This window comes from Dromiciops gliroides, chromosome 1 (assembly GCF_019393635.1).
Source record: "Dromiciops gliroides isolate mDroGli1 chromosome 1, mDroGli1.pri, whole genome shotgun sequence".
In the NCBI taxonomy this organism is placed as follows: Eukaryota; Metazoa; Chordata; class Mammalia; order Microbiotheria; family Microbiotheriidae; genus Dromiciops; species Dromiciops gliroides.
Genome location: NC_057861.1, coordinates 59667480 through 59811658, shown reverse-complemented (window position 1 = coordinate 59811658; position 144179 = coordinate 59667480). Strand labels below are relative to the sequence as shown.

The window sequence follows — 144179 nt, the reverse complement described above, 5'->3', positions numbered from 1 at the left end:
TACATTAAAGGACCAGAGGGCATGGAATATGATATTCCAGAGGGCAAAGGAAATGGGATTACTACCAAGAACCACCTAGCCAGCAAAACTCAGCATAATCTTTCAGAGGAAAAAATGGGACTTTAATGAAAAAGAAAACTTTCAGATATTTGTGATGAAAAGACCTGAACTGAATGGCATATGTGACTTTCAAATACAAGACCTTAGAGAACCATAAAAAATTGGAGTTTGGGACATGCCTGGGGTCATGCAGTGGGTGACTGCCTTGTTTCTGAGGCCCGGTTTTGGCTGGGATCCCTCTGGGTCCAGGGTGGATGCTTTGTCCACTGTATCACCTAGCTGCCCCATGATGACATCTTTAGGCTTAAATTAAGGGGTGAGGTGAATGCACTGGGGGAGGGGGAAGGGCAAATATGAAATTCTACATGAAAGAAACATGGAGTGGGGGAAGAGATGGGAGAGGAGCAGGGCAGTAAATGAATTTTAGACTCATCAGAAAAGGCTCAAAGACCTTAAACTCATCAGAGTTGGCTCAAGGAGGAACTAACATATACACCCAACTGGGTGGAGTAATCTATTTAATCTGGGCAGTAAATGAGCCTAACACTCATCAGAATTGGCTCAAAGACCTCAATCTCATTAGAATTGACTCAAGGAGGGAATAATATACACACTCAATTGGGTGGAGTAATCTCTCTAACCCTGCAGGAAAATAGGAGGGGAAGGAGATAAAGAGAGAGGGGCAAAAGAAGGAAGGGCAGAGTGGGGGAGGGGACAGACAGAAGCAAATCCCTTTTGAAATGAGCAGAGCTGGGAGGACATTGTGCATAGTGACAGCACTATTGTTCAATGAGCAAATGTGAATCACTTAACTACTCTCAGCAATGCAATGATCCAAGACAATCCCAAAGAACTAATGAGGAAGCTTACTTTGCACCCCTATAGAAAGAACTAATAAAAAGAGCACTTGTGGATTGTATGTATATAACCTGGTTCCAATCTTGTGGAGGGGGGAGGAAAGGGAGGGAGCAAAGGAGAAAAATTTGGAACTCTAAATCTTATGAAAATGAATGTTAAGGGGGCAGAGCCAAGATGGCAGAGGAAAGACATTAAACCCACAGGGCTCCTGATACAATGACTGCAAATATAGCAATAAAATAATCCTCCGGGCAGAAAAACACACAAAAATACTGGCTGAGAGTTTTCTCCAGCTATAGATAGATTTCAAGGGGCCGTGCTGGGCCATGAATAAAGCCTAACCCTGCAGTCGGGCCGACACACCAGACACCGGCCCGAGGAATTTGCCCCAGTGCCTCTGAATCAGCTGCAGTACAAGCGTCTTCTGGAACCAAGCGTGCAGTCAGGCTGAACGGCTGGCCTGGGGGGTAAGTGCAAGGGTACCAGTGGACTGGGGGGAAAGATTCAACTGTCCCACCCCAGTGGGCAACCAGAAAGAAATTCTGAGTGGTGGGAGAGCCAGGTGGGTGAGGGGAGCAGGGGAGCAGTCTCATCCGAAGCTGAAAACCAGGCCACAGAAAGCTTTGCTGGTTGGTTTCTTAGTAAATAGGCCTGAGGTTATCTCCAGACCTGAGAACAGGCCAGGGGAGATTAAAACCTGCCCCACCCTGCCTCAGCCCCAAACACCTGGGACCCTCTGAAGCTGAGAACAGGAACTCAGCCAAGAAGCAGCCCCACCTCCCCACCCCCCAGTGGAGAGTTTAAAATCAAATGAAAGTGAGGCCAGGCAGGCCGAGAAGAAGCCCTACCATCGCCTGGGCCACACTGTAGATTGAAGAGTGTGTCCTGGAAGCAGCGCCACACTTGAAGAAGGAGCTAAAAGCCAAGAAATAGTAAGCCAGGATGAGTAGGCAGAGAAAGCAGAAGACCATTGAAAACTTCTTTGGGGGTAAGGTAGACCACAATACAACCTCAGAAGGAGAAGATAATAACAGGGTCAAAGCTCCAACATCCAAAGCTTCCAAGAAAAATATGAACTGGTCTCAGGCCGTGGAAGCTCTCAAAAGGGACTTTGAAGAGAAAGTAGGAGAAATAGAAAGAAGATGTAGAGAAAAGGAGGAAAGAATAGAAAGGGAAATGAGAGCAATGCAGGAGAGTCGTGAGAAAAAAGTCAATAATTTGAAAAGCCAAATGGAAAAGGAGGTTAAAAAACTGTCTGATGAAAATAACTGCCTAAGAATTAGGATTGAACAAATGAAAGCTAGTGACCTTATGAGAAACCAAGACACAGTAAAGCAAATCCAATTGAATGAAAAAATAGAGGGCAATGTGAAATATCTCCTTGGAAAAACAGCTGACCTAGAAAATAAATCTAGGAGAGATAATTTGAAAATCATTGGACTACCTGAAAACCATGACCAAAACAAAAGCTTAGACACCATCCTCCAAGAGATTGTGAGGGAAAATTGCCCTGATATTCCAGAAGCAGAAGCTAAAATAGAAATTGAAAGAATCCACCGATTGATCACCTCCTGAAAGAGATCCCAAAAGGAAAACCTCCAGGAATATTATAGCCAAATTCTAGAACTCCCAGGTGAAGGAGAAAATACTGCAAGCAGCTAGAAAAAAGTAATTCAAATACTGTGGAGCTTCAATAAGGATAAAACAAGATCTAGCAGCCTCTACATTAAAGGACCGAAGGGCATGGAATATGATATTTCAGAGGGCGAAGGAACTGGGACTTCAGCCAAAAATCATGTACCCAGCAAAACTGAGTATAATCTTTCAGAGGCAAAAATGGGATTTCAATGAGAAAGAGGTCTTTCAAGCATTTGTGATGAAAAGACCTGAACTGAATAGTAAATTTGACTTCCAAATACAAGATCCTGGAGAAGCATAAAAAGGTAAACAGGAAAAAGACTTCATGAGGGATATTAAAAGATCAAACTGTTTACATTCCTACATGGGAAGATAGTACTTTGAAATCATAAGAACTATCTCAGTAAGAAATTCACAGAAGACAGGGCTGAACTGAATATGAAGGGATGATATCTGTTAAGCATTTATGTTTTGTTCTTTGTAGGGCAGACAGGGTGGGTTATCTTATGTCTGGGGCTGGATTTGGGCTTGGGGCTTCCTGGGTCCAGGGCTGGTGCTTTGTCCACTGTGCCACCTAACTAATCCATGATGACATCATTAAAATAGGGTTGAGGTATAGGAGGAATAAACTGGGGTAGGGAGGAGGGGAGAGATGGTCTGGGGAGAGGTAGTTCACATGAAGGAAATAAGAAAAAAGCTTATGGAGGAGAGTAGAAGAGGGTGAAGGATTTGTGGAGTGAGTGAACCTTAATATCATCAGAATTGGCTCAAAGAAGGACTAACATACTTAATCAAGTAGGTATAGTAATATATTTTTTCCCTGAGGGGAGGGGGGAGGGAGAAAAGGGGAGGGGGGAAGAAGGGAAGGAGGAAAGGGCAGATTGGGAGAGAAAGCAGTCAAAAGCAAAACACTTTCAAGGAAGATGAAGATGTTCTGCATTACTGCACCAGTATGACATATTGAATTGCTTGATCTCATAGGAAGGGTTGAGGAGGGAGGGAGGAAGAACAATTTAGAACAAAGAATTAGCTCAGGGACCCTGATCTCATTGGAGTGGGCTCATGGAGGGGATAGCTTTCATACCCAATTGGGAGGAGCAATCTATTTAACCCTGCAGGAAAATAGGAGGGGAAGAAGATAAGGAAGGAAAGGTGAAAAAAAGGGAGTGCAGAGTGAGGGAGAGGATAGTCAGAAGTAAAACACCTCTGAGGAGGAATAGGTAAAAAGAAGAGAGTGTAAATGTCATGGGAAGGGAGTGGGGTGGAGGGAAATAGTTATGATGATTGAGTATAATGGAAAAACATATGGTACCTACTTTGCTGGGCTTTTATGAAGAAAATTCTCTGTCAAGCTTAAGGTACTATATACAGGTTAAGATGAACAGGATTCTATCAGAAAAACCTGTAAAGACCTACATGAACTGAAGCACAGTGAAATGTACTATATACAAAATAACAGCAATAGTGGGGGATGATCTGCTGGGAAGCATGTGGTTATTTTCAGCAAGGCAATGATCCAATATAACCCTGAAGGACTTATGAAGATTGCAGCCCATCTGCAGAGAAAGAACTGATAGTATCTGAAAACAGATGGAAATACATTTAAATTTTTTTTTCTTTTCATCTTTGACAATTCCTTAATCTGAAGTTTTGGGGTTTTTTTTTTTACTGTTTTCTCTCACAGCTAACTAATATGGGAATTTTTCCATGAGTACTCATGTATAACTTATTTTGAATTGCTTGAGTTCTTGTGGGTGGGGGGTGCGAATGGAGGGGGAGAAGAGAAGTTAGAACACAAAGTTTTTTAAAAATTGATGTTAAAATTTTTTTTACATATGTTTTGGAAAATAATTTTCTATTCAAAAAAGAAAAAAGAAAAAGAAACGGAGAATCTAAAAAAAAAAAAAAAGGAAAATGAATGTTGAAAACTACCCTTACATATAACTGGAAAAAATAAAATAAATGTTTGTTGCTAAAAAAAAAAAAAAAGATTCGGACATAAACTAATCTTTTCCAACCCAGTAGCCCCTGTTGAGTTATCTAAATTTGCTGGCATATTTGCTGGCATATTAAATACAGCACTTTAACAGCTTCATCTTTTAAGACTTTAAATGGCTCATCTGGAATTCCATCACTTATCTCATTGTTAGCAATGCTTCCTAAGGCCCACTTGACTTCATTCTTGACAATGTCTGGCTCTAGATCAGCAACAACACCATTGTAATTATTGGTGATGTTAAGATCTTTCTTGCATAGTTCTTTTGTGTATTCTTGCCCCTTCTTAATTTCCTCTGCTTATGTTAAGTCCCTACCACTCTCATCTTTTATCATGCCCATTTTTGCATGAAATGCTCCCGTAAGGTCTCTAATTTTCTTGAAGAGATCTCTTGTCATTCTAAGCTATTTTAAAGTTTAACATAAAAAATTAAGATCTTGGCAATTGGTCCCATAACTTCCTGGAAAATAGAGGGAGAAATAGAAACAGAAGCAGATTTTATATTCTTGGGCTCAAAGATCAATGCAAACAGTGACTACAACCACCAAATTAAAAGACGTGTGCTCCTTAGAAGGAAAGCTGTGATAAATCTGGACAGGATACTAAAAAGAGGAGACATCACTTTGTCTAAAAAGGTTCATATAGTCAAAGCTATGTTTTTTTCAGTATCAAATGGCTTTGAGAACTGGACTATAAGGAAAGTTGAGTAGTACAGAATTGATGCTTTCAAATCGTGGTGCCAAAGAAGACTTTTGAGAATCCCATGGAAAACAAGATCAAATTAGTCAAAACTTAAAGAAAGTACAATTCACTGCAAGATCAAATACTGAAGCTAAAGCTCAAATTCTTTGGCTACATCATGAAAAGATAGGATTCATTGGAAAAGACCCTGGATGTTGGGAAAGATTGAAAGCAAAAGGGACAAGGGATGGCAGGTACTTGGGAGCTCTAAATCTATGGTAAGTATAGTGTCTAGGAAAGGATGTCATACATCATTGGATCTGGAGGTTGACCTGGGTTCAAATCCTGCCTCTGGTTCTTATTAGCTGTCCTGCCTCTGACATTTACTGTTTCACTCACCATGGATGAGTCACTCAATCTCTCTGAGACTTGCTCAGAGAACAAGTATCATGTATACCCTGGAAATCATGTACCAAGTACCATAGTAACAATAATTAACCTGTCAAATCTACTTCAGAAAGTTGTTGTGAGACTCATTTGAGATAACTTGTGTAAAACACTTTACAAACCTTAAAGAGCTATGTAATATCAGTAATTATTAATACTGGAGCTTCTATTACTTTTGTTCTGTTTCTTCAGAACTTTGGCCTTTATCATTCTTAGGTGACATCTTTTTTCTGTGCTCAAGGATACAGCAATATTTTAATTGGTCAGAGTATACCTCAAAATGGAGAAGGGGGCAAAGGGTGCAGGTGTGTTGTTGGTGACAGATATATGTGATAGAGGTAGGATTGTGGATGTGGTCTGCAATAACTTTGTCTTCTTTGTTTAACTTCTAAGTTCACTCATCTTTATTCCAAATTCAGGATAAAAGGATCTTGGTTGTAATTTAGGCTTCTTAGACCCAAGCTCCTATGAGTTGTTGTGTCTTTTTTAGGGAGGAGGGCAAACTTTGAAACAGATTTGGGGGTGTTCAACAAGAATTATATGGAATTTTCTAACTCTAAATTAGGCAATTGCCTGGTACTATAATTTTCTCTTTTTAAAAAATATTTTATTTTTCCCAATTGTGTGTAAAAACAACTTTTAACATTCTTTTTAAAAATTGTGATTCCAAATTCTCTTCCTCCCTCCCTTCACCCCTCTGTGAGATGGTAAGTAATTTGATATGTTATACTTGTGCAAATATGCAAAACATATTTCCATATTTGTGATGATGTGAAAGGAAATACAGACCCCCCCAAACACAAGAAATGTGAAGATGTCCAGCAGAGACAGAGCTATTCTGGTTTGTCTCCCCTGTAATTGGAAGTTGGCTGACAGTTGGTGTGGATGGATGTCCTCCTCTTTAAAGGATTTGCTTCCCCAGATGATGGCTTCAAGGGCTGGACTAGAAGCAGGCCTGGAGTCAGGAGATTGTTAACTTTCCCTAGGCCCTGTGCTCATCTTCCTATTCTTGGACGTTGGTCAGCAACTCTTGCTGGTGCTGAGGAGAAAGGTGGATCTCATCTCCACAATGGTTTCTCCCCTTACTGATGGCTGTGGGGGCTAAACTGAAAGTCAGTCTGGAAGTTTGGGGAGGCACTGCTTTTCCCAAGGATCTTGGATTCAGAGTTCTGGTCTATCTTCACCAGTATTTGAGGGAAATGGTGGTCAAGGCAATGCTAATGGTAGTGGTTTAACTTGCCTCACATATGTTGTCTCCTATCTTTCCTTCAGGGTCATGGACCAGCTTCAGGAATGAAAGATGGAATCAAGAATGGGGTATGCTCTGTTTCTTCCTAAGCCCCAACTAGCATCCTTTTTTCTGAGTCTTTAACAGTAAAGACTGAAGACAAAGATAATGATTGAAGCCATTATATCATGGCTTCATCCAAATCTCTTATCTCTCTGTGACATTCTACTTTACTGATACCACCACCATCATCATAGTCATTACTACAACAGCTAACATTTATTCTGTGCTTGACACATTGAAAAATATTTTACTAATATTATATCACTTAAGTCATACTGAATACTTAAGCCATACAAATACTCAAAGGCTGGATCTTCATGTCACATCTAACCCAATCACCAACATCAAGCCATCTAATTGACACTTTCTAACTAACTGGGGGTGGGAGAGGAGGAATTAATAGTGGCAGAAAGCTAGGAGAACCCTGTATTTTCCTCTGAGATTCTCAGCCTTAACTCAACCTATCCTACTCCATGCTCTGTATGGGAGAAGGATTTAATGGCAAAGAGGGAGCAAAAATCAGAAAGGAGATTTGGAGGCTGGGTGGAATATTAAGAAGACTAGAAATTGTTTTGGGGGGCAAAGGAATGATGTGGAAGGGTTTAAGGAAAAGTAGAAGGAAAAAAGTCTCTAGCTAAAAGAGAAAGGATTTGGGTTGAAGGAGAAGGCTTCAAGGAGGAGGAAAAGCACAAAGAAAAGGTCCAGAGAAGAGAAAGAAGTAAATAAGGCACAATAACCTGGACAGAAAGAGGTCAGCAAAGTAAGGGAAAGGAAGTCAGGTGAGGCTGTCAGGAAACTAAAGCTTGAAAAAATGCTAAGGAGTTAGGAAGAACAACCATTTAGCTGAAGACTAGTTTAAAAAAGACTAACAAATATATGGGATAGGTAGAGGTCATTTAAAACAAAAGATGTTTAAAATATTTTAAAAGGATGACAATAAAAACTGATGACCGTATGACCCTAGGCAAGTCACTTAACCCTCGTTGCCCTGCCACAAAAACCAAAAACACACACACAAAAAAACCCAAAAAATACCCTGATGACCATTAATAACAGCTAGCTGGGGCTTATATATCACCATAAGGTTTTCAAAGTGCTTTGCACATACCATTACATTATGATCCTGACAACATCCCAATGATGTAGACTTTGTCGTTTTTCCCATTTTTCAGATGAGAAAACTGAGGTAGAAGAGGTCAAGTGACTTGGCCAGAATTTCACAGTAAATAAGTATCTGGTAGGGGAGTAGGGATTCAAATCTAGGCCTTTCTCACTCTAAGACCAGAATTATATCATTTTATACTACCAGACAAAAGACTAGGGAACTACTTTAAGGAAGAATGAAAGTATGGAGAAAGCATGAATTTTGAAGTGACCTGAACAGGATGTGATGAGGCAATTAAAGCAGCAAGAGGTAGTGGGAATTGAATGAATCACATTGACTCCATCTTGTGACTCAATTCTGGAGCTAGCTCAGTTCCCTTTTCCATTTAATCATAGTTCTAGTAATGGGAAACTGGATGGGAAAGTGGATAGACACTGGGCTTGAGTCCAAACTCACATTCATGAGTTCAAATTTAAGCTTAGCTATTTACTAGCTGTGTGACCCTAAGCAAGTCACTTAGCCCTCTTTGCCTTGATTTCCTCATCTATAAAATGAGCTGGAGAATGAAATGGCAAACCATTCCACTACCTTTGCCAAGAAAACCAAAGATGGAGTCCCAAAGACTCTGAAATGACTGAACAACAAATGGATCTAGTTCAGTTCCTGTTTTGTGAGAAAATTTTATTCAATTGTGGGAATTGTCAGAGAACTTTATTGCCTTCTTTAAACCTAGCCCTGCATGGCTGGGAACCTCTACCTGCTGCTTAGAGACCCTCAACCGAGAACCTAGATTATGGTAACTAGAAATCCAGACAGATCAGAAGATTGATGCAAGGAGTTCCTTATAATTGTGAATGTTTGAATGTGTTTTTATTAAATAATAAACATTTTAATTTATAGTTTTGAATTCTAAATTTTATCCCTCCTTCCTTCCCTCCCCTCCACTCTCCCTGAGGCAGTAAGTAATCAAATATAGATTATACATGTACAATTACGTAAAACATTTCCATATTAGTCATTTTGTATAAGAAAACTTGAATAAAAGAAAAAAATGAAAGAAAGTGAAAAATAGCGTGCATCAGTCTGTGTTCAGTCAACATCAGTTCTTCCTTTAGAGATGAATAGTATGCTTCATCCTTAGTCCTTTAGGATTGTCTTGGATCATTGTATTGCTGAGAATAGTTGTCATTCACAGTTCTTCATCAGTATTGCTGTCACCATGCACAACGTTCTCCTCATTCTGCTCACTTCACTATACATCAGTTCATAGACATTTTTCCAGGTCTTTCTGAAATCATCCTGCTTGTCATTTCTTATAGCACAATATTCTGTCACAATCATATACCACAGCTTGTTTAGTCATTCCCCAATTGATGGGCATTTCCTTGATTTCCAGTTTTTAGCCACAAAAGAGCTGTTAGAAATGTTTTTGTACAAATAGGTCTTTTTCTCTTTGGGGGATATAAACCTAGCAGTGGTATTGCTGGATTGAAGGGTATGCACAGTTTTATAGCCCTTTGGGCTATAAAATAGCTCTCCAGAATGGCCACAATGAAAAATTGGCAAAAGAGTTAAAACATTTCAGGACCTGCATATAGTAGTATATGCAGTGACACTTTATATAATAAGGACTGGAACAATTTAGTAATATTTCTCAGAACAAGCATCAAATAGAACCATAGCAGAAGCCACTTGAGAAAACTATTGAAGACCTTTGGAAATAAGGTTAAAATGTTATATAAAAATCTAGCCAATACATGCAGAAAAACTTCAATACCATATCATCCAATTGAAAGAAACAAAAAGAATTCTGAGGAAGGTAATAGACTTAACATATGAGCTCTTCTTAACACCCTTCTTCAACAACTAAAAGTGAAAGCCAAAAAAGTTAAGGAGACACAAGGATTCAAAAAAAGCACAAAGACCAAAATAAACAATTTACAGAAAGGATGTTCTATCTCACTGGTATAGAGAACTGCCCAGATAGGGAAATTCTCTCTACAAATTCAGTTCACCACTCTCTGTTTAACTGATAGTCTTTGAGAGTTGACTAGAGTACTAAGAAGTTAAATGACTGACCCAGGGTCATATAGTCAGCATGTGTCAGAGAAGCGACTTGAATCTAAGACTTCCTGATTCTAAGGGTAGTCCTCTAACCACTAAGCCACACTAGCTCAACCATTTTAGTACCTATCAAAAACTGTGCTGGAGAGGATTGAGAAACAAAGAGATTAGAAGAGAGAACAAACCTCCAAAGAAGGAGAGTGTGGGAACTTTCTGCTTAACAGTATATGGTCAAAAGAAATGTAACACAACAAGAGCACAAAATGGACTAAATGAAAAACAAATGTCCATCTCCTTAATACAATGAATGACTGAATGGTTATGTCAAGGGAAGTGAATGAAACTAGTTCCTCTACAAAAGTGCAGGGAACCAAGTATGGATAGACCCATAATTATTGGCCCAAATGCTTCACAGTGGTACCTGTATTACTAGCAATGTACTATACCAACTTCCTCTCTAATGTAAACATATTCTCTTCTTTCTTAACAGAACTTATTACATATTTATTACCAAAAGGTGAAAACATCAGTGGCCCTTCCATTTGAAGATTTATATATTTATACAAAGAATGCACATCTTATTTCACTTTTTAAAAAATCAATTATCACTTGAGAAAAAAAAAGAAAAAACAAGATATGGGCATATGACCAGGAGTCCCAGGGGTGCAAAGAGCAATTTATCATCAATTAGATGATAACCATCCAAACATAGTAGCCATTATACTGCCTTTATTATCACAAAACTTTGACTCATAATGTAATAAAGTATTGCAAATATATACAATAAATTTCAACACAGTAATAATGTGAGAATAAAGGATTTGATGTCCACATGTAAATTGTTTCAATATAAAACATACCACCAACATAATAATGTCAAGAACAATTGATAGACAGTATGACATCTTCCAAGGAGACAATTAAGCCCTCTGTGGTTCTGCTATGCCTTAAACACATTATCATAACTCCAAAATAGAACTGAGTCTGGCTTTCAAGTCAAGCTTTAGAAGCATACCAAACTATTATATTTGTCATTTAATGTACAGGGAAGGCTTGAAGTAGTACATCTCCACTATGAAATACACAATTAATAGTTACTTCCTTTCATGGAAACTCTCCAATTATTTCATAATGTCATTTGGATTTGATAAATTATAAAATTATTAATGTATTCCAAAGAAGAATGTAGACAAAAGGTTTTAAAATTGAATCTGAAGGTCAAATTAAACCGATGTTTGAAGCTAATGCCTGCACATAACTTGCTCTTCTTCAGGAAAGACACGTTGAAGATAAGAATATCAACGAAAAAGCTGAGGCTGGATTTATCAAGAGACTTACTAGCGTCCACAACTTAAAGCTTAATTGGAAGAATACTTTTAAAACAATGAACACCTATGGATTACCAATCCTCATGTATACTTTTGGCAGTGTAAAGTGAATGGCAATGGATGTAGAGAGGGGCTAAACAAAAACTTGTATACTATTATACAGAGCTCATCACCTCAAGATTTCTGTAGAAAGACTTGCAATTTCCTGCAAAATGGAGGAAAAGTATTGATAGTCTCTGAGTACATGATAAACGGGCAAAAATTTAAAGATACATTTCTGGAACAAACAACCCTACAAGCAATAGTAAAGACCAACAACAGGCATCTACCAAAGGATTTATTGAATGTAGTTGAGAGTTCTCTCCAGATAGAGGCCATGAAGTGATCAAAATTCAAGAGTGGAATCCATAGGCCCAATCAACAGTGTGTTAACAAAGGTGTGTTGAATAAATATTCACAAGTCAATTTGTTTATAGAAACAGAAGGGGTTTATGATAGTTCTTTAGGATCATATCATTGCCACCCTAGACTATTTTTTACAAACGCAAGCCATTCTTATGGTAAAGATCAAAAGCAATAGAAACAGAAGTTATGTTGAACTCCAAATATACTCTCAAGTTCTGGGCCTAGCTCTTTCTCAATCCGCAATAGCTATTCAAGGTATGTAGTATATACTGATGAATGAAGTATGTCATAGTCTGAGCGCTATAAGTTTTTCATTTTTTAATTTTTCCAGTGAAGATAGACTTATCTCTTTCACTGGGTTCTATGAAAAAAGTAATAATATTCTGAAATTGATAAGGCAATTTACAAAGCACATTGCACACATTATTTCATTATGTCCTCCTAATACCCCTAGGAGGTAGACAGTTCGAGCATTGCTGTCCTTAGTTTACATAAGGGGAAACTGAGGCACTGAAAAGTGAAATCATTTGCCCAGGGTAACACAGAAAATAAGTGGCAGAGACAAGACCTAAACACAGCTATATAAAATGAAGGAGTTTCATAAAATGACTTTTATGATTCCTCCTGTCTCCATCATCTTCTTATTGTAGGCCATTTCAATTCAAAGTACCTTTTTACTTGGTAGGGATGGGTAGAATTTTCCCCTGAGTTAGTTGCCAATATTGGCCAATATTATGTGTCTGCCTGTTTTGTATTATTATTTATCATTCATTATTATTGTTGGAATTTAACTTATTTGACTAGAGATTGCTTGAACCCAGAATGTCATCCTGACCCCAGTAATTCTCCAGAAATGCCAGAAATGGCTACAAGAAATTTTGGATTCCCCTAGATCCTGAATCTACCCAGAGTATCCCTGTTTTGGATCTCCCCACCTAGATTTTATTTTGGGTCCACCAAAAGCCTGTGTTTGGGGTGACCCCAAATAGATTGACCTAACTACTGATAGACATCTCAAACTGCCCTTCTCTTAGAGACTACTTCTTGTCTACTTGAGACCAATCAGGCAAATGTTCTTACTCCATTTTCTAAATCATATATACTGTAAACCTTCCAGAGCCTGGGTGAGGGGGAGCCATACTTCCTTCCAGGATTGTTCTCCTCTACCAACTGACCTAATAAATTTCTTTCTAAAACAATTTCATATTTCAAAGATTTGTTCTTGCAAACACATTATTACAATAGAAATTCCTTGAGCAGAAAGATATGTTTCTTGCTTCTTCTGTATTTCTTCCTCCTCAACTAATACCTGCCCCTAAGTGTTCTTCACAAATTTACATTTTCTCTAAGGACCATCTATGATGCAGCTTTTAATTATCACACCTTCAAAACAGAACTCAGGGTTGAACAAACAATGAACCTCACACAAGATGGTATCTCTAGTGTTATTAATCGCTGGGTAGACTAATGGATTGGCAGTAACAGACATATCCTAAGTCAGGATATCAGTAAAGACAGAAGAGTAGCAACCCTTCCACAGAGTGAAAGTTGACCATTTCACTCTATATCTACCAACTACTTTTTGTTACATCAAAATAATAAGTGTAGTAACTTGTCTTTTAGAGATGTCTTGAGGGTTAGAGTTTTTGAGGGAAGAAATTGCTGAAGAAGACTTTATTTAGGGCATTCTTCAGTTCCTTGTTCCTCAAACTAAAGATGATAGGGCTTAAGAAGGGAGTAAGAATAGTGTAGGTGATGCCCATCAGGGTGTCTCCTTCAAGGGATTCAGGAGCCTTGGGCTTTAGATAGATAACAGAAGCAAAACCATAATGTACCACAACCACAGTGAGGTGGGAGGCACAGGTAGAAAAAGCTTTGTGTCGGCCCTCAGCTGAAGGAATCCTCAAGATGGTGGCCACAATGAAGGCATAGGAAATGAGGATAAGGAGGAAGCAGCCCAATAGGGCTGTGATACAGAGCATTCCTACTCCCATGGCCACAGCCCAAATGTCCCCACAAGCAAGCTTCACCAAAGGGGGTACGTGACAGGCAAAATGGTGGATCTCATTGGGCCCACAAAAATGCAAGTGAAAAATGGCGAGGGTAACCACCAAGCCCATTATCATACCACCAACCCATGAGGAGACCACCAGCCAGGTACAACCCTGTGGGCTCATGAGCACATTGTAGCGCAGAGGGTGGCAGATGGCCACATAGCGGTCATAGCCCATGACTGTGAGAAGGAAAGAGTGGGTAAAGCCAAATGTGAAGGAGAAAAACATCTGGTTGGCACAACCCGAGAAGGAGATGACATGTTGAGTAGAAAGCAGGTCTGTGAGTAGTCGTGGGATAATGGCAAAAGTGTAGAAGATTTCTGAGATAGAGAGTGCACATAGGAAGAAGTACATGGGTGTGTGGAGACTCCGCTCACTCCGGATGGTCAACATGATGAGAAGGTTGCCCAGCAGTGTGAACAAATACATCAGCAGAAAGAGCACAAAGAACATCAACTGAAGCCGAGGAAAGGTAGAGAAGCCAATGAGGATGAACTCAGACACTGCGGTGTGGTTTGGCCCCAACATGGAGGCTATGGAAGAGTTGGACATGAGAAAAACAGAATTATCATAGAATCATGGACTCTGTGAATTCCAAGGGGCCTCAGATGGTATCTAGTCTGGCTACCACTCAAAGCATGTATTCCCTCTACCATATCCCCAAGAAGTGGTAATGCAGTTTCCAGTTAAAGACTTCAGTAGGAAGGATCCTACTTCCAGGTGAAGTAGTCCATTCCACCTTTGGACAGTGTGAATTATTAGGAGATGTTTTCTTATATCCAGGCAAAATCTTTCTGTGTAACAATCTTTACTGAGCCCACATTTGCTTTCCTGGGGCCAAGCAAAGGAAATCTAATCCCCTGTACAAATAAACACTCTAAAGAACTTTGCAAATCTTTAAGTAGTATATGAAAATTAGTGATTATTGTGGTGGTTATGATACTGAGGATCATGATGCTCTGGGCATTTTCTCTGGATGTACCCCCATGCTTGGAATGCTTTCCCTCCTCTGCTCCATTTCCTGACCTCCTTGGCTTTCTTTAAGTTTCAACTAAAGCCCTCTCATTTCCTGGAAGCCTTCTCCAATCCCTCTTAATTCTAGTGCCTTCTCTGTGTTAATTATTTACTTTTTATCCTGTATATAACTTGCTTGTACATAATTGTTTCCATGTTGTTAGGTCCTTAAGGGCAGGGACTGTCTTTTGCCTCTTTTGTATACCCAGTACTGTTGTCACAGTATCTAGTAGGTACATAATAAATGTTTATTGATCGATATTGATGACAGCCTTTCCAAAACTTGGAGACAATTTCCAAGTTTCCCTTATGTCTTCTCTTCTGTGGGCTAAAACATCAATGTTTCTTCCATGACAAGGTTTCCAGAGCTTTTATCATTATATAAAGTGGATATCCCTGTCCTAGATTTTTTTTTTGGACAGTTTCAGTTGGGGAGGGTTTTGTTCTCTAGCTGGGGAATGGCAACAGCATTCCTAAAAAAATCCAGCTGAACAGTCTCTTTTAATCAAGGAGGATCCCAGACCTTTCCAGGGATTTAGTGCTCTAGAAATACTTGATTTCCTCCAAATTAAGAAACCTGGACTCTAGACTCAGCACCTCCACTTGCTAGCTGTGATGCTGGGCAGGTAACAGAGAAAAGAAAAGGTTTTCTCTACATCTTTCAGGGCCTCAGGACATCCACAAAATAAGATAATAAGCTTTCCCTTGTCCTCAAAAGGTATTGCTGCTCTCTTGTTTCTCAAAAAAAACACTTTTGCCTAATTATGTGTATAGAGGGTCTAGCTTCACTGTCCCCACTAGAATGTGAGTTCTTTGAGGACCAGGCTTATTTCATTATGTATCCTCAGCACTTAGCACAGTGCAGTGCAATTAATACTTATTTGTTTAATTGAATTGAATTGAATTGATGGAGACATTATTCCCTTTTGAGGCTCTATACTCTTTTTGCATAGCTCTGATTATGGAGAAAATTTTCCTTTCCTTGAGCCAAAATCTACTCACTGCATCTTTTATTCATTGCTCCTAATTTTGTCTTTTGAAGACAAAAAAGAGCAAGGCTATTCTCTTTTCCATGACAACCCTTAAATGATGTGAAATATGTCCCTTTGATGAATTCAATTCACCTAACCGTGGTGAATTATATTCCATGGTACTGATAGAACTAGAAATGTGATTGCTTAGACATCACCAATATTTTTGAAAGAGTATGGAAAATGGGAAAGAGTGGTGATCGAAGAAGAGAAAATACTATCTCAGCTTTCAAAAGGAGGAATACAACAGATTGTCAACTCTGGGGAAAAGAGTTTGACTTTGATTCTTGAAAAAATCTTATTCTGAATCATTAAAGAGATGATGGGCAAATATCTAGAAAGGAAAAAAAGAATTACAAAGAGAGCATGGCTTCATCAAGATGAGGTCATGCCACAGAACAATGTGCTGAAATCATCTTCTAACCAAGAACAGCTTGGAAGGTTGGAAGGAGGGAGCTGCTGTGCTGAGACAGGAGTGGAGTCACCCTGACACAGATCCAGTCCCAGGAAGGCCTCACCAGAGAAGGAGACCCCCCAGAGCCTCTGAATCAGCTGAAACGCCAGAAATTGCTCATTATGTAGGGGGTTGAAAGGAGGAAGAGAACATGCATTTCTTAAGTATCTAATATGTGCCAGGCACTGTGCTAGGTGCTTTTAAAATATTATCTAATCTGATCCTCACGATAACCCTGAGAGGAAGATGCTATTATTATTTTCATTTTAGGGTTGAGGAAACTGAAACAGATAGAGGTTAAGTGACTTACCCAAGATCACACAACTTGTAAATGTCTGAGACTGGATTTGAATCCATGTCTTCCTGGCTCCAGACCCACTGCAATGCCTAGCTTCCCTTTTGGTGGGGAAACTCATATTGAAAAATGAAAGCAATGTAAAAACAAAAGATCTCAATAAAACAGTTTTTAAAGAAGAAAAGGGAAAATGAATAACTTTTAAAAATAAAGCAAAAGAGAGAAGTATAGTACAAGGAGCCCTGCACTTGGAGGCAGAAGACCTAGGTCCTGAGCTCCAGCCGCACTCCATTATTAGTTGAATCAACATGGACAATTCACTTCCTCTCTTGGGGCTTCCATTTTCTCACCTGTAAAATGAATATGATTCCTCCTGATGGCCAGAACCAAAGAGAAATTTTTAATAGCTGATAAAAGTAGTTGTTAATGGGGGCAGCTAGGTGGCACAGTGGATAAAGCACCGGCCCTGGATTCAGGAGTACCTGAGTTCAAATCCGGCCTCAGACACTTGACACTTACTAGCTGTGTGACCCTGGGCAAGTCACTTAACCCCCATTGCCCCGCCCCCCCCCAAATAGTTGTTAATATCAATGTCAGTGGGTCACAAGGTCTCCAATGGAGTCATCATAAGCAGTGCTCAGGAGCTTCATCTTGTAAAATGCAAGATAAGGTGTAGGAGACATTTTTGGGCCAGGGGTCAAGGAGAAGAGAGAATGGTGAAGGAGCAAAGGATATGGATGTCTTTCAAAGACTAGATTATTCATTTCTGTATGAAGAGTGACACCATGTCACTATTAACATAAAGATTCCCTTCCTTCTTCTGCAATGCTATGCTGATGAAGAGGAGGAGTTAAGGAGTTGGTCACCCTGCTCCCCAGTCCTGACCTCCCTTCTTTTGAGTTCCAGGCCCATATCTCCACCTGAATGTCCCACCAGTACATCCATCTCAACATTCCCAAAATGAGTTCATTATCTTTCCCCCAAAACCTAATCCTCCTGTTGCCTTCATGATTTCTATCTGTTATAGAACCCTTCACCCCAACACCCACATTCCAAAGCTTGGGATTATCTCTGACTCTTCCCTCTCCCTCATCTTCCCTATCCAATCAGTGACCAAATATTGGGAATGCTATTTCTACAATGCCTTCAGCAACTGTCCCCAAGCCCCACCATTCATATTGTCCTATTATGGACTTCATTAATACCTGCCTGAATTCTTGCCCAGCCTTCTCCCAGCTCCCTCTACCTGGATGACCTATCTCAGTTGTTCCCCATCTCAGCAGCCCAATTTAGCAACCCCATTTTGGCAGCCTCCAAACTAGCTATTATCAGTGACCCATGTTTCATCTCAGACATTTCCTCAGTTTTGTCTGTCCTCTCTGTCATTCACATCAGCTGCCCTCCTCCCTTCAGTGTCTACTTTGCATTTTACTCTTGTAACTTTCCCTTTTACATTTCCCCAGCTTGTCATCAGAACATCCCTGTCTACAGATGACTTCCCCTCTGTATGCCCCCTCATGCCTCCTGCATTAACTTACCCCTCCCCAAACACAGAAAGGGACACCGAAGGAACCCCCTCATTTTATACATTATCAATTGGAGGCCCAGAGAGGTTAGATAAATTGCTTGAGATTATGTAAGCAGTTAGTGTCAAACTTGGGATTTGAACTCAGGTCTTCTGACTAAATCCACAGCTCTTCACACTACCAGTTTTTACCCTTCCTTGTCCTTTAGAAATAACTCATCTTCCCACTTTCCAAAGGAGAAACCCTTAGAATAATTGTAAAATTACCCCATTGGAAAGTCATCTAGCTCATCCCATAAATGAACTTGCATCCCCTCTATTACATCCCCAACATAGGGAATCCAGCCTCTGCCTGATGATAACTAGCAGCAAGGAGCATCTTGCTTCATGGGGAAGCCAAATCTGCTTAGAAAGATTTGAGGATTTATTTTGTTGTTGTTATTGGTGTTTTGTCTTTTGGGGTTTCTTTTTGTTTGGTTTTGGTTTTTGGTTTTTCATTTTTAGGACCTAAAATTTTTAGGAACTGAGTTTAGAGTTTTTGCCTTTCTACAACTTCCTAGCTCTGGCTCTGGGGTCAAGCAGAACAAAGAATAAAGCAAATCCTTCTTCCACAAAATAGACCTTTGGATACTTGTTGAGAGAATTTTGGATACTTGTTGCCTGAATCTTCTCTTCTTGACAGTGCCACCCCAGAAAATCATCCAGTGCCCTCACCATAACCACCACCCTCCTCTGCACGCTTCTCAATTTATTTATGTCCTTACTAAATGACCTCTAAGGTACCCTCTTGCTATCCCCGCCCCCAACATACAACCTTCTATAGTCTATGGTCTAACATGCCTTTCAGTTTTGACATTTTATAGGTTTTTCTCCCAAGTTCTCTCCTTTCTATTTTTAATATTCTAAGCCCTCTTCTGATTCTAACAAAGTATATTCTAAGGTTCATTTTTTTCTAAGCTCTCTTCTATATGTGATGTTCTAAACTCCACATGCTAAGGATCCTTCCCTCCCTGACAGTCCGTGTTCATCACCATAGGTGGCATCTGGAGGGACCCTTTATGTCCTTTCTGGCTCCTATCACATCCTACCTCTGACTTTCTGCACTAACCAGCCAAGTACCCAACACTCACATGGGACTGGATAAAGACTGAGAATGCCTCTTCCTTGCTGCTCTCCCTCACACCCCCTAAGAGACCCTGTTGGGAATCTGTTCCAGCCACAACCTCTGTCCTGATGCAAATTTGCTGGCTTTCCTGTCCTCCTGAGTCCATCTTTTGTCACTTTCTGGAACTAAAGTCTATGTGAAAATCAGACTCCTCTCCCTCCTGCTATCCTTACCCAGCTCTCCCTCCTCACCACCACCCTTTACAGGCTTGGGAAATCAGAGGAGACAATCCCCTTCTTGAACTGAGGGGAAAGAAAGATGGCTCACCTCGGGGAGGGGTGGGTCTAGAAGCCTGTGGTCACTGGATGGGCCTCCAACCAGCCCCACTTGCTTCTGTCTCCCTCAAAAGTAAGACCTTTGGATTTGAATCAGGGCTTGCCCCCAGAGCAAGGTAAGGTAACCCCACAGGTCAGCCCCAGGCAAGGAGGGTAGAGGGAGCAGAACAGTCCATGTATATGGCCTGGTTTGACACAACCTTCTTCTTTCCCCAGGCCAAGTATACTGGAGACAGATGTGCAGTCCACCTTCCAAAAGAGACCTCAGGGAGGCATGACAAGAGACACGGGTTCACTCCCACTCCCACTCTAGTTCCCCCTGCTGCCAAGGGCAAAGTAATTAGGCTAAGGTACTCTTAGGGGACACTCAGAACTTGCTCAGGCTTGAGCTCCAGTGATTGGGACTCTGAGGACTGTGAATCAGGGCCCCTGGATCCCAACCCTGACTACCTGGACAAGTGGGTTCTTCTGGGACACTGTGTGTATCCCTGGGACCAGCCCTGCTGTCCAAAATGTCATCTCCACCCAAAGGTGAGGCACTTCCTCCTCACTCGCTGTAGTCCTTCAATTTTTAATGCTATTTTCTGGATAGAAAAACTTCAAAAGGGAGTCAGCAGCACCTGGGGAGAGAGGAATCACAGAGTCTGGGCTCTTACAGAGGCCATAGCACGACTGAACATTGGGAAGATATTTTATTTTTTTAAAAAGATTTTATTTTCCCCCCAATTACATGTAAAAACAATTTTAACATTCATTTCTTAATACTTTGAATTCCCAATTCTAGCCCTTCCTGCTTCTTCTTCTCCCTCATTGAGAAGGCAAGCAGTTTGACATAGGTTATTCATGTGCAGTGATACAAAACATATTTCCATACTAGTCATTTTGTAAAAGAGAACACAGACAAAAAAAAAAAAAAAGAAAGTTTTTTTAAAAGTATGCTTTGGGGGGGCGGAGCCAAGATGGCGGAGGAGAGGCTGTGACTCCCACAAGCTCCAGATAAACCCGTCCATTTACACCCAAATAATGCCGTAAAAATCAAAACCCAGAACAGCCTAATGCACATAAGAACAGAGTGAGGCTGTTTCTCCGCAAAAGAGGGCAATTCTGATCACCTACTGATCAGGCTGAACAGCTCAGCACGCAGTCCGGACCCAGCCAGGGACAGTGCTTCCAGCACATGTCAGAGTCTTCAGCACCAGCAGCTTCTGAGGCTCTGATCACGGACTGGTGAGGGGGTTCGGAGGAAGGCTGGGGTGAAGTGGAGGCAGTATCTACTGGAGTTGGGGCAAAGTGCCCTGGGTCTGAACCAGTGGGCTGAATGGAGTGGTGGTGGCCCAGTGGGGGAGGGGTAAAAGCACGCCAAGCTTCCGACCATAGAGAATCAGAGTTCAATCAGACTTCTGTTTCCAGGTCAAAGAGAAAGCGGCTGTGATTACTCACAAGCCAGGCAGGCTGAGAAGAAGCCCAGTCACCCCCTGGGCCACGCTGTAGCATGAACGGTGTGTCCGGGAAGCAGCACTACACTCTGAGGAGTAAAAAGCCAAGAAACAGTAAGCCAGGATGAGTAGGCAGAGAAAGCAGAAGACCATCGAAAACTTCTTTGGGGGAAAGGTAGACCACAATACATCCTCAGAAGAAGATAATAATAGGGTCAAAGCTCCAACATCCAAAGCTTCCAAGAAAAATATGAACTGGTCTCAGGCCATGGAAGCTCTCAAAAGGGACTTTGAAGAGAAAGTAGGAGAGATAGAACGAAGATGTAGAGAAAGAGAGGAAGGAATGAAAAGAGAAATGAGAGCAATGCAGGAGAGTCATGAGAAAAAAGTCAACAGTTTGAAAAGCCAAATGGAAAAGGAGATTAAAAAACTGTCTGCTGAAAATAATTGCCTAAGAATTAGGATTGAACAAATGGAAGCTAGTGACCTTATGAGAAACCAAGACACAGTAAAGCAAATCCAATTGAATGAAAAAATAGAGGGCAATGTGAAATATCTCCTTGGAAAAACAGCTGACCTAGAAAATAAATCTAGGAGAGAGAATTTGAAAATCATTGGACTACTTGAAAACCATGACCAAAACAAGAGTTTAGACACCATCCTCCAAGAGATTGTGAGGGAAAATTGCCCTGATATTCTAGAAGCAGAAGCTAAAATAGAAATTGAAAGAATCCACCGATCACCTCCTGAAAGAGATCCCAAAAGGAAAACCTCCAGGAATATTATAGCCAAATTCCAGAACTCCCAGGTCAAGGAGAAAATATTGCAAGCAGCTAGAAAAAATGAATTTAAATACTGTGGAGCTCCAATAAGGATAAAGCAAGATCTAGCAGCTTCTACATTAAAGGACCGGAGGGCATGGAATATGATATTCCAGAGGGCAAAGGAACTGGGACTACAGCCAAAAATCACGTACCCAGCAAAACTAAGCATCATCTTTCAGAGGCAAACATGGAACTTCAAGGAGAAAGAAGACTTTCAGGCATTTGTTATGAAAAGACCTGAACTGAATAGAAAATTTGACTTTCAAATACAAGACCCTGGAGAAGCATAAAAAGATAAACAGGAAAAAGACTTCATGAGGGATATTAAAAGATCAAACTGTTAACATTCCTATATGGGAAGATAATACAGAGGACACAGATCTGAACTGAATACAAAGGGATGTTATGTTTTGTTCTTTGTGGGGTGTCTTATGTATGGGGCCGGATTTGGGCTTGGGGCCTCCTGGGTCCAGGGCTGGTGCATTGTCCACTGTGCCACCTAACTAACCCATAATGACATCCTTAAAATAGGGTTGAGGTGTAGGAGAAATAGACTGGGGGAGGGGGAAGGGGAGAGATGGTCTGGGGAGAGGTTGTTCACATGAAGGAAACAAGAAAAAAGCTTATGGAGGGGAGGGGAAGAGGGGGAAGGAATTGGGGAGTGATTGAACCTTAATATCATCAGAATTGACTCAAAGAAGGACTAACATACATACTCAAGTGGGTATAGTAATATATTTTGCCCTGAGGGAGGGGAGGGAGATAAGGGGGGAGGGGGGGGGGAAGAGGGGAAGGAGGGAAGGGCAGATTCTGGGAGAGAGTAGTAAAAAGCAAAATACTTTCAAGGAAGGTGAAGATGTTCCGCATAACGGCACAAGTATGAAATATTGAATTGCTTGATTTCATAGGGAGGGTTGAGGAGAGAGGGAGGAAGAAAATTTGGAACATAGAATTAGCTCAAAGACTTTAAACTCATCAGAGTTGGCTCATGGAGGGAATAACATTCACACCCAGTTGGGAGGAGTAATCTATTTAACCTTATAGGAAAGTATGAGGGGAAGAGGATAAGGAAAGAAGGGTGAAAAAAAAAGGTAGTGCAGAGTAGGGGAGGGGACAGTCAGAAGTAAAATACTTTTGAGGAGGAATAGTTTAAAAGAAGATAGAAAATAGAGTAAATATCATGGGAAGGGAATAGGATGGAGGGAAATAGTTATGATGACCTTGCTGGGCTAATATGAAGAAAATTCTTTGTCAAGTTTAAGGTACATTATTTAGGTTATGATGAACAGGATACTATTAGAAAAACCTGGAAAGACCTACATGAACTGAAGCAGAGTGAAATACACTGTATACAAAATAACAGCAATAGTGTAAAATGATCTGCTGGGAAGCATGTGGTTATTTTCAGCAAGGCAATGGTCCAATATAACCCTGAAGGACTTATGAAAATGGCAACCCATCTACAGAGAAAGAAAGTGATAGTATCTGAAATAGATGGAAACACATTTTTTTTTCTTTTCTTTTTTTTTTCTTTTTTGGTGAGGCAATTGGGGTTGGGTGGCTTGCCTGGGGTCATGCGGCTGGTGGGTGTTGGGTGTCTGGGGCCGGATTTGGGCTCGGGTGCTCCTGGTTCCAGGGCTGGTGCTCTGTCTGCTGTGACATCTAGCTGCCCCTGGAAACACATTTTTTAAAAAAATGTTTTTTCTCTTTGACAATTCCTCAGTCTGAAGTTTTGGGAGTTTTTTGACTGTTTTTTTCTCACAACCTAGCTAATGTGGGAATGTTTTCCATGACTACTCATGTATAATTTATTTTGAAATGCTTGAGTTCTAGTGGGTGGGGGGTGGGAATAGAGGAGGAAGAGAAGTTGGAACAATTTTTTTTAAATTGATGTTAAAATTTGTTTTTACATATATTTTGGAAAATAAAATTCTATTAAAAGTATGCTTTGATCTGTATTCAGACTTCACCAGTTCTTTCTCTGGAGATGGATAGCATTTTTTCATCATAAGTCATTAGGAAGAGTATTAGATCATTGTATCTCTGAGAATAACTAAGTCATTCACAGTGGTTCATTGTAATTGCTGTGTACAGTTTTTCTCCTGGTTCTGCTCACTTCACTTTGTATCAGTTCATGTAAGTCTTTCTGGGTTTTTTTCTAAGATCATCCTGCTTATCTTTTTTTTTATTTTAATTTTTTTCACTAAATAGTATTTTGTTTCTTTGCAGTTACATGTAAAGATAATTTTCAGTATTGATTTTTATAAGATTTCAAGTTCCAAATTTTTCTACCTCCCTTCATTCCCTCCCCCTCCTCAAGACAGCAAGCAATCTGATATAGTACAATATATCAGTGTAATCATATACAACATATAGTACAATCATATAGTATAACATATAGTACAATCATATTAAACACATTTCCACATTAGTCATGTTTCAAAAGAAAAATCAGAACAAAAGGGAAAAAACCATAAGAAAGAAAAAACAAAAAACAAAAAAAGTGAAAATGGTATGCCTCTGTCTGCATTCAGACTCCATACCTTTCTGTGGTTGTGGATAACATTTTCGCTCATAAGTCTTTTGGAAGTGTCTTGGATCATTGTATTGCTGAGAAGAGCTAGCTATCATAGTTGATCATCACAAAATGTTGCTGTTACTGTATATATTGTTCTACTGGTTCTGCTCACTTCACTCAGCATCAGTTCATATAAGTCTTTCCAAGTTTTTCTGAAATCCACCTGCTCATCATTTCTTATAGCACAATAGTATTCCAGTACATTTGTATACCAAAATTTGTTCAACCATTGTCCAATTGATGGGCATCTCAATTTCTGATTCTTTGCCATCACAAAAAGAGCTGCTATAAATATTTTTGTACTTGTAAGTCATTTCCCCTTTTTATTATCTTTTTGAGATACAGACCTAATAGTGGTATCTCATTCTGTTAAAGAGTATGCATAGCCTATTGGGCATAGTTCCAAATTGCTCTCCAGAATGATTGGATCAGTTCACAACTCCACCAACAATGCATTAGTGTTCCAATTTTCCCATATCTCTTCCATCATTTATCATTTTCCTTTTTTGTCATATTAGCCAATCTGATAGGTATAGTAGCACCTTAGTATTGTTTTAATTTGCATTTCTCTAATCAATAGTGATTTAGAACTTTTTATATGATTACAAATAGTTTTAATTTCTTCATCTGAAAACTATGTGTTCATATCCTTTGGCCATTTACCAATTTGGGAGTGATTTGTATTGTTATAAATTTGATTCAGTTCTCTATATATTTGAGGTATGAGGCCTTTATCAGAAGCACTAACTGTAAAAATTGTTTTCCAGCTTTCTGCTTTCCTTCTAATCTTGGTTGCATTGGTTTTGTTTGTGCAAAATCTTTTTAATTTAATGTAATCAAAATTATCCATTTTTCTTTTTCATAATGTTCTCTATCTCTTGTTTGGTAATAAATTCTTCCCCTCTCCATAGATCTGACAGGTAAACTATTCTATGTTCTCTTAATATGCTTATGATATCACCCCTTATGTGTAAATCATGAACTGGATTTGACCTTATTTTGTTAAACGGTATGAGATGTTGGTCTATGCCTAGGTTCTGCCATACTATTTTCCTATTTTCCCAGTGGTTTTTGTCAAATAGTGAGTTCTTATCCCAGAAGCTGGAGTTTTGGGGGTTATCAAATGGTAGAGTGCTATAGTTATTTACTATTATGTCTTGTGTGCCTAACCTATTTCTTAGTCAGTACCAAATGGTTTTGATGATTGCCACTTTATAATATAGTTTTAGATCTGGTATGGCTAGGCCACCCTCCTTTGCATTTTCCCCCCTTAATTTGCTTGCTATTCTTGACCTTTTGTTCTTCCAGATTAATTTTGTTTTTATTTTTTTCTAGCTCTATAAAACAATCTTTTGGTAGTTGGATTGATATGGCACTGAATAAGTAAATTAATTTTTAAGTAGAATTGTCATTTTTGTTATATTAGCTCTTCCTACCCATGAGCAATTAATTTTTTCCAGTTGTTTAGATCTGATTTTATTTGGGTGAAGAATGTTTTGCAATTATGTTCATATTGTTGGTGGGTTTATCTTGGCAGGTAGATTCCCAAATATTTTATATTGTCTATAATTATTTTAAATGGAATTTCTCAATCTTTTTCTTGCTGCTGGCCTTTGTTAGTAATATATAGAAATGCTGATAATTTATGTTGGTTTATTTTGTATCCTGTGACTTTGCTAAAGTTCCTAATAATATCAAATAGTTTTTTAGTTGATTCTCTAGGTTCTCTAAGTATGCCATCATATTGTCTGCAAAGAGTGATAGTTTTGTTTCCTCCTTGCCTCTTCTAATTCCTGCAATTTCTTTTTCTTCTCAGAGCTCTACTTAACATTTCTGGTACTCATCATTTCTTATAGCACAATTGTATTTCATTGCAATCATATACTACAATTTATTTAGCCATTTCTCAGTTGATGGGTGTCCCCTAAATTTTGTCTTGGTTCCATTAAAAGAGCTGCTATAGGAGCCAATATGGCAGAGGAAAGGCAGTGAACTCTCAAACTCATGATAGGATTGCTCCAAAAAACATCCAAATAACACCATGGGAAAATGCCCAGAGCAGCAAAACTCACAGAACAATGTGCTGAAATCATCTTATAACCAAGAATGGCTTGGAAGGTCAGAAGGAGGGAGCTGCTGTGCTGATACAGGAGTTGAGCCCAACTCCACAGTCACCCTGACACAGATCCAGTTCCAGGAAGGCATCACCAGAAAAACAGACCCCCAGATACTCTGAATCAGCTGAAGCACCAGTTTTGTCTAGAACTAAGCTCAGTCTGGTGAGAGGGCTGAGCCCTGGTCACGGGGGAGACTACAGGGGTCTATGCTGGTGCTGAGGCAGAACTTGGATTTTTCACCCCTGCTGAGAACCAGGAGGTAGGCTTGAGTAGCAGTGGCATAGGCGGGGGAGGGGCACAGGCTTGTTGGAGCTAACAACCACAACACACAAAGCTGGTTGATTAGCAAGTTGGTCTGGGGTCATCTATGGACCAGGGAACAGGCCAGGTGAGTGAAGAACCTGATCCTCCTTAAATCATACCACCTGGGACTTCTTAAGCTGCAGCCTGGAAACAGTGCCCCACTTTAAGGAGCTAAAAGTCAAGTAAAAGAAAGGCAAGAGGGGGCAGCTAGGTGGCACAGTGGATAGAGCACCAGCCCTGGATTCAGGAGGACCTGAGTTCAAATCCGATCTCAGACACTTAACACTTACTAGCTGTGTGACCCTGGGCAAGTCACTTAACCCCAATTGCCTCACTAAAAAAGAAAAGAAAAGAAAGGCAAGATGAGCCAACAGAGAAAGGTGAGGACCATAGAAAGTTTCTTCAGTAACAAGGAAGACGAAGGGGCAACACCAGAGGAAGATGTCAACATCAGGGCCCCTATATCTAAAGCTTCCAACAGAATTGGCTCAAAGACCTCAATCTCATTAGAATTGGCTCAAGGAGGGAATAATATACACATTCAATTGGGTGGAGTAATCTCTCTAACCCTGCAGGAAAATAGGAAGGGAAGGAGATAAAGAGAGAGGGGCAAAAGAAGGAAGGGCAGAGTGGGGGAGGGGACAGACAGAAGCAAATCCCTTTTGAAGAGGGATAGGATGAAAGAAGATGGATAATAGAATAAATATCATGGGGAAGGGAATAGGATGGAAGGGAAGCAGTTAACAGTAGGAATCATGAAAAAGAGAAAAAGGGGAAAATTGTACAAAAATATTTATAGCAACTCTTTGTGGAGGCTAAGAATTGAGAATCAAGGGAATGTCCATCAATTGAGGAATAATGGAAAATTTGCGCAATATGATTGTAGTGGAATGGTATTGTGCTATAGGAAATTACAAACAGGATGATCCCAGAAAAACCTGGAAAGACTAATGAACATCGATGTATAGTGAAGTGAACAGAGCTGGGAGGACATTGTGCATAGTGACAGCAGTATTGTTCAATGAGCAATTGTGAATGACTTAACTACTCTCAGCAATGCAATGATCCAAGACAATCCCAAGGAACTAATGAGGAAGCTTACTATGCACCCCCATAGAAAGAACTGATAAAAAGAACACTTGTGGATTGGACATATATAACCTGGTTGCAGTCTTGTGGAGTGGGGAGGAAAGCGAGGGAGGGAGGGAGAAAAATTTGGAACTCTAAATCTTATGAAAATGAATGTTGAAACCTCCCTTACATGTAACCGGAAAAAACAAAATAGGGGGCAGCTAGGTAGTGCAGTGGATAAAGCACCGACCCTGGATTCAGGAGTACCTGAGTTCAAATCTGGCCTCGGACACTTGACACTTACTAGCTGTGTGACCCTGGGCAAGTCACTTAACCCTCATTGCCCCACTAAAAAAATAAAATAAAATAAAATAGATGTTTGTTGCTAAAATTAAAAAAAAATTTAAAAATAAAATAAAAGAAGTAAATCAGGGGCATCTAGGTGGTGCAGTGGATAGAGCAATTGGTCCTGGCTTCAGGAGGATCTGAGTTCAAATCCAGCCTCAGACACTTACTAGCTATGTGACTCTGTACAAGTCACTTAACCCTGATTGCCTCCAAGAAAAAAAAGAAGAAAAATTAAATTTGACATTTGAGGAAGAATAGAGTAAAAGGAGAGGGAGAGAAAGATAAGCAATGTGGAAAAATAGGATGTAGGGAAATATACAATTAGTAATTATAACTTTGAATGGGAATGGGATGGATTCAACCATAAAGCTGAAGCAGATAGGAAAATGGATTAAAAACCAGAATCTGGGGGGGCAGCAAGGTGGCACAGTGGATAAAGCACCAGTCCTGGATTCAGGAGGACCTGAGTTCAAATCCAGCCTCAGACACTTGACACTTAACTACCTTTGTGACCCTGGGCAAGTCACTTAACCCCCATTGCCCCCCCCCAAAAAAAGAAAGCAAGAAAGAAAAAAAAAACCCAGAATATGACAATATTTAGGGGGGTATTTTGTTTTGTTTTGTTTTGTTTTACAATATTTAGTTTAAAAGAAACACATTTTAAAATGAGACGTTCATGCAGAGTAAAAATAACATGCTGGAGTAGAATTTATTACGCTTCAGCTGATACAAAAAAAAGCAGGGGTAGCAATTATGATCGTGGACAAAGTTATAGTTAAAATATACTTAATTAAATGAGATAAACAGGGAAAATACATTGTGACAAAAAGGTACCATAGTTAATGAAGTAGTATCAGTACTAAACCTATATGTTGTGAGAAAATAATTATTAATAATGGGGTTTTGGGGGGACCCTTTCTCCCCCCTACACACACACACACACACACACACACACACACACTTCAGAAGATTCAGTTCAGGAACTTTAGCCAATCTCTTTTTGGGACCATCCTAAGGGTACAATAGAGGTGGATAATAGATTCTTTGACTAGCTCAGTGAACTGATGGGATTAAGCTCCACCAACCCCCACTTTATTTTTACTCTGCATTAACCTCTCATTTTAAAATGTGTTTCTTTTAAACTAAATATTGTAAAAAAAAAACACATTAAATATTGTCAGATTCTGTTTTTTCTTTCTTTCCTTCTTTTTTCGGGGCAATGGGGGTTAAGTGACTTGCCCAGGGTCACAGGCTGGATTTGAACTCAGATCCTCCTGATGCCAGGACCAATTGCTCTATCCACTGCACCACCTAGATGCCCCTGATTTACTTCTAAACACTGCCTCCCTAACACACATCCCCTTTAAGGATACTACTCTTATCTTCTCCACTCATCCTCCTGATCTTTAATCTCCCCACTTGACTCTAGGCCCAGTGCTCTATCACTGGGAACGGAAACCAAATGAGAGGCCAGAAGGAAAGCAATGCCACCCAGAGCCCCATAATAAAGGAAGAATTCCAGGTAATTTCTCCTTGTTGGAGCTCCACATTGTGCAGTTCTGTAAGTCACAGGATTTATATAGGACCTGGGGGTGGAGGAGTCAGTGGTATACCAGAAAGATAGCAGTCTCTTGACCCTTTTACTCTTGACTCCCTCTGGGTTCTGATGAGAAGCCTTCTTCCTTGCTGGAGATCCTGCCCAGGTCAGTACTTTAAGCTAAAGTGCTGCACATGTCCTTGAAGATGGTCTACTAGAAAGAGAATGGGAAGGATGTCTCCTGATCATATATGAGTTGGGGTCCAAGTCTTTTCTTTGTTCTTTACTTTGTTCTTTACATCTGTTTGATGCCTTTTGACTCATAGAACTTGGAAGAGGAGCTACAAATTAAAATGTTTATTACTTTAAAAAAAAAGAAAAGGACTCTTTCCCCCTTTCCTTTATGCTCTCATCTCCTTAAATTCTTAAGGTGCCCATTGTCCTCAGAATATGCATCTGGGTGAAGGGTTAGCAGGTTCTGGCCAATACCCATCACAGATTCCCTGCCAGGATCCACTCTGACCAAGGAAGAGGCACCTATTCAAGGAAATGTGTGCTTTGACTAGTACCAAAAACTACCTCTCATAATCCACGAGGAGATGCACAGCCCAAGTTATTCAATTTAGCATGGTGGATCTGAGATCTGTGTAATTTAAAATTCTAAATGTGGGTTCTAATCTGTCCCCCCAGTTTTGGGGGGAAACTGACTAAAATCACTGATAAACGAGTTTAGGTTTTTTAAGGATTTATTGAAAAATAGTAAAAGAAAGAGAAAGATTGAGAACAGATTTCCTATAACCTGGCAATCCTAGCCTTCCTAATTTCCCACTTCTGAAATTCTCTGCCACCACACCGATGTCTCGCAGCCAAAGAGGCCGATCTCTCTCACCAGCATCCGATTCCTCCTTTCTGTTCCCCTCCCAAAAATGGGAGGTTCTTCAAGCTGCTTGGCTAGTGTCATTCAAATTCATTGGTTCATTGGTTCACTGGATCCAAAGGTGGTCAAAGTTCAAAGTTGTTAGCTTCTGAGAACAATTACTTTCTTAGGTACCCTTAAGTACCAGCCAGATGAGTTTACAATCTGGTAAACCAGTAATACAGTCAGCAGTCAGTTACCTTATCCAATTCAATCAGTTTAAACCAGTCTCCAGGTGGGCCCCTGAGTATCTGCTAAATCTCATCTATCACATTCCATTATCTTGACACAAATCAGAACAAAATTCCTAATGGAGTCAACATTATCTTTTCTAGGAAATGCAAACAATTCCACCAGGAATGATGTGACATATTATATACTATACTTCTTTATATTTGGCTAGAGTCACCTATCGATTTGGGGGGGGGGGGTTCAGAAGAAGAAGGTGATGCAAATATTCACAAACAATATGTTTCTCAACTGAAAATGAAGCTGGAAGAAGCCTACCAAATAGTCATAGCTTCAGCCCAGAAGGTCTCTGATAGAATCAAAGAATATATGATAAGCAACTGTGCTGCCAAGACCTTCAACAAGAAGACAGAAGTCTGGTGAGAAAACTTGATATCCAAGGGCTTCCCAAAGTAGCTTTCCCTTAGGAAAGCTAGCCCATATAAAGTTCTTGAGAGCCTAGGCTACTTGCCTTTTTACAGAATAGCTCCAGAGAGTAAGGAAGTCCTATTAAGACAAATTACAATAACCAATAAAACGTCTTCTAGAATGAGACTTGGGTCCTTTAGCATAATATCCTTGCTTTTTTGCTCATATCACTTCTCTTGTTCCTTCATTAGTTATATTTTCTCATTAACAGAGATCTGTTTAATGAAACAATGTTCACATAAGCAGCTGGTCTATTGGAGATCCCAAACTTTGAGCTACACTTTCACTTGATTGTGGTTCAGGTCCCTGGATACCCACAGATATCATCTAAAGCCTAACTTCTTAAAATGTGGGTTGTGACCCCATAAGAGATCACTTAACTGAATGTGAGGGTCACAAAAATTGGCAACAGTAAAAGGTTTCTGTATATCTATTTTATATACCTATATACCAAGGGTTGTGTAAAAATTTCTCAGGTGAAAAGGGGCCCTGATCTAACGTATTGAGTTTAGAGTAAAGAAGACATGAGTTCAAATGTGACATCAGAACCCAATGTGTGACCCTGGGCAAGTCACTTAACCTCTGTCTGCCTCAGTTTCCTTAACTGTTAACAGTACTTAAGATGTGTTGTTAATTCAAAATGAAAAGACATTTATATGGCATTTTTAAATTATCAAAGCCCTATATAAATGCTATTTTTATAAGTTCCCATTCCTGCTTTTAGTGTCACTCTAATTTTAGTGTCTTATGACCTTCAGGCATCTGAATTAACATTAGTCTTCTCTAGGGTGTGTGCTGGCAAATGTTTAATAACCAGTTTCAGGGGGACGGGGGTGGGGGGAGATGTACAAAGGACACACTTTTATGTCTAATTTCCATTATTACCATTTTTTCCATTATCTCAAGTCTAGATAGGTAATGTATTAAAAATAAATCAAGCCCGGATTTTTAGTGTTTGATAATTTCCTTGGTTCACACCAAAAATTTAACACTTGGCTCACATGAGCTAGTATGAACCTGTTCCATCACATCCCCTGACTCTTCTCTGGCCTACATTATATGCTAAAGTCATAATGGGTTAGTGCTATGGCCCATCTTGGCAGATAGCATCCAGACTGGCACTGGACAAAATATGTCAATAGTTTGTTGATACATCCACACTTGGCAATTTTTCTCATAATACAATCATTTAAATTATTTATTTATTTATTTATTTATTTCCCAATTACATGTGAAACTGTTTAGCATTCTTTTTTTTTTTTTTAATTTTGAGTTCTAGGGCAGCTAGGTGGCACAGTGGATAAAGCACCGGCCCTGGATTCAGGAGGACCTGAGTTCAGATCTGGCCTCAGACACTTGACACTTACTAACTGTGTGACCCTGGGCAAGTCACTTAACCCTCATTGCCCCGCCCCCCCCCAAATCTGTGGTAATTGTCAAATCCCAGAAAAGTCCTTAAGTCTCTAATATCCTATGGAATGGTCATTTTAGATGTACTTCTTCCTTCTCAGAATCAGTGTTCAGACATTTTGACGAATACAATGAGACCTACTTAACAGAAACACTGCAAAACTTGTACTTGTCTATTGAAAGCTTCAGACCAATTTCCCTTAGACAATCCAACCCCTTTACCATTCTCTCCTCACCTTCTTAAGTCTTTCCAAAGACCAGGATATTATCAAAATACAATAACACTTCCAATTAATTCACATCACTAACAAGTTTCTAGATTAGCTGTTTCATAGGAGCAGGTGCCCCCAAGATGCCTCAGGGCATACACTCAAACTAGTAAAAATCCAATTGTACAATGAAAGCTGCTTTTTTCTTGTCCTCAGTCATGGGAATCTGACAGTGTCCACCATGCAATCCTAAAACAGAGAGCCATTGGGTGCCTTACAGACAATCCAAGACATCTTGTACCTTTGGCATAATGTAGTGACCCATTTTAGTTAGTCTACACAATTTACACATTTTTATCTTTGATACCACTACTATAGGTGATGCATAAGGACTGCCAGAGTCTGTGATGACCCCACTGATCAACATTCGTTAAATGATTGAAAGTGATGGTAAGTGGAGATCTACTGTCTAGTATAGCAAGGAAGTCCACATTCTCAATGCTCTCCATTACTTCTGTAGGTGGTCCTATGAATCCAGGTGGAAGAGACCCATAAGGAATGGACAATGAAGTCAAAGTGACTGTTCTTAGGGTCCAGAGTAGCTTCTTTCCCTGGCTTCACTTCAGTTTTCCAAAGTTAGCTCAAAATATTTTAACTTCTGTATGAACAAGATTGCATTCTCTTCTATCCAATACATGTAAAGCCATCTAATCTACAATAATAACAGAAGAGGAGTCTGTTTCTCTGGTTATATCAGGATTAATGTGTTCTTATGCCAGGAGTTTGTGCTCTCCATTCCCTTTGTCCCGTGCCTCTCCAAAAAGGCTTCCCTCTCTTTTCTGAGAGCCTTTTGACCTCTGCCAGCATCTCTCCATATGAGGTGTAGCTATTTTGCTTTGTTTCTGTGACCCACATGTCATTAAGTGGTCCTAAGCAAGTAGACCTTTGCTATTGTTGTTAAGTCATTTGGTCATGTCCAAATCATTGTAAGTAGCATTCCAGGCCCTTCTATCCTCTACTCTCTTGAAGCCATATTCTTTGTTTCCATGACACTATCTATCTGTCTCATCCTCTTCCCTTCTCTTTTTCTTTTGTCTTTAATCTTTCCCAACATCAGGGTCTTTCCCAATGAGTACCATGGTCACATGATGTGACCAAAGTAATTAAGCTTTAGGTTCAGCTTCAGTATTTTACTTTCCAGTGAATATCCTGAATTAATTTCTTTAAGTATCAAATGATTTTATCTTCTTGATGTCCAAGGGACTCTCAAAAGACCCTCTAGTATCATAATTGAAAGCATCGATTCTGTGCCTCTCAGCTTCCATCAGTGATCTCTTCCAAGTTTATTTTTTAAAATTTACAATTGAATAGGTATAAATGTAAATAAAGTATTGCACTTGGGTTGAAAAATTCAGTTTCACATATAAAAGATGAGAGACATGGCTATATAAATTAATTTGAAAAAATTGATTGGGGGGATTTCGTGGACTGGAACCTAAAAAGGACCTCAGCAAAGTAAAATAGTAGCTAAGGAGGTTAATGCAATCTTGAGTTGCAGTAAGAGAGACCAAACAATAATATGAAAATAAAAGCCCTACCCTGCTCAGAATGATTCTGGACTGTTTTCAGTTCCAGGTGTGTTCTTTTAAGAAAGGCGTAGATAGACTAGACAATATTCAGAGGAAGTCAGTCAGGATGTCAAAGGACATCTCAAGATAACACCATGAGAAGAATTAGTTGAGGAATTTAGAACATTTAGCCTAGAAAAGATTTAGGATGTGATAGCTGACTTCGAGTCTGAAGAATGTTTGATTGTTCTACTCAGTCCCAGAGAAAAGTCCAAGAAGAAATGGGGGGTAAGACAAAAAGAGGCAGATTTATGTTGGATATATCCCGTTCATTGATATAAGTATTGAACATAACAGCTTGAAGAACAGAAAGTCTTTTTACACAACAATAGGGGCCTCTATCCAGGTTGACATCAATATCTCTTGGAGAAAGGGTTCAAGTCAAGAAGCTTTCCTAGGGCTCCTTTCAAATCTTTGTTGCGAAGGCTGTAGATGAAAGGGTTCAGGGTAGGGGTGACCACTGTATACATCACAGTTGCTATCATGTCATTCTGGGCTGTGTGAATGGAAGAGGGATTGAAATACACACCTATGATGGTGCCATAAAAAAGAATGACCACAGAGAGGTGGGAGCCACAAGTAGAGAAGGCCTTCCATTTCCCATGAGTTGATGAGATCTTCCACACAGCAGAGACAATAGGGGTGTAAGAGACCACAATGCATATGAAGGGAATTAAAATCAATATTCCCCCCAAAAGAAGAACCAACATTTCATTGACATAGGTGTCAGAACAGGAGAGTTTTATCAAAGAATTTATGTCACAAAAGAAGTGAGGAATTTGATTATTAGTACAGAAGGATAGCTGAGCCATCAATACGGTATGTACTGTTGCAATGAGGTGAGCAGAAACCCAAGGCACAGTCACCAAGAGGGCACAAAGGTGTGAGGTCATGACTGTGCCATAGTGTAAAGGGTGGCAGACAGCCAGATAGCGGTCATAGGCCATGACAGAGAGGAGGATGCTGTCTGAGCCACCAAAGGCCACAAAGAAATACATTTGAGCCAAGCATCCTGCATAGGAGATGGTATGGCTCTCTAACAGGTAATTTACCAGCATCTTGGGAATTGTGGTGGAGGTAAAACAGAGATCAAGAAGGGACAGGTTGGAGAGGAAGAAGTACATAGGGGTGTGGAGGTGGGAATCAAAACAAATTGCCAGGATGGTGAGCAGGTTTCCCAGTGTCCCGATGAAGTACATTACCAGAAACAGTCTGAAGAGTAATTGTTTTTGCTCTGGTTGGTCAGATAGGCCCAGGAAGAGAAATTCCAAGACCTTGGTCTGATTTCTCATTTCTATAGATCCCTTGATAGGAAAGGAAAATAGGGTGAAAATATATTAGAAGCACAGGGTTCAAAATGAGTTGTGCATTCTCCAATGCCTATACCCCAAACCATGATTATCTTTTACTTACTCTTTATTCTGCATATTTTCTCCCCTATTAGAAGGTGAGATCCTTAAGGGTAGGGACCTTGTTTTTTTCCTTTTCTTCCTATAGACCACTGTCACTTAGCACATACATAGTAGGCACTTAATAAATTCTTGGTGATTGACTTACTGATTTATTGATAAATTGATTGGCATGGACATACCTGGAGCACTGTGTTGAGTTCTGAGTACCACATTTAGAAAGGACCCTGAAAATCTGAGTCAACAGCTGGCTTAGAAATAGAGTGGTGGATCAGTAGAATAGACTAGGTTTATCATATATAGTAATAAATGACCATGGTAATCTAGTGTTTGAAAAATGAAAGATCAAAGATTTGGGGACAATAAATCATGATTTGACAAAAATTTCTGGGAAAACTGGAAATCAGTTTGGCAGAAACAAGGTAAAAATGAACATCTCACACCATATATAGAGATAAAGTCAAAATTGGTACATAATTTAGACATAAAGGGAAATGTGATAAGCAAACAATGAGATCATGGAATATTTTATCTGTCAGGTTTGTGGAGAAAGGAAGAATTTATGGCCAAAGAAGATATATAGATCAATATAGGATATAAAACGGATAATTTTTATTACACCAAACTAAAAAGAATTTGTACAAACAAAACACTAATGCAGCCAAGATTAGAAGGAAAACAGGAAAATGAGGCAGGGAGGGGAGAATGATAGCAAGTTTCTCTGATAAAGGTCTCATTACTAAATGTATGAAGAACTGAGTAAAATTTATAAGAATAAGAGTCATTTCTCAATTGATAAATGGTCAAAGGATATAAACATGCAGTTTTCAGAAGAAAAAATAACTCTAAATCACTATTGATTAGAAAAATGTGAATTAAAACATCTCTGAGATATTACCTCAAACCTATCAGATTGGCTACTATGACAGAAAAGGAAAATGACAAATTTTGGAGTGGATGTGGGAAAATTAACTGATTCCATCCATTCTGGACAGCATTTGGGAACTATGCCCAAAGGGGTATAAAACTGTGCATACCCTTTGATGGCAGTAATATTACTATAATAGTAATAGTAATAGGTCTGTACTCCCATGACATCAAAGAAAATTCTGGGAGGTATTATTTTTATTCCCTATTTTACAAATGAGAAAAATACAGTATATCATAGAGAGGTTAACAGACTTACCCAGGGTCACAGCTAGTAAGTCAGAATTTGAACTCAGGCCTTTCTGACTCCAGGCCCAGAGTTCTATCCACTGAGCCACCTAACTTGTCTTAATAGCATCCTTTCTCAAATGGGGCACCCAGATTTGAGCACAATAGAACAGTTGTGGACTGAAGAGGACAGGGTATAGTAGAATTATCATTTCCTTTTCTTTATTCCAACAAGATGTGTCTCTTTTACAGCAACCAGAGATTACATTTATATTCTGTGTGTTTCTTTGTTATAAGGGAAGTTTCAATGGGAGACAAATTATTTACAAATGGCAGCAGTATTTGAAATAAAAAGACCAAGGAGCCTTAATTTTTAAAAAAACTTAAGAAAATTGACTAGCTTGCTATTCATTGTTATGTTATGTTAGGCAAGTCATTACAGTTCTCTTTGCCTCAGTGTCCTCATACTGGAAATGGAAAATTACCCTCCTCATCTCCTCTCATAGGTTCATTGCTTAGACAAAATGAAATGATGAAAGGAGAGCACTTTGCAACCATTAAGTGCTACAGAAAGGTTGTGATTTTGATTATTATTGCCATCATCACCACCACCATCATCATGCTTAGAAGATAACTTTCCTCTTTCATGTGATGGAGCATACATGGAGCAGAGGGAAGAACCTTTCCCCACATATTCATCTTTCTTACTAAGTGTTGGCAAAAGGGCATTTGCCCTGGCTTCCTTCAAGGCTCACTCCACTGCCATCTCCCTGGAATGCCCATCCTCTCTTTCAAAGGGCCTCCACTTACATGAGAGAATTACTTTGTACATATTTTGTATTGACTTGTCCAAGTTTATCTTGTTTCTCTTGATAGAAGGTAATCCTAGAATACCATGCTCAGAGTATGCAAACACACACACACACACACACACACACACACACACACACACACACATATATATATATACACACACACACACACACACACACACACACACACACACACACAACTAGGAAGTACTTAAAAATGCATGTCGAACAAAGGAATAAATGAATGCCCCCAAAACACCAGTGATGGATGAAGCCTTCCTGGGGTCAGCACTTACTGGAGAAGTTGTTACTGATGCTAGAAACTGTCAAAATAGCAGGCTCCCTGACCTTCAGTCATATGCTTTCTGTACCCCGAAATTCTTGGCTAAGAACTGGTCCATGAAATACATTCTTTCCAGGGAAGAGACAGCTAAAGTTCTCATTAGATCAGGTTTTATAAGGAACTTTAGGAAGAGCACACAGGGAAGAAGGAAGGACTTCCCAGGGTTCTGAATTCCCTGAGCAGCTTGTTAGATGGGAACAAACAGGATAAATGGCTCTCTCCCCTCCCTCCTTTCTTCCCCCAACTCCACCTCTGTGAATTTACACTCAATACTCTAGAGGAAAAGAATTTTCTAAAGGGGAATTTTAGTTCTTTGAAATTTGCTTTGTTGGAAACACTTTCAACTAACCAGAGACAAGTATCCTTTGCTTTTCTGCTGAATAGAAAAGCCCCAGTTGTATATTTTTCAGGTTAGAATGATGGGCCAAATCTAATAAGCAATCAATGGACATTTCTTATTTCAGTGCTTGCTATGTGCCAGGCACTGTGCTAGGCACTAGGAACACCTGTCCAAGGGTCCTAGTCCAGGTGAATCCAAGTTATCTGGCTTAGTTCAATCACATCTTCAGGTACTCAAAGAACTGATAATATGGGATTACTTTTTAAATCAATTAATAAGTCAATTGAATTAATTGAATTAATTAGTATTAATATTCTACTTTTACTAATATATGTAATTTCCTCCCTTAGAATATGAGCTCCCTGAAGGCAGGGATTGTTTCAATCTTACTGTATACTCAGGTTTTACCTATCAAGTACTTGGCACACTGCAGATATTTCATGTATGTTTGTTGAATGATTATTTGATGTGATTACTGAGCCACTGTCAGTAGTACATGAAAGACGGGGAGAAATAATGGCAGTCTCAAGTCCCCTTTCCCTGCCAACACAGTCCAGAGAAGCTAGAACCTGGTTGGATCAACCCATTTGAAGTGCCAGGAAGCTGGGTAGTACAGTTAAACCTGAGTTTAGAACAGACTAGAGGGGGTGGATGCAAGATGGAGGAGGAAAGACAGTAAACATAGAGAGCTCCTGATACAGTTACCCCCAAAATAGCAATAAAAGAACCACTAAAGCAGAAAAACCCACAAAAAGATGGGCTGAGATTATTTTCTAACCAAAGACAGATTAAAGGGGACCATAGTGGGCTGCAAGTAGAGTCCAACCACTAGATCATGCCTACATAGACCCCAGGCATGCTGCAACAGAGGAACTTAACCCTGAGCCCCCTGAATCAGCTGCAGCACCAGCATCTTCTGGAACTAAGCTTACAGTCGGGTGAGAGGGCTGAATGGCTGGCTGGAGGATGGGGTGGGGAGAATACAGGGGTCTGTGTGGGACCTAAGGAGGAATTCAGCTGTCCCATCCCAACAGGGAACCAAGAAGAAATCATGAGCTGTGGAAGACCCAGGTGGGTGAGGGGCACAGGTTCATCAGAGCTAAGAACCATAGCACAAAAAGTTCTGCTGGCTGGTTAATTAGCAAGTTGGCTTTAGGTTATCTTCAAACCAGAGAACAGGCCAGGTGAGAGAAAAACCTGCCCTCCCTCAAACTGAAGCACCTGGGACCCTCTGAAACTTGGCACAATGTAGCTTGGAAGTAGGCTCCCACTGTAAGAGGGAATTAAAAGTCCAGTAAAAGACAGCAAGATGAGCAAGCAAAAAAAGTTGAGAACTATCAAAAGTTTCTTTAGCGACAAGGAAGATTGAGGTGCATCCTCAGGAGAGGATAGCAACCTCAGGGCCCTTACATCCAAAGCTTCCAAGAAAAATATGAATTGGTCTCAGGCCATGGAAGCTCTCAAAAGGGACTTGGAAGGGAAAGTAGGAGAGATAGAAGAAAGATTTAGAGAGATGGAGAAAAGAACTGAAAGAGAAATGAGAACAATGCAGGAGAGTCATGGGAAAAAAGTCAACAGCATGAAAAGCCAAATGTGAAAGGAGATACAAAAGCTCTCTGAAGAAAATTATTGCCTAAGAATTAGGATTAAACAAATGGAAGCTAGTGACAGTAAAGCAAATCCAAATGAATAAAAAAAATAGAGGGCAATATGAAATATGTCCTTGGAAAAACAGCTGACCTGGAAAATATATCCAGGAGAGATAATTTGAAAATCATTGAACTACCTGAAAGCCATGACCAAAATAAGAGTTAAGACACCATCTTCCAAGAGATTATCAGGGAAAATAGCCTTGATATTCTAGAAGCAGAAGGTAAAATAGAAAATGGAAGAATCCACAGATCACCTCCTGAAAGAGATCCCAAAAGAAAAACTTCCAGGAATATTATAGCCAAATTCCAAAGATCCCAGGTCAAGGAGAAAATATTGCAAGCAGATAGAAAAAAAGGAATTCAAATACTGTGGAGCTACAGTAAGGATAAAAATTGCTCATGGGTAGGCCACACCAATATAATAAAAATTACAATCCTACAAAAATTAATCTATTTATTTAATGCTATGCCAATCAAACTGTCAAAAATATTTATAGAGATAGAAAAATAATAACAAAATTCATCTGAAAGAACACAAGCTCAAGGATATCAAGGCAATCAACAAAAACAAATGTGAAAGAAGGTGGTCTAGCAGTACCAGATCTCAAACTGTATTACAAAGCAGTAATTATCAAAACAATGAGAAATAGAGTTGGAGGTGAGCGGAATAGAATACGGATAAATTATAATGTAATAAATGACTATGGTTACCTAGTATATTATAAACCCAAAGATACAAGGTTTTGGAACAAAAACTCATTATTTGACAAAAACTTCTGGGAAAACTGGAAAACAGTATGGCAGAAACTTGGTATAGATCAATATCTCACACTGTATATTAAAATAAGATCAAAATGGGTACATGATTTACACATAAAGGGTGATTCCATAAGCAAATTAAGGGAACATGGAATAGTTTATCTGTCAGATTTATGGACAGGGAAAGAACTTAGGACCAAAGAAGACATAGAGTTCATCACAAAATATAAACTAGGTGGCACAATGGATAAAGCACCAGCCCTGAATTAAGGAGGGCCTGAGTTCAAATCCAGCCTCAAACACTTGATAATTACTAGCTATGTGACCCTGGCCAAGTCACTTAACCTTCATTGCCCCAGAAAAATAAATAATAATAATTAAATCTATTGGCAGATAGGTGGTACAGTGGATAAAGCACCAGTCCTGAATTCAGGAGGACCTGAGTTCAAATCTGGCCTCAGACACTTGACATTTACTAGCTGTGTTACCCTGCTAAGTCACTTAATGTCATTGCCCTGGGGGAAAAAAAGCTTTTGCACAAACAAAACAAATGTAACCAAAATTATAAGGAAAGCAAAAAACTAGGAAAGAATTTTTGCAACAAGTATCACTGATAAAGGCCTCACTTCTCAAAAATATAGAGAACTGAGTCAAATTTATAAAAATACAAGTCATTCCCCAATTGATAAATGGTCAAAGGATATGAACAGGCTGTTTTGAGACAAAGAAATTAAAACAATCTATATTCATATGAAAAAATGTTCTAAATCACTATTGATCTAAGAAATTCAAATTCAAGCAACTCTGAGGTACTAACTCACACCTATCAGAGTGGCAAATATAACAAAAATAGAAAATGTTGGATGTTGGAGAGGATGTAGGAAAACTGGAATGCTAATCTACTGTTGGTGGAGTTGTGAATGGATCCAGCCATTCTGGAAAGCAATTTGGAACTATGCCCAAAGGGCTATAAAACTCTGCATAGCCTTTGATCCAGCAATACCACTGCTAGGTTTATATCCCAAAGACATCCCCCAAATGAGAAAAAGATGTATTTGTACAAAATATTTATAGCAGCTCTTTTCTTGCCTTTCTTTTACTAGACTTTTAGCTCCTTAAAGTGGTGTTAAGGGCTAAAATTCTAGCTAGTCTGTCTAAAATATCCAATGAGTGGTCACCAATAAATTATAAGCTTTAGCAAGAGTTAGACTTTTAAGCATTTATTAAGGAGAATAAGAATTTGGTAAAGAGAGAGAAAGGCCTAGATTCCTATCTATTAAAGGGAGAGCGCATTTCTAGCTCCCCTCTCCACCGGCGTCCTCAGGAAACAGAATGAGAGCAAGAGCCAGTCTCTTCCTTCCTCCTCCCACTAGCCCGCGTCACTTCCTGACGCCAAAGAAAAGACTCCTGGTCTTGCCCTCAAAAACCTTCGCTTCATGGGTGGAACTCTTCTACAGTAAGTCTCCAGCAGGTGGCGTCATTCCAATCGTTACAGTGGGGCACTGTTTCCAGGCTGCAGCACCCCAAGCTTAAGAAGGCCCAGGTGGTATGATTTAAGGAGAATCAGATTCTTTCCTCACCCAGCCTGTTTCCTGGTCCTAGATGACCCCAGACCAACTTGCTAATCAACCAGCTTTGTGTGTTGTGGTTGTTAGCTCCGACAAGCCTGTGCCCCTCCCCCACCTGGGCCACTTCTACTTGAGCCTACCTCCTGGTTCTCAGCAGGGGTGTAAAAATCCAAGTTCTGCCTTAGCACCAGCATAGACCCCTGTAGTTTCTCCCCTGCCCAGGGTTCAGCCCACTCACCAGACTGTGAACTTAGTTCCAGACGACACTGGTGCTTCAGCTGATTCAGAGGCTCTGGGTGTCTCCTTCTCTGGTAAGGACTTCCTGAGATTGGATCTGTGTCAGGGTGACTGTGGGGTTGGGCCCAACTCCTGTATCAGCACAACAGCTCCCTCCTTCTGACCTTCCAAGCCGTTCTTGGTTAGAAGATGATTTCAGCACATTCTTCTGTGAGTTTTGCTGCTCTGGGTATTTTCCTATGGCCTTTTTTGGATGTTTTTTGGAGCGATCCTGTCATGAGTTTGGGAGCTCACTGCCTTTCCTCTGCCATCTTCATAGCAGCTCTTTTTGTGGTGGCTAAGAATTGGAAATCAAAGGAATGCCCATCAATTGGGGAATGGCTAAACAAGCAGTGGTATATGGTTGTAATGGAATATTAATGTGCTATAAAAAAATGACAAGCAGTTTGATTTCAGAAAGGCCTGGAAAGACTTATATGAACTGATGTATAATGAAGTACATAGAAGCAGAAAAACATTGTGCATAGTGATTACAATATTGTTTCATGAAAAATTGTGAATGACTTAACTATTCTCAGCAATACAATGATCCAAGACAATCCCAAAGGACTAATAATGAAGTATACTATCCATCTCCAAAGAAAGAACTGATATTGATTGAACACAGACTGAAGCATGTGATTTTTCACTTTATTTCTTTGTTTTATTCAAGTTTTCTTATACAAAATTACTAATATGGTAATGTTTTACAGAATTTCACATGTATAACCTATATCTGATTGTTTATTGCATTGGAGAGGAGAGAGGAGAGGGATGGAGGGAAGGAGGTCAAGCATTTGGAACTCAAAACTTCAAATAAAATGTTTATTATGAAATATATATTAATAATTGTATAAGAATGTAATGGTTTTATAACTCTATACATTTATTTTATATATTTAAACACATTATACTGAGAAAAAGGTCATATGATTTATCATACTGCCAAGGGATTCCAGGATACAAACAAGATAAAAATTTCTGCATTAGGATAACAAATCCTTAACTATGATTCTGTGTTCACTGCAGTTCATCTTCCATTCAGCTGCAAAAGTGATTTTCCTAAAGCTTAGGTCCAACCATGTCACTGCATGATCAACAAACTCCAATGACTCCCTTTCACCTCTAAAATCAAATAGAAAATCCTCTGACATTAAACGTTTTTCATAACCGAATCAACTGCTACCTTTCTAGTCTTCTTCTACATTACATCTTTGATGTAGTCTTTGATTCAGTGACACTGGCCTCCTTGCCATTCCTTGAATAAGAAACTACATCTCTTGGCTTCAGAAAATCTTCCTACAGGCTTCAGACAAATTTCAGACAGTCTCTGACTCTCCCTCATGCCTCATCTCCATCTCCTGACTTACCTGGATCCTAGCTAGTCCCAACTGAAATTCTACCTTCTACAGAAAGCATTTCCCAATGCCTCTTAATTCTATTCTCTCTGATTAGTTTCTATCTATCCCATCACTTTTTTTACACTCATGTACTGCTAAGGGAGCTCACTTCAACTGATCATTTTGCTACTTAGCTGAGGTAGAAATGACAACAGGTCATGGAGCACTAGGAGATGAGAAAAACTAGCTCCTCTCCTATCTCCATAGCTCTTTAGGCTGAATTGTGTGCTTGGGACCATCAAGAAAGGACACATAGAATGCTCACTCCAATGAAATTTTTCAGCCTTTAATATCTTTACAGGATAATTCAAGTCAATAAGCATTCCAAATAAGTTTTTTATTGATGTGTCTCTTTTTATCACCAAAATTTTCCCTGAAATCTCTGCCAGAAAAATCCCAAAGAATGTTTGTTTTCTAAAAAAGAGAAAAAAGAAAAAAGAAGGAAAATCAACAGAAACAATAGATGCATTAAAGCTTTTGAAACAGTTTCAAGATGATTGAGTCAAGCAGTAATTCTCTGGTGCCCTTCAAAATTCCCCTTCAAACAACCTTGAAAAATATCTCAGAATCAATTTAAGATCAGGAAAGAAGCTTACCAGACAAGGATATCTTGGAGGCTCAGCAACAAAGGTCTGTCTCACTGGGGTGGAAGGGGAATGCAGTTGACAAGCAGCAGAAGCAGCAGGCAACACTCAAGACAAAGGAGTCCTAACAAATTCTTTCTACAACACAAATATGGTTTTGATACCTATACCAGGAAGAGCCAAAATAAAGAAAGAAAATAATAGACCAATTTCACTAATGAATATTGATGTAAAAATTTTAAATAAAATACTCACAAGGAGATTACAGCAATTTATCACAAAGATCATACACTATGACCAGGTGGAATTTATACTAGGAATTCAGGGCTGGTTCAATATAAGGAAAACCATCAGCATAATTGACCAGATCAAAAACAAAATCAACAGGGGCAGCTAGGTGGCGCAGTGGATAGAGCACTGTCCCTGGAGTCAGGAGGACCTGAGTTCAAATCTGGCCTCAGACACTTGACACTTACTAGCTGTGTGACCTTGGGCAAGTCACTTAACCCTCATTGCCCAACCAAAAAAAAAAATCAACAGAAATCATATGATTTTCTCAATAGATTCAGAGGAGAAATCTTCTGACAAAATACAATACTCATTTTTATTATACTAGAGAGCATAGGAATAAATGGAGCTTACCTTAAAATGATAAGTAGTATTTATCTAAGAAAAACAGTGAGCACTATATCTAAAGGGAAGAAACTAAAATCCTTCCCAGTAAGATCAGAGGTGAAGCACTTTTATTCAATAGTATACGAGAAATGTTAGCTACAGCAATAAGAGAAGAAAAAGATTGAAGCAATTAGAATAGACAATGGGGAGACAAAATTTAACTCTTTGCAGATGATATGATGGTATACTTAGGAAATCCTAGAGAATCAAGTGAAAAACTAGTTCAAAAAAGTAACAACTCTAACAAAGTTGCAGGATATAAAATTTTTTTAAAAAACATAAATTATCAGCATTCCTATATATTAACAAAAAAGTCCAGCAAGAAAAGAAAGTAAAATTACTTTTAAAATAACTTTTGAGGGGGCAGCTAGGTGGTGCAGTGGATAGAACACCAGCCCTGGATTCAGGAGGACCTAAATTCAAATCCAGCCTTAGACACTTGACACTTACTAGCTGTGTGACCTTGGGCAAGTCACTTAACCCTCATTGTCCAACCAAAAAACAAAACAAACAAGATAACTATTGAAAATAAAAAAGTCTCCATGCCAAGACAAACACAAGAACTATATGAACACAATTACAAAACACTTAGCACAGAAATAAAGTCAGATCTAAACAGTTGGGAAAATAGTAATTGCTCATGGGAAGGCCAAGCCAATATAATGAAAAGGACAATAATACTCGACTTGAATTCCTTATTCAGTGCCAAACATACCAAAAATTCAAACTACCAAAGTATTCAAACTACCAAAAATATTTTATTGAGCTAGATAAAAATCATAACAAAATTCATCTGGAAGGACAAAAGGTCAAGAATATCAAGGGAATTAACTATAATAAATGTGAAGGAAGGTAATCTAGCAATGCCATATCTAAAACTGTATTATAAAGTGGCAATCATCAAAACTATTTGGTACTGGCTCAGAAATAGATTGGTGGATCAATGGAATAGGTTAGGCACACAGGACACCATAGTAAATGACCATAGCAGTCTACTGTTGGATAAACTCAAAGACACAAGCTTCTGGGATAATAACTCACTATTTGACAAAAACTTCTGGAAACACTGGAAAAGAGTATGGGAGAAACTATATATAACCTACAATCTTACCCCATATACCAAGACAAGGTCAAAATGGGTACACGATAGCTATATAAAATGTGATACAATAAGCAAATTAAGAGAGCAAAGAATGATTTTTACTCGTCACATCTAAGGAAAAAGGAAGAATTTTTGACAAACAAGAGATGGAGAAGATTACCAGATTTAAAATGTAAAATGAATCATTCTTATATTAAAATTTAAAAAGGTTTTGCAGAAAGAAAAACCAATACAAACAAGATTAGAAGGAAAGCAGAAAACTGGGGAACAATTTTTACAGTACGTATATCTGATACTTATTCATTTCTCAAATATATAAAGAAGTGAGTCAAATTTATAAGAATATAGGACATTCCCCAACTGATAAATGGTCAAAGCATATGAACAGGCAGTTTTCAGATGAAGAAATCAAAGCTATCTTTAGTCATATAAAAATGCTGTAAGTCACTATTGATTAGAGAAATTAAAATTAAAACAACTCTGAGGTACCACCTCACACCTCTCAGATTGGCTAATATGACAGAAAAGGAAAATAATAAATACTGGAGGGGTATGGGACACTAATGCACTGTTGGTGGAGTTGTGGATTAATCCATCTGTTCTGGACAGCAATTTGGAACTAAGCTCAAAGCACTATAAAACTGTGCATAGCCTTTGATCCTGCAATGTCACTAGTAGGTCTGTGTCTCAAAGATGATAAAAAATAGAAAAGGACATATTTGTACAAAAATATTAGTAGTAGCTTTTTTTGTAGGGTGAAGAATTAGAAATTAAAAGGATGCCTATTGATTGGGGAATAGTTGAATAAGTTGTGATATGTGATTATAATGGAAAACTATTGTGCTCTAAGAAATGAATAGTAGGCTGATTTCAGATAAACCTGAAAAGACTTACATAAACTAATGCAAAGTGAAGTGAGGAGAACCAGAAGAACATTGTACACAGTAACAGCAATATTGTACAATGATCACCTGTGAATGACTTAGCTATTCTCAACAATAAGATGATCCAAGACAATTTCAAAGGACTCATGTTAAAAAATATTATCCACCTCCAGAGAATGAACTGATGAAGTCTGAATGCAGATTGAAGCATACTATTGTTTGCTTTAGTTTTTTCATGTTTTCCTCTTTGGTTCTGTGCATTCTTTCACATTTCAAGTATACTAATATGTTTTGCATGGTTGAATATGTGTAACCTATAACAAATTTCTTATCTTAAGTGGGGAGAGGTTAGGAAGAGAAGGAAAATATTGGAATACAATTTTTTAATGAATCTTAAAACATTTCTTACAGGTAATTGTCAAAAAAGCAAATATTATTTAAAAAAGAAAAGAAGAAGATGACACTGGATTTGGAAATTAAGGAGATCAGTGGTTTAGAAAAAAAGAAAAAGAGCTACCAAAAGTGAAATAAAGCATTTGTGGAGATAATGGACTGCCTCTTACTGAAGGTCTTTCCCCGACCCTGTCCCTCAATGCAATCAGGGTCAAGTGACTTGCCCAGGGTCACACAGTGAGTGTCAAGTGTCTAAGGTTCAGTTTGAATTCAGGTCCTTCTGATTCCAGGGCTGGTTCCCTATCCACTTAGCTGCCCTTTAAGTTCTTCAAAGAAATGACAGGGAAAATATTTTTGTTCAGGGAAAGTGTTGGGCTATATAGCCTCTGAAATTTCTTCGAATTCTGAAATTCTATAATTGTGTATCCCTATGAGATATGATATAATCTATTCCCTTCTCTGGACCTTAGTTTCCTGAAGTTATATAATACTCCTTGTGGGCTCCCTCATTCAACTCTCACACCCTCTTGAACCTTGAGGTTCTCAGAGGGATAATTCCTCATTACTCACCTCTGGGCTCTAGGGGTAGCCCTGAGGAGCTAGTATTTTCATTACATTTGCTCAGGATCCCCCGCTGTTATGCTCTTTGTTGATTATAAATCAGATTTCATTTTCTTTGGAAAATAATATTTCCTAAGTAGGTATAAGAAGAACAGTTGTTACAAAAAAGCATTCTCCTGAAACCAGGTGAGTGCCCTCTTCTTGGAAAGACAAAGTCTCTGTGCAGAGTAGACTTTCATGTGTGGGGAACCTGTGGGGTAAAGGATCAACACCCAGATCCTTGTTACTGGCAGTCTCTTCTCCCTTAGTGGAGTTCTCATGAAGCTCTCCTTAGGTGTATCCCTCTGCTGCTCTTTGAGTCTTCCTTCTCCCTCATCCTCAGTATCCAATCAAATGCCAAATCTCATGAATTCTTTTCCCCACATCATATCTCACATTAGTTAATGCTCTTTTTTTGGTGATGCAATTGGGGTAAAGTGACTTACCCAGGGTCACACAGCTAGTAAGTTGTCAAGTGTCTAAGGTCAGATTTGAACTCAGGTCCTCCTGACTCTATCCACTTCGCTACCTAGCTGCCCCCAGTTAATACTCTTTCCCTCCATTCACAGGCCACCCTCTCCCCAACTCCACCCCCAATTCAGGTCTTCATTGCTCCTAACCTGGACTGTTGCTATATCCTCCAACTAGAATGTTTCCCTCCAGTCTTTCCTTTGTTTAATTCATCCTCCACCCAGCTGTCAAAGGTATATTCCTAAGACACAGCTTTGACCCGGACTCTTCCTTGCTCTCAAAACTGTAATGGCTCCCAATTGCCTATAGAACAAAATACAAACTCTCAATGGCCTTTGCCATCTGTCTCCAGCCTAACCCGCCATTCTTATTTTATGTTCCTTCTTTTCACACAATCTACATCTCAGTCAGAATGTCTTACTTCTGTTTCTACACCCATAACCTTTCATCTCTTCACTATACACTTTAGCATGGAATTGGTATTTATTTTTTCTATATAAAAGAAATGATTAAAACAGAAAAGACTCAAAGACCTGAATTGAAAAGGTTTGAACATACATGAATAAGTTGAAAGTCCTGTGATATTGTCCTGCAAGGCTGATACATAAACACAGGGGACATTTTGAATCAATATTTCACTTCTATGCTACATTGTCAAAACGAACCCCTCAAGGACCATGACTTCTGTTAAGGTATGGGAGTAGCGTGGGCCCCTCCAATTGGTAGTCTCTTCTAAGAAGAGGATTGTGGGATGGCGGAGGCGGTGGCCTCACAACACGCACTGCACTTCATGTTCAGCTTCCAGACGGCTCTCTGCTACCAGGATCCTGCAGCATGAGGAATTTGAGGAAGGCTACAAGGCTTCCTGTAATGGGCCTTATGATGGGAAGTGGAGTAAAACCATGGTGGCTATGGCCCGAGGACAATCACTTCATGGCGGAGCTGACCTACAACTATGGCATTGGTGACTATCACCTCGGCAATGACTTCCTGGGCCTCACACTGGTCTCCAGCCAGGCCGTCACAAATGCCAAGAAGTCTGAGTGGCCACTCCGTGAGGTTGCTGAGGGAGTGTTTGAAACTGAAGCCTCAGGAGGCTACAAGTTCTTTTTAAAGAACCACAGTCGGGGCAGCTAGGTGGCACAGTGGATAGAGCACGGCCACTGGAGTGAGGAGTACCTGAGTTCAAATCCGGCCTCAGACACTTAACACTTACTAGCTGTGTGACCCTGGGAAAGTCACTTAACCCCAATTGCCTCACTAAAAAAAAAAAAAGAACCAGAGTCAGCCCCCCTCAGACCCAGTGCTGAAAGTGACCTTGGCCGTCTCTGACCTGAGCACATCCCTCCACTACTGGTCAGACCTGCTGGGGATGATGGTTTATGAAAAGGATGAGGAGCAGCAAAGGGCCCTGTTAGGCTATGCAGACAACCAGTGCAAGCTGGAGTTGCAGGGTATCAAAGGAGCACTGGATCATGGGTCAGCCTTTGGGAGGATTGCTTTCTCCTATCCAAAGAAAGAGTTACAAGACATAGAAGCATTGATGAAAAAGGAGAACCAGAAGATTCTGACCACCCTGGTCAGTCTGGACACACCCGGGAAAGCCACGGTCCAAGTGGTTATTCTGGCCGACCCCAATGGACACGAAATTTGTTTTGTGGGCTATGAAGCATTTTGAACACTTTCCAAGATGGATCCAAATGGGGACAAATTGTTGGATGCCACAATGGCAGCAGACAAAAGTGATGAGTGGTTTGCTAAACACAAAATACAGAAGCCTTCTGGATAATGGAAGACATCATTGAACAAGGACTTGTGCTGTTCATCCTGATTCCCATCCTGCACTAGAGCTGTGGTCATTTCAAGGGCTCCTATTTTTTGGGGAGCCCAGGGGTATAGCCTAGGATTGCCTTTTGGGGGGGGGAACAGCCTTAATACAATTTAAATTCCATATCTTTAAAGTCATCTCCACCTTTCCTATGCTGACCATCTCAATCACAGATTCAAGCAACCCTCCTTGTTGGTCTGAATGTGTTACTGGTGGCACAGGCTCTGCTCACGATTTGCCGGCACTTTAGAAACAGTGGCTTTCCCCAAGAACTGGAACAGACACCTACCCACCTGGGCAGAAGGCAGATGCCAGGGTTGCTGGTAGAGCTCTGCATCGTGACTGATATAACGGTCAAATCAGATCCATAAGCAGGGAAGAACATAGGTTAACCACCCCAAAAGAATTCCAAAGTCATAAGATGCTGTTGAGTAGACAGTTCATAAATGAGAAGTGGAGAAGGGATGGAGAATTTGGGGCCTTGAACCCAAGCAAGGGTCAGGTTATTTAGTCTGTCTACCTCTTTACTTTTCAAATTTGTGAGGGGCCAGAGGAAAATGCAGTGCCGTTCTTACTAGATTGCTTGAAATAATTTAAATGGTATCCGACTTTAAATTGGTTTCCCCTATGATTTCTGCTCTGTTTATTGAGTTTGGAGATTTTATTTAACTAATCACTCAGTTGACTGGGGTTGGTTTTGTCCATTTCGAAAAGGAGAAAATTCCTCCAAATGTATATTATAGTGTGCTTATAATAATAAATAGATCTGACTCAGGTTCCAGAATTAAAGCAGTGATGGGTTAATTACTTTAGTGAAGCTCTGGAATGGGGTTGGGGAGGGCTGACTCCAAAGAGACCAATCCCAGAAACACACGTTGATCTTTATACTGTGAGCCCTTACTCTCCATCCAGAGCTGGGATTTGTTTTGTTTTGCTAGGCAATGAGGGCTAAGTAACTTGCCCAGGGTCACACAGCTAGTGTCAAGTATTTGAGGCCAGATTTGAACTCAGGTTCTCCTGAATCCAGGGCCAGTGTTTTACCCACTGCGCCAGCTAGCTGTCCCTCTAGAGCTGGGATTTTAAGAGAAAACCCTGACCAGATAGCACCTTAACTCTGTTTTTGAATGTCATTAGCCCTAGGAAGATTTTTCACTCATCCCTGCAAGTCCTAATGTGCATACATTTCAACTGAATTACAGAATTGTGATCTTGATGTTCTCCAAGCATTCAGAAAACAGTTGAGAAATCAGACTTTTTTTCCAGAAGAGATTGTACATTTTCTTACTTTCCCAGTGTATAATGCTGAATCTAAGGTGATTTGATATTCCTTCTGCTTAATGATTAGATTGTTTTCTGTGGAGAAAATTGTTTATGTAGACCTTGAATTATCAAATAAACTTCTTTCTCGGTGAAAAAAAAAGAGGTTTGTGTTTTTTTTAATTCATTTAATTTTTATTTTATTTTTCTCAATTACAGGTGAAAAAAAGTCTGTGAAACAATTGTGACAATGAAAATTTGAATTAAGTTATGAAGTAGATTATCTATCCTTTTAAAAATCAATTCAATTATTGCTACTTTATGAGATTCAGCCTATTTTTCTAGGCTGTTCAAAGATTTTGAATTCTAATTCTGTCATCCAAATTATTAAGTATTCCTCCTAAGTTCATGCTATCCAAAAATCTGAGGAGCACACCATATATATCTTAATAATACTTATATTCATCCAGTTCATTAATATAAATGTTGAACATAAGTTTCAAGTACAGATAGTCTTTTTACACATCATTAGGGGCCTCCATTCAGGTTGACATCAATGTATCTTGGAGAAATGTTTCAAGCCAAGAAGCTTTCCCAGGGCCCTTTTCAAGTCATTGTTCCGAAGACTATAGATGAAAGGGTTCAGGGTAGGGGTGACCACTGTATACATCACAGTCGCTATCATGTCTTTCTGAGTTGTGTGGGTGGAAGAGGGGTTGAAATACACACCTATGATGGTGCCATAAAAAAGAATGACCACAGAGAGGTGGGAGCCACAAGTAGAGAAGGCCTTCCATTTCCCATGAGCTGATGAGACCTTCCACACAGCAGAGACAATAGGAGTGTAAGAGACCACAATGCATATGAAGGGAACTAAAACTACTATTCCTCCCAAAAGGAGAACCAACATTTCATTGACATAGGTGTCAGAACAGGAGAGTTTTATCAAAGTATTCATGTCACAAAAGAAGTGAGGAATTTTATTATTTGAACAGAAGGATAGCTGAGCCATCAATACAGTATGTATCATTGAAATGAGGTGAGCAGAAACCCAAGGCACAGCCACCAAGAGAGCACAAAGGTGTGATGTCATGACTGTGCCATAGTGTAAAGGGTGGCAGACAGCCAGATAGCGGTCATAGGCCATGGCAGAGAGGAGGATGCTGTCTGAGCCACCAAAAGCCACAAAGAAATACATTTGAGTCAGGCATTCTGCATAGGAGATGGCACTGCTCCCTAACAGGTAATTCACCAGCATCTTGGGAACTATGGTGGAGGTAAAACAGAGATCGAGAAAGGATAGGTTGGAGAGGAAGAAATACATAGGGGTGTGGAGGTGGGAATCAAAACAAATTGCCAGGATGGTGAGCAGATTCCCCAGTGTTCCAACGAAGTACATAGCCAGAAATACTCTGAAGAGCAGTTGTTGTTGCTCTGGTTGGTCAGATAGGCCCAGGAAGAGAAATTCCAAGACCCTGGTTTGGTTTTTCATTTCTATAAATCCCTTGAGGAAAGTAGATAGAAAAGGAAAATATAGTGAGAATATATTAGAAGCACAGGGTTCAAAATGAGTTGCACATTCCCCAACACCTACATCCTAAACCATGAATATCTTGCACTTACATGTTTTTGCATATTGTCTCCCTCTCCCCTATTAGAATGTGAGGTCCTTAAGGGCAGGAACCTTGTTTTTTTTCCCTTACTTTGTATCCCCCACCTGCACTAAATACATCAATGACTGGTACATAGTAGGTACTTAATAAATACTTAGTGATTGACTTACTGATTTATTGATGGATAGATTGATTGTCATGGACACCACTGGAGCACTGTGCTAAGTTTGGGGTACAACATTTGGGAAGGACCTTGAGAACCTGGAGAGGACCCATAGGAGGGTCCCCAGTATGATATAGGACCTACAGATAAGCCTCTATGTGAACAGGTAGAAGGGAGTGGGGGTGTGAAGGTTTTTGAGGGCCTCATCATTATCCCCAAGTCTTTGAAGGACTGCTTTATGGAGAGGATTAGACTTGTCCTGTTTGGCCCCAGAAGAGGGCAGACCCAGTACCAATGGATGGTAATTTCAGAGATACAGGTTTAGGCATGATGCTTCCACCCTGGTACACTGGAAAGAATGCCAACTCTGGACACAGAGCACTGGGTTCCAACCTGACCTCTGATACTTGCTACCTGTGCGACTTAAGGAAAAATCACTATGCTTCAATCTCTCTGAGCCTCAGTTTCCTCTTCTATAAATGAGTCAATTGGTACTCTGATCCTGTCTTAAATTCTTAAGGTCACCTGAAGCAGTTTTCCAGCCCAAGACAACCTGGGAGGTCAGCAGGGAAGGTCTGTCTTCCTGGGTGGTGGGGGGCTCTAGGAGTGCAGGCCACACAGGGTAGGTGTCAGCATGGGGATGGGTGCAGTGGTGACAGCAGCAGGTTCAGGAGCTCTCAGCCTATAGACATTAGGGAGAAGAGTCAAACAAGTGGTCACAAGGAGATGGCAGAAGACCCTTTCCAGACATTGGAGTTGTATTGCCTATATGTAGGTTTAGGTAGCAGTCCCAGAGCCCAAAGTAGCAATGGCACTTGTAACAAAGGGGAACAGGGTCCCAGGGCAAGGTTACAGGGCAGAGAGGAGTGCTTGTGGTCACTCCTTGGGAAATGGGGACCCTGGTCTCAATTCCAACAGGGGGAATGGGGTGGGGGACATTTACAATCCTAGTTGCAGGATGTGAGGAAGGGATCTAGACACAGTTCTGAGCCCACGAGGAGTGCTAACCATGGGGGCTACAGGGGAGCAAGGTCCCTTCCTGGGTAAAGACCAGAGCATGGGCCAGAAGAACACTGATGCCACCTCTCCTTAGATCATATTAGAGTAGAAGTACTGAAAACCTACAGAGCTTCAGAGCTTGCTCTGAAAACAGCAGCAAGCAAGCCCTGAAGTTTGGAACAGGTGCCCTCACAGCCCCTGGAACAGAGCCCAACTTTCATTTTCCCTGAAGGTAAGGACTCTCTTGGTTTTCTATTTGCCTTCCCAGATATTAACACAGTCCTTTTTTCCATAGGGAGTGCTGAATGAATGCCTTTTAAAATTCATTCATTGATCCCAAAAAAAGTGTCGGTATGACCATGTGGCTCCCATTTCAATAAATTCTCCTGGCTCCCTGTCACTCCCAGGAAGAACTGTAAAATCCTCTGTCAGATACTTAAAGCCCTTCACATCCTGGCCCCCCCCACACACACACACCTTGCAAGTCTTCTAGCATCTTATATAGCCTCCTCTCCACCACAACATGCTGAAGGATCCACTGGCCCTGGCCTCATTGCTCTTCCTAGAACAAGACATTCCAACTTCTAACTTGGGGATGCTGTTCACCCCAATCCCTGCCTCCTGGATTCCTGGGCTTCCTTCTAGTCCCACCCAGAATCTACATTGTACAGGAAGTCTTTCCTAATCCTTTTTATTTCTAATGCCTTTCCCCTGTTCACAGTGCCTGGCACTGGTCACATGGGACAAATTAAGGCATATTGTTGTTGTTGTTTGTCCTTCATTTTTGAAGAGGACCATGCTATCAGGGGGATGTCATGACTTGCACTGAATTGGATTTAAGTAAGGGAGGGCTGTACAAGGTCACCAACCTCACTCTCTCCTCCAGAGCCACCTGGGTCCAGTGTCAAGATAGATATCAGGAGCACCAGCCCTGGATTCAGGAAGACCCAAGTTCAAATCTGGCCTCAGACACTTGACACTTACTAGCTGTGTGACCCTGAGCAAGTCACTTAACCCTTATTGCCCCACAAAAAAACAAACAAACAACAAAAAAAAAAACCAAGGTAGATATCAAGTTGACCAGAGATGGCCCTGGATGTTTAAGGCAATTGGGGTTAAATGACTTGCCCAGTGTCACACAGCCAGTAAGTGTATGCCCTTAATCAATATTTATTGACTGACTGACTCATAGATAGACCGTTCCTTTGCTTTCATTCCTGTGCTCAAAAGTCTTCAGTATCTCTCTATGTTCCTTGAAGGAAAGGTCAAACTTCTTGGCTTGATATCCAAGGCCTTCCACAATCTGGCAGTCACCTACACTTTCTTCTTATCTATCTTTCCTCAGACACATGTTTCATACCCTGACCAGCCCTGCACTTCAGATATCTTGCCATCTGCTCTGTCCCTGCCTACCACCTTACAATTTAGTCCAGAGATCATCCTCCCTCAGTACCCTAGGGGTAGTTAACCCACTGAGCTTTGGAGCTCCACCCTGGGGCTGAACTGTCCTGACAGCAGAGGCACAGATTACAAATGCAACTATCCCTCTGTATCTAACCAGCCCCAGACCAGGTTTTGTAGCCCCCTCAGCCATCCTCCCCATATTACCTGTCATCTTCACTGCCCCAGCACATATAACATTTGCTGATCCCTTTGCCTTCCAGCTCTTGTTCTTGAATTGTAATTAAACCAACCAACACTACTATGCCTTCTGGAAAAGGCATCTTAATCACATGCCCTATTTCAATAGTCCTCTGAGATTTCCCTCACCCCCTTAGAATACAAGCTTCCTTAGGCAAGGGGCTTCCTCTCTTTTTTCCATTGGTTGTTAGCCTTGGATCTGTAAAGTTCTAAACACACACATATATGCATATATCTATATATGCTTATGTGTATTTATACATATGTATATGTATGTATAAACATATATACTGAACTGCAGTTCAATATAATTGCTTTCATTTGTAATCTCATTTATTTAATTGAAATTATTTGCAAACATGATTCTGAGATGGGTCCCACAGGCTTCACCACACTGCCAAAGGTACCATGACAGAAAGATTAAGAATCTCTGGTTCCATCAGTTCTTATGATAAAATAGATTTTACTTATTTTTGTAGAGAAGTGGGGGAAGTATGAGTGCACGATGCTTCATATGCATTGTTTGAAAATGAATTAATTGCTATAGATACCAGTTTGGGGTAATCATATATTAATTTATCAATATTATAGAAGTAAAGAATTAATCACAGGTCTCCCTAACCTCTCATGGTCTCAGGCTGTGTGGTGGTAGAAGCAGGGAAAGAGCTTCAGCATGCCACTTAGAACAAGTGGGAGGGAAACCTCCAACAGACCCATGTAGTCTCAAGGAGACATAAGAGAGAAAGCACAAGGGAGACCATGTAGTCTCAGGAAGCCAAGAGAGACCCCAGAAGACCCTGCTTGGCATTTTTTTAAGAGTTTCTGTCCTCCTTTGATAGAGACAAATCACTATACATTGATCAAAGATACTTGGCTAGCATCTTTCCATTCCATTGGTTGACATGACTTGAAAATGATTAAAATGATTGAAAGCATTAAAATGAACTCTCCAAATCACATAAGAATAAAGAATGCAAAAAATCCTCACTGAAGCTGCTTGTGACAAAGTCCATTATCTAGGTGTGCTTTAATCTCATCAGTCCTTCACTCATCTAGACAAAAGAATCTATCTCCATTCCTTTTATTCCTTTGGGTTTGTCCCAGATGAGATTTGATGAAGTATCTCCAGGATAAAGGACTGAGAAAGTGATCTCTGGGTCCTGCAAGAAATGGATTATTAATAATTTTTTTCTCACAATATGTTCACAGATGTGGTCAATGTCTTGGTTTCATAAGATTATAACAGGGACAGCTAGGTGGTACAGTGGATAAAGCACCAGCCCTGGATTCAAGAGGACCTGAGTTCAAATCCAGCCTCAGACACTTGACACTGTGTGACCCTGGGCAAGTCACTTAACCTTCATTGCCCCACAATAAATAAATAGATAGATACATAGATAAATAAATAAATGATTAGATGAATAGATGAACAAATAAATAGATCCATAGATAAATAAATAAATGATTAGATGAATAAATAAATAGATAAATAAATAAATAAATTAGAAAAGAAAGAGAAAAAAGAAATAGGGTTTAAAAAAATAAGATTATAACATTCCAAGATTGTAAAGAACTTCGGAAACCATCCAGTCCAATCTATGCCCCTAGTGGAATCTCTATTTATAGCACACCCAACCAGAGGTCATCCAACTTCTTGAAGAACTCCATGCTGCCTCCTAAGCTGACACATTCTACCTTGAGATACCTACAATTATTAAGTTTTTTGTTTTTGTTTTTGGAGGGGCAATGGGGGTTAAGTGACTTGCCCACACAGCTAGTAAGTGTCAAGTGTCCGAGGCCAGATTTGAACTCAGGTCCTCCTGAATCCAGGGCTGGTGCTTTATCCACTGTGCCACCTAGCTGCCCCCAATTATTAAGTTTTTATCGATATCAAGCCTTAATTTGTCTCTCTGCAACTTTCACCCATTCCTGCTCTGGGTCTATCCTCTGGAGCCAAACAGAACTATTCTAGTTTCAACTCTCAAAACAAGAGTGCCTCAGAACCTCAGCAATCTTCTCAAAGCTAGATACTATCACTTCCTTCAACCAATCATCATTTGATGTGTACTCGTAGAACTTCTGCACTTAGGTTTTCTCTAAGGGATTCTCTCTTGATAGGAACAGCAGCAACAGTCTTTAGTTGTGTCTGACTTTTTGTGATTTCGTTTGAGGTTTTCTTGGCAAAGATAATGGAGTGATTTGTCATTTCCTTCTCCACCTCATTTCACAGATGAGCAACCTGAGGAAAACAGGGTTAAGTGACTTGCCCAGGGTCACAGTTAGTAAGTGTCAGAGGCTGGATTTGTGCTCAGAAAGAGGAGTCTTCCTGACTTCAGGCCTGGCACTCTATTCACTGTGTCACCTCGCTGCCACTAAAAGCAACAGCTAGCATTGAGATAGCACTTTAGAATTTTTCAAAGTACTTTACATACATATCATTTTATCTTCACAATACATCTGGGAGGTATGTTATTATTATCACCATTTTAAACACAAGAAAGCTAAGTTAGAGAGTAGAGAGGTTAAGTGATTTATCCAGGGTCACACAGCTAGTAAAGCAGAATGTAAATCCAGGTCTTCCAGACTCCAGTTCCACAGTTCTATCCACTGTGCCACCTAACTTGCCTTATTAATGTCCTTTCTCAAATGGGGCATCCAAATTTGAACACAATAGGACAGATGTGATCTAAAGAGGACAGGGTGTAATAGGATTATCACTTCCTTTTCTTTACTCCAGGAGGATGCATCTCTCTTACAGCAACTGGAGTTTACATTTATATTCTTTAAAAGTGTTTGTTTCAGGGGACATCTAGGTAGCACAGGGATAAGGCACTGGCCCTGGATTCAGGAAGTTCAAATCCAGCTTCAGACACTTGACACTTACTAGCTGTGTGACCCTGGGTAAGTCACTTAACCCTCATTGCCCTGAAAAAAAAAAAGAATGTTTCTTTGTTACAAGGGAAGTTCCAATGGGAAACAAGTTATTTGGAAATGATAGCAGTATTTGAAATAAAAAGACCAAGAAGCCTTGATTTTATATATATATATATATATATTTTTTTTTTTTTTTTTTGGTGAGGCAATGGGGTTAAGTGACTTGCCCAGGGTCACACAGCCAATAAGTGTTAAGTGTCTGAGGCCAGATTTAAACTCAGGTCCTCCTGATTCCAGGGCCAGTGCTCTATCCACTGCACCATCTAGCTGCCCCGATAACATTTTTAAAAGACAAATTGACTAGTTTGCTATTCATTGTTATGTTGTGTTAGACAAGTCATTACAGTTCTCTTTGCTTCAGTTTCCTCATTCTGGAAAGGGAAAATTCTCCTCCTTATCTCCTCTCACAGGTTCATTGTTTAGGTCAAATGAATTGACGAAAAGAGAGCACTTTGCAACCATTCAGTGCTACAGAAAGGTTGTGATTTTTATTATCATTATCACCACCACCGCCATCATCGTGCTTAGAAGATGACCTTCCTCTTGTGATGGAGCAGATATGGAGCAGAGGGAAGCCCCTTTGCCCTCATTTTCATCCTTCTCATTAAGGTTAGGCAAAAGGGCATTTGCCCTGGCTTCCTTCAAGGCTCACCTCCACTGCCATGTCCCTGGAAAACCTGCTCTGATGCCCATCCTCCCTTTCCAAAGCCCTCCCCCAACATGCAAGAATTTCTTTGTACATATTTTGTATTGACTTGTTCATGTTTATCTTGTTTCTCCTGATAGAATGTAACCCTAGAATACCATGCTCTGAGCACATGTGGCATGTATGTACACACATGCAAACACACACACACACACATGTTGAACAAAGGAATAAATGAATGGCCCCAAACCACCAGCGCTGGATGAAGCTACCCTGGGGGCAGCACTTACTGGAGAAGTTGTTGCTGATGCTAGAAACAGTATCAAAAGAGCAGGCTGCCTGACCTTCTGTCACATGCTCTCTGTACCCCCCAAATTCTTGGCTGAGAACTGGTCCATGACTCACATTCTTTCCAGAGAAGAAGCAGCAGAAGTTGCAGATAGAACAGATTTTATCAGGGATGCTGGGAAAATCGCAGTGGGAGGATGGGAGGACTTCCTAGGGTTCTGTTAAGAAAGGATTCCCTGAGCACCTTGTTAGATAGGAACAAACAGGCTTAATGGCCCTCTCTCTTCCCTCTTTTCTTCCCCCAACTCCGCCTCTGTGAATTCACAATGAATACTCTTGAGGGAAAGAATTTTGTAAAGGAGAATTCTAGTTCTTTGAAATTTGCTTTGTTGGAAACACTTTCAACTAACCAGAGACAAGTATCCCTTGTTTTTCTTCTGGATGGAAGGGCCCCATTGATGTACTTGTCAGGCTAGAATAATGAGTTTCAAATCTAATGAGCAATCAATGGCCATTTCTTGATTAGGTGATTGATATGTGCCAGGCACTGTTCTAGGCACTGGGGACACCTGTTCAAGGGTACTGGTCCAGATGAATCCAAGTTATCTGGCTCAATTCAACCACAACTTTAGGTGCTCAAAGAACTGATAATATGGGCTTACTTTTTGAATCAAGTAGTATTCTCATATTAATTGAATTAATTAGTATTAGTTTTCTGCTTTGATTTAATTATGTACTTGCCTCCCTTAGAATATGAGCTCCCTGAAAGGCAGGGATTGTTTCAATCTTACTGTATACTCAGGGCTTATCTAACAAGTACATGGTACACTGCAGATATTTAATGTATGCTTGTTGAATGATTATTTGATGTGATTACTGAGTCACTGCCCATGGTACATGAAAGGTGGGGAGAAATACTGGCAGTTTTAAGTCCTTTTTCCCTGCCAATACAGGCCAGAGAAGTTCAAACCTGGTTGGATCAACCCATTTGAAGCACCAGGAAGGAGGCAACTGGGAGGTACAGTGGAAAGAGTGCTGGGTCTGGAGCAACAAAAACCTGAGTTTAATTACCACTTTGGACACTTACTGACTGTAACTCTGGACAAGTCATTTAATGTCTCTGCCTCAGTTTCTTCAACTGTAAAAATAAAATAATAATAGTACAATTGTTGTGAGGATCAAGTGAGATAATATTTTTAAATTACCTGGAACATAGTAGGTGCTATATAAATACTAGCTATTATAGGGGAGGAAGAAAGCTTTAAGGACAGCCAAGGATTTTTGTCAAAATACAAGTCTTTCTGTGCTTCTAAATAGATAGACAGATAGTTGATAGATATGTATGAATACCTCTGTCTCTGTCTCTTTCTCTCTCTCTGATTGCTTATTTGTTCAATAGTTCAGAAAACAGTTTATAGTGGGAAGCCCTAGTCCAGAGATTATTTTTCTCTCTCTTTTTTTATTTAATCATAAAATCATTTTATTATTTTTCCAGTTACATGTAAAAATAGTTTTCAACATGTTTTCATAAGATTTTTAGTTCCAAATTTTTCTCCCACCCTCCCTTCAATCCCCCCTCCCCAAGACATAAAGAAATCTGATATAGGCTATATATGTACAATCATATTAATCACATTTCTGCGTTAGTCATGTTGTGAAATAAGAATCAGTACAAAAGGGAAAAACTTGAAAAAGAGAAGAAAAAACAAAAAAGTAGAAACTGTATGGTTCAATCTGCATTCAGAATCCACAGTTCTTTTTTCTGGATGTGGAGAACATTTTCAATCATGAATTCTTTGGAATTGTCTTGGGTCATGCACTTAGCAAGAAGAGCCAAGTCTATCACATTTGATCATCATGAAATGTTGCTGTTACTGTGTACAATGTTTTCCTGGTTCTGCTCACTTCATTCAGCATCAATCCAGTTAAATCTTTCCAGGTTTTTTTCTGAAATCTGCCTGCTCATCATTTCTTACAGCACAGTAGTATTCCATTACATTCATATACCACAACTTGTTCAGCCATTCCCCAATTGATGGGCATTCCCTCAATTTCCAATTCTTTGCCACCACAAAGAGAGCTGCTATAAATATTTTTTGTACATGTGGGTCCTTTTCTCTTGCCTATGATCTGTAGTAATATTAAGTTTTATAGAATGTTTCCATTTTAATTTTTGTTATATGTTTCATGTGTAACAACTGGACAATAACTGTAAAATCTCTAAAAGATTCTGAATTTCCTTAGACATGTTTTTGAAAAGTCTCATTGTTTGATTTGGTTATTGGCAAAGCTATTTAAAGTTGTGTTAAGATCAATTTTGTAGGAAACTTTCCATCTGATTACCAGTATCTGAAACACCTGAGAGACTTCTCTCTCTCTCTCTCTCTCTCTCTCTCTCTCTCTCTCTCTCTCTCTCTCTCTCTCTCTCTCTCTCTGTCTCCCCTCCCCCCTCCAACTCTACAGGTGAGGCTTGTTAGTTGATCACCAGCATCCACACCTGAAAGACTTTCACTCCACAACTACACCCAGAGGACAGCCCAAGAATCATCAGAGAAAAGCCTTCCAAAGACTTAAATGAACATTTTCCTGTTTTCCTTTTCCCCACTGCATACAGTGTTTATAATGTCTACTTACTAAAGGGGAGTGCTCCCTTTATTTTTTTTCTGTTTGTAATGTCTACCTGCTAAAGGAGCCTCTGTTAATGCATCACTCAATTTATTTTCTGTCTTTTCATTCCCTTTACTTTGTTAGTCATAAGTATCTGTAATGTTATTGCTTCATGTAAGGAAATGATGTTTCTTCATAAAGCACAGGGAGGAGTATGAGAATCAGGGTGCCACCCCCTGCTGAGAAAGACATTGTGAGAACTAGGGTGACACCCCCTTGAAACAGAAGCACGTGACTAGCATCTGGAAGTTGCCTGGCATCCAGAAGTTACCTCTATTCATAGACTGCCTGTAAGTCATGTCAATCAATGGACCAGCCAATTAGCTTGCAGCTGTGTGTGGGGACTGCCCTGTTTCCTGTTCCACAGGGGGCTTCCAGTAGAAGCAGCTGAGAATCAGTCTCTTTGATTTGGTGGTGGTAGAAGAAGGAAAGTAACCTGGTTTCCTAACTTCTGGAAATTCACTCTTTGGTAGCTTGGATAGCTAGGTGAAGGCAGCTCTCTCTTTCTCTCTCTCTCTCTCTCTCTCTCTCTCTCTCTCTCTCTCTCTCTCTCTCTCTCTCTCTCTCTCTCTGCTAATCCCAATATACTTTAATAAATGCTTAAAAACCTAAATTGATGCTGAATTTATAAGTAAACCTTAGCTAATGGGGGGGGGAGGTGAGGACACACACAGATCTCTTTGGGATAATGCTAATGAGGTCCATTTTTTCCACAGCTTCTCCAACATTTATTATTTTCCTTTTTTGTCATATTAGCCAATCTGATAGGTGTGAGGTGGTGCCTCAGAGTTGTGTTAATGTGAATATCTCTAATCAATAGTGATTTAGAGCATTTCTTCATATGGCAATAGATAGCTTTGCTTTCTTCATCTGAAAAGTGCCTGTTCATATCCCTTGACTATTTCTTTTTTTCTTTTCTTTTTTTTTTATGTATAGTCTTTTTTAATTCTCTCTGATGTTCATCTTCTTATAAAACCAGCACATCTAGATAGACATTCCAGAAAGCCCCCTTCCCTGCTGAGGTGTGGGAGGGTGGAGAATGTACTGAGTATGTGTTAAGGACCAGAGAAAGATGGGGCCCCTCCATTTACGCCATCCAGCTCTCTCCTACGGCGCCAGAGTAGCAGGCAGAGAAGAGGTAGAGGATCCCTGCCCACCCCATTCACTCCTCAGCCTGGGGACTTTTGGGGTTTTCTCCTTCCTTGACATCACTGTGACATCAATCCCTCACTCCCTGAGGACAGTCAGGCACAGAAGGTAATTGATGGCCCGGGGCCCAAATCAAACCCTGGCCCAGCAGGAGAGATGGGTGGAGGGGAGGGAAGAGGAGAGGGGGCTGAAGGGAGGAGTTGAAGGAAAGGGGAGCTGAGGGCAGTGGGGCGAGGGGAGCCTGGTGCTGGCAGCCCCCCCCCCAACCACCTATTTGGTTTGTCATTAAAAAAATTAAGTGAAGGCCCCCAGGGAGCCAGGCCACATGACGTTGAGGGTTGTGGCCTTATTCTTCTATCTAAAAACCGGGATGAGTTCAGCCCCTTCACCCGGCCCAAGTGTCTGAGGCTGGCTTTGAATTCAGGTCCTCCTGAATCCAGGGCCAGTGCTTTATCCACTGCGCCACCTAGCTGCCCCTCACATTGATTTTTTAAAACTGTGTTCCAAATTCTCTTCCTCCCTCCCTCCCCAACTCTCCCTAAGAAATCAAGCAATTCAACAGGTTATACATATGCAATCATGCAAAACATCTCCACATTAGTCAGGTTGTGAAAGAAAACAGAAAAATAACTTTAGAAAGAGGATCTAACAAAAAAATATATGATAATCTGTATTCAGATACCATCAGTTCTTTCTTTGTAGATGGACTGCATTTTTTTATAAGTCCTTCTGATAGCATCTTGCTCATCATTTCTTTCAGTTACTATTAATAACTATTACTCTCCATCCTATTTCTTCCCCTTGATGTTTGCTCTATTTTCTATCTTATTTCACCCTATCCCTCCTCAAAAGTGTTTTGCTTTTTACTACCCCCTTCACTCAATCTGCCCTCCCTTCCTTCACCTCTTCCCCCTTATTGCCTTCCCCTACCACTTTCCCACAGGGCAAGATATATTACTATACCCACTTGAGTGTGTATGTTATTCCCTATTTGAGTCATTCACTTCCCTACTCCTTCCCCATCTTCCCCTCCACTCCATAAGTTTTTTCTTATTTCTTTTATGTGAGCTACTTTACCCTATTCCTCCTCTCCCTTTCCCTTTCTTCCAGTGCATTCCTCTTGCCTCTTAATTTTATTTTAAAGATGTCATCATGAGGCAGCTAGGTGACACAGTGGACAAAGTACCAGGGCTGGACCCAGGAAGCTCTGAACCCAAATCCAGCCCCAGACATAGTCCACCCTACCCTGCCTGCCCCACACAAAAAAAGGATAAAAAATAAATGCTTTATAGATATCATCCCTTCATATTCAATTCACACCTGTGCCCTCTGTCTAAGTATATTTCTTTCAGCTGCCCTAATACTGAGAAACTTTTATGAGTTAGAAGTATCATCTTCCCATGTAGGAATGTAAACAGTTTAACCTTTTAACATCCCTCATGATTTCTTTTTCCTATTTACCTTTTTATGCTTCTCTAGTGTCTTGTATTTGAAAGTCAAATTTTCTATTCAGCTCAGGTCTTTTCATCATGAATGCCTGAAAGCCCTCTCTTTCATTGAATTCCCATTTTCCCCTGAAAAAAATATACTCAGTTTTGTTGGGTAGGTGATTCTTGGTTGTAATCTCTTCTTTTGTCTTGCAGAATATCATATTCCAAGCCCCTCTGCTCCTTTAATGTAGAAGCTGCTCGATTTTGTGTTATCCTGACTGTGGCTCCATAATACTTTAATTCTTTCTTTCTTGCTGCTTGCAATATTTTCTCCTTGACCTGAGAGCTCTGGAATTTGGCTATAATATTCCTGGGAGTTTTCAGTTTGGTATTTCTTTCAGGAGGTGATTGGTAGGGTCTTTCAATTTCTATTTTACCTTCTGCTTCTAGAATATCAGGGCAATTTTCCCTGACCATTTCTTGGAAGATGATGTCTAAGCTCTTTTTTTGATCATGGTGTGAGAAAATAATGGGTTTCGGAATGCCCAAAGGCCCCAGATGAGAGGATTGATTGGAATAAGATCGATTGGATTGATTGACATTGTGATTAACTCACTTAAAGTTTGTGGTTTTTTTGGTGGGGCAATGAGGGTTAAGTGACTTGCCCAGGGTCACACAGCTAGTAAGTGTAAAATGTCTGAGACCAGATTTGAACTCAGGTCTTCCTGAATCCAAGGCCCATGCTTTATCCACTGCACCACCTAGCTGCCCCCACTTAAAGTTAATTCAATTAAAACCACACCTGCCTGGCCCTCAAGAAGGTGTGTTCTCAGAGGGTGTGAACTCTAACCTCAACATGGGACCACCTTCAAGTCCAGTGAACCAATGGAGTTGGGTAATGCTAACCAATTATCTTGAAGCAGTGTGTAAGGATCACCTCTCCTCCAGACAGATACAGAGAAAGCTTCCACTCTCAGTTTGACTCTCAGACAGGCTCATGGTGGAGGACTTGAAGGAAGAAGCAGGCCAGGCTGTAGCTCTAAGCTAGATAGGCCTTTTCTTAACTTTCTGACCCAGGTGTTATCTTTTTACTAATACTTGGTATGCTTTAATAAATGCTTAATGCCCCAAAACTGGTGCTTAAGTATCCCTTGCTCTTCTGCTGGATGGAAAGGCCACAGTTGATCAGGCTAGAATAATGAGCCAAATATAATAAGCAATCAATGGTCATTCATAGATTAGGTGCTTGTTATGTGCCAGGCAATGCACTAAGCACTGGGGATATCTGTCCAAGTGTTCTTTTTTTTTTTTTTTAGTGAGGCAATTGGCGTTAAGTGACTTGCCCAGGGTCACACAGCTAGTAAGTGTTAAGTGTCTGAGGCCGGATTTGAACCCAGGTACTCCTGACTCCAGGGCCGGTGCTCTATCCACTCGCCACCTAGCTGCCCCTGTCCAAGTGTTCTAATCCAGATGAATTCCAGTTATTTGATTCAGTTCAACTACATCTTCAGGTGCTCAAAGAACTAGAATATGGAATTAGTTTTAGAATCAATTAATATTCTTGAATTAATTGAATTAATTAGTGTTAGTATTCTGCTTTTACTTAAATATCTATTTGCCTCTGACATAGAATATGAGCTCCCTAAAGGCAGGAATTATTTCAATCTTACTGTATACTCAGGTTTTACCTAGCAAGTACTTGGCACATTTGAGATGTTTAATATATGTTTGTTTAATGATAATTTGATGTAATTACTGAGCCACTGCCAATGGTACATGAAAGATGGGAAGAAATAATGGCAGTTTCAAGTCCCTTTTCCCTGCCAATACAGGCCAAAGAATCTAGAATGTGGTTGGATCAACCCATTTTAAGCACCAGGAAGGAGGCAGTTGGGTGGTACAGTGGATAGAGTGCTGGGTGTGGACTCAGCAATACCTGAGGTTAACTACCAACTCAGAACTTACTGTGACACTGGGGAAGTGCATTTAATGTCTCTGCCTCAGTTTCCTTAACTGTAAAATGAAAATAATAATAGTACCTACTTCCCAGAACTGTTGTGAGGATCAAATGAAATAATATTTTTAAAGTACCTGGCACATAGTAGGTGCTATATAAATATTGGTTATTATTATGGATGAAGGCTCCAAGGATAGCTCTGGGATATGTGGCAAGATACAAGTCTTGCAGTGTGAAGAGATAGGCAGATAGAGAGATACATATGTGTGTCTGTATGTATACATTCTCTCACTACCTCCCTCTCTATCACTCTCTCCTCTCTTCTCTCCCTATCTGTCCAATTGTTCAGCAAAAAGTTTATAGTAGGAGTCCAGAGATTCTTACCCTGAGGTCAGTGTACTTGATTTTTTAAAAAAATATTTTGATTATTGTATTTGAATATAATTGTTTTATCATTCTATACATTTATTTTATATATTTAAACACATCAATTATACCAAGAAAGGGGCCATATGCTTCATCAGACTGCCAAGGGATTCCAAGATACAAACAAAATGAAAAGCCTCTGCCTTAGGAGAATAAAACCTTGATTATGATTCTGGCTTCACTGAAGTCCATCTTCCATTCAGGTGCTGAAGTTATTTCCTAAAGCATGTCACTGTAATAACCATGATATGTAATTACATGTAATAATATGCAATAAGCATGTTCAACCACATAACTGTAATGATCAACAAACTGCAGTGGCTCCCCATCACCTCTAGAATCAAATACAAAACCCTCTGGCATTAAAAGTCCTTCATAGGGGCAGCTACGTGGCACAGTGGATAGACCACCGGCCCTGGAGTCAGGAGTACCTGAGTTCAAATCCAGCCTCAGACATTTGACACTTACTAGCTGTGTGATCCTTGGCAAATCACTTAACCCCAATTGCCTCACCAAAAAAAAAAAAGTCCTTCATAACCTAACCCCCTGCTTACCTTTCCAGTCTTCTTATACCTTATATCTTTGATGTATTCTTTGATTCAGTGACACTGGTCTCTTTCCCATTTCCTTAATAAGGCACTCCATCATTTTTTTTGGCAGCACAATGTGGGTTAAGTGATTTGCCATGGGTCACACAGCTAGTAAGTGTCAAGTGTCTGAATCCAGATTTGAACTCAGGTCCTCCTGAATCCAGGGCCAGTGTCACTGTATCCACTATGCCACCTAGCTGTCCCCTTCCATCATTCTTTGATTGTCTGCCATGCCTCATCTCCATCTCTCAGCTTCCCTAGATTCTTTCTAGTCCCAATTAAAATGCTGCCTTCTACAGAAAGCACTTGCCAATGCCTCTTAATTCTAGTGCTTTTCCTCTCATTATTATTTCCTGTTTATTCCATATGCCACTTTTCTGTACACACATATGCTGCTAAGGGAGCTCACTTCAAGTGATCATTTTACTGTTTAGCTGAGGTGGGAATAATGACAGGGGAAGGAGGACTGGGAGATAAGAGAAACTAGCTCCTCTCCCTTCCCCATAGCTCTCAGGATGAAGTGTGTGCTTGGGACCCTCAAGGAATGACACATGGAATCTCTACTCCAGTGAACCTTTTCAGCCTTTAATATATTTGCAGGATAATACAAGTCAATAAACATTATAAATAAATTTTTACTGGTGTGGCTAGCTTTTTTTACATCACCATAATTTCCTTCAAAATCTCTCCCAGAAACATTCCTTATAACAAAGAATGTTTAAAAAAAAAAGAAAAAGAAAGAGATTTCTAGTGCCAAAATGGGATAGTGAGAAAGGAATCTTCTTAAATCCTCCCAAATTCCCTTCAAACAACTAAAAAATTTCCTCATAATTAATCTAGGAGCTGAGAATAAGCTTACTAGCCTGGAAGGAAAAGTCTGTCTTACTGGGGTGGGAGGGGAACTGAGATCCAAGAGCAGCAGCAGCAGTAGCAGCCAGCCTCACAGCAGGATGCCTGCAACAAGGCTCCAAGTCTGGGGAAACCCACCAGTGAGGCCCTGCCTTCCTGCAAACAAGCAGCTTCCTAGGCTAGTAAGTAGCCTGTGCAGTGTAGCAAGGCCCCACCCAAGTGACACCACCTCCAGCACAAGCCACCAGCAAGGTCTTCACCCCATTGCTTATCAGTACTGAAATTCTGCCCTAGGACTGGCCAACAGTGAGATCCCCACCCCTGAGTCCTACCAGCAAACAGGCCCTGTTTCCATAGCAACCCAAGGAAGATTCTTACTGTATTTTAAACCTACCTCACAGGGTTGTTGGGAGGTTAAATGTATGTAATGCTATTTGCAAACTTTGAAGCTCTCTCTATAACTGTTGTTATCTCTGCCTCTGCTAACAAAGCTTCTGATAAAGTGTGTCTTTGGAATGCAAAATAAATAAATAAACAAACAAATAAATAAATTAGAGAAGTAGAAGAAAAAATTGGATAAGAAATGAAAGTAATGCAGGAGAATCATGAAAAAAGAGTCAATAGCATGGGGAAAGATATGCAAAAATTTATCAAGGTTGCTAAAGAAAAAAATTCCTTAAAAAATAGAATTGAACAATTGGAAGCTAATGACTCCAAGGAACATCAAGATACAATAAAACAAAATCAAAAAGTAAAAAATAGAAGAAAGTATGAAATTTCTCACTGGAAAAACAACTGACCTAGAAAATATCCTGGAAAGATAATATAAGAATTATTGGACTACCTGAAAATCACTAACAAAAAAAAAAGAGCTCAGACAACATCGTTCAAGAAATTATCAAAACAAACTACCCTGTGGCAACAATCACTGTCTGAAAGAGTTCCTAAAATGAAAAGTCCCAGGAACATCATAGCCAAATTCCAGAGCTCACAAATCAAGGAGAAAGTATTGTAAGCAGCCAAAAAACTGCAACCCAATTCAGATATCATGGAGCTACAATCAGGATTACAGAGGATTTGGCAGCTTCCACATTAAAGAACCAGAGGGCTTGGAATATGATATGCCAATAGACAAATAACATGTTTTGAGAACTCTCATTGTTTGATTTGGTTATTGGCAAAGTTATTTAAAGTTGTGTTAAGATCAATTTTGTAGGGGCAGCTAGGAGCACTGGCCCTGGATTCAGGAGGACCTGAGTTCAAGTCCGGCCTCATACACTTAACACTTACTAGCTGTGTGACCCTGGGCAAGTCACTTAACCCCAATTGCCTCACCAAAAAAAAAGATCAATTTTGTAGGAAACTCTCCAGCTGAGACTTTCTAGCTGATCATCAGTATCTGAAACACCTGAGAGACTTTTTTCACAACCACACCTGAGACCATGCCCAGAATCCAGAGGCAGAATCCAGAGCTATACCCAGAGGACATCCCGAGAATCATCTGAGAAAAGATTTCTAGAGACTTGAATGGACATTTTCCTGTTTTCCTTTTCCCATTGTATACATAATTTGTAATGTCCACCTACTAAAGGGGAGTGCCCCTTTTGTTTTTGTCAATGCATAGCTCAATTTCTTTTCTCTCTTTTTATTCCCTTTACATTGTTAGTTAGAAGTAATATTATTGCTTCATTTAAGGAAACTGTTTCTGAATGAAGCACAGTGGGGAGTGAGAATATTATTAATATTACAGGGGCGCCCTGCTGTGTGAACATGAGACAGTGTGTGTAAGAATAGCCCTCCTGCTGTATGAGCATGTGACCACCCTCAACCAATCAGCTTAAAGCAGTGTGTAAGGCAGTTGATTTTGTCAATTTAATACCTAAACTGTTAAACTGTTGTCCTAGTTAGCTTTCCCCAAAAGGGGACAGGTAGGGTAACCATGCACATTTAGTATATTTTGTTGTTGTTGTTGTTGTTGTTCCTTTTTCTAAAGTTTTTTTTTTTTTGTCTGCTATGTTTTGCACAACTGCACATGTATAACTTATATTGAATTGCCCGAGTTCTTAAGAGGGAAATAGGGAGGAAGAATGAGAATTTGGAACATAGGGTTTTAAAAATCAATGTTACAGTTTGTTTTTACATGTAAGGTGGGAAAAATTCTAAATAAATAAATTAAAAAATAAAAAATAAACCATCATCAAGAATTATCTGAAATGAGGATAAGCTAGAAGTCTTCTCAATACAATCAGGGTTGAAGCAAGGATGTCCATTATCTCCTCTATTGTTTAATATTGTACTAGAAATGTCAGCTATAGCAATGAGCTTTGCAGATGACTTGATGCTATACTTAGAAAATCCTACAGAATCAAGTAAAAACTACTTGAAATTATTAATGACTTTAGCAAAATTGCAGGATACAAAATAAACCCACATACACCATCAACATTTCTTTATATTACCAACAAAGTCCAATTGTAGGAGATAAAAAGAGAAATTCCATTTAAAGTAATTGTAGACAATATAAAATACTTGTGAGTCTACCTGCCAAGGCAAATCCAGGAACTAAATAAATACAACTGCAAGACACTTTTTACACAAATAAAGGCAGATCTAAAAGATTGGAAAAATATTAATTTCTCATGGCTAGTCCAAACCAATATAATAAAAATGGCAATTCTATCTAAATTAATCTATTTATTCTGTGCCATACCAGTAAAACTATCAAAGATTATTTTATAGAGGTAGAAAAAATAATAAAAAAAAATTCATCTGAAAGAACAAAAGCTCAAACATTGTGTGATGATCAACTGTGATAGACTTAGCTCTTCTCAGCAATACAATGATCCAAGACAATTCCAAAGAACTCATGATGGAAAATGCTCTCCACATTCAGAAAAAAGAGCTGTGAATTCTGAATGCAGATTGAATCATACTGTTTCTACTCTGTTTTTTTCTTTTTTTGAGGTTTTCCCCTTGTGTTCTGATTCTTTTTTTCACAACATTACTAATGCAGAAATATGTTTAATGTGATTGTACATATATAACATATTAGATTGCTTTCTGTTGTGAGAATCAAGGTGCAACCCCCCTTCTGAGAAAGACATTGTGAGAACCAGAGCAATGCCCCCCTGAGGAGAAAGCATGTGACTAGCTTCTTGAAGCTGCCTAGCCTCTGGAAGTTACAGCTATTCATAGAACCACCAGTAAGTCATGTCAATCAATGCTACCAGCCAATTAGCTTGGAGCTGTGTGTGGGGACCACCCCTCTTGCAGTCCTGCAGGGGGCTTCTGCTCTAGGAGTGGAGGTCTCAGTGGTGGTGGCAGGGCCAGGGTAGCTAGGCTTTTTCTTTCTGAACTCCACGTGGTCTTCTTTTCTCTTTTTCTAACTTCTTTTTTTTTTTTTTTAGTGAGGCAATTGGGGTTAAGTGACTTGCCCAGGGTCACACAGCTAGTAAGTGTTAAGTGTCTGAGGCCGGATTTGAACTCAGGTACTCCTGACTCCAGGACCGGTGCTCTATCCACTGCGCCACCTAGCTGCCCCTCTAACTTCTAATATACTTTAATAAATGCTTAATGGCCAAACTTTGATGCTATAAGCTTCTAATTTAAGGGGACCACACATTAGATTTTTAGTCATAACAATTAGATTTTTTTTTATAACAATTAGATTTTAAACATCACAGGTAGATTTTAAACATAACAGTTTGGTGAACCACGAAGTGGAATGCTGAACCCCTAATCTTCTGATCTTCTGGTTGGGTAAGAAATTTTCCCCTATTTCCTATGTGCCTGTCCCTTTAAATTCCAAGGTCGTGCTAAATACCTAAGTATCTCCTAAGTATCCTGTTTCTAATTTTAGCCTTCTATTTCCACATGTCTCTTGCTTTACTTTTTCCAATGGATCCTAGCCTCTTGAGTTTTTTTCCTGGTTATTCACCCAGGTCAGTACTGAAATTGTGTTTACACTTGGTCCTTATGAATTCAAATATTCTATTCCTATTTTCCTATTTTTATTTTTATTCTTACTTTTCTTTGTGTTATAGTGAGGAAATTTTTGAATTACAAAAAGGGGACTGATAATACTATAGAAATTAAAAATACCAAGAGGACTATAAATACCAAAACATACCATATAATACATGGGTCTCCCCTATAGAAAATAATCACAGCATGGGCCTCTCATAAGCTACCAATTCAGCCAGGCATGAAAAAAGCAAGGCTTATCAAACTGTCTTTTACGTGGCATAAAAAATATTTTAGCTTACTAGAGAACCAATGGTTAGAGAATGGATCTTTCGACTACTTAACACTGGAAACTCTACAAATGATCCTGCACTTTAATTCCCCCAAAGATTTAATTTATTGGAACCTCTGGAATGTAGCAAGTAAGGACTTGACCAAGATGGGAGAAAAAGAGGGGGAATCCAAGCATAGGCTTGAAGGCAAGCCTGTCTTTCAGGCTGAAACACTAACCAAGAAAATAAAGAAAAAAAGAAAATTTACCTGTAGAGGAGACAGAGAAGATCAAAATTCTTCCCCTGATCCCCACCTTTGATAAAAGGGGTACTGTAGTGAAGCTCATGTGCTGTATACCTTTTGGCTCCAAAGATTTAAGTTTATGGAAATGAGAAATTCCCAAATTTGATGAGGATCCCACAGCAGTTATCAGTCAGTTTGGGGCAATTTTCAGAGGATATCACCCCACTTGGAATGATGTCACTGATCTCATGGAAATGATATTATCCCCAGTGGAAAGAGCTGATATAATAGCCACAGCAAACTCCTTAGAAACATCAGGAAAAGTTGCTATTGGATGGCCTTTAGAAGACCCTGACTGGGACCCCAATATCCCTGAGCATTTTGATATGTTGAAGGAAGCAAGGGAAACATTGTTGAAGGCAATGGAATCCTGTACTAGAAAGACTGATAATTGGCAAAAATTTATAGATACAGTTCAGGAACCTGATGAAAGACCTAATAGATTCTATGACAGGCTGTGTAAGAATGCCAGACAATATGCTAGACATTAGACCATTAGACACTAGAGATGCCCATGTTATCTGTTCTTATTTTATATACCAGTCCTTACCAGAAATACAGAAATATCTTGAAAGACAGTGTCCAGGTTGGAATACCTCGAGTTCTGACAGACTTAAAGAAATAGCAACATATATTTATGAAGGAAATGAGAGGGAAGAAAGGAACAGATAAGGCATTTTAGCTCCAGTACAGGAAACAATGAGGCAGTGAGGTTGGGCACTTGAGAACCACTATCAACCCAGTATCACTATCAACCCCTGTGAGATTTAAAATTGGATACAAGAGCATTAAACTCCCTTTTAACCTTTCCCTTATATATCCCCCAGACCAGTAAGTTAAAGAAGCCTCTGAGCTTTAGTTAGAGCTTTTATTGTTTGGGAATTACAAGGTGATGTTGATTAGAGAGATAGGAAAGTAGAAATACAAAAAAGTCTTAAATCTAAGCTTAGTCTATATTCCGTATAGAACTCACCAAAAACCCAAGGCCACCTCTGAGGCTGAGAGCCGTGTCAAGCACATGCTGTTACCGAGAACTGGGCCGAGTCGAACCTGAGTCAGAGTCTGTGTGTGCAGCACAAGTCAGCAGATGAGGAGAGCAGAAAAAGACATCACTTCCGTTCTCTCCTTGCCTTTTAAGCTTGCACCCTGGAAGTGGAGTGCTTAGCAGATGGACTGGCGGTTCATCACAGTCTTCTCCCCGAAAGGGTGGTCCTTCAAAAAACTTTCAGTTATCGCTAACCGACTGTTAAAAAAACTTTCACTTTTTTTTACCACACCCCCTAGATTTTGCTATTACTGCAATAGATGAGGGCACATAATGTGGTATTGTAGGACTATGCAAAGGGAACAGAACCAAAACAGATATAGTTTCTCTCAGAGGAGTACAGAGAGGCAAAATCAAAATAGAGATAGATCTTTTCATGGGGGTACAGACAGAGGCAAAACAGACCCTTTCGGAGAGATTTAGTTGAGCAGAATGAACACAGTTACTGGCCCTCTCAAAGGAGTACAGATCAGAGAGATATAAGGATTGATGGGGGTGAGGGGGAGAGGACAGTGGAATCTAAAGACTTTACCTTTCCAAACCCTGAAATTTTGCTCACCTCCCCAAAGTAATGAACCCTATGTAACCCTTAGAGTTGGAAATACTTATTATGATTGTTTATTAGATACAAGAGCCTCAAGATCAGTCCTAGTGAGTAAGCCTGACCCTGAATGTACATCTATTGGATCTCTAAATGTAGCTGGAGTTTCAGGGAAAACTCAAACAGTTGTAAAATTAACCCCTTGCATAGTGAATCTTGGCCCATTAACAATAGAACATTCATTTCTACTTTTGCCAAACTCTCCTGCAAACCTATTAGGTCGTGACTTCCTTTGTAAACTTAGAGCAACCATATCTTGTTCTCCAGATGGTGGCATTTCCCTGAAATTTCCAGAGGATACTGTTCACTTAACTGCTAACCTTGACCTCAGACACTCAGGAAACAGTGGGGAATACATTTGAAATCCCTTCTGATATTCTGAGTCCCTATGGGCTTCCTCCTCTACTAATGTATGTCTCAGCTTTTTAGGTCTGATTCTTCTTTCACAACATGACTAATGCAGAAATATGTTTAATGTGATTGTACATATATAACCTATATCAGACTGCTTTCCATCTTGGGGAGGAGGGAAGGAAGTGAGAGAGGGAGAAAAATTTGGAACTAAAAATCTTATGAAAACAAATGTTGAAAACTATCTTTACATGTAACAGGAAAATAATAAAATATTTTTATGATTGAAAAAAGAACAAAAGCTCAAGGATATCAAGGGAATCAATGAAAAAATTATGAAAAAGTTACCCTAGCCATACCATATCTCAAAATGTATTATAAAATGGTATTATCAAAACAATCTGGTACTGGCTAAGAAATAAACTGATGCATCAGTGGAATCGCTTAGGTACAAATTACATTATAGTAAATGACAATAGCAATATACTATATGATTAAACCCAAAGAGACAAGGTTTTGGAACAAAAACTCATTATTTGACAAAAACTTCTGGGAAAACTGAAAAAATAAAATGGCAGTAACTACATATAGACCAACATTCACACAATATACCAAGATAAGGTTAAAATGAGTATACACTTTAAATGTGAAGGGTGATACCATAAGAAAATTAAGAAAGCATGCAATAATTTATCAGTCAGTTTTATGAATAAGGGAATAATTTAGGACCAGAGAAGATAGAGACAGCATTACAAAATATAAAAGAGATAATTTTGTTTATATAATATTAAAAAGCTTTTTTGCACAAACAAAACTATGCAACCACTAAGGAAAGCAGAAAACTGGAAAAAATATTTTGCAGCAAGTGTCTGTGATAAATTTCTCAAATCTATAGAGAACTCAGTCAAATTTATAAAAACAAAAGTCATTTCCCAATTGATAATGGTCAAAGTATATGAACAGGCAGTTTTCAAAGAAATCAAGGCTATCCATAGTCATATGAAAAATGCTCTAAATTACTATTGATTGGAGAAATGCAAATTAAAACAACTCTGAAGTACCATCTCACAACTATCAGATTGGCTAATTTGACAAAAATGGAAATTATTGCATGTTGGAGGGGATGTTGGAAAACTGGGACACTAATTCACTGCTGGTGGAGTTGTGAATGGATCCGAGCATTCTGAAGAACAATTTGGAACCATGCTATAAAACTGTGCATACCCTTTAATACAGCTATACAATTGCTAGGTCTGTGTTCTAAAGACATCCAAAAAAAGGTGGGGAAAGGACCTATTGGTACAAAAATATTTATAGCAGCTCTTTTTGTGGTGGCTAAGAATTGGTTTCAAAATAATTCCCATTAATTGGGGAATAGCTAAACAAAATGTGGCATATGATTTTGATGGAATATTATTGTGCTATAAGAAATGACAAGCAGGATGATGTCAGAAAAACCTGGAAAAACTTACATAAACATTTGATGCTTAGTGAAGTCAAGAGAAGTAGGAGACCATTGTACACAATAACAACAATATTGTTCAGTTAAGAACTGAGAATAACTAAGCTATTCTCAATAATATAATGATCTAAGACTATCCCAAAGGACTAATGATTGTAACGATTGGAATGACGCCACCTGCTGGATACTTACTGTAGAAGAGTTCTGCCCATGAAGGGAAGGTCTTTGAGGGCAAGACCAGGAGTCTTTTCTTCAGGAGTCAGGAAGTGACGCGGACTAGTGGGAGGAGGAAGGAAGAGACTGGCGCTCAGTCTCGGGCTCTCTTTCCTCTGGACTCTGGTGGAGAGCAGAGCTAGAAATGTGCTCTCCCTTTAATAGATAGGAATCTAGGCCTTTTTCTCTCTCTTTACCAAATTCTTATTCTCCTTAATAAATGCTTAAAAGTCTAACTCTTGCTAAAGCTTATAATTTATTGGCGACCACTCATTAGATATTTTAGACAGTTTAGCTAGAATTTTAGCCCTTAACATGATAAAGCATACTATCCACCACCAGGAAAAGAACTAATATTGGTTGAATATAGAGTAAATTATGGTATTTTTTTCTTTCTTTACTTTTTTCTTTCCTTTGACTCTTCTCTTATAAGATGACTATTTTGGAAATGTTTTACATAATTGCATGTGTATAAGCTATATCTAACTGCTTACCATGTCAGGGAGAGAAGAGAGGGAAGGATTGAATTTGGAAATCAAAACTTTAAATAAAATGTTAAAAATTGGGGGGGAAAAAGAAATTTTGCAATTCAAGAAAAAAATTTAAACAAAGAAAAAAGGAGGAAAATCAGCATAAATGATCAATGCATCCACAACATTTGAAATTATATGCAATGGAACACACTTGTAGATTTCTTACCTCTACCGAATGGTAGGTGGGAATGTCTTCTCATACCATTTCTTTCAAGACAGCTGTTCTTTATAATTTTCCAACCATTATTTTTCATTCGTGTGTGAAGTTATCTTTTCCTTTATATTTACATAGACCTTTACATTTATAAGAAATATTACCATTTTCTCGGCTATAATGACTTTATTATCCATTAGATTATGTAGATCTTTCCATAGTTCTCTTTATTTACATTTCACATTCTTTAAAACACAATATTTCATTACATTCTTGTACTCCAATTTGTTTAGCCATCCTCCAATCAAAGGATATGTGCTTTTCCCTCCAATTCTTTGATAGCATGGGAAAGGTTGATATACAGACATATATAGAGAAATTTAGGTAGAACTATAGGTACGTTGATATAAATGGTGACTATACTCACTTCCTTAAGGTATTAGCTTAAAAATAGAATCTCTGGATCAAAGGGTCTGGGCAGTTAAGTCACTTTTTATTTCCATAATTCCAAAATGCTTATACTGATTGAAAGATCCACCAAGAATACACCATTATGCCCATCATTCCACACCTCCAACATTAACTATTAATATCTTCTATCATCTTTATCAATTTGCAGTCTAATATAAAAGATCAGGATTTTTTAAAATTTATTTATTAATTTTTTTTTTTGCAGGGCCATGAGGGTTAAGGGACTTGCCCAGGGTCACACAGATAGTAAGTATAAAGTGTCTGAGGCTGGATTTGAACTCAGGTACTCCTGAATCCAGGGCCGGTGCTTTATCCACTGCACCACCTAGCTGCCCCCATCAGGATTTCTTAAATTTGAATTTGTCTTAGTAGTCATTTGGTACATTCTTTCATATGGTTGTTAATAGTTTATAATTTTTCTTTTGAGAATGCATTTTTGATCTTTCAACAACTTATTTATTGGGAAATGGCTATATATACATGTAACACATTTTTATATATATAAACATGTGGGTGTGTTAATTGTTTCTACATCTTAAATACCAAACTCTTATCAAAGAAATTTGATACAAAATTTTTTCCCCAAACAACTACTTTCATTCTTATCTTTGGTGGATTAATTTTGTCTATACAAAAACTTGTCAGTTTCATGTATTAAGAGTTATCTATTTTATTTTTTTGTAATTGTTTCTATACAATGGTTGCTTAAGAATATATTTCCTAACAAACAAAAAACAAAAAAAGAATATATTTCCTACCCATAGCTGTGAGAGGTAAATTATCTGCTTTTCTTCTAATATTTTTATACTATGATTTTTAATATTAAAGTCATGTGTCCATTTAGAATATATTATGCAATATTGTGGAATGAGGTATTAGGCTAAGCCTACGCTGTGCCAGAATACTTTCTAGTTTACACAGCAGTTGGGGTTTTTAATCCCATAGGGAGTTTTCCTAAGTAATTTGTGTTTTCCAGTATATTAAAAACTGGGTTATTGAGTTCTATTGTTTCTAATTCTCTTATGTCTAGATGGTCTATTGATCTCCCTCTATGTTTTCTAAGCAATACTTGATAGTTCTGATAAATTATGCTTTCTTTATAGAGTTTGATGTCTAGAAGTACTATTTATCTTTCAACCTTCCCTCTTTTTATTATTTCCCTTGTCTAGATCTTTTATACTTCCATATAAATATTATCTTGTCAAGTTTCATAAAATATCCCTTTGATAATTTATTTGGTATAACATTAAAAGTGCAAATTAAGTTTGTTATACTTTATTTTTGGCCACGGTCTAGCCACAATCACGCTATATACCTCCAGCTATTTAAGTTGCTTATTATTTCTTTAAGGACTACTTATATAAATCTTTTATTTACTATGGGAGATTAATCCTCAGATACTTTGTGCAACTTGTCATTATTCAGAATGGGAATTCACTTTTTTATTATTGATTTTTGAACGTTGTTGTTATTATAATGTAGAAATGCAGTTGATTTTGAGGGTTTATTTTGTAGCATCCAACTTTGCTAAAGCTTTTAACATTATCCCAATTAATATCTTTCCTGATTACCTTGCATTTTCCAAGTAAATATCATGAGTAAGTAGCAATATCTTTTATCTCTTCTACAACTACCTGTATGCTTTTAATTTCTTTCTATTTGTCATTGTTATTGCTAGTATTTCCAGAAATTTATTAAATGATAGTGGCAAGAAAGGGCATGTTTACTCCCATACTTTTTGGAAAAGGTTCCGGTATATCCCTATTATACATGATATTTGCTTTGGTTTTAGCTAAATATTTTTATGACATTAAAAAAAGATTTCTCTGTGCCTATATTTCGTAGGGCATTTTGCCAGAAAAATGTTACACTTTATCAAGATTTTTCTTTCATCAATTGATATAATCATGTAGATCTGGCTCTGCATTTTTAATATGATTAATTGTGTTGACTGTTTTCCTCTTTTCTCTGGTAAAAATCCAACTTGATCACAATGAATGATTTCTTGGATAAATCACTTTAATCTTATGTGACAGGATTTTTCTTAAATTTTTTGAATGACTACTCATTAATAATGTTGGCCTATATAGTTCTACTATGCTTTTTACTTCCCTGATTTAAGTGTTAGGATTATATTTGCCTCCTAAAACAAATCTAGTAAAGTAACTTTCTCAGTTTCTGATAATTTGTTTAGTATGCATACTAATTGTTCTTTGAAAGTTTGATAGAATTCTCCCATGAATCCATGAAGATCAGGAATTTTGATCTTTGACAATTCTTTTATAGTTAGTTCTATTATTTTCTCTGAAATTAGGTTATTTAAGATCTCTATTTGGTCCTCTGTCTGTTTGGATGTTTTATACTTCTGAAGATATTTTTCTATTTGTTTTATATTTTGGGGTTTTTTTAAGCATATAACAGCACATATTAGGGATTCTGATTATTCTTTTTGTTTTTTCTGGTTTTGTGGTGGATTTGCCTTATTCACATTTTGTTGATTTCATTTTCCACCCTCATTATTTTAATAAGATTGCCTAAAAGTTTATCAATTTTATTAGTCTTTTCAAAGAAGCTGCTTTTAATTTTATGTAGTTTTTTATAAATTTGGAGGGTTCTAATTTATTTCTCTCCTAGCCTTAAATATTTAATTTTATGTTTTTAAAGTTTATTTCTATTTGTTGCCCTTCTAAGTTTTAAATATATATTCAATTCATTATTCCTTTTTTCTATTTTGTTAATATGTATTTATATCTACATCCTAGAAATTTTGGTATGTTGTTACATTATTAACATTTTTCTTTAAGATTATTATTGATTATTTCTATGATTTATTCATGGAGGTATACATTAATTAGGATTTTGTTGTTAAGTCTCTACATATGTCTCTGTCTAGCTTTCAGTCCCTGAACTTGTCCCTTTTTATTGTGTTATGGTCCATAGTAGAGGTTTTTTCTACTACTTTTTTACATTTGTTTACAATATCTCTTTGCCCAAATATACAGTTAATTTTTTTCTTCCTTCCTTCCTTCCTTCCTTCCTTCCTTCCTTCCTTCCTTCCTTCCTTCCTTCCTTCCTTCCTTCCTTTCTTTCTTTCTTTCTTTCTTTCTTTCAGGGCAATGAGAATTAAGTGACTTGTCCAGGGTAACACAGCTAGTAAGTGTCAAGTGTCTGAGGCCAGATTTGAACTCAAGTTCTCCTGAATCCAGGGCCAGTGCTTTATCCACTGTGCCACTATAGTTAATTTTTGTAAAAGTTTCAAGTAGTACTGAGATGTCATAATTTTTTAGCTCTAGTTTCTCCAGAAATTTGTACAGTTCTATATTTTATCTCTCTCTATCTTTTACCTTCCTATTAGACTTAGCCAGAACTGAGAGACACTGAAATATCCAGGCACTATAGTGTTTTTGTCTGTGTTATTATGTAACTGTCTTTGTCTTCTTCTAGTTCAGTTCATATATCCTATATGAATTTATATGCTAAGGTATTTTGGGACATACTATTTTAATATTGATATTGGTTTGTTTCTATAGTTCCTTTCAACATAATGTAATTTCCTTTTGTACCTTTTACATTGTGAATGTTTCCTTTTTCTTTGTTTGATAAACTGATTGCAGCTCCTATTTTATTAGCTTGCCGCATAGTAAATTTCTTCCAGCCCCTCATTTTTCTACATTTTATTTCTTTGTTTTTTAAATGTGTTTCCTATATACATATGTGTAATCCTGTATTTTTCAGGGTTTCATTTTCTTATCTAATATGTCATGTTTTTCATTTCATTGGATTAAGCCACTCATATTTAAAGTTGTAAGAATTACATTTACATTTTTCTCTATTTGTCTCTAATGTCTTTCCTAAATTGATATTTTCCCCTTATTCTTTTATAAACACAAGATGGTATTTTCAATTACATTAGCCTAATCTAGTTTATTGCAATTCTATTTCCACCAAATCTTATCCCCTTACTGTCACTCCTCAATTTTTTTGTCTTCACCTTATTTTAGAGTTTTGATTATTAGTTTCTTTTTCTAACTTGCTTTTATCTATTTATTTATTTCTTCCCCTCAGTTAAGTAGTAAAGTAGAATTCTTCTCTCCTCCCCTTCAACTTGTTTTGTTCAATAGATTTTTAATTTTAATTTTCTGTGCCTTCTTACAAAAAAGATTTTTCTTTCATTTTCTTTATAATTTATCTTCCTTTTTGTCTATTCTAGACTTTTTTCCTTTGATTTATGGCCTTTATACTTATTTAATCCTTTTTTAGTTTCTCCATTCCTCATGGAATTAAACTTTTTGAGGTATATTTTTAGGTTTCTTCTAAATATTTTATATGTTGTTACCTTGCAGGTCTTATGCCCTGACCTCCTTAATTTGGATATCTCACTTTTATAAATACCAATTCAGGCTCATGATAGAGAGGATATTGTCAAATGGTAAGAGTTTTCCTACATCCCTGATATCATTCAGTTCATTGTTGACTTTGGTCCTTCCCTTAGACATTTTTTTTTCCATTTCCCTCAAAATCTCCTCCCTTGGTCCATGAGTTCCCCACTCTTCTGAGTGTTAATTGTACACAGGAGCTCTGCTTCTCCTTCTGAGGCAAGATGCCTGAAAATTATACTCATTGTCGCCATCTCCTTTTATAGATTATCTCTTCTCCCAGGGAAACATTCATCAGTAGTACCCTCACACCACTGACATAAAATTTCCCTAGTTCATTCCCCCTTTTTTCTTTCTTCCTTCCTTCCTTCCTTCCTTTCTTTCTTTCTTTCTTTCTTTCTTTCTTTCTTTCTTTCTTTCTTTTATTTTGCAAGGCAATGAGGGTTAAGTGACTTGCCCAGAGTGACACAGCTAGTGCCAAGTGTCTGAGGCTGGATTTGAATTCAGGTCCTCCTGAATCCAGGGCCACTGCTTTATCCACTGTGCCACCTAGCTGCCCCCATTCCCCCTTTTTCAAATCCCTACCATTGCCTCCTCACACATTCTCCTTTAATATTTCTTCTTCCAGAGAGACTACAGGACTTATTCTCCCTTCACTGGTAGGCTTTGACTTGATTAAGATACATCATCTATTTCCCTCTATCTTCTTCACATCCCTTCTTTTGTTCAATCTTCCATTCTGTAATTTTAAATCTAGTCCCACAAAATACTGATTCTTCAGTATATGGGATGTTATGAGGTTTGCTCCATGATGTTTCAGGCCTGTTTATCAACTATTACTTTTACTTGACTTCTGTTTTAACCTTTGTCTCCTCATGTACATTCAGAAAGACATCTTTTTTTTTTTTTTTTAGTAAGGCAATTGGGGTTAAGTGACTTGCCCAGGGTCACACAGCTAGTAAGTGTTAAGTGTCTGAGGTCAGATTTGAACTCAGGTACTCCTGAATCCAGGGCCAGTGCTCTATCCACTGCGCCACCCAGCTGCCCCCAGAAAGACATATTTTACTGAGATCAATTATTATTTGCTTTTGTTATTGTTGTCCTTGGTTTTTATGGTGTCTAAACTTCATATGCTTCTATTGTCTGGCTGTTTGGGAAGCAAATAATTTTTTCAGGTCTGCTTTTCTTTCTATGAACGTTTCCTTGTTATTGATCATCTAACTTCTTTCATTTATATAGACTCAGATTTGTATTTCCAACCAATTAACCTCGCTTTAATTTTTTGGTGAGACTTGCCACCAAAGTTTCAAGTTTTTCTATCCAGAAAATTATTTCTGCTGTGTAGGCCCTAAATTCTTGTTTCACAATTCTCATTTCTCTCTTAAAGCATTCAGAAATATTATGCTATTGTTCTGTGCTCTTTTAGGAGTCCACAAGGTTCTCTAACTAACTGGGCTATGGTGTTTCATTTTCCTTTGTTTTATGATATTTATTCATAGAGGCCTAAAGCAATTTCTTTAATCCAGAGACCAAAATCTCTATTATTAATATCTTCTGTATTGGTTTATTTACTTAGGCACACTTTCTTTCATTCACCTTTCTTCCTCCTGAAATCTCTGGGAATTCGAGTCTTTTTTTTCTTATTTTTCTTATTCCTCACTTTTTGACTCGTTCCCCATGGTGATGGTTTCCTCGGGGACTGGATCTCAAAAACTATCAGCTTCCTAAAACATTGAGGAATCCATGGTTCAGCAACTTTGGTTTTCTGTAACTTTGACTAGAAAAGACTGGTTTCTGATAAATGCTAGGCTCTTTCCCAAAGACTTAAAAGAATGTAACATAGCCTCAAATGTCTTTTCTCTCATCCATCTATTCCTCTGGTCTCTGGCTGAGTTTTGTTGGGGCACAGAATGCTATCATACTGCTATCATAGCCTGAACAACTTTTTGCCCTTTAGATATGAGAGGTACTATGAGCTGGAAAATGCTGTTGAGGATTACCTGTTTGCTCCCATTACATGAGAACATTTTGTTTCCCTCCACTAGAAAGTAAACTTCTTGAAGGCAGGTACTAATTCATCTTAGTCTTTGTATACCTGTTGTCCAACATTGGTTTAGCATAAAGTAGGAATTTAAATGGGAGCTTTGGGATTGTTTTTGTGGAGTAACAGTTAAAGGGACATTTTCCCACTATTTGAGGCACAAGAGGATTGGATATGGAAGAATTTTTATACTGATCATAAATGGAACCAAATAGGCAGGACAATTCGGGAGACTAGGTAGAGTCCTAATCAAGCCCTTTAAATATATTAAAGGCTTCTAATACCTAAGGTGCCAATTTCTATACCAACTTCATAGAAAGAGCCAAATCAAGCATAACATAAAGGTTTTTTATTAAAATAACATAAAAGATCAGAATTGTCATAATTGAAAATAGTAAAGGAAATGCCAGAAAGGTATGCAACACACTTGCTTCTCTTTTCTTTTAAATCTTGCTCCTTACATATCCATGTTCATGACACAGAGTATAGATAACTTATTTACCTTATGTTATAAATAGAATATTATTTTAAATGCTAAGTCATAGAATCATATTGTCTCAGAGATGGAAAGGATATCAGAAATCACTTACTCTGCTCTGTACTTAAGAACCTCATATACAGCAGCATCCTACCAAGAGGTTATTTAGAAGCTCTTTTGTGGGCTTCCAATGATGGGCAGTTTATACCTCTGAAATCTTCCACTCTGCTTTTGGATTGCTCTCCTTTGTTAGTCCTAGCTCAGCCTTTTGATTTCAAACAAAATGTTTAGTCCCTCTTCTAACTCTTCAGATAATTAAGGATTATCATGTTGTCCATTCAATCCCCCCTCACCCCCAAGATTCTCCCTTTTCCAAGATAAATATCTGCAGTCTGTTCAACTAATCCTTGTGTGAAATAGTTTCTAATTTGTAGTTTTCTAATCTTTCTGGTTACCTTCCTCTGGATATATTCTGGTTTGTGAAGATCTTTCCTCAAATATGGTGCTGGGATAGACAACAATGAACTAAACTTTTATCATAGTAGAAGAAAGCAAAATGATGATCGTCCTCATTCTAGACGCTATACATCTTTTCATTAAACTTAAGATCATAGTAGCTTTGTAATATTTATATTTTTATCAAAGTTTAGTAATATGTTTTAATCACTAAAATCCCAGGTCTATTTTTATATGAACTGCTGTCTAGTAACATCACTCCTACCTGGTATTTGTGCTATTGAAATTATAGATCAAAGTGTAATACTTCATGCTTGTCCCTTATTAAATTCAATTCAATTATGTCTATTAGTTTCAACACATTATTCCAACCCGTTGAAATCTTTCTGTGTTCTAATTCTGCTTTTAAAAAAACATGAACTCTTCCTCCAGATTCATGCTACTCACAAATCTGACAAGCATGCCATCTATATCTTCAAAATGCTTAATTAAAATACATACTGAACACAATAGCACCAACGCCCAAGTCCTTTGACACAACAATAGGAACCTCAACCATTTTGACACCAATCCATTGACCTTAGCTCAAACCATGAGCCTGTTTATCTTATACTGTATTTAGCTCTTTCAGAATAGGACAAATGCCACTATAACTTGGATAAACACTGCAAGCCAAGAAGCTTCCCCAGGGCTCCTTTCAATTCATTATTCCTAAGGCTATAGATAAAAGGGTTCAGGGTAGGAGCAACCACTGTATACATCACAATTGCTACCATGTCGTTCTGGGCTGTGTGAGTGGATGTGGGGTTGAAATACACACCAATGATGGTGCCATAAAAAAGACAGACCACAGACAAGTGGGAGCCACAAGTAGAGAAGGCTTTCCATTTCCCATGAGTTGATGAGACCTTCCACACAGCAAGGATAATAGGAGTGTAAGAGACAACAATACATATGAAGGAAATGAACATTACTGGTCCCCCCAATAGAAGAACCAACATTTCACTGACATGGGCATCAGAACATGAGAGTTTTATCAAGGCATTTATGTCACAGAAGAAGTGAGGGATTTTATTATTCATACAGAAGGATAGACGGTCTATAAATATACTATGAACCATTGCAATGAGGTGAGCGGAAACCCAAGGCACAGCCACCAACAGGGCACAAAGGTGTGACGTCATGACTGTGCCGTAGTGTAAAGGGTGACAAACAGCCAGATAGCGGTCATAGGCCATGACAGAGAGGAGGATGCTGTCTGAGCCACCAAAAGCAACATAGAAATACATTTGAGTCAGGCATTCTGGATAAGAGATGGCATTATTCCCTAAGACGTAATTCACCAGCATCTTAGGAACTGTGGTGGAGGTAAAACAGAGATCAAGAAAAGATAGGTTGGAAAGAAAGAAGTACATAGGGGTATGGAGGTGGGAATCAAAACAAATCGCCAAGATGGTGAGCAGGTTTCCCAGTATCCCAATGAAGTACATTACCAGAAACAGTCTGAAGAGGAATTGTTGCTGTTCTGGTTGGTCAGATAGACCCAAAAGGAGAAAATCCAAGACACCTGTTTGATTGCCCATTTCTATGGATCCCTTGAATCAGACAGGAAGAAAAAGAAAATACAATTAAAATATGTTAAAAACACAGAGCTCAAAATGAGTTGGGAATTCCCCAACACACATACCCCAACACCACCCTAGAACAGCCAGGCACCAGGGCCTTTAAGGGCTCTTGGCCCTTGGCTCCCTTCTACTCACCAAACTACCCAGGCCACCAGCCCAGAGGAGCCATTAGTGAGACAGCAAGGCCCTGTGGGTATTATTCTTCTTCCACAACCACTCCCTCAACCCTCACCCTCACCCTCACCCTCACATTCACCATGCATGGGGATAGAAATTAAACCATAGCAGAGTTAGATGGCTAAAGTCAAGCGGTGGTGATTAATGAGTTAAAATTAACTAAGGTTTCTATGGATTTGGGCTTGGACTTGTACTGTTTAACATCAGTGACTTGAATAAAGGTGAATGTCCAAGGTACTCAGCATTTCCAATGCATTCCTCAAGAACAGAGGCTTAGAACAAGCAGTTCTTTTACTAAAATATATATTCCCATACCCTCCAATGCAAGCATTTCTCCAGGCTGCTAAAATACAGTTCAGAAATATAAGGGCAAATAAAAGTCTTCAGTAGGGAGATTAAAAGGCAGCAAATTAAGGAAATTTCCTGGGGTTTCAGAAGCTCTTCACCAAAATTCTTCAAACTGCTTCCTATTCTTGCCCTTAGTCTCAAATCAATCCACAAGGTGACAAAGTTAGTCCAAACTGCTCCAAATTTGCAACACAATTTCCTTATTCAAATAAGTCCTGGCTAGTGTTTTGTTAGTGTGAGGGGTTAACTCAGGCCTCTGCAGTTCCAACAGTTTGCTGATCAACAACCCCAGAAGTGAAATGGGCATTAAAGTCTCATGTGACATATCTGAGAGATTTAGGTAATTTTTAGAGTTTAGCATCTATGAGATACCATAGTGCACAGAGCACTGGGCCTAGAAGCAGGAAGACCCTAGTTCAAATCCAGCCTCAGGCACCTACTAGCTGCACATAACCCTTGGCAGGTCACTTAACCTCAGTTTCCTCAATTGGACAATGGGGATAATAATAGCACCTACCTTGCAAGTTTGTTGTACTTTGAACATTCATTTATTTGTATACATGTTGCTTCCCCTGATCAAGTATAGAATCTTGGAGAGCAGGATTTCTGACTTGATTTCCCTACAACCTAGCACAGCACACACCCCCACATAAAGTGGGTACTTAAAAAATTCGTGGTGACCAAATGAATCACTGAATGCCCCAGTGCTACATGAAGCTTTCCTGGGGGAAACACTTACTGGAGAAATTGTTGTTGATGCTAGAGCCCATGCCCAAGCTCCATCCTCCTTAACCTTCACTCATCCATTCTCTTCCCCCACAAATTCCTGGCTGAGAACTGGTCCATGAAGTTCATTCTTTCCAGAGAAAAGGCAGCTGAGGTTCTGGATAGATTCAGTTTTATCAGGGCCTGTGGGAAGGTCACAGTGGGAAAAGAAAAGGCATTCCCAAGGTTTGGGTTTCTAAGCATTGATTCCCTGAGCACCTTGTTATATGGGAACAAAGAGAGTAAATTGTCCTCCCACCTTTCCTTTCCCCAACTCCCCCTCTGAGACTTTGCACTCAACACTCTTGAGGGAAAAAACTTTGTTACAAGCATTTTAGTTCCCTGAAGTTGCTTAGCTGGAAACTCTTTCAACTAACCAGAGACAAGCATTCTTTGTTCCTCTGATAGAAGGAAAGGTCTGAGTTATATACTTGCCAGGAAAGAACAATGGGCCAAATCTAAACAGCAATCAATCATCTTGTATTTATTAGGTCCTTATTATGTTTTGGGTACTTTGATATCTGTCCACATTTTCTGGTCCAGATGAATTCAAGTTATCTGGCTCACTTCAGCTAGGTTTTCAGGTGATGAAAGAACTGGCATATGGGATTAGGTATTTACTGAAGTGGTATTCATTCTACAGACACTTACATTTGTTAATTAACAACAACAACAGTAGTAATAGTAGTAGTAGCAGCAGCAGTAGTGGTGGTAGTAGTAATAGCTAATATTTATATAGTGAGTATCACATGCCAAGAATTATGTTAAGCACTTTCTAAATCTTATCTCCTTTGATCTCCACAACAACCTTGGGAGGTAGGCACTAATACTATCCACATTTTATAGTTTAGAACAGGACTTCTTACATTTTTTCCCACTCACAACCCCTTTTTGCCTGAGAACTTTTTATGCAACCCTGTGTATATAGGTATATAAAATAAATATATATAAACTTGTACTGTTGCCAAATTTTTCACAACCCCTTATATTCAGTTACTTGACCCTAAATATGGTCGTGACCCACAGTTTAAGAAGCTAGGGTTTAGAAAACTGAGGCAAATAGAGGATAAGTAACTTCCCAAAGGTTACATGGTTAGTAAGTGTCTGAGAACAGATTTCACTCAAGTCTTCCAGACTCCAGACAAGCTGCCTCCCCCATAGAATGTAAATTCTTTGAAAGCAATGTGGAAGGTGAATTTTGAAGAGAACTTAACTGACTCCCTGTTGTCTTGTATCTACTATTTTCCTTTTTGTGTGTATGTGATGCCTCTTTGACACTACTGAATATCTTCTTTAATCTCTCTGTCTTAATCACTTTAAGACTACGAAAGGAAATTCAGAAGACCTCAATAGTTCAAGATAGTTCCCCTCTTCTCTTTAGCCTAACTATAAAAGCTAGTAGAACCTTAACAAATACATACAGACTGACTTAATGAATCAGGGACTGCTTTCTTTGATCTCTTATAAATGCCTCTGTTAACAAGGACATATTTTTCCCTCCATAATAAGTGATAAGTAACCCCTTTTTCTTCTATTAAATACTCTTTCCTGCCTCCCTGCTATACCTGCTCTTATCAAAATTGCTTTGTAAAAAGCCACCATTCGGGGGCAGCTAGGTGGATAAAGCACTGGCCCTGGATTCAGGAGGACCTGAATTTAAATCCAGTCTCAGACACTTGACCCTTGCTAGCTGTGTGGCTCTGGGCAAGTCACTTAACCCTCATTGCCCCACCCCCCAAAAAAGCCACTATTCTCTCTATCTCATGTAGCTCAGGAGGAAAGGGAATGTGTGTTATGTATATATGTATGTATATATACATATACAAAATATATACATACTTAAGTACATAGTCATTTGTACATATGTATGTGATCTGCAGAATTGTGAGACACATATGTCCATCACCTATTGATGATGTGATGCACTCTTGAGTGAATAAACTGCTGTTTCTCTGTCTCTCAGTATCCTATGCTGGCTCATTTGGACAGTAACTAGAAAGGACCCTGAATATTCTTGTAATAACAGAGATTGTTTCATTATTTGTTACTGTATCCCTGGGGACTAGCACAGTTCCTGGGACATAGTAGATTTTAATATATGTTTGTTGAATGACTGTTTCATGGGATTGTTGCTCCATTGTCAGTAGTATATGAGAAATGAGGGGAAATAGCTGTCCCAAGTCTCTCTCTCCCAGGGCTTCCCCTCCCATGTACACCAAAGAACCTAGTACCTGGCCAGATCAACTCCTTGGAAATACTTGGAAGCAAGAGGGCTCCAAGTCTAACACAGAAACATGGGCCAAGATATAAACCTTGCCTTCCATCCCAATGTATTATGTCTGTAGTCTTTGTGATCTTAATAGCGGGAAAAGAGCTATTCAGAGGAAGCAATGGAAAGACTTTGGAGGGACAAGAAGTGAGGATGTGGATATCTTTTTGACTGGCTGCCCAGTGTTGGGGGAAAATTTTGTAGCAAAAGATGCTAGTGCAAGGGTTTTTAACCCAAGGTCAGTGTAATTTTTTTATGTTTTGATAACTATATGTTAACAAAATTGGTTTATTTTTTCATTTTATGTATTTCTTAGTCTCTTAATATGTTATTCTGAGAAGAGGTGCATAGATTTCACCTAAATGCCAAAGGGATCCATGACAAAGAAACAGAACAAAACCTTAAACATGATTCTGGGTAAGGTTCTTTAGAAGTCTAAAATTCTCTGGGTTCTAATCAATCGAGGAACACATATGAAACACCTACTATGTGCCAAGTATGGTGCTAAGCACTGGGGATACAAAGAAAGGCCAAAACCTGGGGAGAAATTATAGTAGTCTCAAGTCCCTTTTCCTTGCCAATAGACCAGAGAACCAAGAACCTGGTTACATCCACCCATTTGGAAGCACCAAGAAGGAGGCAGCTGGGTAGATAGAGTGCTGGATCTGGAGTTAGGAAGACCCGAGTTCAACTACCACCTTGGACACTTACTAGCTGTGTGACCCTAGGCAAGTCATTTAATGTCTCTGCCTTGGTTTCCTTAACTGTAAAATGAAGGTAATAAAAGCACCTGCCTCCCAGGATTGTTGTGAGGATCAAATGAGAATATTTTTAGAAGTACCTGGCACATAGTAGGTACTACATAGATACTAGCTATTATTATGGAAAAGGAAGATTCCAAGGGTAGCCCAGGGACATGTGTCAAGATAAAAGTCTTGCTGTGCTTCTGAATAGATAGATAGACAGGTAAGTAGATAGATATATGTATATATGTACATGTGTATATGTATCTGTCTTCTGTCTTTGTCTCTATTTCTCTCTCTCTCTCTCTCTGTCTCTGTTTTTGTCTCCATCTGTTTCTCCTTTTCTCTCTCATTGCCCATTTCTCCAGTGGTTCAGAAAACAGTTTATGGTAGGAAACTTTAGTTAAGAGATTCTTAACCTGGTATGAGTGTATTTGATTTCTTAAAATATATATTTGGATAATTATATTTGGATATAAATGTTTTATAATTCCTTAGCTTTATTTTATATGTTTAAACACATTATACTGAGAACAAAGCCATATACTTCACCAGACTCCCAAAGGATTCCATGATACATACAAGATGGAAAACCTCTGCCCAGGAGAACAAAACCTTGACTACGATTCTGGGTTCACTCCAGTCCATCATCCATTCAACTGCCAAAGTGATTTTCCTAAAGCATAGTTCTGAAAAACAAAAATAACCTAAAGCATAGGTCTGACTATGTCACTACAATGATCAACAAACTCCAGTGGCTCCCTGTCACCTCTAGGATCAAATACAAAATCCTCTGACATTAAAAGTCCTTTAAAACCTAATTCTTTGCTACCTTTGCAGTCTTCTTACACCTTACATCTTCTAACTTATCCCCATTATATATAATGCTTGCACTCCCAATAAGAACAGGGGTGAAACAGGGATATTAAAATGTTAAACTATTTACAGTCCTACATAGGAAGATGATACTTGTAAGTCATAAGAACTGTCTCATTATTAGGGCATTGGAAGGAGTATATATAGACAGAGAAAACAGGTGTGAATTGACTATGAAAGGATGATATCTAAAAAAATAAAATCAAGGGATGAGAGAGGAATGCACTGAGAGAAAGGGGAAGTGAGAGTGGCATGGGGTAAATTATCTCACATAAAAGATGCAAGAAAAAGCTTTTTATAGTGGAGGGGGAAATAGGAAAGATCATAGAGAGCAAGTGAACCTTACTCTCAACAGAATTGGCTCAAAGGGGGAATAATATTCGTTCTCAATTGGGTATAGAAATGTATCTTACCCTGCAGGAAATTAGGAGGGGAAATGGATAAGAGAAGAGGGGAAGGGGCACAGTGATAGAAAGGAAAGTATATTGGAGGAGGGTTAGCTAGAAGCAAAACACTTTTGAGGAGAGATAGGGTGAAAGGAGAGAGAGAATAAAATAAATAGGATGTAGGGAAATATAATTGGCAATAGTAACTGTGAAGAAAATTTTGAAGCTAGTTTCTCTGATAAAGGCATCATTTCTCAAATATATAGAGAACTGAGTCAAATTTATAAAAGTAAGAGCCATTCCCCAATTGACAAATGATCAAAAGATATGAAGTTTTAAGATGAAGTAATCAAAGCTATCTATAGCGATATGAAAAAGATACTTTAACTCACCACTGATTGGAGACAGGCAAATTAAAACAATTCTGAGGTATTACTTCATACCTATTAGATAAGCTAATAGAACAGAACAGGAAAATGACAAATATTAGAAGGGATATGGGAAAAATGAGACAATGAACTGTTGGTGGAGTTGTAAACTGATTCTAACATTATGTAGATCAATTTGGAACTATGCCTAAAGGGCTGTAAAACTATTCATATCCTTTGACCTAGCAATACCACTACTAAGTTTATTTATTTCCAAAAAGAGATTTTTAAAAAAGGAAAAGAACCTTATATGTACAAAAATATTTATAGCAGCTCTTTTTTGTGGTGGCAAAGAATTGGAAATTGAGGTGATGTCCATCAATTGGTGAATAGCTGAACAAATTATGGTATAATTATGATGAAATACTGTTGTGCTATAAGAAGTGATGAGCAGGATGCTCTTAGGAAAACCTGGAAAGACTTACATGATTGGATACAAAGTGAAATGTACTGTGTACAAGGTAACAGCAATATTGTACAATGATCAGCTGTGAATGACTAGCTATTCTTAGCAATGCAGTGATCCAGGACAATTCTGAAGGACTTAAGATAAAAAATGTTATCCATCCTCAGAAAAAGAATTGATAATGTCTGAATACATATTGAAACATACTTTTTTACTTTCTTTCTCTTGGGTGTTTTATATCTATGTTTTCCTTTCACAACATTCCTAATATGGACATTTTTGCATGACTACACATGTATAACCTATATCAAATTGTCTTCTCAATGTGGTAGAAGGGAGTAAGGAGGAGAATTTGGAATTCAAAGTTTTTAAAAAGGAATGTTAAAATTTGTTTTTACATGTAATTGGGGGAAAATAAAGTACTAAATAAATTTTAAAAGAATTATCATGACTTATGATAAAAGATATTTTACTTCTTTTGTAGAGAAGTGGGCAGGGGAAGCAGGAATGGAAGATGCTTCATATGTTTAATGGCAAAGTCTTGGTTTCACAAAATTACAACATTTCAAGGCTAGAAAGAACTTCAGAAACCATGAAGTCCAATCAATACCCTCAGTGGAACCCCCATTTTAAAAATACCCAACTAGAAGTCATCTAGCCTCGGCTTAATAACCCTCTATGAAGGGGACCACACTACCTGCTAAGCTAATACATTCTACTTTGAGATAGCTGTAATTGTTTTCAGTGACATCAAGCCTTAATTTGCCTCTTTGCAACTTCCACACTTTGACACTGTGGTTCTACCCTTTATACATATTTTCTATTGACTTAGTCATGTTTATGGTATTTTCCCTGATAAAATGTAACCCTAGAACACCATCCTCTGCACACTCACATAGTGAGTGCTTGATAAATGCATGTTGAAAAAATGAATAAATTAATACCCCCAAACCACCAGTGCTGGATGAAGCCTTCAGGGGTGGGGCAGGGTGGGGTGGGGGCACACTTACCAAAGAAGTTGCTGCTAATGCTAAAAAGTATACCAAAACATCAGGCTCCTTGGCCTTCCCTGACAATCTCTCTTCAAATCCACAAATTCTTCTTTTTTAAAAAAAAAAAAATTTGTTTTATTTTTGTCTTGCTGGGCAATGAGAGTTAAGTGAGTTGCCCAGGATCACACAACTAGTAAGGGTCCAGTGTCTGAGGCCGGATTTGAATTCAGGTCCTCCTGAATCCAGGGCCAGTGCTTAATCCACTGCACCACCTAGCTGCTCCTAAGCCCACAAATTCTTGACTGACAACTGGACCGTGACTCACTTTCTTTCAAGGGAAGAGTCAGCTGAAGTATTGGATAGATCATGTTTTATCAGGGCCTTTGGGAAGAGTATACTGGGAAGATAGAAGGACTTCCCAGGGTTCTGGCTTCTATGAATGGATTCCCTGAGCACCTTGTCAGACGGGAAAAAAAACAGGTTCAATGGCCCTCTCCCCTCCCTCCTTTCTTGGCCCAACTCTAGCTCTGTGAATTTATACTCAATACTCTCTTTTTTTTTTTTTGCAGGGCAATGAGGGTTAAGTGACTTGCCCAGGGTCACACAGCTAGAACGTGTCAAGTGTTTGAGGTCAGATTTGAACTCAGTTCCTCCTGAATCCAGGGCTGGTGCTCTATCCACTGCGCCACCTAGCTGCCCCCGTACACTCAATATTCTTGAGGGAAAGAACTTTGTAAAGGAGAATTTTAGTTCTTTTCTGAAGTTTGATTTTCTCTAAACACTTTCAGCTAACCAGAGACAAGTATCCCTTGCTCCTCTGCTGGAAGAGAAGGCCCCACTTGTCCCACTAGAATGATGAGCCAAATCGAATAAACAACCAATAGTCATTCAATAAGTGGGTGCTTGTTATATGCCAGGTATAAAGTTAGGCTCTGAGGATATCTGTCCACGTGTCTTGGTCCAGATGAATTCAAGTTATCTGGCACAGTTCAACTATATCTTCAGGTAATCAAAGAACTGGCACATGGGATTACTTCTTGCATTAATTAGTATTCTCGAATTAAATACTATTAATATTCTGTTTATGCTTTTATGGGTACTTGCCTCTCCCATAGTATATGAACTCCTTGAAGGCAGGGGTGATTCATTCTTATAGTATACTCAGTTCTTAGCAAGCACCTGACACATCGCAAATATTTAATGTATGCTTGTTGAATGATTATTTGTTGAGATTACTGAGCCACTGCCTGTAGTATATGACAGGTGGGGAGAAATAATAGCAGTTTCAAGTGCTTTTTCCCTGCCAATACAGCCCAGAGGACCTGGAACCTGGTTGGGTCAACCCATTTGAAGCACCATGAAGAGACAGCTGAGTCGTTTATCACGTAGTGCTGGGTCTGGACTCAGGGAGACCTAAGTTCAACTACCACCTCAGAACTTACCGTGACTCTGGGCAAGTGCATTTAATGTCTCTGCCTCAGTTTCTTCAACTGTAAAATGAAGATAATAATAGTACCTACCTCCCAGAATTGTTGTGAGGATCAAATGAGATAATATTTTTAAATTACCTGGCACATAGTAGGTGCTATATAAATACTAGGTATTATTGTGAAAGAGGAAAACTCCAAGGGTAGCCCAGAGACATGTGCCAATATAAAAGTCTTGTCTAGTTTCTGAATAGAGAGAGAGAGAGGGGTGTGTGTGTGTATGTATGTGTATATATATATACACATATATATATATATTTGTGTATATGTGTATACATTTCTCTCTTTCTATGTGTTTGTGTGTCACTGTCTATCTGTCCAATAATTCAGAAAACAGTTTATAGCAGGAGGCTGTAGTCCAGGGATTTGTAACCTGGGATCAGTGTATTTGGGATTTTTTTAATATATTGATATTTCATAATTCCACACATGTATCTTATATATTTAAACACATTATACTGAGAAAGGGACTATATGCTTCACCAGACAGTCAAGAGATTCCAGAATACACACAAGATGAAAAAGCCTGTGTCCTAGGAGAACAAAGCTTTGACTCTCATTCTGGGTTCACTGTAGTCCATCTTCCATTCAGCTGCCAAAGTGATTTTCCTAAAGCATATGTCCGACCATATCACTTGAGTAACCAACAAACTCCAGTGGCCTTCTGTCTCCTCTAGGATCAAATATGAAATTCTCTGGCATTAAAAGTCCTTCATAATTTAATCCCCTGCTACCTTTACAATCTTTTTACACCTTATATCTTTGATGTACTCTTTGATCCAATGACACTGGCCTCCTTGCCATTACCTGAATTAAACAGTCTGGACATTTTCTTTGATTGTCCCCCATGCTTCGTCTCCATCTCCCGGCTTCCCTGGATTCTTTCTACTCCCAACTAAAATCTTACCTTCTAGAGAAAACATTTCCCAATGCCTCTTAATTCTACCACTTTCCCTCTCATGATTATCTTCTCTTTATCCTATATATCATTTTTCTTTACACACATGTGCTGCTAAGGGAGTTCACTTAAAGTGACCATTTTGCTATTTAGCTGAGGTATGAATGGCATCAGGTTAAGGAGCACTGGGAAATGAAAGAAACTAACTTTCTCCCTTTTCCACAGCACCCAGGCTGAAGTACATGCTTGTGACCCTTTTGGCCAGTGAATCCTCTCAGTCTTTAATATATTTCAAGGGTAATTCAAGTCAATAAGCATTTTCAATAAGTTTTTATTGATGTGTTTAGCTTATTTAGATCACTATAATTTCCTCCAAAATCTCTTCCAGAGAAATATTCCTTAAAATAAAGAATATTTTTTAAAAACAAAGGAAAAAAGAGAAAAGAAAAAAATCAACATAAATGATCAATGCTTCAAAAAATTTGAAAAGATATTCAATGAAACACATATGAAGACTTCTCACCTGTAAAAAGTGGTATTTGAGAATGTCTTCTCATCCCTCTTCTTTCAAGCATAGTTGTTCCTAATAATTTTCCAACAATTATTTTTCATTTCTGTGTGATTACTTTTTCCTTTACATTTTTAGAGTTGTAGTATATGTTTTCTGTATTCTGATTTACTTCGTTCTCCATTAGTTTATGTAGATCTTTCCATAATTCTCTGTATTTATTACATTCATCATTTTTACAGCACATTAATATTTCATTACATTCGCGTACTACAATTTCTTTAGCTATTTCCCAGTTAAAAGGCATTTACTTTTGTTTCCAATTCTCTGCTGTTGTAGAAAGGAGATACACACATAAACATATATGTGTATGTGTGTATATATATGTATACATATATGTGTCTATGTCTCTATGTATACAGAGAGAGAGAGAGAGAGAGAGAGAGAGAGAGAGAGAGAGAGAGAGGAGATTGAGAGATTGGTGTAAATTGGGATTATCCAGCCCCCTTAAGGTATAAGATTAAAGATGGAATCTCTGGGTTAAAGGATCTGGATATTTTAGTCATTTTTTATTTCCATAATTCTAAATTGTTTTCTAAAATTGTTATACTGATTGAAAGCTCCACCAACAATGCACCACTGGGTCCATCTTCCCCAAACACTGACTATTCCTATCTTCTGAAATCTTTGTCAATTTGTAGAATCTGAGGTAAAAGATCAGGGTTGTTTTGATTTGCATTTTTCTTATTAGTTACAATTTAGAGCATTCCTTCATGTGGTTGTTAATAGTTTATAATTTTTCTTTTGAGAACTAATTGTTCATATCATTTGACATCTATTGGGAAATATATATATATGCATGTGTGTATATGAATATGTATACACACACATACAAATATGTGTGTCTGTGTATGTATGTCAGCTTTTTATATATCTCGGATAATAAACTCTTTTCAGAGAATCTTTGTACAAATTGTTTCCCAGTCACCTGCTTCTATTCTTATCCTCGGGATGTCAATTTTGTCTATATAAAAGCTTTTCAGGTTCATGTATTCAAAGTTATCTATTTTATCTTTTGCAATTACCTCTACATGATGTTTACTTAAGAATATATCTCCTAGGCAGCTAGAGGGCACAGTGGATAGAGCATCGGCCCTGGATTCAGGAGGACCTAAGTTCAAATCCGGCCACAGACACTTGACACTTACTAGCTGTGTGACCCTGGGCAAGTCACTTAACCCCAATTGCCTCACAAAACAAACAAACAAACAAACAAACAAACAAAAGAATATATCTCCTACCCATAGCCATGTGAAATATATAACCTGTTTTCTTCTAATATTTTTATACTATAATCTTTAATATTAAAGTCACTTATCCATTTAGAATGTACTGTGGAATATGACGAAATGAGGTATTGGGCTAAGCCTACACTCTGCCAGAATACTTTTTAGTTTACCTAGAAGTTTTTAGGGTTATTTTTTTTTAATCACACTGGGGAAAAAAATCACACAGGGAGTTTTTCTCAAGTAATTTAGGTTTTCCAGTGTATCAAACACTGGGCAAATGAGTTCTTTTATTTCTGATTCTCTTTTGTCTAAGTGCTTCTCTTGATTTACCTCTCTGGTTTTTAGACAATATCAGATGGTTGCGATAAATTGTGCTTTCTTCGAAGAGTTTGATGTCTAGAAGTGCTATTTCTCCTTCATCTCTAACTCTTTCCATCATCACCCAACATTTGAGACTTTTTATACTTCCAAATGAATATTGTTATTATCTTACCAAATTCCATAAAGTATCCTTTGATCATTTATTTGGTATCACATTAAAAGTGTAATTAACTTTGTTAGTATTGCCATTATTATTATATTGGCAAGATCTAGCTATAAGCACTCAATCAATATCTCTCCAGCTATTTAAGTTGCTTGTTATTTTTTGAGGAATACTTATAAAAATATTTTATTTACTATGGTAGATTGATCCCCAGATACTTTATGCAATTTGTAATTATTGAAGGCTTCTTGTGCCAATTTTCACACCAAGGTCATAGGAAGTCCCAGATCAATCAATAATATAAACTTCTCCATTAAAATAACATAAAAATTTTAAATAGCAAATGAAAGGACAGAAAGGTATGCAACATATTTACTTCTCTTTTCATTTAAATCTTGTTTCTTTTATATCCATGTTTATGACATTTCTAGTATAAACAACATATTTATGTTATAAATATAATATTATCTTTTAAATGCTAAATTATAAAGTCATCTTGTCCCAGAGATGGAAAGAATATTAGGAATCACCTACTCTACTCTATATGTAAGAATCTCATCTATAGCATCCTACCAAGTGGTTATTCAGAATCTTTTTTAAAACTGTCCAGTGATGGGCAATTTATACCTTCTTCTACTCCATTTTTGGATTGCTCTCATGAAGAAGCTTTTTCAGATGAAATTTGCCTGCCTATAGTTCTCCTTCATTGGCCTTAGATCAGCCTTCTGAGCTCAAACAAAATGTTTGGTCCCTCTTCCACATAACAGACTTCACATACTTAAAGAATATCATGTTGTCCATTCAATTCCTCACATCCAAGACCCTTCCTTTTCCAAGATAAAAAACCCCAGTCTATTCAATTAATCTTTTTATGAAATAATTTCTAATGTTCAGTTCTCTAATCCTTCTGGCTACCTTCCTCTGGATTATGTTCTGGCTTCTTAAGATCTTTCCTTAAATGTGGTACTAGAAGAGAAAACAACAAACTAACATCATTTTATAGTAAAAGAAAGCAAAATTATGATCATCCTCACTCTGGACTCTATAATTCTTTTAATTAAACTTAAGATCACATCAGCTTTCTTATCTTTGTGTTCTTATCAAAGTTCAGGAATATATTGCTGGCAGAAAAACTCACAGAAGAATGTGCCAAAATTATCTTCTAACCAAGAACAGCTTGGAAGATCAGGAGGGAGCTGTTGTGCTGATACAGGAGTTGAGCCCAACCCCACAGTCACCCTGACACAGATCCAGTCCCAAGAAGGCCTCACAAGAGAAGCAGACCCCCCAGAGCCTCTGAATCAGCTGAAGCACCAGTGTCATGTGGAACTAAGCTCACAGTCTGGTGAGTGAACTGAGTCCTGGACAGTGGGGAGACTACAGGGGTCTATGCTGGTGCTAAGGCAGAACTTGGATTTTACACCCCTGCTGAGAACCAGGAGGTAGGCTTGAGTAGCAGTGGCCCAGGTGGGGGAGGGGCACAGGCTTGTCAGAGCTAACAACCACAACACACAAAGCTGGTTGATTAGCAAGGTGGTCTGGGGTCATCTAAGGACCAGGGAACAGGCTGGGCGAGTGAAGAACATGATTCTCCTTAAATCATACCACCTGGGACTTCTTAAGCTTGGGATACTGCAGCCTGGAAACAGTGCCCCACTTTAAGGAGCTAAAAGTCAAGTAAAAGAAAGGCAAGATGAGCAGACAGAGAAAGGACCATAGAAAGTTTCTTCAGTAACAAGACCAAGGGGCACCCTCAGAGGAAGATGTCAACATCAGGGCCCCTATATCTAAAGCTTCCAAGAAAAATACGAATTGGTCTCAGGCTATAGGGGTGCTCAAAAAGGACTTTGAAGATAAAGTTAGAGAGGTAGAGGAAAAAATGGAAAGAGAAATGAGGGTGATGCAGGAAAGACATGAGAAAAAAATCAACAGCTTGAAAAGTCAAATTGACCAAATGGAAAAGGAGGTACAAAAGCTCTCTGATGAAAATAATTGCCTAAGGAATATATTGCCACCAGGAAAATCCCAGGTCTTTTTTTCCAAGAGCCACTGCCTAGAAATATCATTCCTATTCAGTATTGTGCCACTGAGACTGTGAACCAAAGTATAATGTTTTATATTCATCCCATATTAAGTTCAATTAAATTATGCCTATTTTGTGAGATTTAACCCACTATTCCAACATGTTGAAATCTTTTTGCTTTCCAATTCTGTCATAAAAAGCATGAAGTATTTTTCCCAGATTTATGTCATCCACAAATCTGACAAATATACCATCTATATATTCATAAAGTTTATATTCATTAGGTTCATTGATATAAATATTGAACACAAAGCACCAATGGCAAAGTCCTTGGACACCACACTAGGAGCCACTTTTCATGTTGAAACCAATCCACTGATATTAACACAACACATCAACCCATTCATTTTCCACTGAATTTATCTCTTTTGGAAAAGGACAAATCTCACTCTAATCATCTCTTCAAAAAATGTTTCAAGCCAAGAAGTTTCCCCAGGGCTCCTTTTAAGTCATTGTTCCTAAGGCTATAGATGAAAGGGTTCAGGGTAGGGCTAACCACTGTATACATCACAGTCGCTATCATGTCTTTCTGGTCTGTGTGAGTGGATGTGGGGTTGAAATACACACCAATGATGGTACCATAAAAAAGAGTGACTACAGATAGGTGGGAGCCACAAGTAGAGAAGGCCTTCCATTTCCCATGAGCTGATGGGACCTTCCACACAGCAGAGACTATAGGAGTATAAGAGACCACAATGCATATAAAGGAAATGAAAATTACTGGTCCCCCCAATAGAAGAACCAATATTTCATTGACGTGGGCATCAGAACATGAAAGTTTTATCAAGGCACTTATGTCACAAAAGAAGTGAGGAATTTTATTATTAGTACAGAAGGATAGCTGAGCCATTGATATAGTATGTACCATTGAAATGAGGTGACCAAAAACCCAAGGCAGAGCCACCAACAGGGCACAAAGGCGTGAGGTCATAACTGTGCCATAGTGTAAAGGGTGACAAACAGCCAGATAGCGGTCATAGGCCATGGCAGAGAGGAGGATACTGTCTGAACAACCAAAGGCCACAAAGAAATACATTTGAGTCAGGCATTCTGGATAGGAGATGGTATGGCTCCCTAAGAGGTAATTCACCAGCATCTTAGGAACTGTGGTGGAGGTAAAACAGAGATCAAGGAAAGATAGGTTGGAAAGAAAGAAGTACATAGGGGTATGGAGGTGGGAATCAAAACAAATTGCCAGGATGGTGAGCAGGTTTCCCAGTGTCCCAATGCAGTACATTACCAGAAATAGTCTGAAGAGGAATTGTTGCTGTTCTGATTGGTCAGATAGACCCAAAAGGAGAAAATCCAAGACCCTTGTTTGATTCCCCATTTTTATGGATCCCTTGAATCAAACAGGAAGAAAAAAAATACAGTGAAAATATGTCAAAAACACAGAGTTCAAAATGAGTTGGGTATTCCCCAACACATACCCCCCAAACCACCCCAGAACAACCATGGGCCAGGACCCAAAGGGCTCTTGGCCCTTGGCTCCTTCCACTCACCAGCTTAGTGGGGTCAATAGTGAGAAAGCAAGGCCCAGTGGATATTATTCTTCCACAACCATTTCTTTACCCTCACCATACACTGGAATTGAAGTTAAATCATAGCCAATTTAGATAGTTGAATGGCTGAAGCCAAGAGGTGGTAATTATTGAATCAAAATTAACTGAGGTTTCTTTGGATTTAGGCTTGGACTTGTACTGTTTAACATCAATGACTTGAATAAAGGTGAATGTCCAAGGTACTCAGCATTTCCAATGCATTCCTCAAGAACAGAGGCTTAGAACAAGCAGTTCTTTTTTTTTTTTTTTTTTTTTTTTTTTAGTGAGGCAATTGGGGTTAAGTGACTTGCCCAGGGTCACACAGCTAGTAAGTGTCAAGTGTCTGAGGCCGGATTTGAACTCAGGTACTCCTGAATCCAGGGCCGGTGCTTTAACCACTGCGCCATCTAGCTGCCCCAAGCAGTTCTTTTACTAAAATATATATTCCCATACCCTCCAATGCAAGCATTTCTCCAGGCTGCTAAAATACAGTTCAGAAAGATAAGGGCAAATAAAAGTCTTCAGTAGGGAGATAAAAAGCAGCAAATTAAAGAAATTCCCTGGGGTTTCAGAAGCTCTTCACCAAAATTCTTCAAACTGCTTCCTATTCTTGCCCTTAGTCTCAAATCAATCCACAAGGTGACAAAGTTAGTCCAAACTGCTCCAAATCTGCAACATAATTTCCTTATTCAAATAAGTCCTGGCTAGTGTTTTGTTAGTGTGAATGGTTAACTCAGGCCTCTGCAGTTCCAACAATTTGCTGATCAACAACCCCAGAGGTGAAATGGGCATCAAAGTCTCATGTGACATATCTGAGAGATTTAGGTAATTTTTAGAGTTTAGCATCTATGAGATACCATAGTGCACAGAACACTGGGCCTAGAGGCAGGAAGACCCTAGTTCAAATCCAGCCTCAGGCACATACTAGCTGCACATAACCCTTGGCAGGTAACTTAACCTCAGTTTCCTCAATTGGACAATGGGGATAATAATAGCATCTACCTTGCAAGGTTGTTGTACTTTGAACATTCATTTATTTGTATACATGTTGCTTCCCCTAATCCAGTATAGAATCATGGAGAGCAGGATTTCTGACTTGATTTCCCTACAACCTAGCACAGCACACACCCCCACATAAAGTGGGTACTTAAAAAATTCGTGGTGACCAAATGAATCACTGAATGCCCCAGTGCTACATGAAGCTTTCCTGGGGGAAACACTTACTGGAGAAATTGTTGTTGATGCTAGAGCCCATGCCCAAGCTCCATCCTCCTTAACCTTCACTCATCCATTCTCTTCCCCCACAAATTCCTGGCTGAGAACTGGTCCATGAAGTTCATTCTTTCCAGAGAAAAGGCAGCTGAGGTTCTGGATAGATTCAGTTTTATCAGGGCCTGTGGGAAGGTCACAGTGGGAAAAGAAAAGGCATTCCCAAGGTTTGGGTTTCTAAGCATTGATTCCCTGAGCACCTTGTTATATGAGAACAAAGAGTAAATTGTCCTCCCACCTTTCCTTTCCCCAACTCCCCCTCTGAGACTTTGCACTCAATACTCTTAAGGGAAAAAACTTTGTTACAAGCATTTTAGTTCCCTGAAGTTGCTTAGCTGGAAACTCTTTCAACTAACCAGAGACAAGCATTCTTTGTTCTTCTGATAGAAGGAAAGGTCTGAGTTATATATTTGCCAGGAAAGAACAATGGGCCAAATCTAAACAGCAATCAATCATCTTGTATTTATTAGGTGCTTATTATGTTTTGGGTACTTTGATATCTGTCTACTGTCCTGGTCCAGATGAATTCAAGTTATCTGGCTCAGTTCAACTAGGTCTTCAAGTGATAAAAGAACTGGCAAATGGGATTAGTTATTTACTTAATAGGCCTTAATTCTAAATATACTTACACTTGTTAATTAACAATAGCAACAACCACAACAGTAGTACTAGTAGGGGTTTAGGGTGTTTTCAGGGAAGTACCTCTGATGTGACATCTGATTTCCATCTTTGGTGTACAACTGACTCACCCATCTCTCACCTATGGCTCTAAGAAGCTGTAGCATGTTCAATGGCTACTTCCTAGTAAACCCTTTCAGCGAATGGGCTAAACAAGATTGAGGACAAATGAGGGGTCTCAAACCCATTGGTGAGTTGGGGGGGTTATCCACCCCAAGTTTGTGAAGACTTCCCCCAGTGGAATGAGCAGATGAGAATAATTTGTTCTGATGGCCATGAAGACAGCTGAAGCAGGCACTGTGGAGTGCTTAGAGCTTAGTCAGACATCAGACACCAAGGTCATTCACTGTATCCCAAGTCACCACCAGTCATCTTGACTTTGTCTTGCCAATGGACTTTAATGACTCTGAGAGAGAATAAGGTCTACAACTTCTCACAATTTTACTCCGCTTAAATCTAATTTATGCACAAATCAAAAGACATCACCCGTACCACCCTTTTACCATTTTTGCCTTCTACTCCAAAAGTTCATGTGGACTATTTGTGCCTGACCTGTGGTAGAGCCTTCCAAGCTTGTATTGGTCTGATCAGCCACAGTTGGACACAGTTGACTCCAACTCATGTCACTTTGGTCCTCTTTGAGAATGAAAGGCAAGACATAGTCAAAGCAGCAACAGCAGCAGCAGCAGTAATAGTAATACTAGCAGTGGTGGTAATAGCTAGCATTTATATAGTGACTATTATGTGCCAGGAACTATGTTAAGTACTTTATAAGTGTTGCTCCCTCTGATCCTCAGAACAACCTTGGGAGGTAGGCACTGTTACTATCCACATTTTATAGTTTTTAAAACTGAGACAAGTAGAGGATAAGTAACTTGCCCAAGGCCACACAGTTAATCAATGTCTGAGTGCAGATTTCCCTCAAGTCTTCCTGACTCCAGGCATGTTGTCTCCCCCATAGAATGTAAATTCCTTGAAAGCAATGTGGAAGGTGAATTTTGAAGAGAACTTAACTGACTCCATGTTGTCTTGTATTTACTATTTTCCTTTTTCTGTGTATGCGATGCCTCTTTGACACTACTGAATATTTTCCTTAATCCCACCTTTTGCCCTAATCACTTTAAGACTACAAAAAAAAACCAAAACCTCAAAAGACCTCAATAGTTCAAGATAGTTCCCCTCTTCTCTTTAGCCTTTCTACAAAAGCAAGTAATAGACCCTTAACCAATACATACAGACTGACTGATAAATCAGGTACTGCTTTCTTTGGTCTCCTGTAAATAGCTGTTTTAACAAGGACACATTTTTCCTCCATGATAAGTGATAAGTAACCCCTTTTTGTTTTATTAAATACTTTTTTCCTGCCTATATGCTATACCTGCTCTTACAAAAATTGCTTTGTAAGAACCTGCTATTCTCTCTACTTCATTTTTTTCGGGAGGAAAGTGTGTCTGTGTGTGTGTCTGCGTGTGTGTGTAAAAATATATGTATATAGGTATGTATGTGTTTATATATACAAAATATGTATATCTTTATTTATATACGCATGTGTGTATATGATCTGCACAATTGTGAGATATATGTATGTCCATCACCTACTGATGATGTGTGTTACACTCTTGAGCAAATAAATTGCAGTTTCCCTATATGTCTGTATCTCATGCTCACTCATTTGGGCGATAACTACAAAGGACCCTAAAAATTCCTCTTAATAGCAGGATTGTTTCATTATTTGTTACTGTATTCCCAGGGACTAGCACAGTTTCTGGTACATAGTAGACTTTAATATATATTTGTTGAATAATTGTTTCATGTGATTGTTGTATCATTGTGAATAGTATATGTAAAATAAGGGGAAATAATAGATTTCTGAAGTCTCTCTCTCTCCAAGAACCTGGCCAGATCAACCCCTTGGAAATATCTGGAAGCCTGGAAATATCTGGAAGAGGGCTCCAATGGGCCAAGATACGAGCCTTGCCTTCCCTCCCAACATATTATATCCTTGAAAATCTTTGTGATCTTAATAGGTGGGAAGGAGCTGTTCTGTGCAAGCAATGGAAAGATTTTGGAGGGGAAAAAAATCAGGAATATGTGTGTGCTATGTGTGTGTCTTTCTGACTGTCTGCCTAGTGTTGGCCAAAATAATTTGTAGCAAGAGGTGCTAGTCCAAAGGTTCTTAACCTGAGGTTAGTGTATTTTTTAAATATTTTGATAACTGCATATAAATATAATTGGTTTATTTTTAAATTCAATTTGTGTATTTAAATATGTTCTTCTGGGGGTTGCTCACCAGTTGGGGAATGGCTGAACAAGTTGTGGTATATGAATGTAATGGAATTCTATTGTGCTACGAGAAACGATGAGCAGGAGAAGTTCAGAGAAGCCTGGAAGGACTTGCATGAACTGATGATGAGTGAGATGAGTAGAACCAGAGGAACATTATACACAGTATCATCAACATTATGTGTTGATAAACTGTGATGGACTGGATTCTTCTTACCAATACAATGGTACAAGAAAGTTCCAGGGGACTCATGATGGAAAAGACTCTCCAAATCCAGGGAAAAAAAAAGAACTATGGAATATGGATGCTGATTGAACCATAATATTTCTTTTGGTTTTGGTGCTGTTGTTTTTCTATTTTAAGGTTTTTCTTATTGCTATGATTCTTCTCTTATAGCATGACTGATGCAGAAATATGTTTAATGTTGTTATGTATGTGCATGTGTGTATGTACATATATATGTATAGATATGTGTGTATGTATATATATACATATATGTATGTATATATATAATAACCTGTCTGAGGGAGGGGAGGGAGGGAGAAAAAATTTGAAATTGGAAGTCTTATGTAAACAAAAGCTGAAAGATATCTTTACATGTAACTGGAAAATAATAAAATAAAGTTTTAAATAAATATGTTCTTCTGAAAAGGGGTCCATAAATCTCACCTGAATGCCAAGTGGATTCATGATAGAGAAACAGAATAAAACCTTAACCATGATTCTGGGTGATGACCCCAAAACTTGGAGCTCTTTGTAACTCTAAAATTCTCTGGGTTCCAATCAATCAACAAGTACATATTAAATTTGTACTAAGTGCCAAGCATGTTGTTAAGCACTGGTGCTACAAAGAAAGGCAAGACCCTGGTCCCTGCACCCAAGGAGCTCACAAACTACTTGGGAAAACAGAGTGTAAACAACTATGCACAGACAGTATATTTAGAGTATAAATTGTCTCAGAGGAAAATTACTAGCAATAGAGATTGGAGGAGAGCACCAGGAAAATCCTCTTGTAGAAAGTGGGATTTGACCTGACTTTCATAGGAAGACAGAGAATACAGAAGAGATGAGGAGGGAGAGCATTGCCGGCATGGAGGACAGCCAATAAAGATGTTGACAGTCAGTGGATGGAGTATCATGAGGGAGGAATAGCAAGAAGGCAGGTGTTGCTGGATTTTGGAGTAAAAGTAAGAGAGTAAAATATAAGAATATAGGAAAGTTAGGTGTAAAATGTATAACTTTACATTAAATTAAAAAGGGGTTGAACAAATAAAACAAATATAGCCAAGATCAGAAGGAAAGCAGAAAGGGGAGGGGGACTTATTGACAGTTTATCAGATAAAGTTCTCATATCTAAAATTTTTAAAGAACTTTATCAAATCTATGAGAATACAAATAATTCTCCAATTGATAAATGGTTAAAGTATATGAACAGGCAGTTTTCCATTGAAGAAATCAAAATAATTTCTGGTCATATAAAATAAGCCATTATTGATTAGAGAAATGCAGATTAAAACAATCTTGAGATATCATTTTTTACGTCTACTAGATTGGCTAAAATGATAGAAGAAGAAAGTGAAAGTGTTGGAGAGGATGTGGAAAAATTGGGACTTTAATTCATTATTGCAGGAATTGTGAACTGATCCAACCATTTAGAATTATACCCAAAGAGGTATTAAACTACCTATATTCTTTGACTCAGCCATACCACTAGTTGGTCTATTTCCAAAGATGATTAAGGAAAAAAGAAAAAGAACCAATGTGTTCTAAAATGTTTATAATAGCTCTCTTTGTGGTGACAAAGAACTGGAAATTGTAGGGATGCTCATCAGTTAGGGAGTGGCTGAACAAATTGTGGTATATGATTGTGATGGAATACTACTGTGCTATAAGAAATGATGAGCTCAATGATTTTAGAAAAAACATGGAAAGACTTGCACAAAATAATGAAGAGCAAAATGAGTAGAAACCAAGAGAACATTGTATACAGGAATAGCAATATTGTTTTAAAAACAAATTTCTTTTTTTTCTTTTTTAAAAATGTTTTCCATTTTTTTAAACTTTTATTTTACCCAATTTCATGTAAAACAATTTTTAACATTCATTCTTTGTGCTCCAAATTCCCTTCTTTCCTCCCCCACCTTATGAAGGCAAGCTATTCAAAATGTTAATCATCAGTAGTCATGCAAAATATTTCCATATTAGGTTGTAAAAGACAAAAAAACTCACAAAAAATAAACTTAAAAAATTATATTTCAATCTGTATTCAGACACCATCAATTCATTCTCTAGGGATGGATTACATTTTTTATCATAAGTCCTTCAGCGCTGTCTTGGATCATTGTATTGCTGAGAATAGCAGTCATTCATAGCTGATCATCTTACAATATTGCTGTTACTTTATATACAGTACAAGTGAAATCACTTTGCATCAGCTCATGTAAGTCTTTCCAGGTTTTTCTGAGAGCATCCTGCTCATCATTTCTTATAGTGTTCCATCATAATCACATCCCAAAATTTGTTCGGCCATTTTCCAATTGATGGGCATCCCCTCAATTTCAAAGTCTTTGCCCCAGAAAAGAGCTACCATAAATATTTTTGTACATATAGGTCCTTTAATTTTTTGCTTTTTATCTCTTTTTGGATATTGACCTAGTAGTGGTATTACTATGTCAAAGAGTATGCATGGTTTTATAGTCCTTTCGGCATAGTTCCAAATTGCTCTACAGAATGTTTGGATCAGTTTACAATTCCACCATCAGTGCATTAATGTATCATTTTTCTTATATTCTCTACAACATTTGTCATTTTCCTCTGATGTCCTATTGTCCAATCCAGTAAGTATGAGGCAGTACCCCAGAATTATTTTGACTTGCATCTTTCTAATCAACAATGAGTAAGAACATTTTTTCATATGACTATAGATAACTTTGATTATTTCATCTGAAAACTGTTCGTTATGTTTTGATCATTTATCAATTGGGAAATGACTCGCATTTAAATAAATTTGACTCAGTTCTCTATGTGTTTAAGAAACGAGGCCTTTATCAGACAAACTTGTTTCAAAATTTTTTTCACAGCTACTATTGCTAACTGTATTTCCCTCCACCCTTCTCCCTCCCCACAACATTTATTCTATGCTCTCTCTATCTCCTTTCACCCTATCCCTCCTCAAAAGTGTTTTGTTCAAAATATATGTAGCAACTCTTTTTGTTGTGGCTAAGAATTGGAAATCAAAGGAATGCCCATCAAATGGGGAATGGCTAAACAAACTCCCTTCTATCACACACTCCCTCCTAATTTCCTGCATGGTAAGATAGGTTTCTATATCCAATTGAATGCGTATGTTATTCCCTCTTTGAGCCAATACTAATAAGAGTAAGGTTCACTCACTCCCTGGCACCTCCCCCATCTGACCCTCCACTGTACAAGCTTTTTCTTGCTTCTTTTATGTGAGATACTTTACTCCATTCCATCTTTCCTTTTCCCTTTCTCCCAATTCATTCCCCTCTCACCCCATAATTTTATTGTTTAAAGATATCATCCCTTCATATTCAACTCACTCCTGTGCCCTCTGTCTAAATATACTCCATCCAGATGCCCTAATAAAGAGAAAATTCTCACAAGTTATAAGTGTCATCTTCCCATGTAAGAATGTAAACAGTTTAAAATTTAATATCCCTTATGATTTCTTTTTCCTATTTACCTTTCTATGCTTCCCTTGAGTCTTGTATCTAAGGATCAAATTTTCTGTTCAGTTCTGGCCTTTTCATCAGGAAAGTTTTAAAGTCCCCTATTTCATTGAATATCCATCTTTTCCCCTGAAAGATTATACTGAACATTGCTGGGTAGTTGATTCTTAATTGCAATCCAAGCTCCTTTTCCTTCCAGAATATCATACTCCAAGTCCTCTGATTCTTTTTTAAAATTTAATTTTTAATTTTTTTCCAATTACATGTAAAGATTTTTTTTGAGTTCCAAATTTTTCTCTTACCCTCCCCTTCCTCCCCCCATCCTGAGGACAGCAAGCAATTTGATATAGGTTATACATTTTAAATAGGCTAAACATATTTCCACATTAGTCATGTTGTAAGAGAAGAATAAGAACAAAAAGGTGGAAAACATAAGAAAGAATAACAAAAAATAACAAAAAAGTAACAACAAAAGTGAAAATAGTATGCTTCGGTCTACATTTAGACTCCATAGTTCTTTTTCTGAATGTGAAGAGCATTTTCCACCATAAGTTTTTGGCATTGTCTTGGATCATTGTATTGCTGAGAAGAGTTAAGTCTACCACAGTTATCATCACACAATGTTGTTGATAATATATACAATGTTCTCTTGGTTCTACTCATTTCACTCAACATCACTTCATGTAAGTGGCCTCTGATTCTTTACTGTTGAAGGTGCCAGATCCTGTGCAATACTGACTGTGACTCCTTCATATTTAAATTATTTCTGACTGCACACAGTATTTTCTTCTTCACCTGGTAATTCTGGAATGCGGCCACAATATTCCTCAGAATTTTCATTTTGCTATCTCTTTCAGGAGGTGATTGGTGGATTTTTTCAATGACTATTTTACCCTCTGGTTCTATAATATCAGGGCAGTACTCCTTGATTCCTGAAATATGCTGTCCAGGCTCTTTTTTTTAATCATGGCTTTGAGGTAGTCCAATAATTCTTAAATTATCTTTCTTGGATCTATTTTCCAGGTCAGTTGTTTTTCCAATGAGGCATTTTACATTTTTGTCTATTTTTTTCATTCTTTTGATTGTTTGACTGATGCTTAATGTCTCATAGAATCATTAGCTTCCACCTGCCCAATTCTAATTTTTTATATTTCGTTTTTGTATTTCTTTTTTATCTATTTAGAATTTATTTTCCAAAATATATGTAAAAATAAATTTTGATATCAATTTTTAAAAAAACTTGTGTTCCAAATTCCCTTCCTCTCTCCCTTCCCACCCCCCACCCTCAAGAACTCAAGAAATTCAATATAAGTTATACATGAGTAGTCATGGAAAATACCCCCACATTAGCTAGGTTATGAAAGAAAATAGTTAAAAAACAAAACTTCAAATTAAGGAATTATCAAAGAAAAAAATGTGTTTCAATCTGTTTTCAGATAATATCACTTCTTTCTCTGTAGATGGACTGCAATTTTCATAAGTCCTTCAGAGTTACATTGGATCATTGCCTTGCTGAAAATAATCACGTGCTTCCCAGCAGATCATCTTACACTATTACTGTTATTTTGTATATAGTACATTTTACTCTGCTTCAGTTCATGGAGGTTTTTCCAGGCTTTTCTGATAGCATCATAAATTCATCATAACTTTTATATAGTACCCTAAACTTAACAAAGAATTTTCTTCACAATAGCCCAGCAAAGTAGGTACCATACATTTTACTGTTATAGTCAATCATCGGGGGCAGCTAGGTTGTACAGTGGATAGAGCACCAGCCCTGGAGTCAGGAGTACCTGAGTTCAAATCCAGCCTCAGACACTTAACACTTACTAGCTGTGTGACCCTGGGCAAGTCACTTAACCCCAATTGCCTCACTAAAAAAAAAAATTTAAAAATTAAAAAAATATATATAGTCAATCATCATAACTATTTCCCTCCATCCTATTCCCTTCCCATGATATTTGCTCTATTTTCTTTTTTCTTTTACCCTATTCCTCCTGAAAAGCATTTTACTTCTGACTATCCCCTCCCCTGCTCTGCCGTCCATTCTTTCACCCTTCCCTACTTATCCTCTTCCCCTCCTACTTTCCTGTAGGGTTAAATAGATTAGTCCTCCTAATTGATGTTATTCCCTCCTGGAACCCATTCTGAGAGGATTAAGGTCTTTGAGCTAATTCTGTATTCTAAATTTTTCTTCCTCCCTCCCTCCTCAACCCTCCCTATGAAATCAAGCAATTCAATATGTCATACTTGTGCAGTTATGCAGAACATCTTAACCTTCCTTGAAAATGTTTTGCTTTTTATTGCTCTCTCCCCCAATCTGCCCTTTCTTCCTTTCCCTCTTCTCCCCCTCCCTTATCTCCCTCCCCTCTCAGCCCAAGCCTTTCCTTCAAACTACCCAAATAATGATGACAGTCATAAGAGTAGTGCTAATATTTTCACATGTAAGAAGTAAATGCTTGTCCTTACTGAGTCCCTTATAATTGGTCTTTAAAGTTACCATATATTTTTCCTGGATGTTATGTGTTGAATTTCCCCCTAAGTTCTGGTTTTTTTGTAAAAAAACCAAAACATCTTTCAATTTGTTAAATGTCCATTTTTTAAAATTCAGGATTATACTTAACTTTGGTGGGTAAGTTACCCATGGTCATAACCCCAGCTCTTTTGCTCTACAGAATATAGTAATACAAGATCTATAGTCCTTCAATGTAGTAGCTACTACTATTGTATTTCCATGATATTTACATTGGTTTTTTTCTTGTTGCTTCCAATATTTTCTCCTTAACCTGGGACGTTTGAAACTTGGTTATGATATTCCTGTAAGTTTTCCTCCTGGGATCTCTTTCAGTGGATTTTTTCTATTTCTGCTTTGCCTTCTTATTCTAGAACTTCAGGGAAATTTTTCCTGATTGTTTCTTTTAATATTGTATCAAGATCCTTTTTTAATCATAATTTTAGGTAGTTCTACTGTTCTTTCATTATTTCTTTTCTACCTGCTTTCCAGGTCAGTTGTTTTTCTGATATGATTCACTTTTTCTTCTATTTTTTTTTCATTTATTTGGTCATGATTTCTTTTAATGTTATTGCTTTTTGTTTCTCTTCCTCCAGATTGTTTTTCACTTTATATTTGCATGATCTTTTTTCCCCTTTGGTTAGACTTGCCATAGTAGATTCAAGTTTTTCCATTCTGCTAAATATTTCTGCTCTGTCCCTTTTGTCTAGCTTTGATTTGGCACAAAGTAGAAATTTGATAGCTTTTTTATGGTTGTTGTTGATAATGATGATTTGAGCCACAAAATAATCAAGTATAGAAGGCTCTTAAAACTTTCGCCATAAATGGAAGTGCTAAATAGGAAAGACAATTCAGTAGAATAGATAAGGTCCTAACATAAGGCCCATTAATATATTAAAGGCTTCAGAGAAACCTGGAGGGACTTGCATGAACTGATGATGAGTGAGATGAGCAGAACCAGAAGAACATTGTACACAGTATCATCAACATTGTGTGTTGATCTACTGTGATGGACTAGATCCTTCTCACCAATGCAATGGTACAGAAGAGTTCCAGGGGACCCATGATGGAAGGGGATCTCCAAATCCAGAAAAAAAAGAAGTATGGAGTAGAGATGCTGATTGAACCAGACTATCTCTTGTGCTTTTGGTGCTGTTGTTTTTCTATTGTGAGGTTTTTCCTCATTGCTCTGATTCTTCTCTTATAACATGGCTAATGCAAAAATATGTTTAATGTTATTACATATATAATATATATGTGTGTATATATATATATACACACACATACATTTTTATATTTATATATATATATACATATATATATATATATATATATATATATATATATATATATGACCTATATCAGATTGCCTGCTGTCTAGGGGAGGGGCGAGGGAGGGGAGGGAGGGAGAAAAATCTGAAATTAGAAAGCTCTATAAACAAATATTGAGAACTATTTTTACATGTAACTAGAAAAAAATGAAATACTTTTATAAAAAAAAAATATATTAAAGGCTACTAATGCCTAAGAAATCCATTTTCATTTTAAGTTTTGTTGCCCCAACTAAGGCAATAAGATAAACATTTTGGTTAAAATAACAATGCAATTAGGATTGAGTAGTGATTATCATGCTTATTGGTTTCTTTTTTCTTAAGATCTTGTTCCCTTTACAACCATGAGGTCTTTGATCATACAGAGAATAGCTAACTTATTCACTTTGTTATTTTAAGGAAGATATAATTTGTAAACACTATCATAGGATAAAATTGTCTCAAAATTGGAAAGGACATAAGAAAACATCTAGTCCAATATATAATTAAGAACCTCATCTAAAGAATCCTAAAAAGTGGTTATCCAGAATTTGTTTGAAAATTTTCAAGTCAAGACCTTTTTTTTATAGACAGTTTACCACCTCTTAAATTCTCTACTGCAGTTCTCAGTTACAAATTCTCACATTATGAAGAAGCCCCCTTCTCCTCCCACCCCCAGTGAAATCTGCCTCCCTGTAATTCCCATTCATTGATCCTATATTAGCCTTCTGAATCCCAACAAAATATCTGGTGCTTTTCCATGTAACAACCCTTGGAACGCTTAAGGACTATTATGCTGTGCCTATTATGGGGTGAGCCCCACCACCAAAGTCTTCTATTTTTTCAAAATAAACATCTCCAGTACCTTCAACCAATTTTTGTATGAAAATATTTCTAATTTCTATTTCCCTTAACCTACTGGTTGCCCTCTTTTTAATATGGTTTGGTATGTTAATGTCTTTCTTTAAATCTGGTGCCAAAACACAAAATAATACATTAAGTGTGTGATCATAATAGGAGAAACCAAAAGTATCATCTACCTCATTCTTTTCCATGCAATTTAAGATCACATTAAGGTTTAGGGGTATTTTTATTTTGCTTACATATCAAATTGATGAATCATGTTTTTCCAAATAAAATCCCAAGACTGTTTCCAAATAAGCTATTTTCTTAGTAATATTAGTTGTACTCTGTACTTGTGCTATTGAAATTTTGAACCAAAGTGTACAGTTTTAGGTTTATTCCTATCCAATTAAATCTAATCCAAGTATCAATTTTTTTTAGATTTGGTTCATTGTTCCAGCTTATTTAAATTTGTTATCCCAATTCTGTCATTCAAAACATAAACTATTGGGGGCAGCTAGGTGGCACAGTAGATAGAGCACCGGCCCTGGAATCAGGAAGACCTGAGTTCAAATCTGACCTCAGACACTGAACAATTACTAGCTATGTGACCCTGGGCAAGTCACTTAACCCTCATTGCCCCGCAAAAAAACAAAACCAAAACAAACAAAAAAAAACCACACACACAAACTATTCCTCCTATCTTGATATCATCTACAAAATAGACAAGGATACCATAGTTTATCTTCATAATGCTTATATTCATTCAGTTCATTGATATAAATGTTGAACACACAACACCAAGGACAGAGAACTGTTTTACACAACACTCTTGGCCTCCTGCCGGGTTAACATTAATTGGTTGTTTTTGACAACACATTGGCTCATTTATTTTCTCCATGGAATATTGGAATAATACAAAAATCAACATAATTGTCTCTTGGAGAATTGTTTCAAGCCAAGAAGCTTCCCCGGGGCTCCTTTCAAGTCATTGTTCCAGAGGCTATAAATGAAAGGGTTCAGTGTAGGGGTGACTACTATATACATCACAGTTGCTATGATGTCTTTCTGGGTCATGTGGGTGGATGTGGGGTTGAAATACACACCAATGACAGTTCCATAAAAAAGAGTGACCACAGAGAGGTGGGACCCACAGGTAGAAAAGTCTTTCCATTTCCCATGAGCTGATGGTATCTTCCACACAGCAGAAACAATAGGAGTATAAGAGACAACAATGCATATGAAGGGAATTAAAACTACTGGCCCCCCTAAAAAAAGAACTAACATTTCATTAATGTGTGTGTCAGAACAGGAGAGTTTTATCAAGGTATTTATGTCACAGAAGAAGTGAGGGATTTTATTATTCATACAGAAGGATAGATGCTCTATAAATATGCTATGAACCATTGCAATGAGGTGAGCAGAAACCCAAGGCCCAGCCACCAACAGAGCACAAAGGTGTGACGTCATGACTGTGCCATAGTGTAAAGGGTGACAGACAGCCAGATAGCAGTCATAGGCCATGGCAGAGAGGAGGATGCTGTCAGATGCACCGAAAGCATTAATAAAATACATTTGAGCTAAGCATTCTGGATAGGAGATGGTATTTGTGCCTAAGATGTAATTCACCAACAGTTTGGGAACTGTGGTGGAAGTGAAACAGAGATCAAGGAAAGATAGGTTGGAGAGGAAGAAATACATGGGAGTATGGAGATGGGAATCAAAGCCAATTGCCAGGATGGTGAGCAGGTTCCCCAGTGTCCCTATGAAATACATGCCCAGAAAGAGTCTGAAGAGAAATTGTTGTTGCTCTGGATGGTCTGACAGGCCCAGGAGGAGAAATTCTAAGACCATGTTTTGATTTCTCATTTCTCAGGAGGAAAAGAAAAATATAATGAAAATATGTCAGAAGCACAGAGTTCAACATGAGTTAGTTATTCCCCAAGACACCTGTGTCGTTCCCCCCCCCCCCCCCGCCAAAACCACCAAGAGCAACTAGGAGCCACAAAGACTCTTTGCTTTTGGCTCCCTTACACTTGCCAACCCACCCATTGTACCAGCCCAGAGGACACATCATTGGAATAAACAAGGCTGGATGAATCTTTTTCTTCTCTCACATCCTCCACCCCAAATGTCATGGAGGCTAAATGAGGTTTTTTTTATTAAACTAAACACATATTCCCATGCCCTCCAGTAGAAATATTTCCCAATACTATTAAAACAGGTCAGGAAGCTAAAAATAAATAACATGTTTAGAAGGGAGATAAAAAGCCATGAGTGAGTAGGTACTCTAGCATCTCAGGAGCTCATCACCAAAAGTTTAAAAATCTCTTTTCTACTCTTCATTCCCTGGGTTCCAGATCAATCCACCTGGAGGCAACACAAATCCAAACTGCCCCAGGACTGCACCACAACTTCCTTACTCACAAGAGTCCTGACTTTTCCCTTGGAAGACGGGGTTGGGAAAATGTCCTGGAGTCAGATCTGATGGCTCGTAATAGTTGTTTAATTTGGGGAAAGACTAAAGATTAGGGCTTCATTTATTATTTGGTTGATTGTCTAGACTTAAGAAAGTGATTAAGAAAATGTCAATAATGCAAATTAAATTTAAAAGTGTGTCATGCTACTTTTTTTGTTGTTGTTGGTAGAGCTAGTAGTCACCCACTCATGGTAGAGGGTTAACTTGATCCTTCCCTGGTCCACCCATTTAGTGGCCCATCGAAGCAGCATTGGCATGTACAACAAATTTTCACAAGACAAGGCTGAGAGAGTTAGCTAAGAAATAGGATATTAGGATTCACAAAGATCTTTAGGCTTAATAAAATTAAATCTAATAGGGATAAACATAGCCTTATTTTTAAGGTGTTATATAGGGGAATCAGGAAAAGACGACAGTTTGTCTGAAAATGATAAATAGCATGTTGTAGGAACTTAAAATGACAATATTAAGAGAGAGCTGGGGGCGGAGCCAAGATGGCGGAGAGGAAGCAGCAAGCTGCCTGAGCTCTCCTTCTGTTCCCTCAAAACGAACATTAAATCAAGCCTCTGGACGGATTCTGAAACTACAGAACCTGCAAAGAGACAGAGAGACACAGTCCTCCAACCAGAGATAATTTAGAAGACTTCAGGAAAAGGTCAGTCTGACTCGGGCAAAAGGGAGGCCCAGCGCAGGGCAGCAACCCAGCGCAGAGGGGGTTGGGGCAAGTCAGCAGGAGCTGCGGGCCACAGCCAAACAACTGAGGCTCCCGGAACCTGGTTCAAAAATCTGGTGGCCAAGAAGGACAGTGGAAAAACCTACCTGCACCAGCCGAGAGGGCCACAAATGGCGGGATCAGACGCCAGGGTCTGGCGCCTGGCTGGCGGAGCACAATCAGACAGGAAGTGCAGGGCGGGGGATCTCCACACACCATAAAGGCCTCAGAGTAAAAGCCCGGTCACACAGCACCTATACACCTGCACAAGAAGCCCAAAACAGGGACCCTGGTGCCCCCAGAGCAGACCTCAACTTAAAGAATAAATAAATAAGCTGCAATAATGAGTAAGAAGCAAAAAAGAGCCCTCTCCATTGAGAGCTTCTGTATCAATAGGGAAGAAGCCAACACAAACTCAGATGAGGACAATAGCCTCAAATTGTCTACATCTGAAGCCTCACAAGGGAAGGTGAATTGGTCACAAGAACAAAAAGCCTTCCTGGAAGAGCTCAAAAAGGATTTTAAAAATCAATTGCAAGAGGTAGAAGAAAAAATGGGGAGAGAAATGAAAGCAAAACAAAAAAACTATGAAAAAAGAATCAGCAGCTTGGAAAAGGAAGCTAAAGAAAACAAAGCCTTAAAAAATTCATTTGGCCAAATGGAAAAAAAGCTACATAATCTCACTGAAGAAAACAATACCTTAAAAAATTCACTTAGTCAAATGGAAAAAAAGGTGCATAATCTCACTGAAGAAAACAATGCCTTAAAAATTAAAGTGGGACAGTTGGAAGATAAGGAATCCATGAGACACCAAGAATCAGTCAAGCAGAATAAAAAAAATGAAAAAATAGAAGAAAATGTGAAATACCTCATTGGAAAGACAACTGATCTGGAAAACAGATCGAGGAGAGACAATTTGAGAATCATTGGACTGCCTGAAAGCCATGACCAGAAAAAGAATCTAGACACCATATTCCAGGAAATTATTAAGGAGAACTGCCCTGATATCATAGAATCAGAGGATAAAATCATCATTGAAAGAATCCACCGATCACCTCCTGAAAGAGACCCCAAAAGGAAAACTCCAAGGAATATTGTAGCCAAATTCCAGAATTATCAGGTGAAGGAGAAAATACTCCAAGCAGCCAGAAAGAAGCAATTTAAATATCATGGAGCCACAGTCAGGATTGCTCAGGACCTGGCAGCTTCAACATTAAAGGACCGCAAGGCTTGGAATATGATATTCCGGAAGGCAAAGGAGCTTGGATTGCAGCCGAGAATCTATTACCCAGCAAAAATGTGCATTTTCTTTCAGGGGAAAAGATGGACATTTAATGACATTGGGGACTTTCAATCTTTCCTGGTGAAAACACCAGAACTGAATAGAAAATTCGATCTCAACATACAAGACTCAAGAGAAGTTTAAAAAGGTAAACAGAAGGGAAAAAAAAGTTACCCTATTAGGTTAAACTGTTTATATCCCTACACAGGAAGATAATACTCATAACTCTTAAGAACTGTAAATGTATTTGGGCAGAGAGAAGGACTTTATATAGAGGGTATAAATATAAATTGTCTTTGATGTGAGGATACAAAAGAATTAAGGGGATAAAAAGCGAGTCTATGGGGAGGAGAGGAAAGGGGGGGTGGAATGGGATGAATTATATCATATGAAGAGGTGGAAAAAAACCTATTACAACAGAGGGAAAGAAAGGAGGGGGGAACATGGTTTCAACCCTATTCTCATTAGATTTGACTCAAAGAGGGAATAACATATACGTTCATTGGGATAAAGACACTTAACTCATTCTTTAGGGAAACAAAAGGGGAAGGGAAAGGGGGGGACTGATAGAAGGGAGGACAAAAGCAAGGGAGAAAAGGGTAAAGAAAAGAGAGGGGGGTGATAAAAAGGGAGGGCAGATTGGGGGAGGCAGGGGTAAGAAGTAAAACGTCGGTGAGGAGGAATAGGGTGAAAGAAGAAGGGAAAAGTACAAAGGGGGTAAATAGAATGGAAGGGAATACACAGTCAGTAATAATAACTGTGAATGTGAATGGGATGAACTCTGCTATAAAACGGAAGCGAATTGCAGAGTGGATTAAAAACCAGAACCCTACAATATGCTGTTTACAAGAAACACATTTGAAGCAGAGAGATACACACAGAGTAAAGGTAAAAGGAAATTACATCTTACTTAAAGGTACTATAGATAATGAAGCAATATCAATATTAAATATGTATGCGCCAAGTGGTATAGCATCCAAGTTCTTAGAGGAGAAGTTAAATGAGTTACAAGAGGAATTAGACAGTAATACTATACTAGTGGGGGGTCTGAATCTCCCCCTCTCAGAATTAGATAAATCTAGTCAAAAAATAAATAAGAAAGAAGTGAAAGAGGTGAATAGATTACTAGAAAAGTTAGACATGATAGATGTCTGGAGAAAATTGAATGGGGATAGAAAGGAATATACCTTTTTCTCAGCAGTACATGGCACATTTTCAAAAATTGACCATGTATTAGGGCACAAAAACATCATAGTCAAATGTAGAAAGGCAGAAATAGTAAATGCATCCTTCTCAGATCATGATGCAATAAAAATTACATGTAAGAAAGAGCCAGGGAAAAGTAGAATGAATGGGCCAAACAAGAAATCATAGAAACAATCAATAACTTTATCCAAGAGAATGACAATAATGAGACAACATACCAAAATCTATGGGATGCAGCCAAAGCAGTGCTTAGGGGAAAATTTATAGCTCTAAATGCCTTACATGAATAAAAAAGAGAAAGAGGAGATTAATGAATTGGGCATGCAACTTAAAAAGCTAGAAAAAGAACAATTAGAAATCCCCAATTAGACACTAAATTAGAGATCCTGAAAATTAAAGGAGAAATTAATAAGATTGAAAGCAAAAAAACTATAGAATTAATCAATAAAACTAAGAGCTGGTTTTATGAAAAAACCAATAAAATAGATAAAATATTGGTTAATTTGATTAAAAAAAGAAAGAAGAAAACCAAATTACCAGTATCAAAAATGAAAAGGGTGATGTTACCACCAATGAAGTGGAAATTAAATCAATAATTAGGAATTATTTTGCCCAACTGTATGCCAATAAATTTGACAATCTAAATGAAATGGATGAATATTACAAAAATACAAACTGCCCAGGTTAACTGAAGAGGAAATAAAATCCTTAAATAAACCCATATTAGAAAAGAAATTGAACAAGCTATTAATGAACTCCCTAAGAAAAAATCCCAGGGCCAGATGGGTTTACGGGTGTGAATTTTACCAAACATTTAAAGAACAATTAATTCCATTATTATACAAATTATTTGGAAAAATAGGTGAAGAAGGAGTTCTACTAAATTCGTTTTATGACACAAATATGGTGGTGATACAAAAACCACGCAAAGCCAAAAACAGAGAAAGAAAATTATAGACCCATTTCCCTAATGAATATTGATGCTAAAATCTTAAATAAGATATTAGCAAGGAGATTACAGGCAAGTGATCACCAGGATAATACACTATGACCAGGTGGGATTTATACCAGGAATGCAGGGCTGGTTCACATTAGGAAAACTATTAGCATAATCAACCACATTAATAAGAAAACCAACCAAAATCATATGATTATCTCAATAGATGCAGAGAAAGCTTTTGACAAAGTATAGCACCCATTCCTAATAAAAACACTAGAGAGTTTAGGAATAGGAGGAGCTTTCCTTAGAATAATAAACAGTATCTACCTAAAGCCATCAGCAAGTATTATATGCAATGGAGATAAATTAGAGGCCTTCCCAATAAGATCAGGGGTGAAACAGGGATGTCCATTATCACCCCTATTATTTAATATTGTTCTAGAAATGTTAGCTTTAGCAATCAGAGAAGAGAAAGGAATTAAAGGAATTAGAATAGGCAAGCAGGAAACAAAACTAGCACTCTTTGCAGATGATATGATGGTATACTTAAGGAATCCTCGAGAATCAAGTCAAAAATTACTTGAAACAATTAACAACTTTAGCAAAGTAGCAGGATATAAAATAAATCCACATAAATCATCAGGCATTTCTATACATGACCAACAAAGTCCAGCAGCAAGAGATAGAAAAGAGAAAATTCCATTTAAAGTAACGGTAGATAATATAAAATACTTGGGAGTCTACTTGCCAAGACAAACCCAGGAACTCTATGAACACAACTACCAAACACTCTTCACACAAATCAAATCAGATCTAAATAATTGGAAAGATATCAATTGCTCATGGATAGGCAGAGCTAATATAGTAAAAATGACAATACTGCCTAAATTAATTTACTTATTCAGTGCCATACCATCAGACTACCTAAAAATTATTTTATACAGCTAGAAAAAATAATAACAAAATTCATCTGGAAAAACAAAAAATCAAGAATATCCAGGGAAATAAAGAAAAAAAATTCACAGGAAGGTGGGTTAGCGGTACCAAACCTGGAGCTTTACTATAAAGCGGCAGTCATCAAAAACTATCTGGTACTGACTAAAAAATAGAGTGGTAGATCAATGGAATAGGCTAGGCTCAGGAAATGCAGTAGTAAATGACACTAGTAATGTAGTGTTTGATAAACCCAAAGACTCCAGCTTCTGGGGATAGGAACTCAGTATTTGACAAAAACTGCTGGGAAAACTGGAAGATAGTATGGCAGAAATTAGGCATAGACCAACATCTTACACCTTATACTAAAATAAGGTCAAAATGGATACATGATTTAGACATAAGAGGTGATACCATAGGTAAATTAGGAGAGAAAGGAATAGTGTACCTCATCAGATCTTTGGAAAGGAAAAACAGTTTTTGACCAAACAAGAGATAGAGTATATTATAAAATGCAAAATGGATGATTTTGATTATATTAAATTAAAAAAATTTTTGTACAAACAGAAGCAATGCATCCAAAATTAGAAGGGAGGCAGAAAGCTGGGAAACAATTTTTGAGGCCAGTGCTTTCTGATAAAGGCCTCATCTCTAAAATATATAGGGAATTAAATCAAATTTATAAGAATCCAAGTCATTCCCCAATTGAGAAATGGTCAAAGGATATGAACAGGCAGTTTTCTGATGAAGAACCAAAGCTATCTATTCCCATATGAAAAAATGCTCTAAATCTCTAATGATTAGAGAGATGCAAATTAGAACAACTCTGAGGTACCACCTGACACCTATCAGATTAGCTAAAAATGACAAAAAAGGAAGATAATAAATGTTGGAGAGGCTGTGGAAAATTGGAACACTAATGCATGTTGGTGGAGCTATGAGCTGATCCAACCATTCTGGAGAGTAATTTGGAATTATGCCCCAAAGGGCGATAAAGCTGTGCATACCCTTTGACCCAGCAATACCACTTTTAGGTCTTTTGCCCAAAGAAATCATGGAAGGGGAAAGGGACCCACATGTACAAAAATATTTATAGCTGCTCTTTACGTGGTAGCAAGGAATTGTAAGTTGAGGGGGTGCCCATCAATTGGGGAATGGCTGGACAAGTTGTGGCATATGAATACAATGGAATACTATTGTGCTGTAAGAAATGATGAGCAGGAGGAGTTCAGAGAAACCTGGAGGGTCTTGCGATTATGTATATATATATATATATGTGTGTGTATATATATATATCTATATGTATATGTATAGAGATATATAGATATAATCTATATCAGATTACCTGCTGTCTAGGGGAGGGGGGAGGGAGGGGAGGGAGGGAGAAAAATCTGAAATTATAAAGCATGTATAAACAAAAGTTGAGAACTATCTTTACATGTAACGGAAAAAATAAAATACCTCATACATTAAAAAAAAAAGAGAGAGAGAGAGAGAGAGAGCTGAGGACGTGGATAGAGCACCGGCCCTGGAGTCAGGAGTACCTGAGTTCAAATCCGGCCTCAGACACTTAACACACACTTACTAGCTGTGTGACCCTGGGCAAGTCACTTAACCCCAATTGCCTCACTAAAAAAAAAAAAAAGAAAAGAAAAAGAGAGAGAGAGCTGGGGGTGGCTAGGTGGCACAGTGGATAAAGCACCGGCCCTGGATTCAGGAGTACCTGAGTTCAAATCCGGCCTCAGACACTTGACACTTACCAGCTGTGTGGCCCTGGGCAAGTCACTTGGCCCCCACTGCCCCGCAAAAAAAAAAAAAAAAAGAGAGAGAGAGAGAGAGCTTACCTCCAAGACAAGGGAAGCAATAGTTTTTCAGTCATCTGCCTTGACACTCCATATCTTGACTCCCTGCCTTTTGAAAGGCTGTCTCCCAAGCCTAGAATACTATCCTCGCCTAAAACCTCCTGGCTTCCTTCAAGACAGGCCAAATCTCACTTCTTGCAAGGTCTCCCTTGGTCCCTTCCCCCAACCTTTTGCTAGCACCATCCCTCTGAGATTATCATCCATTTGCAAGATCAATAACTTTTATTTTCATAGTCGTGTGCTCTGTGTCTCCTCTATCAGAATGTGAGTTCCTTAAAACCTTAAAGAATCTTGGGTTTGTCCTTGTATACTCAGCATTTAATACTCAGTGCTATAGAAATGTTGTGATGAAGATTGATGATGATGATGGTGGTGGTCATTATCATCATTGTTATCATTATTATGACCACCACCACCATAATCATCCTTATCATGTGATATCCCCCCTTCTCATGATGGAGCAGAGATGGGCTAGAGGGAGGCCCTATTTCCCACTTTTTCAGCATTCTCTGGTAAGTGTTGGCAAAAAGGCATTTGCCCTGGCTTCCTTCAAGTTTCACCTCAAGTGTTATCATCCCGGAAGACCTACTCTGATACTCAACTCCCATTTCCAGAGGAATTATTTTGTACCTAATTTGCCTTGATTTTCATGTACACATTGTTTCTCCTGATAAAATTTAAGCTCCTAGAAAGCAGGATTTTTGTCTTTGAATCCCTAGAGCCTACCACAGCACACTGCATGGTAGGGGCTTAAGAAATGCATGCTGAACAAATGAATGGATGCCCTCCAAACATCCATCACAGGCTGAAGCTTTTCTAGGGGCAGCACTTACTGGAAAAATTGTTGTTGAAGTCAGAGACACTGTGTTCAAACACCAGGATCCTTGTGCTGCATGAATCCACTCTCCACACCAGCAAATTCCTGGATGAGAGCTGGTCTATGATTCACTTTCTTTCCAGAGAAGTTCTGAATAGATCAGGTTTTATCAGGACCTTTGGGAAGATCACAGATAGAAGATGGAAGGACTTCTCAGAGTTTTTACTTCTAAGAAAGGATTCCCTGAGCACCTTGTTAGACGGGAACAGTTAATTGTCCTCCAACCTTTTCTTCCCTTACCTCCCCCTCTAAGACTTTACACTCAATATTCTTGAGGGAAAGCACTTTGTTACAAGGATTTTAGTTCTCAGAAGTTTGCTTTGCTGGAAACACTTTCAACTAACCAGAGACAAATATCCCTAGTTCCTCTTCTGGAAGGAAATACCCTAGTTATGTCCTTATTAGGCAAGAATGATAGATCATATCTAATTAGCAATCAATATTCATTGATTAGGTGCTATGCTTGGCACTGAGGATATCTGTCCAAGTGTCCTGGTGCAGATGAATTCACATCCCCAGGCTCAGTTGAACTACACTTCAGGTGATAATAGAGCTATTAAATGTGATTATTTGTTTACTTAATTAGTATTTTTTCTCTACATACTTTCATGTATATATTCACCAAAGAATGTAAGCTCCTTGAAGGCAGGGATTGTTTCATTCTTTGTTACCCTTTTGACATAAATCATCCAAGGATCCATTGATCAGGTACCACTGTGAATCATGAAACCAATGATGCAGAAGTAGGGTAAAAATCACCTGTTCAGGGTGCACACAATTTAATGGGGGAAATAAGACGTAACTGACTATTAACAGACAAGGTATATACAGTGTAAATTAGAGGTAAGCTCAGAGATAAGGCACTGGGAAAGGATTCTTACAAAAAGCGGGATTTGGGGTAAGTCTTAAACAAAGCCTTGGAAGCTAAGAGGCAAAGATGAAGGGGAAGAGCATTCCAGGCATGGAGGACAGCCAGTGAAAATGGGCAGAGTCAGGAGATGAACTATTATGTGGGAGGAATAGCATGAAGGTGTCACTGCTCAACAGAATAGATGGGGGAGAATAAGGTGCGAGAAGACTCAAAAGGAGAGAGGCAGGTTATGAAGGGTTTTTAAAGCCCAAAAGAGCAGTTTATATCTGATCCAGGAAATAATGAGCCACTTAAGTTTATTGAATAGGAGTATAATATAGTTCAGGCTGGGGGTGGGGGGAGAGAAGGAGGGGGGTATGCTAGCGCCAGCTTCTACCAGCTGGGTAAAACCTAATCATTAAGTTTTCGGTGTGAGCATTTATACCTCAGAAATTACAAATATTACAAATCAGATATTGACTTACTGTTGAATTGATTTCTAGATTGAAGAGAGTGATAGAGGAAATATTAATACTACTTACTAAGTTTTCAAATGTGTTATGTATACTTTTTTTTTTTTGAGAACCAACCTTTTCTTAAACATTTACTAGCACATCCCTGGTCAGATTTGTGCTTTAAGAAGTTCACTTTCACAACTCAATGGAAGATAGACTAGAATTTGAAGAAACTCAAAGGAGGGGGACCAACCAGGAAGCTATCAAAGAGGTCCATGCATGAGGTAATGAGGACCTACACCAGAAGTATAACACTGTGAGAGGAGAGGAGGGAAAATATGCCAAGAAAGAATCAACAAAGACTTGGCAACATATTGAATATATGGATGGACTACAAAAATGGAGTTGAGTGTGACACCTATGTTTTAAGCCTGGGTGTGTGGGAGGATGGCAGTACCCTCCCCAGTTATAGGGAAGTCAGGAAAAGGGAGAAATTTAGGAGAAAAGATAATGAGTTCTATTTTTGGACATATTGAGTTTGACATTTCCAAGAGATAGTTGGTAATTCAAGAATAGTACTCAGAGAAGAGATTAGGGTTGGATAATAGATCTTAGGAAAGTCTATACCTCCCATGGGCCTCAGCTTACTCTTCTGTAATAAGAGGAAATAGAATTAAATGATACCTAAATTTCCTTCTAGCTCTATAATTCTGTGTAAAAATCCATTCTATGAGTCTAATACCAAATATTCAGGTATTTCTCACTATACAGAACAAATTTCTCAAGAGGATCGAGCCCAAATTCCTCATCCTAGCAATCTGGGTGATCTGAATTCTGAACCCATCCTGCCTTTCCAAGTTATAGAAGGATCCACTGAAAGAACTGGGAATATTTAACTTTGATAGGAAAAGACACATGATTGTTGTCTTCAATTTAGTTCAGCTTATGTGAAAGGGCAGAATTAGAAGCAATATATGGACTATAGGGTCATTGATATAGGACTGGAAGGAACCTTAGAAATCATACAAGGGGGCGGCTAGGTGGCACAGTGGATAAAGCACCGGCCCTGGATTCAGGAGTACCTGAGTTCAAATCCGGCCTCAGACACTTAACACTTACTAGCTGTGTGACCCTGGGCAAGTTACTTAACCCCCATTGCCCCACAAAAAAAAAAGAAAAAAGAAAAAAAAAAGAAATCATACAGTCCATTTCCCTCAGGTTAAATGACTTGTACAAGGGCTCACAAGTATTAAGGGGTCCAGCCACTGTTATATCACAGGCCCTCTGACTCCATATATAAACCAATCCCTCTTCTCCTCCACCCCCCCCCACACACACACACACCAGCTACATGGGGCACTGGATAGGGTGCTGGGCCTGGAGTCAGGAAGACCTAATTCAAATCTGGCTTCAGTTGTTGTGTGACCCTGGACAAGGTCTGCCTCAGTTTCCTCATCTATAAAATGGGCATAATACCAGCACTTAGATTGCAATTTTGTTGTGAGGATCATATGAAATATTTATAAAGCCCTTTGTAAAACTTAAAGTACTGTATAATTATAAGCTGCTGATGCTACTACCACCACCACCACCACCACCACCACCACCACCACCACTACTACTACTACTACTACTACTACTACTACTACTACTACTACTACTACTACTACTACTACTGTTGCTACTGCTACTAAGACAGCTATGGGAGGGTGGCTAGGTGGTGCAGTGGATAAAGCACTGACCTTGGATTCAGGAGGACCTGAGTTCAAATCCAGCCTCAGACATTTGACACTTACTAGCTGTGTGACCCTGGTCAAGTCACTTAACCCTTATTGCCCTTAAAAAAAAAAGACAGCTATGGGCTCAATGTAATAAATAACTTCCTACTGGTATGGGATATCCCAAGTAGAATCACTGTCTTCTGAAGCAGTGAACTCCTAATCCTTAAAGGTATTTAAGTAGTGATTAGATAGCCACCTTTTAGTAATATTATGGGTAAAATTCCAATATTAGTAAGAAACTAGGACTAGACAATCTTTTAACTTAAAGATTCTATGATTCATAGAATAATAGAACTTAAGAGTTTGACAGACTTCAGGCATCAATTTAATTTGGGAGTTCTTACCTTGGGATCCATGGACAGCTAAGAGGTCTATGAATAAATTTCAGAAGGTCTGTAAAAATGGATAGGAAAAATTACTTTTTATTTTCACTAATTTCTAACTAAAATTGAGCATATCCTTCCATTACAAATGTAGGCAAAAACCCCATAACATTATTAGGCTTTTCCAGACTTCCAAAGGATTCTATGACACACACACAAATGTTTAAGAATCTGGATGTATTCCAATCCATATATTCAGTCAGTCAACAAGCATTTATGAAATGTTTACTATATTCTAGGCATTGTATCGAGTACTAGGGATACAAAGAACGTAAAAAAAAAAAGTCCTTGTCCTCAAGGAGATCACATTCTAGTGAGGGAGATGCCATAAAAATGACTAGGTATTTAAAAGATATAAATAGATAGATAGATGAAGATGGAACCTTTGAGAGGAAAGTATAAGCAACCAGGAAGACCAGGAATGAGAACCTGCAGAAGATGGGATTTGAGCTGAGTCTTGCAGGAAGCTAGGACCTCAGAGATGAAAAGACAGCCAGCACAAAAGCATGAAGATGAGAGACTATTGCTTTATTGGAGGAAAAACATGAACCAGAGTAACCCCATTGCAGAGTATATGGAGTAGAGAATAAGGACAGTGAAGATAGGAAGCTCTGAATTTATGCCTTATCCTAGGGTAATTAGTAGTAAGTAGAGCTCCCTAGGCAGCTAGGTGGTACAGTGGATGAAGAAACCTGCCAGGTGTCAGACAGACCTGAGGTCAAATCTGGTCTCAGACACTTACTAGTTATAATCCTGGGCAATTCACTTAGCCCTGTTTACCTCAGTTTCCTCATCTGTAAGATGAGCTGAAGAAGGAGATGGCAAACCCCTCCTGTATCTTTTACAAGAAAGGCCAAATGGGTCATTAAGAGTCAGATACAGCTGAAACTGAAATGATTGAATAAGAAGAGCTCTCTGAGTTGGAGGCAGGGAAATAAAATCATGCTTTCACTTTATAGAATTACCTTGACATCTGAATACATTGAAGTAGGGAGGGACTTGAGTCAGGAATACTAGTAAGAAAGCTATTGTGTTCTGGGCAAGAAGTGATAAGGATCTAAACTAGGGTGGCAGCTATATGAACAGAAAGAAAAGGGTTTCTGTGTGAGTGGAGAGTACACAAGTATTATCAAGGCAGAAATGACAAGATGCGTTAACGGAATGTGTTAATCTCTGTGGGTGAGCTTAAAGAAAGTTTAGGATAACATCAGGGTTGCAAACTTGAGTTATTAGAAGGATGGAAGTGCCTTCAACAGTAATAGGGAAGTTGGAAAGAGGAGAGGGTTTGGGCAGAAAGATAATGAGTTTTGTTTTGAACAAGAGGAGTTGGAGATGCCCGTGGGACATTCAGTTCAAGATTCCCAAAAGGCAGCTGATAATGTGAGGCTGCTGCTAAAGAGATTAGGGCTGGAGCAGCTAGGTGGCACGGTGAATAAAGCACTGGCCCTGGATTCAGGAGGATCTGAGTTCAAATCCAGCCTTAGACACTTGACACTAGCTGTGTGACCCTGGGCAAGTCACTTAACCCTCATTGCCCTGCCAAAAAAAATAAAATAAAAGATATATTGTTTTTCAAAATAATGTCATAGGACAATGCCTGGAGCAACAAAACCCACAAAAGAATGTGCTGAAATCATCTTCTAACCAACAACAGCTTGGAAGATCAGAAGGAGGAAGCTGATGTGCTGATACAGGAGTTGAGCCCAACCCCACAGTCACCCTCACACAGATCCAGTACCAGGAAGGCCTCACAAGAGAAGCAGACCCCCCAGAGCCTCTGAATCAGCTGAAGCACCAGTGTCATGTGGAACTAAGCTCACAGTCTGGTAAGTGGGCTGAGCCCTGGTCATGGGGGAGACTACAGGGGTCTATGCTGGTGCTAAGGCAGAACTTGGATTTTTACACCCCTGCTGAGAACCAGGAGGTAGGCTTGAGTAGCAGTGGCCCAGGTGGGGGAGGGGCACAGGCTCGTCAGAGCTAACAACCACAACACACAAAGCTGGTTGATTAGCAAGTTGGTCTGGGGTCATCTAAGGACCAGGGAACAGGCTGGGCGAGTGAAGAACATGATTCTCCTTAAATCATACCACCTGGGACTTCTGAAGCTTGGGATACTGCAGCCTGGAAACAGTGCCCCACTTTAAGGAGCTAAAAGTCAAGTAAAAGAAAGGCAAGATGAGCAGACAGAGAAAAGTGAGGACCATAGAAAGTTTCTTCAGTGACAAGCAAGATCGAGGTGCACCCTCAGAGGAAGATGTCAACGTCAGGGCCCCTATATCTAAAGCTTCCAAGAAAAATATGAATTGGTCTCAGGCCAGAGAGGTGCTCAAAAAGGACTTTGAAGATAAAGTTAGAGAGGTAGAGGAAAAAATGGAAAGAGAAATGAGGGTGATGCAGGAAAGACATGAGAAAATAGTCAACAGCTTGAAAAGTCAAATTGGCCAAGTGGAAAAGGAGGTACAAAAGCTCTCTGATGAAAATAATTGCCTAAGAATTAGGATTGAACAAATGGAAGCTAGTGACTTTATGAGAAACCAAGACACAATAAAGCAAATCTAAATGAATAAAAAAAATAGAGGGCAATGTGAAATATATTCTTGGGAAAACTGCTGACCTGGCAAATAAGTCCAGGAGAGATCATTTGAAATTATTGGTCTACCTAAAAACCATGATCAAGGAAAGAGCTTAGACATTATCTTCCAAGAAATTGTCAGGGAAAATTGCCCTGATATTCTAGAAGCAGAAGCTAAAATAGAAATGGAAAGAATTCACTGATAACCTCCTAAAAGAGATCCCAAAAGGAAAACTCCTAGGAATATTATAGCCAAATTCCAGAGCTCTAAGGTCAAGGAGAAAATATTGCAAGCTGCCAAAAAGAAAGAATTCAAGTACTGTGAAGCCCCAGTAAGGATAGCACAAGATCTAGAAGCTTCTACATTAAAGGACTAGAGGGCATGGAATATGATGTTCCAGAGGGCAAAAGAATTGGGATTACAACCAAGAATCACCTACCCAGCAAAACTTAGCATAATATTTCAGAGGAAAAAATGGGACTTTAATGAAAAAGAAGACTTTCAAGTATTTGTGATGAGAAGACCTGAACTGAATGGCAAATTTCACTTTCAAATCCAAGACCCTAGAGAACCATAAAAAATTGGAGTTGGGGACATATCTGGGGTCATGCAGTGGGTGACTGTCTTGTGTCTGAGGCCAGGTTTTTGCTGGGATCCCCCTGGGTCCAGGGTGGATGCTTTGTCCACTGTGTCACCTAGCTGCCCCATGATGACATCTTTAGGGTTGAATTTAGGGGTGAGGGGAATGCACTGGGGGAGGAACAGGGCAGTAAATGAATTTTACACTCATCAGAAAAGGCTCAAAGACCTTAAACTCATCAGAATTGCCTCAAGGGGGGATTAACCACAGACCCAACTGGGTGGAGTAATCTCTCTAACCCTGCAGGAAAATAGGAGGGCAAGGGGATAAAGAGAGAGTGGCAAAAGAAGGAAGGGCAGAGTGGGGGAGGGGACAGACAGAAGCAAATCCCTTTTGAAGAAGAATAGGATGAAAGAAGATTGTTAATAGAATAAATTTCATGAGAAAGGGAATAGGATGGAAGGAAAACAGTTAACAAAAGTAATCATGAAAAAGGGGGGGAGTTCAAATATGGCCTCAGACACTTACTAACGGTGTGACCCTGGGCAAGTCACTTAGCCTGGTTTGCCTTAGTTTCCTCAACTATAAAATGAGCAGGAGAAGGAAAGGACAAGCCACTTCAGTATCTTTGCCAAGAAAATCCCAAAGGGGGTCACAAAGAATTGGACACGAATGAAAAGCAACTGAAAAACAACAAAATACTTGGGTTCACAAAATCAATTTCATCAATACAGAATATAAGAGATATGATTAAATAGCAGCTTGACTGAAAAAAAAGATCTGGGAGAATTGGTAAATCACAACCTCAATATGAATCAATAATTAATAATGTGATATGTCAACTAAGAAAATTAATGTGATCTTTTTTGTTGTTTTGTTTTTTCAAGGCAATGAGGGTTAAGTGACTTGCCCAGAGTCACACAGCTAGTAAGTGTCATGTGTCTGAGGCCAGATTTGAACTCAGGTCCTCCTAAATCCAGGGCCAGTGCTTTATCCACTGTACCACCTAGCTGCCCCGAAAATTAATGTGGTCTTAAACTGCTTTTAGATAACCATAGTTTTCAGGAATAAAGAGGTAATGGATTCTCTGCACTAGATCCTAGTTAGACCCCATCTGGTATATTGTGTTCCGTTTTGCATGCAACTATTTAGGAGGGACATTGATAAGCTATCAAACATCTGGAAGAAAGCAAACAGAATGGTGAAGGGCCTTGAGTCCATACCATGAAATTGATTGCAGGAGCTAGAAATGTTTGGTCTAGAGAAGATTCAGGGATCTTGATAACTGTCTTGAATAAACGAAAGAATTTAAAAATTTTATTAATTGCTAACTATGTACCAAGCACTATGCTAAATGCTGGATATACAAATAGAAAAGGGAAGCAGTATCTGTTCTCAAAGAACCTGAATTCTAATTGGGAACTACAATACCTGTAGGTCATTTAGGGGCAAAGCATATGGAAAGGCCCAGGAAACCTGCAGGAACTTTAGCAAGAAATATAGCAATCAATGTCCAGGGGTCTTTAAGGCTCAGTGGCAGAGCACATACAGACTTGATTATCTTCCATCTTACTATTAGTATTGATAATGCCCTGCTCATAAAAGTAGCGAATGAGGGGCAGCTAGATAGCGCAGTGGATAAAGCACTGGTGTTGGATTCAGGAGGACCTGAGTTCAAATTCGGCCTCAGAGACTTGACACTAGCTGTGTGACCCTGGGCAAGTCACTTAACCCTCATTGCCCTACAAAAAACAAACAAACAAAAAAACCAAAACAAAACAAAAAAGTAGCGAATGACCTGCTTTCAAGGGCTTAGAGGGCCCAAGGCCAATAACCATTAGGAAAAAGAGGTCCTGTTGATAACTGGTCAAGTTATGGGATAGTACAATAGGAAAGGACTCCCTTATGACCAGGTTAGAATCACACATTAGGACCCATTTGGTTCTGTTTGTCCAGGTAGGTCTTTGGAGGCAGGGATTCAAGTACTTAGTGTAGGAACAGGAGTTAGTCAGGATACATGGGTTCCCTATGTGGATCCCTCATGGCCATTATACTCTAGATACATGCTCAATCTTCCCATTGATGCTATATGTCTGTGTGGAGGGTGACCCAAGTTTGTGAGGGAAAGATTTTGTGGCCTCTACTTTTACTATGCCATTTTAGCAAAGAATTTCACTTTGAGCTTATTATGTCTAACAGCTGACTATTAAAGGTAGCTGCCTTGATGGAGACTCATTCACTACTTTTTGAAGTGTATGGATTCATATAGTGCCTTACAACTTAAGGTAGCAGTCTCCCTTCTGGGGGACCCAAACTGAAAATAAAAATTGGAGGGGGAACTCCTGGGTAGGGTGCTGCATTGTCAAGGCTTTATGCAGGATATATTTAGGGTGCCCTATATATTTTCAGGGACTATTCTCCTTCTTGGATCTCCTAGTATTTCAGAAATATGCTGGAAAAAATAATGGTTTTCTCTTCTTTCATTTTCAGAATGTGATTGTACAGTTTTCCCACATTTCCTTTACAATTCAGAACAATTTCTTTGAAATAACTTTTGTATTGGGGCAGCTAGGTGATGCAGCAAATAGAGCACTGGCCTTGGATTCAGGAGAACCTGAGTTCAAATCTGGCCTCAGACACTTGACACTTCCTAGCTGTGTGACCCTGGGCAAGTCACTTAACCCCAATTGCTTCACCGAGAAAGAAATGAAAGAAGGAAGGAAGGAAGGAAGGAAGGAAGGAAGGAAGGAAGGAAGGAAGGAAGGAAGGAAGGAAGGAAGGAAGGAAGGAAGGAAGGAAAGAAAGAAAGAAAGAAAGAAAGAAAGAAAGAAAGAAAGAAAGAAAGAAAGAAAGAAAGAAAGAAAGAAAGAAAGGAAGGAAGGAAGGAAGGAAGGAAGGAAGGAAGGAAGGAAGGAAGGAAGGAAGGAAGGAAGGAAGGAAGGAAGGAAGAAAGAAAGAAAGAAAGAAAGAAAGAAAGAAAGAAAGAAAGAAAGAAAGAAAGAAAGAAAGAAAGAAAGAAAGAAAGAAAGAAAGAAAGAAAGAAAGAAAGAAAGAAAGAAAGAAAAAAGAAATAACTTTAGTTTTTTTTTAACACTCAAGCATGGGAGCTAATATGAAGAGTGTGGCTGTTGCATCATTAGAATATAGGTACCAAGTAATGCCTCTAAAGCTAGTCAGTCAATCAAGAAACAATTATTAAGTGCTAAGCATTGGGGATACAAAGAAAAGGAGAAAAAGATCTCTACTATCAAGGATCCCATATTCGAATTGAGGAGACAACATATAAATTACTAAGTACATATCAGAGATATATAGTAAATAGAAAGTAATCTCAGAGGAGAAGGCACCAGCAGCAAAAATGCCTCCTGAAGAAGGTGGCCTTTGAATTGGGTCTTCAAGGCAGCCTGAGAAACTAGATTAGAAGTGAGGAGAGAGAGTATTCCAGACACGGAGCAATATGGAAATGAGAAATGGAATGTTGTAGTCAAGGACCAGCAAATAAACCAGGGATGTTAGATTATGGTATGTGGTGACTGAAATCACATAAATTGAAATGATCAATTGAACTGGTCCAGAAGATTAGAGGATGAAAACCACTTCCTTCTTCTTGGTAGAGAGGCAGGGGGTGACTTCTATGGCAGAATGTTGCAAACAGTTGTTTTGTTGGTTAGCTTTCCTTAGCTGTCTCCCCCCCCCCGCCCCCACCAAAGATCCAGTGGGAGGAGGGAAAATAAATGTATGATATAATATAATAATACATATAATAAATGATATGATATAATGTAATATAATACAATACAATACAGAATTACATAACAACATACAATATATATGTGTTTATTGCACACAGGCATGTATGTATGTATGTATAGAGAAAAAAATGACAAACAAAAATGAATCAATGAATATTAAAATAAAATACTAAAAAGAAGTGGCTGGCCAGTGCATTATGGGACTTTAATTTCAAAGTCATATTTTCAGCCAAGTTTTTCAACACAGGCTTGAAGTTCAAATCTCATTGGTCTGCCCTTCAGCACCCTGTAAATATTTGTGAATTATTTCATCTCCCAAACGAAGTGGAATCAAGATATAATTGATAAAGTTTTAAATGAGTCCCTCAGGGTATCATTAAAAACTTTCTATGCCAATCACAAACTAAAGTTGGCAATGAGATTCCTGGGGAATTGTTAAGATGCAGACTCAGACAATTTCTATAGGGAGTTAGTCCTTTGGGCTGCTCAATGCCAGTTAAGATTAGAAGCACAATAACTAATCTTTAATGTGTCTCTGAGGAGGAAAACTTGGGAGTTCTGCTTTACTAAGGACTTAGAGAGCCACAGATGGGTTGGAGTGGGCGGGAACAAAGCTGAAAAGTTACTAAGACCCTGCGGCAGGGCATCTCCCTTATGGAATTCCTGCATATAATTCTCTCATCATTATCTGGTTTCAGCTGCACACATAAAGGATTTCTCAGCAGAGAGACATACCTGCTGGCCCCAGTGGATAGCAGTTTTCTCATTGTCCTCTCTTACATGCTATGTAATGATTAGTGTACATTAAAAGTGGGAGATGAGGGGGGGAAAAGCAAAAAAACAAAACAAAACAAAAGTGGGAGATGAGGGTGGAAAGGAGAGAGAAACAGAGAGATCATTTTATCAGATGTCCACAACAGATTGGGATGGGGAGCAGAAGAAACTAGGCATCAGAAGATCTGTTTGAACCCTTAGTCCCAACACTTACTAGCTGTTTGACTTTGATCAAGTCGACCAACCTTTTCTGGATCCTCAATTTCCTCCGCTGTCCTTAGCTCTATGATGTATTCATACTCTCCATGACAGAAGTAGTCTCTCCTCTGGTACAGACCTGCAGCCATTCCTTTTAGTCTTGCATGTGCCATCTTTGTTCATTTTTCCTATGGCATTACCAAGGAAAGATGAGGACACCTTGTAATAGGGGAACATTACTAGCATGCAAATTTTCTCATGTAATCAACCATTTAATCAGTACCATACATCAGAACTAGTGCTAGTCTCTGGGGAGGCAAAAATAAGAAGGAATTTGATAAATACTTGCTAATCGATTCATTGAAATCCACAGGGCCCTACTTCATTTGACAATGGAAAAAAATTCCCTCAATCATGTGACCTGTTTGGGGAACATTCTTGTAAAGGTGAGGTAGGAGGGGAAGGGATTGGTTCTCCCACCACGCCTTCCTCGTTCTAACAGAAGGTGCTGAGTGTTGTTAGCTATGACATTACCAAGCAAAGCAGGAGCTGAAGATCCCTCGTAACAAGGTCACATCATCAACATTGATATTTTCTCATGGATGCCCCCATTTGCATCGCCTAGAAAACAATTTGGTGAATGGTAATATCTGCTCGTTTTATTTCCCAGTATTACTATAATAATCAAATGAGATAATGTAGGAGGATATGAAAGCCCTTTGAAAAGCATGTAGATTCAAGGCATTCTTGTTGTCAGAATAAGTAACATTACTTAACATTAATCCTTCAGTTATAATTAATTCCCTTATAACTTTATTAAAATGACAGTGGTATAGTGGAAAGAAAGAGGATTTGCAGACAGGATCTGGGTTTGAATCTTGACTCTGTCACTTCTCAGCCTCAGTTTCCACATTTGTAAAAATGAGGCAGCTAGGTGATGCAATGGATAGAGTACTAAGTCCAAGACCTGCCTTAGACTTTTACTGGCTACATGGCCTTGGGCAAGTAACCTAACCTCTCTCAGACTCAGTTTCCTTTTTTTCTCTGTAATTATGTTTAATACTATTTTTAAATAATAAACATTTTAATTTATAGTTTTGAGTTCCAAATTTTATCCTTCCTTTCCCCCCTTCCTATGGAGGTAAGCAATCATATATGGGTTATACATGTGCAATTATGTAAAACATTACCATATTAGTCATTTTGTACAAGAAAACTTGAATAAAAGAAAAAATGAAAGTAAAAAATACCATGCTTCAGTCTGTGTTCAATCAATATCAGTTCTTTCTTTGGAGGTGGATAGTATGTTTTGTCATTAGTCCTTTGGGATTGTCTTGGATCATTGTATTGCTGAGAACAGTTAAGATATTCACAGTTCTTCATCAAACAATATTGCTGTCTCTGTGCACAACACTCTCCTGGTTCTACTCACTTCACTATATATCCATTCATATAAGTCTTTCTAGGCCTTTCTGAAATCATCCTGCTTGTCTTTTCTTATAGCACAATAATATTCTGTCACCACAGCTTGTTTAGCCATTCCCCAATTGTTGGGCATTCCTTTGATTTCCAATTCTTAGCCACCACAAAAAGAGCTGCTATAAATATTTTTGTACAAATAGGTCTTTTTCTCTCTTGGGGGATATTTTTGGAATATAAACTTAGCAGTGGTATTGCTGGATCAAAGGGTAAACACAGTTCTATAGCCCTTTGGGCACAGACTCAGTTTCCTTATCTATAAAGTGAGAATAATTACACCTACCTCACAAAGTTGTTGTGAGGACCAAAGAAGATAATAAGACATGGCAAGTCTTAAGGTGTTATGTAAGTGATAGAGGAGATGCTGCTGCTGCTGCTGCTGCTGGTGATGATGATGGAGATGAAGTTGGACTGGATGAAATCCAAGGTCCCTTATAGGATTTTTTTTCTATAATGCTCTTGTCCTAGTAGTAGTTCCTTCCACATTACTTTTAATCTTCAACAGCTAGTATTTAGATGAATCAATGGAAAGAGTGCTAGACCTGGAGTCAGGAAAACCTGAACTCAAATCCAGGCTCAAACATTTACTAGCTGTGTGACCCTCGGCAAATCATTTAGCCTGTCTGACTCAGTTTGCTTATCTGTAAAATGATAATAAGAATAACAACCTACCTGGTAAGATTGCTGTGAGGATCAAATGAGATAATAATTGTAAAGCACTTTATAAAAATTACACTAAATAAGTGCTAGCTATTATCGTTATTATATCACCATCCCTCTAGGTATCTGTGAAGTTGCTGGCTGATTGTTCCTGCCATGACCTGCAGGGTCGCTATTATGTAGAAGCAACTTTCTTCTAGTACATGTGCTCTGGAAGCATCTTCTTGCTAAATACCCACTACAAAGAAATAATAATAATTAATAATATGCTGATGACAATGGCTTGCATGTATATGGTACTTTAGTATGTGCAAAGTATATTCTTTATAACAACCTGTGAGTTTGGTGTTAAAGCTATTATTATCCCCATACTGCAAGGGAGGAAACTGAGACTCAGAAGGCCAAGGTATTTGCTCAGGGTCACACAGATAATAAACTGGGCTGGAACCTCTACCTCCAAGTTTCCCCCTCACAGAGAGAATCAAAGGAAGTCACCAAATTGTCTTTTCTTCCAATTTTGCTTTAATAATTTTTATATTTTCCTTATTTTGCAATAATTTTTCATTTGTAATTTCTAATTTCAGTAATTTTTACTTTTTCCTCAAGCTGCCTATAAGCAACTATAGGGCCCAGTGGATAGAGACTAGGCCTGGAGTCAAAAAGACACGAACTCAAATTTGATTTCAGACACTTACTACCTGTTTGACCCTGGGCAAGTCATTTAACCTCTGTCTGGCTCCGTTTCCTCAACTATAAAATGAAGATAATAATAGCACCTACCTTCCAGGGTTATTATGAGGATAAAAGAAGATAATATTTGTAAGTTCTTAGCACAATGCCTGAAAAACTATTTGTTTCCTTTTTCTTCTCTTTCAGTTGAAGGAAGGAAAGAAGGAAGAAAGGAAGGAAAGAAGAAAGGAAGGAAGGAAGGAAACAAACTTCTGGTTTTATTATCTAATTTCTGTTCTTTGCCTTCTTATTCATTTCTGCCCTTACCTTGACAATATCTCCTTTCCCATCTTCTTTTCCTATGTTACTTTATTCTTTTTTTTTCTGAGTTCTTTAAATGGAAACTAAATTCATTGTGTCCCTTTTTCTCTCTTGTTCATAATATAAGCATTAAGTTATACAAATTTGCCTCTAGGTCCTATCATGGCTGCAAACCATTGATCTCTATATGTAGCATTTGCACTTCGGATCCCTTCTCCCTGCTCAGAATTAAGGAGTTAAGTTGTGTGAGTAGAGAGAAGGAATCTGAAGTGCAGATGCTACATAGCAATAGCTTCCTAAATATTCTCCCTTGTCCAAGTCTCTCCCTACTACAATCTATCCTTCATACTACTACCAAAGTGATTTTCCAGCAGTACAGAACTAACCATGTCACAACTCTTCTCCATAAATTACCGTGATTCCATGTTGCCTCTTGGATCAAATACTGTTGGCTCTGTAAGTATTTTTGATACTGGCCTCCTCTACCCTATTTGTTATAGTCATGAGTTTCACCTTGGAATAGCTGTCACTCTTTCTTCTATTTTCTCTGCTCTTCTTTTTTCCTGCTCTCTACTTATCTGGAACACACTCCCTGTAATATCTCTCTGTTCCAGTAACTTAGTCAACATGATACCATAGTTGTTTTTATCCCTGGACATTCAGATAACGAGTTAATCACAGTATTAAAAGTAGGTGGTATTCTCCTCAGTGCTTCACTCTTATAGCTTTCTGCCAAAAGCTAAGTCTGTCTTTGGCTTCATTCCAAAAGCTCTTTGGAAATGTATGGTTTTATCTGTGAATTCTTTAAAGTTTTTCAACCTTCATCTCTCACCCTCCAATAGCACACTTAAACAAGCTGAAAGATGAATCCTGTTATTGTGGCTGACATAACAGGAGCTAGCCATCTCTGTCATGTCCACATCCCCAGCTTGCTACACTGGAGACTTTGGGGGATTTTCCCTTTGGGTGACTTCTGGGACTCTCTCTCTCTTGGTTGAACTGAATTACCTTGCTCCCAATGGAACTACTCCTTCATTCTGTATTGTCCAATAACTATGATCACAGGTATACTTTCTCTGATTTCTATTTTGGATAAATGCAGAGTTTGTTGCTGTTTTCTATGTATGTGTTCATTGAGGAACTGGTATTCGTTGGGAAAAGGGTCAAGTCAGATATAAAACTTGAGAGTCTTCCTTTCCCCATCAATGAACAGCAACCAGAAGTTTGGCTTAAACCTGACAACTATATCTACTAAACTAACAATATTTGAGGCAACAGAAAGATATAATTCTAGCATGGCACCCCATCTCTCTGAAGAGGGCAATGAGGCCAAGTTACTCACCCTAACCTCCTGCTTCTCCTGGAAGAAAATAAAGTCTCCCTTGAAGAAGAATGGGGGAGAAGAGACTAGAGATGGTTATTCTGCCTCCCTTTGGGCTGTACAGTGACACTCCCATGTGAATGGGGACAGCCATACGACATTAACCTTATCTATATTGTATTTCCAATTCTGTGACCATTGCACTAGGAATGAACACTAGTTCATAGGAAAATCTCATGAAAAACTGATTTTTGTTATATGTTATGATGTTTAAAATCTAAATTGTGTGATCACCTTAATTAGAAGCTTTAGCACCAGTCTTTGGGCATTAAACATTTATTAAAGCATACAGGTATTCACATAAAGTTCAGAAAGTTAAGAAAAGGTGTATCTAGCCTAGAGTTCCAGCCTGGTCTGGTTCTTCCTCAAGTCCTCCACCACGAGCCTGCTTCAATCAGGAACTCTCCAGCAAACTGATTGTGGAAGCTTTTTATAGGTCCTGCGCACGGGAGGTCCTTACACACTGCTTCAAGCTGGATTGGTTAGCATTATCCAAATCCACTCAAGTTAAGTTCAAAGTCTAGCTTCTGAGAACAATACCTTCTTAAGGGCTAGCCAAGTGTGATTACAATCTAGTTAACTTGAAGTAGACTAATCAGCAGTCAATCACTTTCACTTAATTCAATCAGTTTAGATTAATCTCCAGGTGGGCATTTGAGTATCTGCCCATTATTTTATCACAATGTCATGTCTTCCTTCTGGAAGCTTAGCAGATTTTTCCTTTATCATTGTTTGTTTTGAAGATGAGTGATCATTTTTGTGCCTGAGTAAATTGAGTTTTAACTTTTACCTTATATCCAACTTCTACAGATTCAATCCATTTGGTTTGTTTGGTTTTTTTATAACCCTGGGAAGATTTCTTAAAGAACTTTCTCATTAGAGTGATCAAGTTCTTTTTTCCTTTGGTATTTTCAGAGATCCCAGTAATTCTGAAAGCCTTGTTGTTCAGTCGTTTTCAATCATGTCTGACTCTTTGTGACCTCATTTGGGGTTTCCTTAGCAAAGATACTGGAGTGGTTTGCCATCTACTTCTCCAGCTCATTTTACAGATGAGAAAACTGAGGCAAACAGGTGACTTCCCCAGGGTCACACAGTTAGTAAGTGTCTGAGGCCAGATTTGAACTCAAGAAGATGAAACTCCCTAACTCCAGGCCCAGCACTCTATCCACTGTAACACAGAGTTGAAATGGTAACAGGAGCAGCTCTTTTTGTGGAGGCTAAGAATTGGAAATCAAAAGAATGCCCATCAATTGGGGAATGGCTAAATAAGCTGTGGTATGTAATTGTAATGGAATATTATTATGCTACAAGAAATGATAAACAGGACAATTTCAGAAAGGCCTGGGAAGACTAATATGAACTGATACATAGTGAAGTGAACAGAACCAAGAGAATGTTGTGCACAGTGACAGCAATATTGTTTGATGAAGAACTGTGGGGGTTGGGGGTGGCACAGCTAGGTGGCACAGTGGATAAAGTACCGGCCCTGGATTCAGGAGGACCTGAGTTCAAATTTGGCCTCAGACACTTGACACTTACTAGCTGTGTGACCCTGGGCAAGTCACTTAACCCTCATTGCCCCACAGAGCAAAAAACAAACAAAAAAACTATGAATGACTTAACTATTCTCAGCAATACAATGATCCAAGACAATCCCAAAGGTCTAATGACAAAACATACTATCTACTTCCAAAGAAAGAACTGATATTGATTAAATAAAGACTGAAGCATGCTATTTTTCACTTCCTTTCTTTTTTTCTTTTATTCTAGTTTTCTTGTACAAAATGGCTAATATGGAAATGTTTTACATAATTGCACATGTATAACCTATATATGATT

At 38.6% G+C, this 144179-nt stretch overlaps 6 protein-coding genes and 1 pseudogene across 6 annotated transcripts; 1 reads left to right on the top strand and 6 right to left on the bottom strand.

Annotated features, from left to right (window-relative positions):
- Nucleotides 1-13510: 13510 nt before the first annotated feature.
- On the bottom strand, nt 13511-14458 carry LOC122736017 (olfactory receptor 10H1-like). The gene has a single exon (XM_043977990.1). The coding sequence runs from the start codon at nt 14453-14455 to the stop codon at nt 13511-13513; it is 945 nt and encodes a 314-aa protein (XP_043833925.1). The 5' UTR covers nt 14456-14458.
- Nucleotides 14459-35073: 20615 nt separating this feature from the next.
- Nucleotides 35074-36012, bottom strand: LOC122745177 (olfactory receptor 1361-like). The gene has a single exon (XM_043990406.1). It carries the CDS (start codon nt 36010-36012, stop codon nt 35074-35076), a length of 939 nt encoding a protein of 312 aa, XP_043846341.1.
- A 13882-nt stretch (nt 36013-49894) lies between these two features.
- LOC122736251 lies at nt 49895-50932 on the top strand (annotated as a pseudogene).
- A 1849-nt stretch (nt 50933-52781) lies between these two features.
- Nucleotides 52782-53720, bottom strand: LOC122745161 (olfactory receptor 1361-like). Its single transcript, XM_043990405.1, has one exon. It carries the CDS (start codon nt 53718-53720, stop codon nt 52782-52784), a length of 939 nt encoding a protein of 312 aa, XP_043846340.1.
- An 884-nt stretch (nt 53721-54604) lies between these two features.
- Nucleotides 54605-87883, bottom strand: LOC122745145 (olfactory receptor 1361-like). Its single transcript, XM_043990404.1, has 5 exons — nt 86967-87883; nt 85957-85976; nt 56612-56714; nt 55130-55201; nt 54605-54686 (listed from the first exon to the last, which is right to left on the bottom strand). Exons 1-5 carry the CDS (start codon nt 87881-87883, stop codon nt 54605-54607), a joined length of 1194 nt encoding a protein of 397 aa, XP_043846339.1.
- A 14575-nt stretch (nt 87884-102458) lies between these two features.
- LOC122735856 (olfactory receptor 1361-like) lies at nt 102459-103394 on the bottom strand. The gene has a single exon (XM_043977666.1). It carries the CDS (start codon nt 103392-103394, stop codon nt 102459-102461), a length of 936 nt encoding a protein of 311 aa, XP_043833601.1.
- Nucleotides 103395-117117: 13723 nt separating this feature from the next.
- On the bottom strand, nt 117118-118062 carry LOC122745129 (olfactory receptor 1361-like). The gene has a single exon (XM_043990403.1). It carries the CDS (start codon nt 118060-118062, stop codon nt 117118-117120), a length of 945 nt encoding a protein of 314 aa, XP_043846338.1.
- Between the last annotated feature and the right edge of the window lie 26117 nt (nt 118063-144179).

Excerpts from the sequence above, each read along its gene's own strand:
- LOC122745177 (XM_043990406.1), bottom strand. The coding sequence starts at position 36,012 with ATGAGAAATCAGACCAAGGTCTTGGAATTTCTCTTCCTGGGCCTATCT.
- LOC122736017 (XM_043977990.1), bottom strand. The coding sequence starts at position 14,455 with ATGTTGGGGCCAAACCACACCGCAGTGTCTGAGTTCATCCTCATTGGC.
- LOC122745145 (XM_043990404.1), bottom strand. The coding sequence starts at position 87,883 with ATGGGCAATCAAACAGGTGTCTTGGATTTTCTCCTTTTGGGTCTATCT. Across the intron at positions 56,715-85,956 it reads GTTCTTAAGTACAGAGCAGA|AAGGCATAGTAGTGTTGGTT; the intron begins GTAAGTGATTTC and ends TGCCTTTTCCAG. Across the intron at positions 54,687-55,129 it reads AGAGCAAGCTCTGAAGCTCT|GCTGAGAGCTCCTGAACCTG; the intron begins GTAGGTTTTCAG and ends TAATGTCTATAG.
- LOC122735856 (XM_043977666.1), bottom strand. The coding sequence starts at position 103,394 with ATGGGGAATCAAACAAGGGTCTTGGATTTTCTCCTTTTGGGTCTATCT.
- LOC122745129 (XM_043990403.1), bottom strand. The coding sequence starts at position 118,062 with ATGAGAAATCAAAACATGGTCTTAGAATTTCTCCTCCTGGGCCTGTCA.
- LOC122745161 (XM_043990405.1), bottom strand. The coding sequence starts at position 53,720 with ATGAAAAACCAAACCAGGGTCTTGGAATTTCTCTTCCTGGGCCTATCT.